This window comes from Ranitomeya imitator, chromosome 6 (assembly GCF_032444005.1).
Source record: "Ranitomeya imitator isolate aRanImi1 chromosome 6, aRanImi1.pri, whole genome shotgun sequence".
In the NCBI taxonomy this organism is placed as follows: domain Eukaryota; kingdom Metazoa; phylum Chordata; class Amphibia; order Anura; family Dendrobatidae; genus Ranitomeya; species Ranitomeya imitator.
Genome location: NC_091287.1, coordinates 175,413,962 through 175,558,140, shown reverse-complemented (window position 1 = coordinate 175,558,140; position 144,179 = coordinate 175,413,962). Strand labels below are relative to the sequence as shown.

Here is a 144,179-nt window from a genome sequence, read left to right as displayed (position 1 = left end):
TCCACCATGCATAACTTATATAGTTACATAGTTATTAAGGTTGAAGGAAGACTTTAAGTCGATCTAGTTCAACCCATAGCCTAACCTAACATGCCCTAACATGTTGATCCAGAGGAAGGCAAAAAAAATCCATGTGGCAAAGAGTAAGCTCCACCTTGGGGAAAAAAATTCCTTCCCGACTCCACATACGGCAATCAGACTAGTTCCCTGGATCAACGCCCTATCAAGGAATCTAGTGTACATACCCTGTAACATTATACTTTTCCAGAAATGTATCCAGTCCCCTCTTAAATTTAAGTAATGAATCACTCATTACAACATCATACGGCAGAGAGTTCCATAGTCTCACTGCTCTTACAGTAAATAATCTGCGTCTGTTATTATGCTTAAACCTTTTTTCCTCCAAACGTAGAGGATGCCCCCTTGTCCCTGTTTCAGGTCTATGATTAAAAAGATCATCAGAAAGGTCTTTGTACTGTCCCCTCATATATTTATACATTAAAATAAGATCACCCCTTAGTCTTCGTTTTTCCAAACTAAATAGCCCCAAGTGTAATAACCTATCTTGATATTGCAGACCCCCCAGTCCTCTAATAACCTTGGTCGCTCTTCTCTGCACCCGCTCCAGTTCAGCTATGTCTTGGATTATACACCGGAGACCAGAACTGTGCACAGTATTCTAAGTGTGGTCGAACTAGTGACTTGTATAGAGGTAAAATTATGTTCTCATGAGCATCTATGCCTCTTTTAATGCATCCCATCATTTTATTTGCCTTTGTAGCAGCTGCCTGACACTGGCCATTGAATATGAGTTTGTCATCCACCCATACACCTAGGTCTTTTTCATTGACGGTTTTGCCCAGAGTTTTAGAATTAAGCACATAATTATACATCTTATTACTTCTACCCAAGTGCATGACCTTACATTTATCCCCATTAAAGCTCATTTGCCATTTATCAGCCCAAGCTTCTAGTTTACATAAACCATCCTGTAATATAAAATTGTCCTCCTCTGTATTAATTACCCTGCAGAGTTTAGTGCTATCTGCAAATATTGAAATTCTACTCTGAATGCCCCCTACAAGGTCATTAATAAATATGTTAAAAAGAAGAGGGCCCAATACTGACCCCTGTGGTACCCCACTGCTAACCGCTACCCAGTCCGAGTGTGCTCCATTAATAACCACCCTTTGTTTCCTATCCCTGAGCCAGCTCTCAACCCACTTACACATATTTTCCCCTATCCCCATTTTATGTATCAACCTTTTGTGTGGCACCATATCAAAAGCTTTTGAAAAGTCCATATACAGTACATCCACTGGGTTCCCTTTCTCCAGTCCGGAAGTTACCTCTTCATAGAAGCTGATCAAATTAGTCTGACATGAACGGTCCCTAGTAAACCCGTGCTAATACTGGGTCATGAGGTTATTCCTCTTCAGATACTCCAGTATACCTTCCCTTAGAATGCCCTCCAAGATTTTACCTACAGTGAAGGTTAAGCTTACTGGCCTATAATTTCCAAGTTCAGCTTTTGTCCCCTTTTTGATTATTGGCACCACATTTGCTATACGCCAGTCCTGTGGTACAGACCCTGTTATTATGGAGTCTTTAAAGATTAAAAATAATGGTCTATCAATGACTACTTAATTCCTGTTGGAAGGGTGTTATTTTCCTCATAAGCTTCATTGCGCCGTCTGTAAACAAGTTTTGCTTCATCTGTCCACAGAACATTTTTCCAGGATTGCGGTTTGTCAAGGTACTCTTTGGCAAAAATCAGTTGGTCCTTTTTAGGTCTTTTCTTCAGCAATGGTTTCTTCCTTGGCCTTTGCCCATAAAGCTCTGCTTGGCTTAGTGTGTGTTGTATGGTACTTGTTGAAACCATGACCTCAGACTGTTCCAGGTTGGTCTTAAGGTCTTTGGATGTTTGACGTGGTGTTTTTTTCCACCATGCGCACCAATATTCAAAGACATCTCTTATCAATGTTCCTCATGTACAGGGAGATTCTTGAAGGTTCCACGCATAGCAAAGTTTTTAACATTGCGCACTGTTGAAACTGGGATATCAAGGTCTTTGGAGATGCCTTACACCCTTTGCAATGTTAGTATTTGTTAATAATAGCAGTTTTGATGTCCTCAGACAGCTCCTTTGTTTTCACTATTGTGACAAAGGAACGGGGCCTACCATGTGGCTTTTTAAAACACTGAAGCCCTCATTCATTGGCTAATTCATGTCACATGGGAACCGACAATTAATAGCAGGTGAGTCAAAGTGGGTTTCCATACTAATTTTATGTAATTTAACCAGAGTCAGAGTGGGCAAACAACTAGCTATGGACCTATAAAGGAGAATCCCTTGTAACAGGCTATTGCTCCATTATTACCTCCCAGATGCCGAGTAGCATTACCATCGCTGCTGAACAACTAGTCCATATTAATTTCACTAGATCCTATAACGATCAAGGAACTACCAAAGTGCGGTGCAGACAAAAGTGCAATAGTGCCAGTACCTGTGGGACCGATGTGTTATGCTGTCCTGGATCCACAACGGTGATGTCCCTTCACCCCGACGCGCGTTTCGCCGCCTGCTTCTTCTGGGGGCGTGTCAGGGTGAGGGACAGCTGACTCTTTATAGGATGCCCTGACCAATAGATTTGGTTGGCTGCGTGACGTCTATAGCGCATGACAGCGTCGCCTCTCTCGTATGTAAGTATAATCTTCCCCCCTCCGCTCCCGACGCGCAGGCGCATACCGCCTGCCCATCCAGATGAGCGTGGTGGGAAGATCACGAGAAGAGGAAGACTGCGCATGCGCATAACCACACAGCCGAGACTAATATGGCTGGATCTGTTCCGTATTATATAACTTATAAAAGAGCTGTCATATCGGCCTGACAGAGAGACTATTTGGTATGGTGTAGTGGAGGAGGGAATATAAATACATGGATATTATATATAGAAAAATAAAATATATGACCAATCTGCTTGTGCATGGGATTACTAGAAGAGAAGAGAACAAAATAAAACGCAATAAGATAAAGTATGAACAAAGGACAAATAATTTACAACAAACGTGAAAGTGAATGGGTGTATCGTTGTTAATTAATGCCGCTACAGGTACATTAGTATCCAGTGACATTATTAGTGCATGTGAAAACTTTATAATGGACGAAATTGTGATGAAATATAATGGAAGTAAGTGTAAAATTATGGGAGTGATGATACATACCCAGACATATATAAAACCGCAAGAGGGGTGTTATTTAATACCGAATTAAAATATCCGGTAAGAGATATTGATGGTGCCCGAAGTGATATAAACTATAATAACACATTACAAAAAGTGCTCAAGATGAAATTTATTGAAAAGTGAAAAAAACATAAAGAAGATGTGTATGCAATACATAGATGAAATACTAAAGAAGAGATAATAAAAGGATGATAAATGGAAACATCGCCGTTGTGGATCCAGGACAGCATAACACATCGGTCCCACAGGTACTGGCACTATGGCACTTTTGTCTGCACCGCACTTTGGTAGATCCTTGATCGTTATAGGATCTAGTGAAATTAATATGGACTAGTTGTTCAGCAGCGATGGTAATGCTACTCGGCATCTGGGAGGTAATAATGGAGCAATAGCCTGTTACAAGGGATTCTCCTTTATAGGTCCATAGCTAGTTGTTTGCCCATGTTTCTATATATACCCCCATTCCGGTAGCAATCCTATATAACAATATGCTGCAATAGTAGGGAATTAGCACCTCAGGATTCCTTCAGCATTATTATATGCTTAATAATTGGCCGTGGACATTTAAGTGCAATAAGGGTTCATACATATCACAGAACCTGAGATTTATGCCTATCCAGTGACTGGGAATATATAGCCAGCAACAATGATACATTTCCCATACCTTTGTTGAGAAGTTGAGCATTATTAGATAATACTGAATTTTTTGAAATAATTATAATGTGGCATTTTTTCTCTGGTATATTAATATATAAGCTATACTATTGTCTAGTGATAACGTTTCCTGGCTATTTATGTTGTAATATATATTTTTTGGATCCCGGTGATGTCCCTTTCTGTGACATACTCTTGCTACATGTGTAATTTTTAACTTGATTTAAATAAACTTTACTTTTTATATAAAGGATCTGTTTGGTATTTCTATCCTAAATGGGATTGGAAATTTTGAAAAAATTGGATTAATGAAGTGCCTTTTTATGGTATATTAGTTGGACTATATTGGTTAAACTAACGGTGTGTTGCTGTTTTTGTAACAGATTTTTTGTCCGGTCACTATGGACCTCAAGGCCAAGGAATGTACTTGGCGTTCCAAAGCTACCAATATTTTTAAGCAGAGTGTCACAGGTGGTTCACATGATATCGCTCCCAATAACAGAGAAACAATGCAAAAATATAAAAATGCTTTACATCGGAAAATTAAAGTTTGGTGGAACAAGACTTCGCTAGAAAATTACTGTACCCAAAAAATTGTCCCAAGAGGACTGCGGGTTCAAATATATCCATCTTTTGAGTTGAATGAAGATGTGCTGATAAAGAGATGGTCTGAAACCGCAACAAGCTGCTCTATGGAATTCATTAAGATAATAATAGACAAAAATACTATGTCTTTAAAAGAACTGGATTCCGAACTAGATACCTTACAAACTACATTGCAGAAAGACTTGTCTACGGGAGATTTTGACAATTGGCTTAAGGAAATTAACAAAGAGAGTGACAAGTGGGAGGAAGATATCAGTCAGAGTAAATCAAAAAAATACTTAAGGGATGTCAAGGACTACGAGAGTCAAAGAATATATAAGTGGCAATATAAAACAATAACAAAGACCTCTGAGAGACAGCCACAAGATAGATCTGAGTTGTCGAGTGTATCAGGAAGTGAGAGCAATATTTCCCTGAGTGACTCAGAACATACAAGGGATACTTACCTCAGGAGCGGTAATAACCGCAAATTCCCAGATATCTTTAGACCACAAAAACCAAGAAAAAACAAAGGTCGATATCAGGTAATCAATCTATCACAGCATCAATTGACTGAAACACACTACACTGTTTTAGAAAAGGGCTTAACTTTCTCCCCATCCTCTCATCTAGATGCCTTCAGCTCGATAAAGGATATACATCTTCTAGCGAGAAAAATTGTTTTGAGAAAATTGCATTTTAAACCTAGGGATCTTAGTCAAGAGAATACGGAAGATTATTTTGATACTCTACAAATTTTGCAGTCTTTGGAAGAAGAAAATGAGACCACAGAGGTAAGTACTATTCCCTCCCATTTGTACAATAAATCTACCAAATTTCCCCCATTGGGATTGTGTCCAGCTGTGGAAGTATTTACTAGGGTTGTAACCAGTGAAATTGAGAGCCTAGCTAAACAGCGGAACGGTACATATAATCTGTCTAAAAAAGAAAAGTTAGCTTTGGAGGAGTTAAGATCTTGGACTGATGTCCTATACAAACCAGCAGACAAAGGTGGCAATATAGTCATCTGGCTCACCTTAATGTATGAAAAACAAGCATATAAACAACTAAATGACAAGACATGTTACCGTAAACTGTGTTACAACCCGTTGACTTCGTTTCAGGAGGACCTCGTCTCGATTTTGGAACAGGCACATCAAACTGGTATTGTCTCGAAAAAACTATTGGAGAAAATCCGAGACTGTCACCCGAGATTACACCTGATACCTAAAGTCCACAAGGACCCATGTAACCCCCCTGGAAGACCAATTGTGTCAGGTAATGGGGGTCTGTGTGAGCTGATCTCGGATATAGTGGACCATTTTCTTAAACCGTTGGTTTTGACACTCCCCTCATTCATTAGGGATACCAACCAAGCATTACAAAGAATGGACCAAATATCTATTGAGGATAATATGATGCTCGTAACAGCAGACGTTGAGGCTTTGTACACCTCTATAAGGCATTGTGATGGTTTGGAGGCAGCTTCCTGGTACTTACGTTCCAGCAACCTAGATGGTGAGTTGGCAGACTATTCTCATGCTCCTAGAATTTGTAATAAACCATAAAGCGTTCATCTTCAATCAGAACATCTATTTACAACTTAGAGGGACCGCGATGGGGGCCTCTTGTGCCCCCTCATACACCAACCTCTTTATGGGATTTTGGGAGAGGGATTTATTTTGGGAGAGGACATACCTGAGGTCAATAAAGTCCATAATTGGATCAGATATATTGATGATGTGCTATTTATATGGGAAATACAAAAATAGGGAAAAAGGAAAAAATGGGAAGAAAATAAGTCAGCTCACCAATCCCTCAACAGTGCAATGATGTCCATGCACGGAGCCGCCTTGGTCAAGGGCGTAGTCCAGAGCCAGCAATGAAAAAGAAAAAATAATCTCCAGCATGGATCTTCTAAAAAGTCAATTTATTGAAAACACTTTAAAATGCAAACATTTGCAAAAAAGAGATGGGGGTCCCAGGTGGTCAACGCCGACGCGTTTCGACCATCAGGTCTTAGTCATGGCATGACTAAGACCTGATGGTCGAAACGCGTCGGCGTTGACCACCTGGGACCCCCATCTCTTTTTTGCAAATGTTTGCATTTTAAAGTGTTTTCAATAAATTGACTTTTTAGAAGATCCATGCTGGAGATTATTTTTTCTTTTTCATTTATATGGGAAGGCACCACAAACGAACTTGAGTCCTTTATGAGCAAACTAAATTCCAACTCCAAAAATATTAAATTTACCTTTAAATCCGGCAGGAAATTGGAATTTTTGGATATCTCGATTAAGGTAGCAAATGATGGCACCTTACAAACAGAAATCTACAGGAAACCCACTTCCACCAATTCCCTATTGATGGCGGATTCGGCCCATCCTAGATCTACAATAAGGGGAATACCCATTGGACAATTCCTGCGACTAAAGAGATTATGTTCAAATGAATGGGCCTTCCATATCCATGCCGCTGAACTGGCAACAAGATTTGAAGAACGGGGCTACAGCAGAAGAATGATCCGGCGAGGGTACCATCGAGCTATAAAAACCTCTAGAAACGACTTACTGTATGGACCCACCAAGCAAAAAATATCTGACGACCAATCACAAATCCGATTTATCTCAACGTTTAACAATAAATGGAAACCATTGACTGATATTATTGGAAGGAATTGGAGTATTCTCTTGACTGACCCTATATTGAAACAAATTCTTCCACAGGCACCCCAGATGGTGGCAAAGAGAGCACCAAATCTTAAAGACATTCTGGTACATAGCCATTATGATTCAAGACGGGATAAGAATAGTAAGAAACATATTTGAACCAATGGATTTTTCCCATGTGGGATATGTAAGGCATGTTCAAACCTTACTAAATCAACAACTTTTGACAACCATGATGGAACAAGGACATACAAAATATTAAGACATCTTAATTGTGCTTCGAAGGGCGTAATATACCATGCAGAATGTCCTTGCAAGAAAGTATATATAGGCCTAACGACACGAGAATTAAAAACCCGAGTCAGAGAACATGTCCGTGACATCGACAAGGCAAAATCTATCGAGGACGAAAATTCATTGAAGACGCTTTCCTGCCATTTCAAGAGGTACCACCAATCCAACTCTAGGGGGTTAAAAATTAAAGCTATTGATCAGGTTTCTTTAGGCCCAAGAGGGGGGAACTTGTCCCGGGCTCTAGCACAGCTATAAAGCCGATGGATTTATCGCCTGGGAACTCTACATCCCCAAGGCCTTAATGAAACTCTAGGTTTTGCATCTTTCTTATAAATTATAATAATACAGGGATGACGATATTAGTATATTTTGATTTTAGGGGATAGGGGTCAGCTGTAGGTTAAACTATGGTTTTTAATGTTATTATTATTATTATTTATTATTATAGCGCCATTTATTCCATGGCGCTTTACATGTGAGGAGGGGTATACATAATAAAACAAGTACAATAATCTTGAAAAATACAAGTCACAACTGGTACAGGAGGAGAGAGGACCCTGCCCGCGAGGGCTCACAATCTACAAGGGATGGGTGAGGATACAGTAGGTGAGAAGAAATGTAATTTCTTAAGTAATTCTGTAATTTCTTCATTTCTAAAGAATGTAATTGTATTCATTTTTTATTGTATTCTAATTTTTGTCTTTGCTCTGATCCAATTTAAGATATCTGTTGGAGGAACTTTCCGGGTTTACGGCAATGATGAGGGAGGCTCCATTGGACTTCGGAGGTGGAAGAGGAAGCGTCTTGAAATACACCTATATTGGACGGACAGCATATTCATGGACAGTGGACTTGTTCCTTATATAACTGCTTAGGAGTCATTTGACATATTGCTCCTAATAAGAATCTACCGTCTGATGCAATGCTGCATAACCATTTGGGAATCATTTGACATACTACTCTTAATTTGAATCCACCCGATTTGGTGATGCTGTATAGTAGGTACTAATATGTAATTTTTTGCTTTGGAGGGAATTTTTACCATGTTACTTCATATTGTGCATGTGGATTATGAGTTCCTATGACATGTCAACACTGGCATGTATTCACTTCATTTATATTTCCATTTATCATCCTTTTATTATCTCTTCCTTAGTATTTCATCTATGTATTGCATACGCATACACATCTTCTTTACGTTTTTTTTCACTTTTCAATAAATTTCATCTTGAGCACTTTTTGTAATGTGTTATTATAGTTTATATCACTTCGGCACCATCAATATCTCTTACCGGATATTTTAATTCGGTATTAAATAACACCCCTCTTGCGGTTTTATATATGTCTGGGTATGTATTATCACTCCCATAATTTTACACTTACTTCCATTATATTTCATCACAATTTCGTCCATTATAAAGTTTTCACATGCACTAATAATGTCACTGGATACTAATGTACCTGTAGCGGCATTAACAACGATACACCCATTCACTTTCACGTTCGTTGTAAATTATTTGTCCTTTGTTCATACTTTATCTTATTGCGTTTTATTTTGTTCTCTTCTCTTCTAGTAATCCCATGCACAAGCAGATTGGTCATATATTTTATTTTTCTATATATAATATCCATGTATTTATATTCCCTCCTCCACTACACCATACCAAATAGTCTCTCTGTCAGGCCGATAAGACAGCTCTTTTATAAGTTATATAATACGGAATAGATCGAGCCATATTAGTCTCGGCTGTGTGGTTATGCGCATGCGCAGTCTTCCTCTTCTCGTGATCTTCCCACCACGCTCATCTGGATGGGCAGGCGGTATGCGCCTGCGCGTCGGGAGCGGAGGGGGGAAGATTATACTTACATGCGAGAGAGGCGACGCTGTCATGCGCTATAGACGTCACGCAGCCGACCAAATCTATTGGTCAGAGCATCCTATAAAGAGTCAGCTGTCCCTCACCCTGACTCGCCCCCGGAAGAAGCAGGCGGCGAAACGCGCGTCGGGGTGAAGGGACATCGCCGTTGTGGATCCAGGACAGCATAACACATCGGTCCCACAGGTACTGGCACTATTGCACTTTTGTCTGCACTGCACTTTGGTAGATCCTTGATCGTTATAGGATCTAGTGAAATTAATATGGACTAGTTGTTCAGCAGCGATGGTAATGTTACTCGGCATCTGGGAGGTAATAATGGAGCAATAGCCTGTTACAAGGGATTCTCCTTTATAGGTCCATAGCTAGTTGTTTGCCCATGTTTCTATATATACCCCCATTCCAGTAACAATCCTATATAACAATATGCTGCAATAGTAGGGAATTAGCACCTCAGGATTCCTTCAGCATTATTATATGCTTAATAATTGGCCGTGGACATTTAAGTGCAATAAGGGTTCATACATATCACAGAACCTGAAATTTATGCCTATCCAGTGACTGGGAATATATAGCCAGCAACAATGATACGTTTCCCATACCTTTGTTGAGAAGTTGAGCATTATTAGATAATACTGAATTTTTTGAAATAATTATAATGTGGCATTTTTTCTCTGGTATATTAATATATAAGCTATACTATTGTCTAGTGATAACGTTTCCTGGCTATTTATGTTGTAATATATATTTTTTGGATCCCGGTGATGTCCCTTTCTGCGGCCAGAACAGGAAGCAGCGCCGGCGAGGGAGAGAGCCGGGTGAGTATTTTCAGAACAGCGGGGTAGGGGGGGGGAGGGTGCGCACAGGTTGGGCACATAGATAGGTTTGGGGACATAGATTATCCATATATAGCTGTGCCATATAGAATGCTCTGCACCGTTCATTATGGCCCCATTGATGCTCCATATAAAGCTGTGCCCCATATACAATGCTCTGCACCGTTCATTATGGCCCTATAGATGCTCTTTATAAAGCTGTGCCATATATGCTCTGCACCGTTCGTTATGGCCCCATAGATGCTCCTTATAAAGCTGTGCCATATATGCTCTGCACCGTTCAGTTTGGCCCCATAGATGCTCATTATAAAGCTGTGCCCTATATGCTCTGCACCGTTCAGTTTGGCCCCATAGATGCGCCACATAAATCTGTGCCATATATAACGCTGCTGCTGCAATAAAAAAAACCAAACACATACCTCTCTTGCTTGCAGCTCTCCAGCGTCCGGTCCCGGCGTCTCTCCGCACTGACTGATCAGGCAGATGGCGCCGCGCACAATATATGCGTCATCGCGCCCTGTGACCTGCACAGTCAGAGCGGAGAGATGCCGGGAAGATGGAGCTGCGCCCGGCGTGTGGATCGTGGACAGGTAAATATGCGATACTTACCTGCTCCCGGCGCGGTCCCTGGCTCCTTCTCCTAGACAGCTGGTCTCCGGGTGCCGCAGCCTCTTCCTCTGTCAGCGGTCACCGCTGATTAGAGAAATGAATATGCGGCTCCACCCCTATGGGAGTGGAGTCCATATTCATAAGTTTAATGAGCGGTCCCACGTGACCGCTGTACAGGGGAAGAGCTGCGGCACCCGAAGACAGTGTGACGGGCAGGGGGAGCGTCAGGATCGCCGGGACTAGGTAAGTATGCCTCAGAAATCTCCCCCCCCCTCACCCGCCGACCCTGCCACAGACCGTGACTCGAGTATAAGCCGAGAGGGGCACTGAAAATCTCGGCTTATACTCGAGTATATACGGTAATTGTTTTGTGTTTTGCAGCTTTCAAACAAACTTTTATAGAAAAAAGTTATTTTGCATTGCTGTATTCTGAGAGCTATAGCTTTTTTATTTTTCCACTGAAGGAGCTGTATGGCGACTTGTTTTATTGCGGGACAAGATGGCGTTTTCAGAGATACCATTTTTATTTACATTTGTCTTTTTGATAACATTTTATTCCAGCAGAGTTTATTTGTTCACTGAAGGGGTTAACTAGTGTAAACAGTTTTATAAAGGAGGTCGTTCCAGCGATACCAAATATGTGTACTTTTTTATTTTTGTCCTTACATAAAAATACGTATTTATGGGTATAATTTTTTCATTTATTATTTTGTGCCTTTTCATTTATTTTTTTTTATACTTCTTTTTCTACTGAGTCCCTCTATCACTTCTGATTGCTGTGCCACACCTAAAAGTAATCGGTCGGGAACCCCTATCATGACGTATAGTTATGTCAAATCTTGTGAAAGGGGTAATTACACGATGCTATAGCAATAATGGAAAAAGAAGAATTAACTGGGTAGAAAGGTAAAATGAGCAATTGTAAGTGCATATTGTTATATAATATGATGATTGCAATATATTAATAGGATCAAAACTGATGGGAGGAGTGCTTCTTTAACGAGCTAAACTAGCTTGTCATTTAGCTCTCCTGGTGAAAGTCTGAAAAATATGCTATGTCTCAAAAATAGTGAATAGGGGGCGTGGCTTCGGTGCCGATGGAGAAGCACCTGTGAAGAGGGAGCTCCAGGGGATTTATCCCATATAAGCTACTTCCAACGCATAAAGGAGACCCTTTTTGCCACATAGACCCCTTTTAACATCTCCTGATTCATCGGAGACCCCCTCCAACCAAGTTCTGGGCCAACTTCTCCACATTCTGGACTCTTAAGCTGTATCAGACCGACTAGGCCTCAGGCCTGCTGCTGCCTAGTGGATCCATCCGCGCTGTGCAGGGAGGATTTCTGCCTCCTGCATCTATGAATTTAACCCAGAACGGGCTCATCTTCGCCTTCCAGAGTTCCCCTGGCCGACCACCCAGCATAGGAAAGTGCAGATCTAAACTACAAGCATCTGCGACCACAGCTCCACCGAAGACCGCAGGTAAAAGAGTCCCTTCCCGCGGACCCGCAGCATCGCCTGAGATCCGCCCTCAGCAGCCGCTACCCACGGGAGGCGGGAGTGAGCCTGCGGCGGCACCATCAATCACCAGCCAGCCAGGGAGCCGAAGTTTCCTGACTACCTTGGAGGAAGACTCGGCGATCCCCCCCAGACGGCCGGCACAGGAGTGTCGGCGGCAGAGCAAGGCGCGCACCGCGCGACTCCTCCCCTTCCAGGAGCAGCGCCACCGGGACCCCATCACCAGCGCCTGCCAGGCGCTGATAACAAACGCGGAGCCACAGCGGCGCTGCCGCTCATCGAGAACTCACCGCAGCTGCAAGCGGAGGATCCCCTTCCGGCCGACAGCCTCGGCTAAGAAGACCCGGACCACAGAAGAGGACGCAGCAAGTACCGGAGCTCCGGTCTCAGTCGGAGACCCGAAGCTCCGCCCCTCCTCGCTCCACCGCGACGCTGTCAGCAAAGCTGTGCCGGACATCGCCGCTCATCAGACCGGGTTAGTGTGTACGGAGCTGCAGCGGTGCCACAACTCTCCTAACCCTCGGCTTCCCCCCGGTCATCACCCCTCTTGATTTCGCCTCACTATACCGGAGGCAAGACTTAACGGTGCTCCCATATTTCCTATATCGTTCCTCCCAAGCCAGACCTCCTTTCCCCAAGTAATTAGAGACCTGTCAGACAGTCCCTGAGACTCACTGCAGACCAGTCTCGGTGGGTCACGGGTTCGTTCCCCCTCCATACCTCTTCACCTACCTCCAGGCTCTTAAAACAAGTGGGCTACAATAAAAAAGCCCCCCCTCCTTCTACACTTCTCAGCTGGAGGCAATAGTGCTAATAATTAGAGGATAAATAAAACCTCCATTTTCCCCTCCACCCGGCCGCATAATATTCTTAAGGCCTCACTATAATTATCTATGGGAAGTAGATCCGGTCATATTAACTAGGAATCAATACGCAGGGGCCATCTTGTTGCTCACTCCCTAGAGCAGACATCAGAGAACAATAGCTGTTAATCCTAATCTTGGTACTAAATCTCTAAATTTAACCCATTAAGAGATTCCTCTATTAATCTTTCTATCGACTTGCAGAAATTAGGAACTTTATTCCCCACAATAACAGACAACAAAGAGAAAAAACTACAGGATAGTGTTTTTCGCACTCAAGTTAAATACATCAGAATAAACTCTGTCAGGGTACTATTGCCTACTCTCTACTTTCTGCCACCATGAGTAGCAATAAAACTAAAGGAAAAATCGCTCCAACCTCATCACTAAGATCTCAACATGGCCAAAATCAGGAGAAAACAGTAGGTCGCAGAGACCAGGAAAAAATAACCAGACATAATTCCCTCTCCTCTCCCAGGCGTAGATCTAGGTCTCCCAGGAGAGACTTACATAACCTATTGGAATACGAGTCTTTTAGCAAGTCTCCAACCAGTAAATCTTCTCCAGTAAAAATGGACTCATCATCCAGCCTAAAGAGATCGAACCCAGGTGCAACGAGGGAAAAATACACCACTTCTGGAAATTATTCAGAAGTTGACGACGAGGCTGACTCTAGCGACACCTCTCCCAATCCAACTCCCATGAAGAGCAAAACCAAATATGATAACTCAGGCCCCATGCTTAACCCTAATCCGCCAGATTACGAAGATTTACTCAACAAACTAGCATCTAAAATGGACGAAAAATTAAATATTGTCGTCAAAACCCTAAAAACTGAAATGGATAATAACTTCCAAAAATACTGTGACAAATTAGACAACATAGACAGACAACTATCCAAACACGAAGATAGGATTAACAGGCTTGAACACAGGTCATCAATCTCATTTGACGAACTTGACCGAGTTAACAGTGAGTTGAAAAACCTGCGCTCCAAGATGGCCGACTTGGAGGACAGAAGTAGAAGGAATAACTTAAAAATCAGGGGAATCCCTGAAGATGTGCCCCAAGTCCAGTTATCTCAACATATAAAAGACATTTTTAAGTCAGCCTTGCCTGACCTATCAGACCTAGACCTAACAATTGACAGGGCCCACCGACTGCCAAAACCTCCTAAGGTCCCCGCTGATTTACCAAGAGACACTAGTCTTGAAGAAATGAACTTTGAGAATAAGGAAGCCATTCTCTCTTACTTGAGGGACAAAAAATCCTTCCCAGACCCTTACAAAAATCTGAAGGTCTTTCCCGATTTTTCCAAAGACACCCTGGAAGGTCGCAGAGAGTTTAGGTCAGTCACATCAGCCCTCCGCGACAGAGGCATTAATTACAGATGGGGCTTTCCGCTCAAACTGTTAGTCTTCTTCCGGGAAAAAACCATCCCGATCTACTCGGTCGAAGAAGGAATGGACTTTGTCAGATCGCTGGGCCGTTGATTATTTATGTTCTCTATGTATGTTTAATTTCTATTGTAAGGGGTCTCCTTTTCCTTTTCTCATCATATTTTGGGATACACCCCTTATTCCCGTCCACGTGTACTAACCCCTTTCTTTTTCTTCCAGGTAGCTCTGTCGACCTACCAGTTTTGTTCTAATTTTCCTTCTCCCTAGGTACCCACCAAGTTTTGGCTGATTTGTTGATTTACTAGGGAAGAGTTCTATTTAGGTCCTTGTATACCTGTTGTGATTTTATGCTTGTTTCCTTCTAGGTTACATCAGCCCTTGTTGCTTTACTTTGTAAATATGTCATTCAAGATACTCTCCTATAATGTTAGAGGGCTAAATAGCCCACAAAAAAGACATGCTTTGTGGAGAGAGTTGATCAGCCTTCAGACAGACATTGCATGCATACAAGAGACAAAATTCCTGGCGGGGAACCACCCCTACTTTAATCATCGTAGCTTTCCTCATATTTTTGAGGCCTGTAACTCCAGCAAAAAGGCGGGGGTGATTACCCTGATCAGGAATAGTATACCTTTCGAGTTCACTGAGGAATATGCTGATCCAAAAGGCAGATACCACATCCTGATATGCAATATTAACGGCCAAGATTGTACTCTAATCAACACGTATGCTCCAAACAAAAACCAGATTAGCTTTTTGTCCAAGCTTCTGAAGAAAATCAACAAGGTTAAGAAGGGTAACCTCATCTTCCTAGGTGACTTTAATGTCACCCCTGACAAAACGCTAGATTCTTCTTCTGGCCTGCGACCAGCCTCAGAGGACCTGAATCGGTGGCTGGATAAAAATGAGCTCTATGACACCTTCAGATGTCTTAATTCCACATCTAGAGAGTATACTCATTTTTCTTCGGTCCACCATTCAGCATCCAGGATTGATCTCATATTATCAGACATTTTCTCTCTTGAAAAATTTAAAAAGGTGGACATCGGAGACAGGACACTGTCGGATCATTACCCTGTCACTGGAGAAGTTATCCTTGGCCCCTCCCTAAAAAACTCCAGAGCATGGAAATGCAGCTCATTCATCATACACGATTCCAACTATGCGACTACGATCCGAAATAATATTTCCCATTTTTTCAACGAAAATCCTCCAGAAATCACCAACCCCGCAACCAACTGGTGTGCCCATAAAGCTGTTATTAGAGGCACTCTAATAAACATATCCTCTAAAATAAAAAAGGACAAAAATCAAAAAACTTCAAAAAGACATTCGTGACTTGGAAAAATCCCTAATCAGCTTCCCTTCCCCCTCATCTAAATTCAAATCAGATTTAAACTCCCTTAGGCAAGACTTAAGATCCCTCCTCTTCTCACCTTACGAAGCAGCCCTTAATTCCTCCAAATTTAAGGTATATTCCTCTCTGAACAAGCCAACCAAGTACATGGCAAATAAAATAAAAAAATTTAGAATCCACAACAAAATTAACAGAATTTCCTCCCTCTCTGACAACACCATTTTGTCCCATCCCCAAGATATAGTTAATGAATTTTCCAAATATTATTCTAAATTATATAACCTAAACCTAGACCCAACATCCCCCCCACCAAAAGATTCGGACATCAAATCCTATCTCGCCAACATCAATCTTCCTTCCCTTTCAAAGGAAGAAATTGAATCTCTATCAGCCCCTTTCTCCCCCTCAGAAGTTGAAGAGGCCATCAACCATCTTAAATCGCAAAAATCCCCAGGGCCAGACGGCTTTTGTAATTCATATTACAAAGCTTTCAGAAAAAATTTAACACCTCATCTGGTAAAATTATTTAACTATGTTTCTGATTCGGGTTCCTTCCCTCCAGAAATGTTGGAGGCAACAATCGTCCTTATCCCAAAGCATGCGGCCAACCCTTTGGCTACTAGTAGCTATAGGCCTATATCTCTTCTGAACTCAGACATCAAGCTGTTCTCAAAAATTTTGGCCAATAGACTTAGCGTCATCCTCCCCAGACTGATAGTCAATGATCAAATGGGGTTTATTAAAAATAGGCAACCAGCTGACGCCACCAGAAGGATATTGAACCAAATCAAACTCACTAATAAATCCAAAACCCCTACAGTTTTTGTTTCTTTAGGCGCAGAAAAGGCCTTTGATCGTTTAGATTGGATTTTCCTCAAACAGACCCTTCAAAAATTTGGTTTTAATAACAAACTTATCTCCTCATTTATGTCATTATACAAAGGTCCTACAGCTAAAGTCACCTGCAATAACCATATCTCCGACCCCTTCCATATTAACAATGGCACTAGACAAGGATGCCCTCTGTCCCCTTTACTTTTCAATTTGGCTCTTGAACCTCTGGCGGAACGTATCAGACAAAACCCTTTCATTTTAGGCATATCCACCAACAAACGCCACCATAAACTTAGTTTATTTGCGGACGACATAATCCTTACCCTTACCAACCCAGTTGCCTCCACCCTAGAAACTATCAAAGAACTTGAAAATTTTGCATCTCTTTCAAAATTCAAAATCAACAGTTCAAAATCTAACATCCTACCCATCCACCTCTGCAAAAAGGAAATCAATTCCTTGAAAAAGGTAATATCATTCAAGTGGTGCAATGAAGAATTCCCATACTTAGGGATCATAATTAACAAAAACCTAGATAAAACTGTCTCCTCAAACTTGAGAAAGATAGATGAATTACTTAAAAAAGATTGCTCCACTTTTAATGATAAAAGTTTGTCCTGGTGGGGGAGAAACCTAACAGTTAAGATGTTTACCCTACCAAAAATGTTGTACATCCTTAGATGTATTCCCCTTCCCATCTCCGCATCTTTCCTGCTGAAGATCCAATCAAGGCTAAATAAATACATTTGGAGCGATAAAAAACCCAGAACAAATACCAGATCCCTCTACAAAACAAAAATTCACGGAGGAATGGATCTCCCAAATATTACGGCCCACTATAATACGCTACTACTAAAACAAAGCTCACCTTGGTGGTCAGACCAGATTGAGCCTGCATGGCTCGACTTGGAGGTAGAGATCAATGGAAGCAAACCCCCTTAAACCCATCATTCTTAAAGCTATATCTAGTTCCCCTAACAAAACCTACAGCCACCCAATTTTTCAGGTGATTTCTCACGCATGGTCCTCAATTTTGAAAAAGGGGGGATAGTGCTCAAAACAGTTCCGTTCAGCTCAAACTATCCCTGTTATTTATATACTCAATTCTGAATCTCGTCCTACCTGTTATGTCTGCTAATGAAAGGTGTAATGAAGGCAATCCAGAGACACAGTGTGCCTAGCGATCAGAGCGCACACAGTGATCTGACAAATACCCAAAAACAAAAGAACGAGCTCTGAGACGTGGAAACTCTGTAGACTGCACACCTGATCCTATCCTAAACACAACTAAAAGTGGCTGTGGATTGCGCCTAACCACTACCTATGCAACTCGGCACAGCCTAAGAAACTAGCTAGCCTGAAGAAAGAAAAATAGGCCTGACTTGCCCCCAGAGAAATACCCCAAAGGAAAAGGCAGCCCCCCACATATAATGACTGAGTAAGATGAAAAGACAAAACGTAGGGATGAAATAGATTCAGCAAAGTGGGGCCCGATATTCTTAGACAGAGCGAGGACAGTAAAGCGAACTCTGCAGTCTACAAAAAACCCTAAAGCAAAACCCACGCAAAGGGGGCAAAAAAGACCCACCGTGCCGGACTAACGGCACGGCGGTACACCCTTTGCGTCTCAGAGCTTACAGCAAAACAAAAGACAAGCTGGACAGAAAAAAGGCAACAAAATAGCAAAAAAGCACTTAGCTATACAGAGCAGCAGGTCACAGGAACAATCAGGAGAAGCTCAGATCCAACACTGGAACATTGACTAGGAGCAAGGATAGCAGCATCAGGTGGAGTTAAGTAACGAAGCAGCTAATGAGCTCACCAGAACACCTGAGGAAGGAAGCTCAGAAGCTGCAGTACCACTTGTGACCACAGGAGTGAATTCAGCCACAGAATTCACAACAGTACCCCCCCCTTGAGGAGGGGTCACCGAACCCTCACCAGAGCCCCCAGGCCTACCAGGATGAGCCGCATGAAAGGCACGAACAAGATCGGGAGCATGAACATCAGAGGCAAAAACCCAGGAATTATCTTCCTGAGCATAACCCTTCCATTTAACCAGATACTGGAGTTTCCGTCTAGAAACACGAGAATCCAAAATCTTCTCCACAATATACTCCAATTCCCCCTCCACCAAAACCGGGGCAGGAGGCTCAACAGATGGAACCATAGGTGCCACGTATCTCCGCAACAATGACCTATGGAATACATTATGTATGGAAAAGGAGTCTGGGAGGGTCAAACGAAAAGACACAGGATTGAGAACCTCAGAAATCCTATACGGACCAATAAAACGAGGTTTAAATTTAGGAGAGGAAACCTTCATAGGAATATGACGAGAAGATAACCAAACCAGATCCCCAACACGAAGTCGGGGACCCACACGGCGTCTGCGATTAGCGAAAAGTTGAGCCTTCTCCTGGGACAAGGTCAAATTGTCCACTACCTGAGTCCAGATCTGCTGCAACCTGTCCACCACAGAATCCACACCAGGACAGTCCGAAGACTCAACCTGTCCTGAAGAGAAACGAGGATGGAACCCAGAATTGCAGAAAAATGGAGAAACCAAGGTAGCCGAGCTGGCCCGATTATTAAGGGCGAACTCAGCCAACGGCAAAAAGGACACCCAATCATCCTGGTCTGCAGAAACAAAACATCTCAGATATGTTTCCAAGGTCTGATTGGTTCGTTCGGTCTGGCCATTAGTCTGAGGATGGAAAGCCGAGGAAAAGGATAGGTCAATGCCCATCCTACCACAAAAGGCTCGCCAGAACCTTGAAACAAACTGGGAACCTCTGTCAGAAACAATATTCTCAGGAATGCCATGCAACCGAACCACATGCTGAAAGAACAAAGGTACCAAATCAGAGGAGGAAGGCAATTTAGCCAAGGGCACCAGATGGACCATTTTAGAAAAGCGATCACAGACCACCCAAATGACTGACATCTTTTGAGAAACGGGAAGGTCAGAAATGAAATCCATCGAAATATGTGTCCAAGGCCTCTTTGGGACCGGCAAGGGCAAAAGCAACCCACTGGCACGAGAACAGGAGGGCTTAGCCCTAGCACAAATCCCACAGGACTGCACAAAAGTACGTACATCCCGTGACAGAGATGGCCACTAGAAGGATCTAGCCACTAACTCTCTGGTACCAAAGATTCCAGGATGACCAGCCAACACCGAACAATGAAGTTCAGAGATAAGTTTATTAGTCCACCTATCAGGGACGAACAGTTTCTCCGCTGGACAACGATCAGGTTTATTCGCCTGAAATTTTTGCAGCACCCGCCGCAAATCAGGGGAGATGGCAGACACAATGACTCCTTCCTTGAGGATACCCGCTGACTCAGATAAACCCGGAGAGTCGGGCACAAAACTCCTAGACAGAGCATCCGCCTTCACATTTTTAGAGCCCGGAAGGTACGAAATCACAAAGTCGAAGCGGGCAAAAACTAACGACCAACGGGCCTGTCTAGGATTCAAGCGCTTGGCAGACTCGAGATAAGTCAAGTTCTTATGATCAGTCAATACCACCACGCGATGCTTAGCTCCTTCAAGCCAATGACACCACTCCTCGAATGCCCACTTCATGGCCAGCAACTCTCGGTTGCCCACATCATAATTACGCTCAGCGGGCGAAAACTTCCTGGAAAAGAAAGCACATGGTTTCATCACTGAGCAATCAGAACCTCTCTGTGACAAAACCGCCCCTGCTCCAATCTCAGAAGCATCAACCTCGACCTGGAACGGAAGAGAAACATCTGGCTGACAACACAGGGGCAGAACAAAAACGACGCTTCAACTCCTGAAAAGCTTCCACAGCAGCAGAAGACCAATTGACCAAATCAGCACCCTTCTTGGTCAAATCGGTCAATGGTTTGGCAATGCTAGAAAAATTACAGATGAAGCGACGATAAAAATTAGCAAAGCCCAGGAACTTTTGCAGACTTTTCAGAGATGTCGGCTGAATCCAATCCTGGATGGCTTGGACCTTAACTGGATCCATCTCGATAGTAGAAGGGGAAAAGATGAATCCCAAAAATGAAACTTTCTGCACACCGAAGAGACACTTTGATCCCTTCACAAACAAAGAGTTAGCACGCAGGACCTGAAAAACCATTCTGACCTGCTTCACATGAGACTCCCAATCATCTGAGAAGATCAAAATGTCATCCAAGTAAACAATCAGGAATTTATCCAGGTACTCACGGAAGATGTCATGCATAAAGGATTGAAACACTGATGGAGCATTGGCAAGTCCGAACGGCATCACTAGATACTCAAAATGACCCTCGGGCGTATTGAATGCAGTTTTCCATTCATCTCCTTGCCTGATTCTCACCAGATTATACGCACCACGAAGATCTATCTTAGTGAACCAACTAGCCCCCTTAATCCGAGCAAACAAGTCAGATAACAATGGCAAGGGATACTGAAATTTAACAGTGATCTTATTAAGAAGGCGGTAATCAATACACTGTCTCAGCGAACCATCCTTCTTAGCTACAAAGAAGAACCCTGCTCCCAGTGGTGATGACGATGGGCGAATATGTCCCTTCTCTAGGGATTCCTTCACATAACTGCGCATAGCGGCGTGTTCGGGCACGGATAAATTAAATAATTGACCTTTAGGGAATTTACTACCAGGAATCAAATTGATAGCACAATCACAATCCCTATGCGGAGGTAGGGCATCGGACTTGGGCTCTTCAAATACATCCTGATAATCAGACAAGAACTCTGGGACCTCAGAAGGGGTGGATGACGAAATCGACAAAAATGGAACATCACCATATACCCCCTGACAACCCCAGCTGGATACCGACATGGAATTCCAATCCAATACTGGATTATGGGTTTGTAGCCATGGCAACCCCAACACGACCACATCATGCAGATTATGCAACACCAGAAAGCGAATAACTTCCTGATGTGCAGGAGCCATGCACATGGTCAGCTGGGCCCAGTACTGAGGTTTATTCTTGGCCAAAGGTGTAGCATCAATTCCTCTCAATGGAATAGGACACCGCAAAGGCTCCAAGAAAAACCCACAACGTTTAGCATAATCCAAATCCATCAGATTTAGGGCAGCGCCTGAATCCACAAACGCCATGACAGAAAACGACGACAAAGAGCATATCAAGGTAATGGACAGAAGGAATTTGGACTGTACAGTACCAATGACGGCAGACCTAGCGGACCGCTTAGTGCGCTTAGGACAATCAGAAATAGCATGAGTGGAATCACCACAGTAGAAACATAGCCCATTCAGACGTCTGTATTCCTGCCGTTCCACTCTGGTCATAGTCCTATCGCACTGCATAGGCTCAGGTTTAACCTCAGGCAATACCGCCAAATGGTGCACAGATTTACGCTCGCGCAAGCGTCTACCGATCTGAATGGCTAAAGACAAAGACTCATTCAAACCAGCAGGCATAGGAAATCCCACCATGACATCCTTAAGAGCCTCAGAGAGACCCTTTCTGAACAAAGCTGCCAGCGCAGATTCATTCCACTGAGTGAGTACTGACCATTTCCTAAATTTCTGACAATATACTTCTATATCATCCTGACCCTGGCACAAAGCCAGCAAATTTTTCTCAGCCTGATCCACTGAATTAGGCTCATCGTACAGTAATCCGAGTGCCAGGAAAAACGCATCGACACTACTCAATGCAGGGTCTCCTGGCGCAAGAGAAAGTGCCCAGTCTTGAGGGTCGCCGCGCAAAAAAGAAATAATAATCAAAACCTGTTGAATAGGATTACCAGAAGAATGAGGTTTCAAGGCCAGAAATAGCTTACAATTATTTTTGAAACTTGGAAACTTAGTTCTATCTCCAAAAAACAAATCAGGAATAGGAATTCTTGGTTCTAACATAGATTTCTGATCAATAGTATCTTGAATCTTTTGTACATTTATAACGAGATTATCCATTGAAGAGCACAGACCCTGAAAATCCATGTCCACACCTGTGTCCAGAAACACCCAAATGTCTAGGGGAAAAAAAAAAAAAAAGTGAACACAGAGCAGAGAAAAAAAAAAAAAAATGATGTCAGAACTTTTTCTTTCCCTCTATTGAGAATCATTAGTTGGCTCCTAGTACTGTTATGTCTGCTAATGAAAGGTGTAATGAAGGCAATCCAGAGACACAGTGTGCCTAGCGATCAGAGCGCACACAGTGATCTGACAAATACCCAAAAACAAAAGAACGAGCTCTGAGACGTGGAAACTCTGTAGACTGCACACCTGATCCTATCCTAAACACAACTAAAAGTGGCTGTGGATTGCGCCTAACCACTACCTATGCAACTCGGCACAGCCCAAGAAACTAGCTAGCCTGAAGATAGAAAAATAGACCTGACTTGCCCCCAGAGAAATACCCCAAAGGAAAAGGCAGCCCCCCACATATAATGACTGTGAGTAAGATGAAAAGACAAAACGTAGGGATGAAATAGATTCAGCAAAGTGGGGCCCGATATTCTTAGACAGAGCGAGGACAGTAAAGCGAACTCTGCAGTCTACAAAAAACCCTAAAGCAAAACCCACGCAAAGGGGGCAAAAAAGACCCACCGTGCCGGACTAACGGCACGGCGGTACACCCTTTGCGTCTCAGAGCTTCCAGCAAAACAAAAGACAAGCTGGACAGAAAAAAGGCAACAAAATAGCAAAAAAGCACTTAGCTATACAGAGCAGCTGGTCACAGGAACAATCAGGAGAAGCTCAGATCCAACACTGGAACATTGACTAGGAGCAAGGATAGCAGCATCAGGTGGAGTTAAGTAACGAAGCAGCTAATGAGCTCACCAGAACACCTGAGGAAGGAAGCTCAGAAGCTGCAGTACCACTTGTGACCACAGGAGTGAATTCAGCCACAGAATTCACAACACCTACCCCCTACATGGGCTGACTTAAAAATTCAAACCCTTGGCGACATTTACACTGGGTCTAAATTCATTGACTTCAGTTCACTAAAGAACAAATTCAATGCCCCCTTGTCTCTTTTCCTTGACTACATGATTCTGAGGGAAAACCTAAGTCTATTTCTCAACCTCAAATTGAGACTCTCGGAGTCTTCTTCAAAAATCTTATCCAATCCAAATCACTCAATTTTCTGGAGTCACAAGTTCATTTACAATAGTTTCAATAAAGATTCATCATTGGTTAAAAACGCAGCTCTCATAACCTGGGAGAAATCCCTGGGTCTCTCTGCCTCTACAGACGATTGGGAGGAGGCCTTTTCGGCATCATACCAATCAACAATTTCAATGTCCCTTCTGGAGTCACACTTTAAGGTTTGTTCCAGGTGGTACTATACTCCAGCAAGACTGTCTCACATAAGCCCATCCAACTCCCCCCTATGTTGGAGGAATTGTGGTCAAAAAGGCGACTTATTGCATATCTTTTGGAGCTGCCCCACTGTGGCCCTCTTTTGGCTGGAAATTTCCTCAATCATCTCTAAATTGTCAGGATCCCCTTTTACCCTTCCCCCACAACTAGCCCTTCTCTCCTTGGACACTAATCCTATCGACAGATCCTTATTGTGCATAATCCTACATCTTTGTTTGGTAGCTAAAAAATCCATTGCCTACCACTGGAAAAAGGCCACACTGCCCAATGCAGCCTTTGTTGTCAAACTTATGATGCAACATAGAGAACTCGAACTCAGGTTTGCCCTGTTCAATAACCAATTTGGCAAATTTTACCAAAAGTAGCATATTTGGGAGCAGCATTATCCTCCTTGAACAACCAACATTATTAATTTGGTTTACGTCCCAATATAAGATGAAAATGTCCACTAGATTTTCTCTCTTTCCCTTTTTTATATTAAATGTCAGTTTCGTAGCCATAGTTGCTTGACATTAACAAGCTTTCCACAAGGGCCGTCTCCTTGTATCATTTAGATAATTTGTTTAGGACTCGTTTCTTGCTTATATGCCTTTCAAGGGTTGCGTCCCTTGCTTCACTCTAAGTTGAATTGTGGTTACGTGTTATATTTACCCTCCCCTACTTCCCTTATTCTTATCCTTCCCTTTCCTTTCCTCCCCTCCTTTCATTCCCCTCCCCCCCCCTCCTCCAAGATAAAATACAAAATCCCAATAAAGTTCCTTGGAAAAAAAAATAGTGAATAAAAAGCAAAAAAGTCTTATGAACCTCAAACTGGTACCAATGTACAGCGCCTGTAAAGCTTTATAAAAGGCGCAGATAATATACACTGCTCAAAAAAATAAAGGAAACACTAAAATCCCACATCCTAGATATCACTGAATGAAATATTCCAGTTGTAAATCTTTATTCATTACATAGTGGAATGTGTTGAGAACAATAAAACCTAAATCACAACTAATATCCCACGGAGGTCTGGAGTTGGAATGAAGCTCAAAATCAAAGTGGAAAATGAAGTTACAGGCTTATCAAACTTCAGTGGAAATGCCTCAAGACAAGGAAATGCTCAGTAGTGTGTGTGGCCTCCACGTGTCTGTATGACCTCCTTACAATGCCTGGGCACTTTCCTGATGAGGCTGCGGATGGTCTCCTGGGAATCTCCTCCCAGACCTGGACTAAAGCATCCGCCAACTCCTCGACAGTCTGTGATGCATGGTGCAAGACATGATGTCCCAGATGGGTTCAATCGGATTCAGGTCTGGGGATCGGGCGGGCCAGTCGATAGCTTCAATGCCTTTATCTGGCAGGAACTGCTGACACTCCAGCCACATGAGGTCTAGCATTGTCCTGCATTAGGAGGAACCCAGGGCCAATCGCACCAGGGGTTTGAGGATCTCATCTTGGTACCTAATGGCAGTCAGGCTACCTCTGGCGAGCACATGGAGGGCTGTGCGGCACTCCAAAGAAATGCCACCCCACAGCATTAAGGATCCACTGCCAAACCAGTCATGTTGAAGAATGTTGCAGGCAGCAGATCGCTCTCCCCGGCGTCTCCACTTTGTCACATGTGCTCAGTGTGAACCTGCTTTCATCTGTGAAGGGCACAGGGTGCCAGTGGCGAATTTGCCAATCCTGGTGTTCTGTGGCAAATGCCAAGCGTCCTGCACGGTGTTGGGCTTTGAGCACAACCCCCACCTGTGGACGTCGGGCACTCAGACCATCCTCATGGAGTCGGTTTCTAACAGTTTGTGCAGACACATGCACATTTGTGGCCCACTGGAGGTCATTTTGCAGGGCTCCTCTTGTTCCTCCTTGCATAAAGGCTGAGGTAGCGGTCCTGCTACTGGGTTGTTGCCCTCCTCCACATCTCCTCGTGTACTGGCCTGTCTCCTGGTAGCGCCTCTAGCCTCTGGACACTACGCTGACACAGCAAACCTTCTTGCCACAGCTCACATTGATGTGCCATCCTGGCTGAGCAGCACTAACTGAGCTACTTGTGTGGGTTGTAGAGTCCGTCTCATGCTACCATAAGCGTGCAAGCACAACCAACATTCAAAAGTGACCAAAACATCAGCCAGAAAGCATTGGTACTGAGATGTGGTCTGTGGTCACCACCTGCGGAACCACTCCTTTATTGAGTGTGTCTTTGATAATTGCCAATAATTTCCATCTGTTGTCTATTCCATTTGCACAACATCATGTGAAATTGATTGTCAAACAGCGTTGCTTCCTAAGTGGACAGTTTGATTTCACAGAAGTTTAATTTACTTGGAGTTATATTCTGTTGTTTAAGTGTTCCCTTTATTTTTTTGAGCAGTGTATATTGTAAAATAATGTTGTATAAATTTCTAACAGCAGTATTTGCAATTCAAGACAGATCCGGAACAATATTTTCAATCGCTACCGCATTAACCCTCCAGCAAGTCTTTAAATTTATTTTAGATAGGATTCAAGGAAAGGAAAACTATGTAATGCTTTTTTAAGGGATGAATGCTCTAAAACTAAGACTTTAACATACTCACATAGCAGCTACTAACCTAAAGAGATTCTCTGACAATAATATAATTTTGGCTTACTCTTACATTAGACCAACAATGATTGATAACTGCGATTTCAGCTTCTGACATTTCTGCTGATCAGCACAGTGAAAGAGCCCATTCATGCATGTAAGCAATGTGGCCCTTTAAGGATAGGCCACCAATGTTTTTGCCCCAAAGAACTTCACAATTTCTAACAATTGAAACCAATGGATATTTTATATGTTTACAAAGCTCTACTTTATTTTTTAGGGAATCCTTTGATGGAACAAAAAATTAATGACTCCATATACCTTCTAATGAGGCAAAAAAGTTAAATTTTATAATAAAATTATAATATGTATAGATATGAGATATACATGTGCATATCTCAACAACAAAGCACGGCTAACATCTTTCAAACACTTTGTACAGATCTGGGAGGTTGGCAAGCTGTAGGATGCTGCCATCTTCTGCAAAATCTTTTCGGGGTAGTAGGTGCATCTTAAAAGCTTTGTACAAAATGTGCTCAGTTGTCCATCGCCAGGAAGGAGCCTCAATGCCTAAATCCTTATCCTACAAAAAAACAAAACAGAGAAGTATTAGATCAAACAGAATGGTATTTTGTAGATTTTAATAGCACTGATGACACCAACTACTTAATGGTGGTTTGCTGGCTCCTACGGTTCTTCACTAATCTGATCACGTCAACAATATATATAAATCTATATGAAAATAATGTAATCTTAAAATCGTTTAATAAAAAACAATGAGTAGTGGATTCAGAAAAAAAAATCATTTGTTATTGTAACGCCATATATTGAGCCACATAACTAATATTTTTCCACCAACTCAGCTATATTTTTTTTTGCGTAACAGGACAGTTTTCCTATTTTCTGGTACATCACTTTTTTCACATTTTAGAAGTTGGAATGTACAAAAATGTTAGTAATTCTGATTTTATTTAAACACCACCAGTATAATTATCGTGCACCAAACTTAGTCTATTGTGGGGTCACCAGTTCTAAAAGCCATAACTATTTTCTTCTACAGAAAGACCTGTTTGAAGGCTTAATTTTTTTTTGTGGTTTTACTGTACATGACCTTTTTATCACTTTGTATTAATTTATGTAGGTTTGAACAAAAACTGCAATTCTGGTATTGGTTGCTTTTTTTGTGACTTTCCGTGCGGGATAGAGATATAGCATTATAATAGGAGTTAATACGATTGCAGTCATTCCTATTTTTTTATTTATTTTTTTAATCGTGCACAATATTTTTTAGTTGAAAAAAAAAATATATATCATTTTGAGAGAGTCTAGTTTTTCATTTATCCATTAGGACGTAAAAAAAGCAGTTCAGTAAAGGGAATGAGTTAGGGAAGCCGGAAAGTTAGATGCACTGAACCGGTTTACAAACAGGAACTTTTTAGATCTTTGTGAATAAATAATTGCTGTATTTAACTTAAAAACATCCCTGTTTGCGGCGATCAGAGATCTCGCCATTTGAGCTTTCTAAGGATTTCTTTCATCTGGTGGGGCTCCAAGAAAGGCTCTCACCTGTCTCTCCTTCATTGGGAAAGTAATCTGGCGTTTGGCTCCCTCCTTTTTGCCTTAGAAGGATTCTACGCCTTTTATTTTAATGAGGAAATTGCTTTCCTTCCTTTAGGTACTTTGCCCCTTATCTCTCTGAGAGGTTCTCACATAATCTGAAGTAGTCAGAGATGTCTTGTGGTTCATCCAATCATACTATGGCAGTGGTAAGGCAAACCTCTAGGGTGACCATTGCGTGCTGGGTTAGATCAGCCATTATACAGACGAAGGGTACCGTCACACAGTGGCATTTTGATCGCTACGACGGCACGATCCGTGACGCTCCAGCATCGTAACAATATCGCTCCAGCGTCGTAGACTGCTGTCACACTTTGCAATGTACGACGCTGGAGCGATAATTTCATGACGTATGTGCGATGTAGAAGCCGTTGGTTACTATGCGCACATCGTATACAATATCGTGCACACCTTTGTTACACCATGCGATCATGCCGCCACAGCGGGACACTAGATGACGAAAGAAAGTTTCAAACGATCTGCTACGACGTACGATTCTCAGCGGGGTCCCTGATCGCAGGAGCGTGTCAGACACTGCGAGATCGTAACTATATCGCTGGAACGTCACGAATCGTGCCGTCGTAGCGATCAAAATGCCACTGTGTGACGGTACCCTTAGTGCTCCCCCATTCAGGGTTAGGGCACATTCTTGACAGGCTGCAGGAGCTTCCAGGGAGTTTGTCACCATGCAACTCTAATTCAATTACTTGGTCATCAGTGCATACCTTTACAGGGTTCACACCATTACTTTGAGGTATAGAGGCATGTTTTGGCAGGAAGACAATGTAGGCAGCAGATTGAGCAGGAGCAGAATACTTTTTATTTGATTTTCTTTCACACCACATGGACAGCTTTAGGACGCCCCACGGTTTGTGTGTTCCAAAATGAAGCGACTAATATTTCCAATACTCACCATAAAATCACTTTCTGGTAGTCTTCTTTGGGGGGGACACAGCACAACTGCCTGATCGGGCGTGCATTTACATTATTTTTCTCTCTGTTTGTATTCATTTCCTTTCTTGCTTTAATTCTTTCTGCTTCTCCTACTGTTTTCTCCCTAAGCTGTGGAGGCCTGATGCTATCAGGCGAGGTATTCTCTTGCTGGGGAAGATATTTTTTTGTTTGTTAAGATATATTATTAGTGTCAGCCTCTAGGTGACAGCAGACTAGTCTATGGTTTCTGTGTCCCCCCCCAATGAAGAATACGAAAAATAGATTTTACAATATCAAAAATCTTTATTTTCTTCCAAATGTTTTACCATTTTAATTGAGTTGACACTGGTGCAGTCATGTCCTGACCCAAGTATATAATTTCATGCCTGTATTAATAGGTGGTCTGAATATGCTCCAGACTCAGGTCTGCAGTAAAGAGGAAATCGGACTCGAGACCAGAATAAAGACCTCCAAACACATCAAATGAACATCAGCCAAACCCCCTAGGAAAAATTGCAGCATTCTGCAGCAGCCACTAAATGTTTGCAGCTGCACTGTTCTGCTCAGTATATTGCTTACAGCTGTGACAGAGCAGGCATCAGCTGTTCGGTGGGAGTACCGGGTGTCAGGCCCTCACTGATGTCTTACTGATATGGATAGTTCATGAACATGGAAGTCCTGGACAACCCCTTTTAAACTAGCAGAACCTCAGCCGAGCAGCTGGATGGTGTAGTGTCCTGTTCACATCATCATAATGTGTAACACAAAGGACTACTCAGCCCTTCCCCCACAGCTGCTGCTGGATAAAGTCTTAAGGCCCCTTCACATTAAGCGACGCTGCAGCGATACCGACAACGATCCGGATCGCTGCAGCGTCGCTGGAGAGCTGTCACACAGACCGCTCTCCAGCGACCAACGATGCCGGTAACCAGGGTAAACATCGGGTTTACCCTGGTTACCATCCTAAAAGTAAAAAAAACAAACACTACATACTTACCTACCGCTGTCTGTCCCCGGCGCTCAGCTTCTCTGCACTCCTCCTGCACTGGCTGTGAGCACAGCGGCCGGAAAGCAGAGCGGTGACGTCACCGCTCTGCTTTCTGGCTGACCGACGCTCACAGCCAGTACAGGAGGAGTGCAGAGAAGCTGAGCGCCGGGGACAGACAGCGGTAGGTAAGTATGTAGTGTTTGGTTTTTTTACTTTTAGGATGGTAACCAGGGTAAACATCGGGTTACTAAGCGCGGCCCTGCGCTTAGTTACCCGATGTTTACCCTGGTTACCAGTGAAGACATCGCTGGATCAGTGTCACACACGCCGATCCAGCGATGTCCACGGGAGATCCAGCGACGAAATAAAGTTCTGGACTTTCTTCAGCGACCAACGATCTCCCAGCAGGGGCCTGATCATTGGTCGCTGTCACACAGAACGATTTTATTAACGATATCGTTGCTACGTCACAAAAAGCAACGATATCGTTAACAATATCGTTATGTGTGAAGGTACCTTTAGGGTATGTGTCCACGTTCAGGATTTGGTCAGGATTTTATGTCAGTATTTGTAGCCAAAACCAGGAGTGGGTGATAAATACAGAAGTAGTGCATATGTTTCTATTATACTTTTCCTCTAATTGTTCCACTCCTGGTTTTGGCTTACAAATACTGACATAAAATCCTGACCAAATCCTGATGCAATCCTGAACGTGGACACATACCCTAACACTGCATCCAATATTTAAAGAAATCCAACTTTCTGATTATTTACATTAGATTCGTCCCCTTTCTCTTCGATTCCTGCTCCACTAATGTAGCCAGATTGAACAAGGAGCCATGGAGGATACAAACGGGTCTGGTGGGTTATGGATACAACACATTAGCTGTCAATCAATAAATAATAGCACAAATACCTCAGAAGTGTCAGACTCTTCAACTATATACTTCTTTCTAATAGAGTAAAACATAGAACATTCTTTGCTAAAACTTTCAAAACATCCTTTCTCGTCATCCCAGTTGACCTACACAGAAATTAAATAGAAATTTGTTATAATTACTATAAATTAAATACAATATGAAGAATGCAGTGACTTTGCTTTTTACCAACTTAAACGAACTACAAAGAAATTGTATCTCTGACAAAAAAACAAAAGTGAGAACAGTACATATTAATCGTTACTATAACAGCAAACGTTGAAAAGAAAATATATAAAATCATCTTTCTGACTCGGGGGACTTATTACTATACATGAGAGACTCATCGGGCATTATTACTTTTTATGGGTATTCAGAGGGGGAATGATTAGACGGTGAGAATCAGCTGACGCTCCCTCTCTCTCATCATTGCTTTCAACTGTATTGGCATCTAGGATGCCGATACAGTTATACTTGTAATGACGGGCATGGGGCCCGGTGATGCCGCCCCCTCACGCCCCCCATGTCCAGGGAGCTTGTGTCTTCCTGCTCTGTCAGAGTTAAACTCTCCAGCTAAGCACGGTGATACACAAGGGTCTTCAGTAGACCCTGGGCTGTCATGGCAATCTATCAGCACCCCAAGACAGCGTCATGGGGTGCATTAAGGCTATGTGCACACGTTGCAGTATTGTCGCGAAAATTTTTGCAGCAATTCTGCAACTCCCTGCCGCAGCTATAACGCATGCGGAATTGGCGTGCGTATTTCCGCTAAACACTAGCGTTTTACAAGCGTAATTAGCTTGCAGAATGCTAGCGTTTTCCAAGTGATCTGTAGCATCGCTTGGAAAACTGATTGCCAGGTTGGTCACACTTGTCAAACAGTGTTAGACAAGTGTGACCAACTTTTTACTATTGATGCTGCCTATGCACAAAAAATGCGGAATGCATTAAAAATGATGGGATGCTTATGCAAGCGTTTTTTTCGGCAGAAAACGGCAAAAAAAAAGCTACAAAAAACGCTAAAAATCCTGAACGTGTGCACATAGCCTAAATGACATGCGTCCCTGCTGGTGTGCTGTTAATGCAAAAGCCTGAGATTGACAGCAGCATTTAATAAATTAACAGCCGAGTGCAGAGCTCTGCACCACGTGGGACTGTTAGAGGCAGATGATGGATATCACAGTCATTAACTACTGGCAAAGACCTGGGCTCAATTCTAGAGCCCACATTAAAGCCAGGGAGCCAGAATATGACATATTCAAGTTCTGTTGATAAGGGGGTTAAAGAATGTACTGTGTTTTATTTTTTTTCAAATAACCACTAAAAAAATAAAAACTGCATTACCTCAGTAGCCAGTCGTAAGATGAACATTGGCAGTCCTTCCAATGGTGGAATGTAGTTGTCTAACAGGAGTGGTAGCCCTGTAAGGTTGCCTCCCTATGAACAAACAAACTTACACTTAGGTGGCACTAGAATATACAGTATATATAATACACACTGTAAATCTGTACGTGCACATACAAATATCACGAACACACATTTACACAAAACGGATATAAAAAAGTCTCTACACCCCTGTTAAGAAGGCCATATCTTTGTCATGTAAAAAAATCACACAGAAAATAATTTCAGAACTTTTCCACCTTTAATGTCACCCATAATCTGTACAAATCCATTCAATAAATCATTTTGAGGGGCAAAATAAAAATAAAATAATGAGGGTGCATAAATGTGAACATACATTTATAATTGGGGATGTGGTTGTGTCCAGATTTATCCAATCACATTTAACCTCATGTTATAAAGTAAAGAGTACACGGCTGCCTTCATTTATAGTGATTCTGATTAAAGTTTAGCTATGCTACAAAGATATTTATGACATTTTCTTAGTTACATTTTTACAGCAAAAAACAAAGCAAAGTGTTGAAAGTCATCAGCCATGAAAAGGATACAATTTTTTTTCCAAGCATTAGATATACCATGAAGCATTGTAAAGACAGTCATCAAGAAAAGGATTAAATTTGGCACAACAGTGACATTACCTAGAACTGGATAACCCCCTCAAAAATTGATGAAATATTAAGATCATCGTCACATGTCTGGCCTTGGAGTAGGGTGGGAAGATGTAAGCCTTTTCTAACAAAAAAAAAATCCAACCCTATCACCAAAAGAACATTGTACCCAGAGTCAAGCATGATGAAGGCAACATTATGCTTTGGGGCTGTTTTTTGACAACTGGAACTGTGGCGTTACTCATGGTGAAGGGAATAATGAATTGTTCCAAATATGAATTTGCAAGAAAGCCTCCAGGTATCTGCTAAAAAGCTGAAGATGGAATGTCGCCTTTCAGCACAATAATGACCGTAAGCAAACCACCAAATCAACAAAAGAATGGCTTCACCAAAAGAAGATCAAAGTATTAGAATTGTCCAGCCAAAACCCAGACTTGAATCCAATTATAAATCTGTGGAGAGGGCGCTGTAAATAAGACATGCCTTCACAATATAACAGATATGGAGCATCACACAGAAAGGATGGGCTAAGATTGCCAATTCTAAATGTGCCATGCTGATAGACTCATACACAAGACGACTAAATTCTGTGATAAATTCAAAAGGTCCTGAGGAAAAGGTTACCAAACAATCTTAACTTGTGAGTAACGGTTTAATCCTCTGGGAATTGTGAAATGGCTGTGATTGTACAGCCAGAGACTGATCCATGCTGCCCAAACCGTGTGCAGTGTGGATCAGCTGACAGGTTCCCTTTATGTTATATTGTTATCGCCTCCTATTTATTTTTAGTCATTTTGTGTTTTAAAGATACTACTCAACAATTAGTGAATTTTTATTTTTTACTGATCTTAACAACAAATAAGAAATAATTTTCAATTTTTAGAATAACGCCTAATACAAATTGCACAACAGAAAGCAGAACATTGCAGCTATGAGCTTGTATTATCTTACAAATAAATTAACCCAGAAGCATCAAATTACATTAATCCAAAAGAGGCCAACTAGTTTTCCTGAGGAGCCACATGAGAGACCATGACTGTTGTGGAGGGTGAAAACAATAGGCTGTAATTCATTACGCTTATTAACCTATTTTGTATTAACTTTAACTGTATCACTTAATATTGAGCAGAACGAAATATGCTGATATTCCCCTGCATACAGTAGGAGCCCCACATATACAGTATGAGCCCCCACACAACCACTCCCTAAACAGTATGAGCCCCCAGTCTGCCATATACTATATGACCCACCACACAACCCCCTATATACAGTATGAGTCCCACATAGTCACTTATATACTGTGAGCTCCCACATTGCTATATATATATATATATATTTTTTTTTTTTATTATGAGCCCTCACATCACTCCAATATACAGTATGATCCCCACACATCCCCCTATACAGCATAAGCCCCCCACATAGACCACTATATACAGTATGAGCCCCCACAGTCCCCTACTGTATGAGCCACCACACAACCCCATATACAGTATGAGCCCCACATAGCCCCTATATATACACATGTAACCCCTTTACCCCCAAGGGTGGTTTGCACGTTAATGACCGGGCCAATTTTTACAATTCTGACCACTGTCCCTTTATGAGGTTATAACTCTGGAACGCTTCAATGGATCCTGGCGATTCTGACATTGTTTTCTCGTGACATATTGTACTTCATGACAATGGTAAAAATTCTTTGATAATACCTGCGTTTATTTGTGAAAAAAAACGGAAATTTGGTGAAAATTATGAAAATTTCGCAATTTTCCAACTTTGAATTTTTATACAATTAAATCACAGTGATATGTCACACAAAATACTTAATAAGTAACATTTCTCACATGTCTACTTTACATCAGCACAATTTTGGAACCAAAATTTTTTTTTGTTAGGGAGTTACAAGGGTTAAAAGTTGACCAGCAATTTCTCATTTCTACAACACCATTTTATTTTAGGGACCACATCTCATTTGAAGTCATTTTGAGGGGTCTATATGATAGAAAATACCCAAGTGTGACACCATTCTAAAAACTACACCCCTCAAGGTGCTCAAAACCATATTCAAGAAGTTTATTAACCCTTCTGGTGCTTCACAGGAATTTTTTGAATGTTTAAATAAAAATGAACATTTAACTTTTTTTCACAAAAAAATTAATTCAGCTCCAATTTATTTTATTTTACCAAGGATAACAGGAGAAAATGGACCCCAAACATTGTTGTACAATTTGTCCTGAGTATGCCAATACCCCACATGTGGGGGTAAACCACTGTTTGGGCGCATGGCAGAGCTCGGAAGCGAAGGAGTGCCATTTGACTTTTCAATGCAGAATTGACTGGAATTGAGATGGGACGCCATGTTTCGTTTGGAGAGCCCCTGATGTGGCTAAACATTGAAACCCCCCACAAGTGACACCATTTTGGAAAGTAGACCCCCTAAGGAACTTATCTAGAGGTGTGGTGAGCACTTTGACCCACCAAGTGCTTCACAGAAGTTTATAATGCAGAGCCGTAAAAATAAAACAAAATTTTTTTCCCACAAAAATTATTTTTTTAGCCCCCAGTTTTGTATTTTCCCGAGGGTAACAGGAGAAATTGGACCCCAAAATTTGTTGCCCAATTTGTCCTGAGTGCGATGATACACCATATGTGGGGGGAACCACTGTTTGGGCACATGGGAGGGCTCAGAAGGGAAGGAGTGCCATTTGAATGCAGACTTAGATGGAATGGTCTGCAGGTGTCACATTGCGTTTGCAGAGCCCCTAATGTACCTAAACAGTAGAAACCCCCCACAAGTGACACCATTTTGGAAAGTAGACCCCCTTAGGAACTTATCTAGATGTGTGCTGAGCGCTTTGACCCACCAAGGGCTTCACAGAAGTTTATAATGAAGAGCCGAAAAAATAAAACAAAAATTTTTTCCCACAAAAATTATTTTTTAGCCCCCAGTTTTGTATTTTCCCGAGGGTAACAGGAGAAATTCGACCCCACAATTTGTTGTCCAATTTGTCCTGAGTGCGCCGATACCCCATATGTGGGGGGGGAACCACTGTTTGGGCGCATGGGAGGGCTCGGAAGGGAAGGAGCTCCATTTGGAATGAGGACTTAGATGGAATGGTCTGCAGGTGTCACATTGCATTTGCAGAGCCCCTAATGTACCTAAACAGTAGAAACCTCCCACAAGTGACACCATTTTGGAAACTAGACCCCCTAAGGAACTCATCTAGATGTGTTGTGATAGCTTTGAACCCCCAAGTGTTTCACTACAGTTTGTAACGCAGAGCCGTGAAAATTAAAAAAAAAAATCTTTCCCCCCAAAATTATTTTTTATCCCCCAGTTTTGTATTTTCCCAAGGGTAACAGGAGAAATTGGACCCCAAAAGTTGTTGTCCTATTTGTCCTGAGTACGCTGATACCCCATATGTTGGGGTAAACCACTGTTTGGGCACACGGGAGAGCTCGGAAGGGAAGAAGCACTGTTTTACTTTTTCAACGCAGAATTGGCTGGAATTGAGATCGGACGCCATGTCGCGTTTGGAGAGCCCCTGATGTGCCTAAACAGTGGAAACCCCACAATTATAACAAACCCTAATCCAAACACACCCCTAACCCTAATCCCAACAGTAACCCTAACCACACCTCTAACCCTGACACACACCTAACCCTAATCCCAACCGTAAATGTAATCTAAACCCTAACTGTAACTTTAGCCCCAACCCAAACTGTAGCCCTAGCCCTAACCCTAATGGGAAAATGGAAATAAATACATTTTTTTAATTTTTCCCTAACTAAGGGGGTGATGAAGGGGGTTTGATTTACTTTTATAGCGGGTTTTTTAGCGGATTGTTATGATTGGCAGCCGTCACACACTGAAAGACGCTTTTTATTGCAAAAAATATTTTTTGCGTTACCACATTTTGAGAGCTATAATTTTTCTATATTTTGGTCCACAGAGTCATGTGAGGTCTTGTTTTTTGCGGGACGAGTTGACGTTTTTATTGGTAACATTATCGGGCACGTGACATTTTTTGATCGCTTTTTATTCCGATTTTTGTGAGGTAGAATGACCAAAAACCAGCTATTCATGAATTTCTTTTGGGGGAGGCGTTTATACCGTTCCGCGTTTGGTAAAATTGATAAAGCAGTTTTATTCTTCGGGTCAGTACGATTACAGCGACACCTCATTTATATCATTTTTTTATGTTTTGGCGCTTTTATACGATAAAAACTATTTTATAGAAAAAATAATTATTTTGGCATCGCTTTATTCTCAGGACTATAACTTTTTTATTTTTTTGCTGATGATGCTGTATGGCGGCTCGTTTTTTGCGGGACAAGATGACGTTTTCAGCGGTACCATGGTTATTTATATCTGTCTTTTTGATCGCGTGTTATTCCACTTTTTGTTCGGCGGTATGATAATAAAGGGTTGTTTTTTGCCTCGTTTTTTTTTTTCTTACGGTGTTTACTGAAGGGGTTAACTAGTGGGCCAGTTTTATAGGTCGGGCCGTTACGGACGCGGCGATACTAAATATGTGTACTTTTATTATTTAGATAAAGAAATGTATTTATGGGAATAATATATATATATTTTTTTCATTATTTTGGAATATTTTTTTTTTTTTTTTTTTTTTTACACATTTGAAAATTTTTTTTTTTACTTTTTTACTTTGTCACATGGGGGGACATCACAGATCGGTGATCTGACAGTTTGCACAGCACTCTGTCAGATCACCGATCTGAGAGCAGTGCAGGCTGCTTCACAGTGCCTGCTCTGAGCAGGCTCTGTGAAGCCACCTCCCTCCCCTGCAGGACCCGGATCCGCGGCCATCTTGGATCCGGGCCTGGAGCAGGGAGGGAGGGAGGTAAGACCCTCGCAGCAATGCGATCACATCGCGTTGCTGCGGGGGGCTCAGGGAAGCCCGCAGGGAGCCCCCTCCCTGCGCGGTGCTTCCCTGTACCGCCGGCACATCGTGATCATCTTTGATCGCGGTGTGCCAGGGGTTAATGTGCCGGGGGCGGTCCGTGACCGCTCCTGGCACATAGTGCCGGATGTCCGCTGCGATAGGCAGCTGACACCCGGCCGCGATCGGCGACGCTCCCCCCGTGAGCGCCGCCGATCGCGCTGGACGTACTATCCCGTCCATGGTCATAGGGGCCCACCCCACATGGACGGGATAGTACGTCCGATGTCAGAAAAGGGGTAAACATGCCTAACACATGAAAATAAAAATACATACTCGCCTCGCTCCTGTGGAGCTCTGCTCCAATGCACTGACTCTCCGTACAGCAGACATGATGAAGTGACGTCATTGTGTACGATTTCTCTTTCTGCACACGCCGATGCTGGAAATAGGAGCCGGTGGCTGCCTCCCTTACTAATGTATTCATTACTCTCTGCGACCTCAGGATGCAGATAGCGGTGACAGCGCTCCAGCCCTTCAGCTGTCTCGGACTGTGAGCCGGATTGGAACAGCCAGAGAGCTGGATGTGGTCCGCGGGCAGCATTTTGCCCAGCTATGGTCTAATCCATACTCAAGTGTTCACGATGCTCTCTAACTCTTTCTCTATTCACATTTTGGAGACGGCTGCATTGAATAGAGTGAGGATTCTTTCCCATCCTGGCTCAGTCTTGGGGATCAGCGATGTCAAGAACCAGACTTCGGAGTACAGCCCGAGAGTAGATATTAGTCACAGCACCTCACAACGTTGCACAAGCTACAACTTACCTCATCTATTTCCAGGGAGAAATAATCTTTTAACATTTCAGATTTCTTCTGAAGGAACTGGACAATGTATTCAGTAAGTCCTTCTTTAGGGCCATCTTCTTCTGTCCATCCACTTTCAGGACTATCTAGAGCTAGCATAGCCAATTCATATATAGGGGCAGACTCCTAAACAGATTTAAAAGGTATTATAGTAAACGGATTTCCAACATGTCTTATAGAAACTGAATGGAAATTAATACAAAGAAAATAAATTATTAATATAAGGAAAATAAATATTACTACAAAATCAGAAGAATAAGTACTTACAGATAATCTCATTATGCCAAAATTCCCAAAGTCATTAATAAGTATTTGATAGAAGAGTTCTTGACTACGGGAGAGAAGAGTCATATTTTGACACAGTGGACCATTCCCTGCTGCTGCAAACCCTCTCATCCCTTGGCATCACAGAATTGGCCCTATCCTGGATCTCATCATACCTAACTGACCGTACATTCAGCGTCTCCCACTCACACACCACCTCCTCACCTCGCCCCCTATCTGTCGGAGTCCCGCAAGGTTCAGTTCTAGGACCCCTGCTCTTCTCCATCTACACCTTTGGCCTGGGACAGCTCATAGAATCTCACGGCTTTCAGTATCATCTCTATGCTGACGACACACAGATCTACATCTCTGGACCAGATATCACCTCCCTACTAACCAGAATCCCTCAATGTCTGTCTGCTATTTCATCCTTCTTCTCCACTAGATTTCTAAAACTTAACATGGACAAAACAGAATTCATCATCTTTCCCCCATCTCACGCGATCTCCCCAACGAACCTATCCATTACAGTAAACGGCTGCCCACTCTCCCCAGTCCCACAAGCCCGCTGTCTTGGGGTAATCCTTGACACTGATCTCTCCTTTAAACCACATATCCAAACCCTTTCCACTTCCTGCCGCCTCCAACTCAAAAATATTTCACGGATCCGCACATTCCTAAACCAAGAATCTGCAAAAACCCTAGTCCATGCCCTCATCATCTCCCGCCTTGACTACTGTAACCTCCTGCTCTGTGGCCTCCCCTCTAACACTCTTGCACCCCTCCAATCTATTCTAAACTCTGCTGCCCGACTAATCCACCTGTCCCCCCGCTATTCCCCGGCCTCTCCCCTCTGTCAATCCCTGCACTGGCTCCCCATCACCCAGAGACTCCAGTACAAAAGCCTAACCATGACATATAAAGCCATCCACAACCTGTCTCCTCCATACATCTGTGACCTCGTCTCCCGGTACTTTCCTGCACGCAACCTCCGATCCTCACAAGATCTCCTTCTCTACTCCCCTATTATCTCCTCTTCCCACAATCGCATACAAGATTTCTCTCGTGCATCCCCCCTACTCTGGAATGCTCTACCACAACATATCAGACTCTCGCCTACCATCGAAACCTTCAAAAAGAACCTGAAGACCCACCTCTTCCGACAAGCCTACAACCTGCAGTAACCACCGATTGACCAAACCGCTGCACGGCCAGCTCTACCCTCACCTACTGTATCCTCACCCATCCCTTGTAGATTGTGAGCCCTCGCGGGCAGGGTCCTCTCTCCTCCTGTACCAGTTGTGACTTGTATTTTTCAAGATTATTGTACTTGTTTTATTATGTATACCCCTCCTCACATGTAAAGCGCCATGGAATAAATGGCGCTATAATAATAAATAATAATAATAATAATAATAATATCAATAAGAGAAAAAATATTATTACCTATATGTTTAATGTAGACCGCTAATGCTGTCAAAAGGTAAAACGGACATTGTGCTACCATCATACAGACAGAAAAAACTGCACAGAAGTATGTTCAGTTCAGATAAAGAATTGTTTTGTGTCTTTGTTGGCTGCATATTGCATTTACACAACTATTTGTAGTCATGTAGTGTTTATTAGGTTTCTGAAAAGCTCAAAGTCCGCATATATATTAGAAAAAAATAGAACATTCTACGTGGATTAGGGCCTCCAACTCTCCACCCATCTATGTTTGGTGGGGGAAATTAGGCATTTTTGAATTTTAATACCCGATTCTAGTGTTTTTAAGCAAGCTGTGGGTGTGTGTGGAGAACAGGGCTGTGGAGTTTGAGTTGGTTTCCATTTTGGTGGAGTCAGATCGACTGCGAAAATATATAATAAATTGGGTTCAGTAGTTCAGTGCAGGATGTGCTGTAAATGTTATGATAAGAATTTGGGAAAGTTATGAATGTCCTATAAATGTCTGTTCTGTTCCTGATCTAAGGATCTCTGCTTCTAGTTGAGATGAATCTGTGCTGCACTTAATGTACATGATCAGTAGTGAGGCAGTGCTGTGGAGTCAGAGTAGGAGTCGGGAGTCAGGGAAATTGAGGAGACGGAGTTGGTGGTTTGGCTTACTGACTACACAGGCCTGGTGGAGAGTCGGTAACAGCCGTGGGCCAAATGAGCGTTTGGCTAACATCCCTTGAAAGTTAAATTGAACGATAAGAAGATTTCTAGAAAACACCGGCACAATTCATAATGGTCAAATATACCTTAACTTTGTGGTATTTAGAAGGTAAAGCTTTGTTTGATACTGAGCGAGCGCCCACTGTGGATTTACACAGCCCACAAAGGAATGATTCTTCATCATGTTCTGGAGACCTAGAGAAGACAACAAAGTTTAGTGAAAGATAAATAGGAAAAACTATTAGGTTATTGAGTATGTAAAAGAAAAAAAAAAATGCGCCAATAGAAAATATTTTTTGTTATAGAAAAAGCTAAAACTAAAAAATGAACAAATCCTCATATGCAGCGTACCCTGTGAAGTCTCTCACTTCAAAACTCAGCTGTATGCTCGGCAGATTCCTTGTTATATTGCAGATACAGCAGAGGTGAAACCCCGGCACCACCTGATTCATGAATTACACTTTTCTAATACTCTCCCCGACAGCCAGCCTGAACCAATGCAGATTATCTTATCCTCAGAGAACTTTATGCATCACCTCCTTATACAGCAACACACATCTTGAAAATTCCGTCTTTAATTAGTACTGAATCCAATCTGTCCTTTAAAGAGAATCTGTCACCAGGTTTAGCTGCCTCCTCTGATAGTACATAATGTAGAGAAAAAGACCCTGACTCCATTGATGTGTCACTGCATCAGTTGTGCCACAGTTCTCAGGTGCAGCATGTAGCAGAGCTCAGAAAGCCATCCCAGCCCACATCAGGCTCCATATGCACATTATCTATTGACCATGAGCTTCTTATCAGAGTAGGGACAGAGTCTGACAACTAGGCAGGAGGCAGCTAGTCTGGGCAATGAGAATGTTCTAGTGATTTCACTGTAAGTAAACAGCATGCAGCCTGATAAGTGACGCATTGCTGAACTCATCCCTACCTCATACTGTCCTCAGATTACATAACAAAACTCTGCTTACAGATTCCCTTTAAATGGTCTTTACCAGAGGGTCAGTACTCGCAGAGTAAACATGCACAGTAGATCAAATACGCCAGAGGCGTAGGAGCACAAACAAGGATATCACAGCAAAGGAGACTCTGCCATACTTTACCCCACCAGGGACCACCATCACCTTATGGACAAGCTCAGCACAATAAGCTTGACTTTGTGAGCAAGACCCAGGTCAAAATTTTTAGTCGCATTCATAACTTGCACTTTATGCTTATTTTCTATCTGCACTTTAGTTTGAAATAAAAACTTGCATTCACCAGAGTGCAGTGAATTTACCTTGATCAGCTCAAAACTTGAAGCAACCAGTGGCATGCAGCAACACTCACCTACTGTCAGGAGGAGTCTGGCCAGAAGTTATGGCCAAGAAAGAATTACAGCCAAAAAACACACCTCCGACAAGGAAACAAGGCTGAACGACAACCATGCACAAAAACATAGGAACTTGGTTGCAGAAAAATGGCAGCAGGTGATCTGGACATGTTAGTCAAAATACGAAATATTTGGTTGTAAAAGGAGAAAGTTTATTCACCGAAGAGAAGTACAGTAAGGAGTGCCTTTAGGTAATAGTGAAGCGTGGCTGAGTTTTCTTCCAAGTCTGGGGCTACATTTCAGCACACAGAGCTGGGGAATTTGGTCTGGATTAATAGTTATCCATCATGCAATACCATCAGGAAGGTGTCTGATTCGCTCAAAATTTATCATGCAAGGACAACATCCCCAAACATACAACCAAAGTGATTAACAACCAACTTCAGATTAAAGACGTCTTCAAAATAATGATATAGCCCCCACAGAGGCCGGATTTTCCATCCTTTTGGTGCAGCTTTTCTATCCTAGACATAGTGTTCAGGGATTTCACTGTACAAACACTGACGGGTGGAAGCATCAACTCTGTTTAGCTCAAAATAAGCCTGCAGAGTAGAGGCTTCTGAGTTCGATATAACCATATCCACATTACCATTTTCGAAAAACACTTGCTGCATGTTTTCAAGGTGAACAGCAAGCCTTTTAATGGTATGTGAAGCATCATGCATTTTATCTTTCCTGATTCTCCACATGTCCTCAGGGGCGCTTATATACCGAGAATCTAGGTACATGGTTGGTTCATTCCAGTTTAACCCCTTCATGACCCAGCCTATTTGGACCTTAATGACCTGGCCATTTTTTGCTATTCTGACCAGTGTCCCTTTATGAGGTAATACCTCAAGAACGCTTCAACGGATCCTAGCGATTCTGAGATTGTTTTTTCGTGACATATTGAGCTTCATGTTAGTGCTAAATTTAGGTCGATAATTTTTGCGTTTATTTGTAAAAAAAAACCGGAAATTTGATGAAAATTTTCAAAATTTTGCAATATTCAATTTTTTATTCTCTTAAACCAGAGAGTTATGTGACACAAAATAGTTAATAAATAACATTTCCCACATGTCTACTTTACATCAGCATAATTTTGGAAACATTTTTTTTTGCTAGGAAGTTAAGGGTTAAAATTTGACCAGTGATTTCTCATTTTTACAACAAAATTTACAAAACCATTTTTTTTTTAGGGACCACCTCAAATTTGAAGTCACTTTGAGGGGTCTATATGGCTGAAAATACCCACCAGTGACACCATTCTAAAAACTGCACCCCTCAAGGTGCTCAAAACCACATTCAAGAAGTTTATTAACCCTTCAGGTGCTTCACAGCAGCAGAAGCAACATGGAAGGAAAAAATTAACATTTAACTTTTTTTTTTAACCTTGTGCCAGTCATTACACTGGCTACCCATCCACTCCAGAATCCAGTACAAAACTATTACCCTCATCCACAAAGCACTCCATGGCTCAGCACCACCCTACATCTCCTCTCTGGTCTCAGTCTACCACCCTACCCGTGCCCTCCGCTCCACTAATGACCACAGGTTAGCATCCTCAATAATCAGAACCTCCCACTCCCGTCTCCAAGACTTTACACGTGCTGCGCCAATTCTTTGGAATGCACTACCTAGGTTAATGCGATTAATCCCCAATCCCCACAGTTTTAAGCGTGCCCTAAAAACTCATTTGTTCAGACTGGCCTACCGCCTCAATGCATTAACGTAACGATCCCTGTGTGGCCTATTTAAAAAAAAAAAAAAAAAAAAAAAAAAAAGCATGTTCTCATTCACTTTATGCAGTTAATAGCCCTCTGTGTCTGTACCGTTACATACTTAGGCAGTTAACTGGTTCATGCAGCTTTACATGAACACCCGAGCCTTACACTATGGCTGGTCCGAATAACTAAAGCATTTGTTACCATCCACCTCTCGTGTCTCCCCTTTTCCTCATAGTTTGTAAGCTTGCGAGCAGGGCCCTCATTCCTCCTGGTATCTGTTTTGAACTGTATTTCTGTTATGCTGTAATGTCTATTGTCTGTGCAAGTCTCCTCTATAATTTGTAAAGCGCTGCGGATTATGTTGGCGCTATATAAATAAAAATTATTATTATTATTATTATTAGTCACAAAAATGAACTTCTAGCAACAATTTTTATATTTTCCCAAGGGTAAAAGGATAAACTGGACCCCGAAAGTTGTACAATTTGTCCTGAGTACGTTGATACCCCATATGTGGGGGTGAATCACTGTTTGGGCGCACGACAGGGCTCGGAAGGCAAGGATCGCCATTTGACTTTTAGAATGAAAAATTGGCTCCTATCTTTAGCGGACACCATGTCGTGTTTGGAGAGCTCCTGTGTGCCTAAACATTGGCGCTTCCCCACAAGTGACCCCATTTTGGAAACTAGACCCCCCCAAGGAGCTTATCTAGATGCATAGTGAGCACTTTCAACCCCCAGGTGCTTCACAAATTGAACCGTAAAAAAGAAAAAGTACTTTTTTTTTTTCACAAAAAAATTCTTTTAGCATTGATTTTTTCATTTTCTCATGGGCTACAGTATAACATGGATCTTAAAATGTGTTGGGCAATTTCTCCTTAGTACACCGATACCTCACATGTGGGGGTAAACCACTGTTTGGGCACACGGGATGGCTCGGAAGGGAAGGAGCGCCATTTGACTTTTTGAATGAAAAATTAGCTCCAATCGTTAGCGGTCACCATGTCGCGTTTGGAGAGCCCCTGTGTGCCTAAACATTGGAGCTCCCCCACAAGTAACACCATTTTGAAAACTAGACCCCCCAAGGAACTCCTCTAGATGTGTGATGAGCACTTTGAACCCGCAAGTGCTTCACAGAAGTTTACAACGCAGAGCCATGAAAATAAAAAATCTTTTTTCTTTCCTCAAAAATTATTTTTTAGCCCACAATTTTTTATTTTCTCGAGGGTAGCAGGAGAAATTGGACCCCAAAAGTTGTTGTCCAGGTTGTCCCGAGTACGCTCATACCCCATATGTGGGGGTAAACCACTATTTGGGCGCATGGCAGAGCTTGGAAGGGAAGTAGTGATGTTTTGGAATGCAGACTTTGATGGAATGGTCTGCGGGCGTCATGTTACATTTGCAGAGCCCTTGATGTGCCTAAACAGTAGAAACCCCCACAATTGACCCCATTTTGGAAATTGGACCCCAAAAGTTGTTGTCCAGTTTGTCCTGAGTACACTGATACCCCATATGTGGGGGTAAACCACTATTTGGGCGCATGGCAGAGCTCGGAAGGGAAGTAGTGACGTTTTGGAATGCAGACTTTGATGGAATGGTCTGTGGGTGTCAAGTTACGTTTGCAGAGCCTCTGATGTGCCTAAACAGTAGAAACCCCCCACAAGTGACACCATTTTGGAAACTAGACCCCCCAAGGAACTTATCTAGATGTGTAGTGAGCACTTTGAACCCCCAAGTGCTTCACAAAAGTTGATAACGCAGAGCCGTAAAAATAAATTATTTTTTCTCCTCAAAAATGATTTTTTAGCCCGCAATTTTTTATTTTCACAAGGGTAACACGAGAAACTGAACCCCAATAGTTGTTGTCCAGTTTGTCCTGAGTACGCTGATGCCCAATATGTGGGGGTAAACCACTGTTTGGACACACGTCGGGGCTCGGAAAGGAAGTAGTGACGTTTTGAAATGCAGACTTTGATGGAATGGTCTGCGGGCATCACGTTGCGTTTGCAGAGCCCCTGATGTACCTAAACAGTAGAAAGCCACCACAAGTGACCCCATTTTGGAAATTAGACCCCCCCCAAGAAACTTACCTAGATTTGTGGTGAGCACTTTGAACCCCCAAGTGCTTCACAGAATTTTATAACGCAGAGCCATGAAAATAAAAAATCATTTTTTTCCCCACAAAAATAATTTTTTAGCCTCCATTTTTTAATTTTTCCAAGGGTAACAGGAGAAATTAGACTACCAAAATTGTTGAACAATTTTTCCCGAGTACGCTTATGCCCCATATGTTTGGGTAAACCACTGTTTGGGCACACGTCGGGGCTCGGAAGGGAGGGAACACCATTTAACTTTTTGAATGCAAGATTGGCTGGAATCAATGGTGGCGCAATGTCGTGATTGGAGACCCCCTGATGTGCCTAAACAGTGGAAACCCCACAATTCTAACTCCAACACTAGCCCCAACACACCCCAACCCTAACACACCCCTAACCACAACCCTAACCCCAACACACCCCTAACCCTAATCCCAACCGTAACCCCAACACACCACACAACCAACCCTAATCCCAACCCTAACCATAACCCCAACCACAAGCCTAATCCTAACCTCAACACACCCCTAAGCCTAATCTTAACCCTAATTCCAACCCTAACCCTAATTACAACCCTAACTCTAGTTCCAGCCCTAACCTTAAGGCTATGTGCCCATGTTGCGGATTCATGTGCGGATTTTTCCACACCATTTTTGAAAAATGGGATTTACCGCGGGTTTCCAGTGTTTTTTGTGCGGATTTCACCTGCGGATTCCTATTGAGGAACAGATGTAAAACGCTGAGGAATCCGCACAAAGAATTGACATGCTGCGCAAAATACAATGCAGCGTTTCCACATGGTATTTTCCGCACCATGGGCACAGCGGATTTGGTTTTCCATAGGTTTACATGGTACTGTAAACGTGATGGAAAACTGCCACGAATCCGCTGCGGATCCACAGCCAAATCCGCACCGTGTGCATATAGCCCAATTCTAACCCTAATTGCAACCCTAACCCTTACTGCAACCCTAACCCTAGTTCTAACCCTAGTGGAAAAATAAAAATATATTTTATTTGTTTCATTATTTTCCCTACCTAGGGGGGTGATAAGGGGGAGGGGGGGGGCTTTATTTACTATTTTTTTTTATTTTGATCACTGTGATATAACCTTTCACAGTGATCAAAATGTACCTGTAATGAATCTGCCGGCCGGCGCCCATCGAAGATGCTGGACGACACCGGGACTCCAGAGGTACAGGGGGGTGGAATCTGACAACACAGACAGGACGCAGGGGAGAGAAAGGCAGCAGAGCACAGAACGGAGGGGAGGAAAGACTGACAGCGGCGGCATATCGCCGCTGTCAGTCGGTGGAGGGGGCAGGTCGCGGTTTCCAGCCATGGCCGATAGTATTACAGCATCGGCCATGGCTGGATTGTAATATTTCACCAAGTTTCATAGGTTAAATATTACAAATTGCTATGATTGGCTGTTTCACTTTCAACAGCCAATCAGAGCGATCGTAGCCACGTGAGGGCAAAGCCACCCCCCCTGGGCTGAAGAACCACTCCCCCATCCCTGCAGATCGGGTGAAATTGGAGTTAACCCTTTCACCCGATCTTCAGGGACGCAATCCCTCCATGATGCCACATAGTCACAGGTCGGATTGGCACCGACTTTCATGACGCCTACGTGGCGTCACAGGTCGGGAAGGGGTTAAACATGGCAATTTCTATGTAGGATTGCACAGAATTTTTTTTTTAAATAATGGCAAAAAAAAAAATGCTGCCACTTCTGAATACAGCTGTTATGGCACCCTCCTGGTATTTTTGAGAGTCGGGATTAATTTGTCCACCTCGTTTAAAGTTTGAATTTATCAATGGATCTGGAAAAGGGTATACATGTTTTGGGATCAGAAATGATGTAGTTTCAATTTAACCCCATAGTGACAGAGCCAATTTGGTACTTAATGACCAAGCTAGTTTTTACAATTCTGACACTGTCACTTTATGAGGTTATAACTCTGGAACGCTTTAACGGATCCCACCGATTCCAAGATTGTTTTTTCGTGACATATAAAACATCATGTTAGTGGTAACATTTCTTCTATATTACTTGCGTTTATTTATGAAAAAAAACGGAAATATGGGGAAAATTTTTTAAATTTTACAATTTTCAAATTTTGAATTTTTATGCCCTTAAATCACAGAGATATGTCACACAAAATAGTTAATAAATAACATTTCCCACATGTCTTCTTTACATCAGCACAATTTCGGAAACAACATTTTTTTTGTTAGGAAGTTATAAGGGTTAAAAGTTGACCAGGGATTTTTCATTTTTACAACAAAATTTACAAAACCATTTTTTTAGGAACCATCTCACATTTAAAGTCACTTTGAGGGGTCTATATGGCAGAAAATACCAAAAAGTGACGCCATTCTAAAAACTACACCCCTGAAGGTGCTCAAAAGCACATTCAACAAGTTTATTAACCCTTTACATGCTTCACAGGAATTGAAAGAATGTGGAAGGAAAAAATTAACATTTTATTTTTTTTTTATAAACATTTTACTTCAGAACCAATTTTTTTTTTATTTTCACAAGTGTAAAATGAAAAAAACAGTAACAGGAGAAATTAGACCACAAAATTTGTTGTGAAATTTCTCCTGAATACGCTGATACCCCATATGTGGGGTAAACCACAGTTTGGGCGCACGGCAAAGCTTGGAAGGGAGGCAGTGCAGTTTGACTTTTTCAATGCAGAATTGGCCGGAATTGAGATAGGACGCCATGTCGCGTTTGGAGAGCCCCTGATGTGCCTAAACAGTGGAAACTCCCCACAAGTGACACCATTTTGGAAACCAGACCCCTTAAGGAACTTATCTAGATGTGTGGTGAGAACTTTGAACCCCCAAGTGCTTCACAGAAGTTTAATAACGTAGAGCTGTGAAAATAAAAAATCTTTCTCCCTCAAAAATGATTTTTTAGCCTGCAATTTTTTATTTTCACAAGGGTAACAGGAGAAATTGGACCCCAAAATTTGTTGTCCAGTTTGTTCTGAGGACGCCGATACCACATATGTGTGTGTATGTGTGTGTGTGTGTGTGGGGGGGGAAGCACCACTGTTTGGGCGCACATCAGGGCTCGGAAGGGAAGTAGTGGCGTTTTAAAATGCAGACTTTGATGGAATGGTCTGCGGGTGTCATGTTGCATTTGCAGAGCTCCTGATGTACCTTAACAGTAGAAACCCCCCACAAGTAACCCCATTTTGTAAACTAGAATCCCCCCAAGGAGCTTATCTAGATGTGTGATGAGCATTTTGATCGCCCAAGTGCTTCACAGAAGTGTGACGCAGAGCCGTGAAAATAAATAATTTTTTTCCCACAATAATGATTTTTTTAGCCCCCAATTTTTTTTATTTTCCCAAGGGTAACAGGAGAAACTGGACCCCAAAAGTTGTTGTCCAATTTGTCCTGAGTATGCTGATACCCCATATGTGCCTTATACGTGGGGGTAAGCCACTGTTTGGATGCACGGCAGAGCTCAGAAGGGAGAGAACATTAGACTTTTAGAACGCAAAATTGGCTGGAATCAATGGTGGACCATGTTGCGCTGGGAGACCCCCTGGTGTACCTAAACAGTGGAAATCCCCCAATTCTAACTCCAACCGTAACCCCAACACACCACTAACCCTAATCCCAACCCTAATCAAAACCCTAAGCCCAACACACCCCTAACCCTAATCTCAACCTTAACCTCAAACCTAACCCTAATTCCAACCCTAACCGTAACCCTAATGTCAAACCTAACCCTAATGCCAACCCTAACCCAAATCCCAACCCTAATCCAAACTCTTACCCTAACTTTAGCTCCAACCCTTGACCTAACTTTAGCCCCAACCCCAACCTTAGCCCCAACCCTAACCCTAACTTTAGCCCCAACCCTAACTTTAGCCCCAACCCTAACTTTAGCCCAACTCAGTTTAGCCCAACTGTAACCCTAATTGGAAAATGGAAATACATTTTTTTAATTTTATTATTTTTTCCTAACTAAGGGGGTGATAAAGGGGGGTTTATTTACTATTATTTTTATCACTGTAATGGGGTCTATCACAGTGACCAAAATGAACCAATAGGAAAAATCTTCCTATGGTTGCCGGGTGCCAGCTGGCCATCTTGTTACCGGAGGAAGACAGCGGACACTGGGAGACATTGGTAAGTATCGGTGACCCTATGGAGTGATGCTGTAGGTCGCAGGCTGGGATGAGGGGGTGTTCTGATGTCTTGTGCTGCTGCTGCGCTGTGCCCGGCGGTGCTGTGGGGGGCTCTGCTGACATTTTGTGAAAGGCCAGAGCCCCCGCAGTTCCATGGTTTCCTATGCGGTGGACTCCGGGAAAATGGTGGCGCATGCGCAGATGGAGATCTCAGGAGATGAGATCTCAGCGCAGCAGCACCGGACATCCACAGCGGCATACTGATAAGGTATATCCGCATTATAAGATGCACCCCCATTTCCCCCCCAAATTTGGGGGAAAAAAGTGCATTTTATAATCCGAAAAATACGGCATTTAGGAATAGGACACCTACTTTTGTGAGCTCTGTCTTCAATGTCTTTCTGCAAGCTCAATATACTGGTTAAATTGATAACCCTTCTCCTTGGTGCAGAGGCTGCAGTCATTGTCTTGTCTATCTCCATTTCATCCAGCTCCACATCAGACTCTGTACGGGGCCTCTTCTTCCTACATGAAAATAATAACTAGGATAAGTTAAAGAAAACCGGTTTGGATTTCATATGGCTCATGAAAATTTGAGCTCCAAAAGAGAGACATTCGCTGTCAAACCACACGGTGCAACACAATCACTCTGGAATATGAACTATCTAAATTGTACAGGAATCTAAAACTAAAAACATTTTGCAATTAATGAAATTTCGACTCCAAATCACTCCTGAGGGACATTTTGTGCTGGAATTCTCGATTTTAAAATTCATACTCCATAACCAGTGATTTCAGCCCTTCCCATATCCATCATGCCACAAACAGTAACCTAAAAGAGAAACCTCTTAAAAAAAGTCCTGCATCATCTGCATCTGTGTAACTACACACCAGAATCTCTCCCCACTGAAAAATAATTTATTTCTATCCTACAGTGAAACAGGGAATTAACAGAAAACACGCCGATATAGGATGCACATTGTTGCCATGACACGAAAGACTATCTTGATGGGATCATGTGACACCATCTCGCCATTAGGTGTAAATATCCAACAGATTCTACAGTTCCTTTATTTTACTCAATTATATAGCGCCATTAATTCCACAGCCCTTTACAGACATGATCACTATCTACATTCCCTCTCCGTATGTCTTTGGAGTGTGGAAGGAACCAGAGAACCTGGCGGAAACTCACGTAAATATGAGGAAAGCATACAAACTGCTTGAAGATGTTGTCCGTGGAGAGCATTATTATTATATTATTTAATTTATATAGCACCATTAATTCCATGGTGCTGTACATGAGAAGGGGTTAGATCAAAATACAAATATCACTGACAGTAAACAAAACTAACAATGAGACATACAGAGGGAAGAGGACCCTGCCCTTGCGGGCTTACATTCTACAGGATTATGGGGAAGGAGACAGTAGGTCGAGGGTTGCAGCAGCTCCGATGGTGTTGAGGTGGCAGTGTGGTCATTACAGGTTGTAAGCTTCTTTGAAGAGGTATGTTTTCAGGTTTCTTTTGAAGGATCCAAATGTGGTGGATAACCGGACGTATTGGGGCACAGAATTCCAGAAGATGGGGCATATTCGGGAGACTTCTTGGAGGCGATTGGGTGAGGAGCGAATAAGCGTGGAGGAGAGAAGGAGGTCTTGGGATGACCGGAGATTACTTGAGGGAATATATTGAGAGATTAGTTTGGAAATATACGGAGGAGAAAGGTTATGGATGGCTTTGTAGGTCAGTGTTAGTAGCTTCAACTGGATACGCTGGGAAATTGGGAGCCAGTGAAGGGATTTGCAAAGAGGGGAAGCAGGAGTGTAGCGAGGAGAGAGATTAGTCGGGCAGCAGAGTTAAGAATGGACTGGAGGGGTTTGAGAGTGTTAGAAGGTAGGCCACAGAGGAGGATGTTGCAGTAGTCGAGCGGGAGATGATTAGGGCATGCACAGGCATTTTGGTAGAGTGAAGGTTGAGGAAAGGACGGATTCTAGAAATATTTTTGAGCTGGAGGTGACAGGAGGTGGCGAGAGCTTGGATGTGCGGTTTGAAGGACAGGGCAGAATCCAGAGTTACTCCGAGGCAGCGGATTTTGGAGACAGGGCAAAGTGTGATTTCATTTATTTTGATAGATAGATCAGGTAGGGAAGATATGAGAGATGGAGGAATTAATTAATTCAGATTTGTCCACATTGAGCTTGAGGAAGCGAGAGGAGGAGGAGGAGGATATGGCTGTAGACACTCTGGGATTCCGGAGAGCAGAGAGGTGACATCTGGGCCAGAGAGGTAGGTCTGAGTGTCATCAAAATATAGATTTTACTGGAAGCCATAGGACCTTATGAGTTGTCCCAGGCCAAGTGTATAGATTGAGAAGAGTAAGGGCCCAAAGACAGAGCCTTGACGGACACCAACAGAGAGGGGGCGAGATGAAAAGGTAGTATTGGAGTAGGAAACGCTAAATGTGCGGTTGGTAAGGTATGAGGAGATCAAAGATAGGGCGGGGTCTTTGACCCCAAAGGAAGAGAGGATCTGTAGTAGGAGGCAGTGGTCAACTGTGTCGAAAGGCAGAGGACAGGTCTAGAAGGAGGATTATAGAGAGTTTTCTGTTAGATTAGGCTGTAAGTAAGTCGTTAGTAATTTTGGTCAGGGCAGTCTCAGTGGAATGGTGGGGACGGAAGCCAGATTGTAGGTTGTCGAAGAGAGAGTTAGATGCAAAGTGAGAGTAAAGTTCAGCATGGACGTGCTGCTCAAGGAGTTTGGATGCAAATGGGAGCAAAGATATGCGGCGATAGCTGGACATAGCACTTGGGTCAAGGGATGGCTTTTTGAGAATTGGTGTGATTGTGGCATGTTTGAAAGCAGTGGGGAATGTACCAGAAGTTAAGTGATAGGTTGAAGAGATGGGTTAGAGATGGGATTAGTGTGGTGGTGAGGTTAGGCAGGAGGTGGGATGGGGTCAAGTGCACAAGTGGTGAGGTGTGATTTGGAGAGATGAGCAAGCTCCCCTTCAGTGATTCTGGAGAGGGAAGTTATGGGGTTTGGGCATTGGTCTGGTATACAAAGGGGTTGTGGTGGTTTGACTACAAAGATTTGCCTTGTTTGGTCGATCTTATTTTTGAAGGGCGTGGCAAAGTCCTCAGCAACGATTAGGGAAGTGGAGGTGGCAGTGGTGGGCAGAGGAGGAAGTTAAAAGTGTTGAACAACTGTTTGGGGTTGTGGGATAAGGAAGATACGAGGGTTGTGAAGTAGGCCTGTTTAGCAGAGGTGAGAGCGGCTCTGAATGCGAGTGTTGCTTGTTTGAGTGCAGTGAAATAATCTTGTGAATGCATTTTCTTCCAACGCCGTTCTGCAATTCTGGATACTTGCCGAAGCTTTTTAGTGATGTTGTTGTGCCAGGGTTGTCTATTGGTTCGTCGCACTCTGTCGTGTCTGTGTCGTGGAGTGAGGATATGGATGCTAGTGGTAGGCTAGAGTTAGAGAGTGTGTGGGTGTCTAGGTGTGCGAGGTTCCTGCGGGGGTGCGCATGTTGCTGGACATGGGTGACAGGTGAGGAGGACAGGGATGAGAAAGTGAGTAGATGGTGGTCAGATTGAGTGAGAGGGGAGGTTGTGAAGTTAGATAGGGAGCAGAAACGAGTGAAGACAAAATCTAATGTGTGTGTGTCCGTCTGTGTGGGTGGCTGAGGAGGAGCACTGAGTAAGTCCAAAAGGATGAAGGGACAGGAGTTTGGAGGCTGCTGACTGGTGGGTGTCAATGGGGATGTTGAAATCACCCATGATGATGGTGGGAATGTCAGCAGAGAGAAAGTGAAGAAGCCAGGTGGAGAATTGGTCAATAAAGTCAGTGGTCAAGCCCAGAGGTCGGTATATGACGGCCATTTGGAGGTTGTAGCATACAAACTGCTAGCAGATGTTGTCCGTGGAGAGCATACAAACTGCTTGCAGATGTTGTTCGTGGAGAGCATACAAACTGCTTGCAGATGTTGTCCGTGGAGAGCATACAAACTGCTTGCAGATGTTGTCTGTGGAGAGCATACAAACTCGTTGCAGATGTTATCCGTGGAGAGCATACAAACTCGTTGCAGATGTTGTCCGTGGAGAGCATACAAACTGCTTGCAGATGTTGTCCATGGAGAGAATACAAACTTGTTACAGATGTTGTCCTTGGTAGCATTTGAATGCAGGACCCCAGTGCTGCAAGGCTGCAGTGCTAACCACTGGGCCACCGTGCCAACAAAAGACATCATTAACAACAAAAAAAACAAACCATAACATTCTTGTCCAACACATATAACATTGGACCAGTTTTCTATATTCATAAATAACTACTTCCCACCAGACAACTAACAATGACCTCCAGGGATGCAATTCTGTCACCACTTGTTGGAGAATATCCTTAAACCGTTAGCTAAAACCACAAAATCCTTTATCGTTACCCCTTTATGAGAATTGAGGCAAGAGTACGTCATGGTTGGGAAGGTATTCCCATAAATTGACATAAGCGGTATCTGTTAGCATGGCACCGGGACTCATTGCCATAGGGGAAGGGGAGGAATGGGGGGTTCACCAAACTCCCCCCTTCCCCTGCAACTAACCTTGGCTGTTCAGAATTAAAACAGAAATCACAGCGATTTTAATGTTTTGGCAAATTAAATTGCTTCAATCATTGATCGTAGGCTGGAGCTAGGCAATGGCAGTGTCAACAGTACCAGCACTGATTGGTGCGATCAGATGATGACATCAATTGCGCCAATTACTGGGCACAGGAACGGAGTCTGACCTAACAGTGACCGCTCTGCACACACTTCCAAGCTGGAATGAGACTATGCAGAGCGGTCACTGCATCATTCTGCTGCCGGATCTGGAAGTTTATCTAGGGGTATAGTGAACATTTTCAACTCTTAGGAGATTCACAGAATAGTATAACATTGGGCTGAGGAAATGGAAAATTACCATTTTTTCCACTAAAAAATGTTGCTTTGATCCCAAGTGTTTAATTTTCAAAAGGGATAATAGGAGAAAATGAACAGTACAATTTCTCCCAAGTATGCCAATATACCCCATATGTGGTCGAAAACTACTTTTGAAGCACAGTGCAAAGCTCAGAAGGGAAGCAGCACCATATTAGAGTTCAGGTTTTGCAGGAGTGGCTTGAGGGTGCCATGTCACATTAACAGTACCCCTGAGGTGTTAGAAAAGTGGACCCCACTAACCCCCAGAAGTGACTCCATTTTACAAATGGCACCCCTCAATGAATTCATCTAAAAGTGCAGTGATCATATTGCCATCACAGGTGTAGAACAAAATGTTATACTACTCGGCAGTGAAAAAAAAAAAAGAATTACATTTTTACTACTACAATTTAGTTTTAGCCAAAATTTTACATATTCACATGGGGAAATGAGGAAAAAATTGTCACACAATTTCTGCTGAACGTGGAAATACCCTATATGTGGCTGTACTATACTACTTATTAGATCACATCTATCCAGTTCTCTACGCTGAGCACTTACATCAGGATTTCCAGCTACATCTCTGAATGACACGATTCAGCCGAAACCCCAGAGGGACTTGTTCACTATAATAAGGCAGCAGAGTTTACTCAGTCTGACCTCTGCTAGACAACTATATATCCGAGACAGGATGTCGAGCCACAAGTCCACCATTCAATATGGTAAAATATGGCTCCCCTTTTCCTTTCATTTTTCTCAAGCTAAACATTCTGCATCATAACTAAGATTTCAGGTGTTTACTCCTTTCCATCTCCTGTTTCCCCACATACTTGCTTCCCGTTTCTGGTTTAACTCCATCCTAGACTGTTACAAACATCCTTAAATGCCATCCATTTCATTTACTTGTTCGCAGTTTCCTCTATTACACTCCATTCTTTCTAATCATGACCATAGAGCGAAGACAAGTTACAATTAAAAAAGTTTCTACTACACTACTCTCTAAACTAGTAGAGTCCCTTGTGGTCAACCATCCAGATTATTACTCTCACTATACTATAGTGACTGCTCTGAGAAGCATCCAGCTGTAAATATGCATTTATCTGTATTGAATAATAATCTTTATTTTTTATATAGCGCTAACATATTCCGCAGCGCTTTAGTTTGCACACATCTTCATCATTGCTGTCCCCGATGGGGCTCACAATCTAAATTCCCTATCAGTATGGCTTTTGGAATGTGAGAGGAAACCAGAGAACCCGGAGGAAACCCACGTAAACACGGGGAGAACATACACACTCTTGCAGATGTTGTGCTTGGTGGGATTTGAACCCAGGACTCCAGCGCTGAAAGGCTGCAGTGCAAACCACTGACCCACCGTGCCGCCCTGAATCGAATGAATTGAATCCTCATTGCATTAATACAATGCCTGTTTTGCTTTTAGCAATAGGTTTAAAGACTTGAGTCAAAATATGTAATAATGATCGCCCATAAGCACCATTACAATGATCCAGGACAGTACATGTAATATATAGCCACTGTACCAAGCTCCCGTATTCATGGAGTATCAAGGGAAAATATTCTAATATGTGATGGCGACAGGCTCCCTCATTACAATGAGCTGATTTTTATTTTGAAAAGCTGAGCTGTTCTAGAAAGAACATAGCTTTACAAACTATCAGACGCAAAGAGAAAGCCCATCTGGCCATCTCCCTCTGGCTTCTCCTCGCCCTTCATGGCTTGAGTTACAGGTTTCTCTAAATTTATACTGAATGATTTTGTTTACCTGTCAGCAGGTTCCTTTTTAATTAAAAAAGCCAACATAAAATACAATGATCTAATGCAGTTGGAGGATAAAAGGCAAAGATGTTTTAAGTAGACTCAATCACTGGCAGAATATATATATATATATATATATATATATATATATATATATATTATAAAGTTAACAAATTGATCTATTGTCTAAGTAGCCAAAGAAAACAGTAGGTCTGAGGTTACCTGGGTGGCACGCTATCTGTAGATGTGCTTGCTTCACTTTCTTCATTGTTGTCGGTTTGTATCTCACTTTCCATAGAGGTCACTAAATCAGACGCATCAAGCATTTCGAGATCACATATCGTTTCTTTGGAACTGCATCCTGGATTGGCTTTCTCTTTTTGCTCTTCTACAACTTCTTGGGTTTCTGCAACAGTGCATGTCTGATGTTTTGGCAGTGGCTGAAGAAAGGCATCCAACTTCTGCTCTCTGGCATCGGTACGCACCATTTGATGGGCATACACTTTGTCACCGGACTTGAGTGCAGTCGATGTGCTGGATGCAGGCTTCACCACTTCACTAGCAGATACCGATGCTCCAAGTAATAATGTCTATTCCAAAAGCAAACAGAACATCTGCTATTATAGCCAGAGGGCAAGAACAATACTGTAACTACTATTAGCTAAAAAGAACACTGCGAATACAAGGCAAGAAGCATTAACCTTTTTTTCCCACCAAAGTAAGTTTTCTCCTTCCTGATCAGACCAAATTTACCAGATCTGTCACTTTCTGTGGTAATGACTCTGCAATGCTTCTAGGTATCCTAGAGATTACGAGATCATTTTTTTCATGACACATTGTACTTTATGTTCACGGTAAATTTAGATATGCTTGAAGTTTATGAAAATATTACAAATTTGACAAATTTAGAAAGTCACAATTTTTGAACTTTGAATTTTTATGCCCTTTTAACCCCTTAATGACAGCTAATACGTCTTTTAACTGACCTGAGATATAAGAGAATAGCATCCCCATACTGGTGACAATCCAGTAGCTGTCGGTTGTACACTATAGCTGACAACTTTCTGCATCAGCAAAGATCAGTGTTTGCACCGTCCAACTCTGTTTAACCCCTTAGATGCTGCTGTCAATAGTGACTACATCATTGTAAATGGTTAACAGAGTGTGGGGGCTTCCTCTTTAACCAAATTGGTGCCCTCAGATCTTGATTTTGTGGTTCTGATGTTTACCATGGCAATTCATGACCAAATAGCGGCCTTAGAGTCTGTCGGCTGTAGTAATCTGTTCAGAAGTTAGAGACATTTAGGTGGTAAAAATGCACATTTTCATTCCTATCATGCCACTTTGCATTAATTCCTGAAAAGCACCTGAAGAGTTAATAAACTACCTGACAGCAGTTTTTATTGTGTTAGGAGGTGCTGTTTTTAAAATGGTATTACTTTTGGGAGTTTCCCAATATATGAGACCCCTAAAGGCACTTCAAACATGGATAAGTCCCTAAAAAAATAAATGTTGCAAATTTCCATGAAAAAATTAAAAATTGCTGCTACATTTTTCCTCCTAAAATGCTAACAAAATAAAATAACGTTTTACAAATGGTGCTGATGTAAAGCCGACATGTGGGGAATGTTATTTATTAATGGTTTGCTGTGGTATGGCCATCTGGATTAAAGGGATAATCATTCAAAGTTTGAAAATTGCTAGTTTTTTAACATTTTTCTCAAATTTTTTATAAACAAACACAAAACATATTGACCTAAATTTACCATTATCAAAGTATAATGTGTCATGAAAAAACAGTCTCAAAATCACTGGAACTTGTTGAAGCGTTCCAGAGTCATTACCACAAAGTGACACTGGTCAGATTTCAAAAATTTGGCTCCGTCACTAAGGGGTTAACAAATCCTATCTCACAAAATAGTTAACGACATTCCCTACAGGTCTCTTTATATTAGCATTATATTTGAAGTGTCTTTTTTTTATATGGTATTATAAGAGAATGGGTGATACAAAAATGTATTTTCCACTTTTTCATCTTTATTACCAGAGAGAGAGTACATGTGCTAAATCATTTCATGCTAAAAAAAAAGTTAGAATATGAGCAGATGCACCTAATCCAGATATTTGTCGGCTCCATGATGTGAATGGTTACTGGCATCTGAGTAACAGAACCTTTGGTGACGTTGTGAAAAATCCAGCATGTGGACATATAGGCATAACTGATATGTTATATCCTTGGCTGTGATGATTACTATTACCGTATATACTCGAGTATAGGCCGAGATTTTCAGCCCACATTTTTGGGCTGAAAGTGCCCCTCTCGGCTTATACTCGAGTCATGGTCTGTGGCAGGGTCGGCGGGTGAGGGGGAGAGGGCGCTGAGGCATACTTACCTAGTCCCGGCGCTCCTGACACTGCCCCTGCCTGTCACACTGTCTCCGGGTGCCGCAGCTCTTCCTGTCAGCGGTCACGTGGGACCGCTCATTAGAGAAATGAATATGGACACCACTCCCATAGGGGTGGAGCCACATATTCATTCCTCTGAGTGGTGCCAGTGACCGCTGACAGGAAAAGCTGTGGCACCCGGAGACAGTGTGACAGGCAGGTGCAGCGTCAGGAGCGGCAGGACTAGGTGAGCATTTTATTGTCCGTGTTCCACACGCCGGGCGTCGCTCCGTCTTCCCGGCGTCTCTGCGCTCTGACTATGCAGGTCAGAGGACGCGATGACGCATATAGTGTGCGCGGCGCCCTCTGCCTGAACAGTCAGTGCAGAGAGACGCCGGGACGAGACGCCGGAACGAGACGCCGGGAGCTGCAATCAAGAGAGGTGAGTATGGCTTTTTTTTTTTTATTATTGCAGCAGCAGCAATGGCAGAGCTTTATAAGGAGCATATATGGGGCAAGAATGAACGGTGCAGAGCACTATATGGCACAGCTATGGGGCAATAATGAACGGTGCAGAGCACTATATGGCACACCTATGGGACAAAAATGAACGGTGCAGAGCACTATATGGCAGAGCTATGGGGCAAGAATGAACGGTGCAGAGTACTATATGGCACAGATATGGGGCAATAATGAACGGTGCAGAGCACTATATGGCACAGCTATGGGACAAGAATGAACGGTGCAGAGCACTATATGGCAGAGCTATGGGGCAAGAATGAACGGTGCAGAATACTATATGGCACAGCTATGGGGCAATAATGAATGGTGCAGAGCACTATATGGCACAGCTATGGGGCCATAATGAACGGTATGGAGCATCTATTTTTATTTTTGAAATTCACCGGTAGCTGCTGCATTTTCCACCCTGGGCTTATACTCGAGTAAATAAGTTTTCCCAGTTTTTTGTGGCAAAATTAGGGGGGTCGGCTTATACTCGGGTCGGCTTATACTCGAGAATATACGGTAATTGCTTAACTGGTACCCTGCAGTGTAATGTACTTGGAAGCATTTTCACTTAATGCAAGGTGTCTACTTTTGGAAAATGCAGCATGTGCGTACTAAGATATGTTTTTATTTTAATGCTCAGTTTATCTGCACAAGTTAAAAGCCTGAAAACAATTAACAATATGGTTATTTTTATATCCATTTTCCATGTGAATTTATAAAACATCTAAGATTGTTTCCAAAGACCCAACAAATCTTACAGCCAAGTGTAACGTTACTGTTATAGTTGTAGGAAAGTAGCCCCATGAGCCACTAGATGGGACAGTAATTTGTATAAAACCTCGTTAAAGGCCATGCCACAGACACACTTTGTTTTTGACTGGGTGGAGAAAATATTTTTATCTGGTCTCTTAAGTCATTCACATGTAGATTTCCATTAGTTTTATGAATCTTGGAATTGTTGCATTAACCAGTTGCACACCTTAACGGTTATTTATATCTGCGGCAAAGACAAGGCTGCCTCATATTTAGCAGCATTAGAGAAAGCACAGTTTGGAACAGCAGTGAGAATACATTGCCATCAATCAAGCAGAAGCACCTGCCCTACGGCAAGCAGGAAGCCGTAACTTGGGGAGCAGTAAACGCCTGAAAAGAAGTCTTAGGGCTAATCTTGTTAACTACTATACCTGTGTAAAGTATATCCTGGAAGAATTGGATCCCAGTAGTTTGCTCTCTATATGTTGCTGAACTCGCTCAATTATACTTTCTTCATGTAGAAAGTGAACTTCATGCTTCGTTGGGTGAACATTTACATCAACATTCTGTGGAGCTATCTCTAAGCTGTAACAGGTAGTAAAAGAAACCCCATCAGTATCTACATTAGGTTAAAGGGAATTTGTCAGCAGGGTTTTGACATGTAATCTGACTGTAGCATAATAGTGGCAGAGGTACCAATTCCAGTGATGTATAACTTGCTCAGCAGCTTGCTGTAGTTTATTACCGCTGGACTAGGTCACGTGCAAGTCAGACCAGTAAATCTGTGTAACCCAGTTTGCTGACAATATACAGTGTACACAGGAAGCTGACAATCAGTGGTGTGGGCAGGTTACAGAGGGTTCTACAGTTACAACCGCCTTCATCTGTATTTTCAGTGACTTCGCTAATCCGGCGGAACTCTTTTGATCAAAAGTTTGCGCAGACTAGGCCGGCGCTCTGCCAGCGCTGTTCACTCACAAGTTCAGCTCGGGCCAGATTCAGGATTCTAGCATTTTTGCCCAGCACGAATTGTTAGGATTATTCACTGCTCAAAAAAAATAAAGGGAACACTAAAATTCCACATCCTAGATATCACTGATTGAAATATTCCAGTTGTAAATCTTCATTATTACATAGTGGAATGTGTTGAGAACAATAAAATCTAAAAATTATCAACGTAAATCACACCTAATATCCCACGAAGGTCTGGAGTTGGAATGATGCTCAAAAGTGGAAAATGAAGTTACAGGCTGACCCAACTTCAGTGGAAATGCCTCAAGACAAGGAAATGATGCTGAGTAGTGCGTGTGGCCTCCATGTGACTGTATGACCTCCCTGGGCATGATCATGATGAGGCGGCGGAGGATCTCCTGAGGAATCTCCTCCCAGATCTGAACTAAAGCATCCGCCAACTCCTGGACAGTCTGTGGTGCAACGTGACGTTGGTGGATGGGCGAGACATGATGTCCCAGATGTGTTCAATCGGATTCAGGTCTGGGGAACGGGCGGGCCAGCCCATAGCTTCAATGACTACACCTTGCAGGAACTGCTGACACACTCCAGCCACATGAGGTCTGGCATTGTCCTGCATTAGGAGGAACCCAGGGCCAACCGCACCAGCATATGGTCTCACAAGGGGTCTGAGGATCTCATCTCGCTACCTAATGGCAGTCAGGCTACCTCTGGCAAGCACATGGAGAGCTGTGAGGCCCTCCAAAGAAATGCCACCCCACACCATTACTGACCCACTGCCAAACAGGTCATGCTTAAGGATGTTGCAGGCAGATCTCTCTCCACGGCGTCTCCAGACTCTGCCACGTCTGTCACATGTGCTCAGTGCTTTCATCTGTGAAGATCACAGGGCGCCATTGGCAAATTTGCCAATCCTGGGGTTCTGTGACAAATGCAAAGTGTCCTGCACGATGTTGGGCTGTGAGCGCAACCTCCATCTGTGGACAGCGGGCACTCAAACCATCCTCATGGAGTCGGTTTCTAACCGTTTGAGCAGACATGCACATTTGTGGCCTGCCGAAGGTCATTTTGCAGGGCTCTGGCAGTGCTCCTCCTGTTCCTCCTTGCACAAAGGGTGAGGTAGCGGTCCTGCTGCTGGCTTGTTGCCCTCCCACGGCCCCCTCCATGTCTCTTGGTGTACTGGTCTGTCTCCTGGTAGCGCCTTCAGCCTCCGGACACTACGCTGACAGAAACAGCAAACCTTCTTGCCACAGCTCGCATTGATGTGCCATCCTGGATGAGCTGTACTACCTGAGCCACTTGTGTGGGTTGTACAGTCCGTCTCATGCTAACACGAGTGTGAAAGCACAACCAACATTCAAAAGTGACCAAAACATCAGCCAGAAAGCATTGGTATTGAGATTTGGTCTGTGGTCCTCACCTGCAGAACCACATCTTTATTGAGTGTGTCTTGATAATTGCCAATAATTTCCATCTGTTGCCTATCCCATTTGCACAACAGCAAGTGAAATTGATTGTCAAACAGTGTTGCTTCCTAAGTGGACAGTTTGATTTCACAGAAGCTTGATTAACTTGGAGCTATACTCTGTTGTTTAAGTGTTCCCTTTATTTTTTGAGCAGTGTGTATGTGTGTATATAATTATATATACAGTACAGACCAAAAATTTGGACACACCTTCTCATTTAGATTTTTCGGTACTTTCATGCCTATGAAAATTGTAAATTCACGCTGAAGGCATTAAAACTATGAATTAACACACGTGGAATTATATACTTAAAAAAGTGTGAAACAACTGAAAATATGTCTTATATTCTAGGTTCTTCAAAGTAGCCACCTTTTGCTTTGATGACTGCTTTGCACACTCATGGCATTCTCTTGATGAGCTTCAAGAGGTAGTCACCGGAAATGGTCTTCCAACAATCTTGAAGGAGTTCCCAGAGATGCTTAGCACTTGTTGGTCCTTTTGCATGTTGGCCCTTTTGCATAGGCAGAATCAATAGTAAAAACTTGGTCACAGAGGGTTAATAGCGGTGGTAACGGAGTGAGTTACCTGCGGCATAACGCGGTCCATTACCGCTGGCATTAACCCTGTGTGAGCGGTGACTGGAGGGGAGTATGGAGCGGGCACTGACTGTGGGGAGTATGGAGTGGGCGCTGACTGCTCGGAGTATGGAGCGGACACTGACTGCGGGGAGTATGGAGCGGGCACTAACTGCAGGGAGTATGGAGCGGGCGCCGGGCACTGACTGCGGGGAGTATGGAGCGGGCACTGACTGCAGGGAGTATGGAGCGGGCACTGACTGCAGGGGAGTAGGGAGGGACTAATCGGACTGTGGCCGTCGCTAATTGGTCGCGGCAGCCATGACAGGCAGCTGGCGAGACCAATCAGCGACTTGGATTCCAGGACAGAGGCCGCGACCAATGAATATCTGTGACAGAAGGACAGACAGACGGAAGTGACCCTTAAACAATTATATAGTGTATATATATATATATATATATATATATATATATATATATATATATATATATATATATATATATATATAATGTAAAATATCAACATTGATAGTGCTTTTCAAGATGTGTAAGCTGCCCATGCCATAAGCACAAATTGCCATAACGTGAGAAATGCAGGCTTTTGGACTATGCACTGCCACCAGTGTTTGTGCTTTCCATAGAGAACTTCATATTTTAATTAATATGATCACAGAACGGTTTTCCATTTTGTTTCAATCTATTTTAAATGAGCTGTGCCCAGAGAAGACAGCAACATTTCTGGTATTGTTCTGATCTATGCTACTTTGCATGTTAAACGGTATCCCAACACTTTTGGAATTGAGGATGTGCGTGCGGATATATATATTTTATATAAAAATATACGCACACATACACAGGTGCTTCTTACTAAATTGGAATATCATCAAAAAGTAATTTTTTTTTTTCAGTTCTTGAATACAAAAAGTGAAACTCATTATATAGAAACAGAGCGAGCTATTTCAAGTGTTTATTTCTGTTAATGTTGATGATTATGGCTTAAAGCCAACGAAAACCCAAACGTCATTATCTCAGTAAATTAGAATACTTTATAACAACACAAGCTTGAAACATTATTTTAAAATCCGAGATGTTGGCCTACTGAAATGTGTATTCACTAAATGCACTCAATACTTGGTCGGGGCTCCTTTGCATCAACGCAATGTGGCATGGAGGCGATCAGCCTGTGGCATTGCTGAGGTGTTATGGAAGCCTAGGTTTCTTTGATAGCAGCCTTCAGCTCGTCTTCATTTTTGGGTCTGGTGTCTCATCTTCCTCTTGACAATACCCCAAAGATCTATGGGGTTAAGATCAGGTGAGGTTGCTGGCCAATCAAGCACAGTCATACTGCTGTTTTTAAACCAGGTATTGGTACTTTTGGCAGTGTGCACAGGTGCCAAGTCCTGCTGAAGAATGAAATGTCCATCTCCAAAAAGCTTGTCTGCAGAGAAAAGCATGAAGTGCCCTACAATTTCCTGGCATACGGCTGTGCTGACTTTGATCTTGATAAAATACAGTGGACCTACACCAGATGATATGGCTCCCCAAACCATCACTGATTGTGGAAACTTCACACTAGACCTCAAAGCAGCTTGTATTGTGTGCCTCTCCACTCTTCCTCCAAACTCTGGGACCTTGATTTCCAAATGAAATCCAAAATATACTTTCATCTGAAAATACCTTGGACCACTGAGCAACAGTCCAGTTCTTTTTCTCGTTGGCCCAGGTAAGACGCTTCTGGCGTTGTCTATTGAACTTGAGTGGCTTGACACAAGGAATATGACACTTGTAACCTATGTCCTGGATATGTCCGTGCGTGGTGGCTTTTGAAGAAATGACTCCAGCAGCAGTCCACTCCTTGTGAATCTCCCCCAAATTTTTGAATGTCCTTTTCTTAACAATCCTTTCAAGGCTGCACTTATCCAGCTTGCTTGTGCTCTTTTTTTCTACCACACTTTTTCCTTCCACTCAACTTTCCATTAATATGCTTGGACACAGAACTCTGTGTCCAAGCATACTTTTTCCCTGTCATTGTAGGCATTGCTCCCCCATCCCTGTCAAAAAACATTATTTTTACCTTGACTGCGTGCCTTCGGTGTCACTGCATCTCGTTCTTTCCAGCGTCAGCAGCTCTTCCGGTTGAGCGATCACGTGGCCCCGCTCATTAAGGTAATGAATATGCACTCAACGCCTACTGTAGTGGAGAGACGTGCATATTTATAACTTTAATGAGCGGGGCCACGTGATCGCTTGGACGGAAAAGCTGCTGGTGCCGGAACGCACAAGATGTACTGTCACCGAGCGGGCGCCTGAAGGTGAGTAGGATGTGTGCTGGAAGCCGGCGGCTGTGGCTAGCACTGTGCGCTATTATAGCAGCGGCACAGGCTTTAGCCACAGCCGCCGGCTCCTGCCTGTGTGACTTGCTGCTCCCCCCCTCCCCCGCTTGCCCTTTGGGACTATTGCCTCGTGTATAAGCCGAGGGGGGCGTTTTCAGCACAAAAAAAATGTGCTGAAAAACTCAGCTTATACATGAGTATATACGGTATTCTAATTTACTGAGATAATGAGTTTTGGGTTTTCATTGGCTGCAAGCAATAATCATCAACATTAACAGAAATAAACACTTGAAATAGACCACTCTGTTTGTAATGACAATATAATATAGGAGTTTCACGTTTTGTATTGAAGAACTGAAATAAATTAACGTTTTGATGATATTCTAATTTTGTGAGAAGTACCTGTACATATATACACAAATACATCAACACCTACAGTACAGACCAAAAGTTTGGACACACCATCTCATTTAAAGATTTTTCTTTATTTTTATGACTATAAAAATTGTAAAATTCACACTGAAGGCATTAAAACTATGAATTAACACATGTGGAAATATATACCGTATATACTCGAGTATAAGCCGACCCGAGTATAAGCCGACCCCCCTAATTTTGCCACAAAAAACTGGGAAAACTTATTAACTCGAGTATAAGCCTAGGGTGGAAATGCAGGATTTACCGGTGAATTTCAAAAATAAAAATAGATCATTATTTCCCCATAGCTGTGCCATATAGTGCTCTGCACCGTTCATTATTTCCCCATAGCTGTGCCCCATATAGTGCTCTGCACCGTTCATTGTGCCCCATAGCTGTGCCATATACGGTGCTCTGCACCGTTCATATTTCCCCATAGCTGTGCCATATACGGTGCTCTGCACCGTTCATTGTGCCCCATTGCTGTGCCATATACAGTGCTCTGCACCGTTCATTGTGCCCCATTGCTGTGCCATATACGGTGCTCTGCACCGTTCATTGTGCCCCATTGCTGTGCCATATACGGTGCTCTGCACCGTTCATTGTGCCCCATTACTGTGCCATATACAGTGCTCTGCACCGTTCATTGTGCCCCATTGCTGTGCCATATACGGTGCTCTGCACCGTTCATTGTGCCCCATTGCTGTGCCATATACAGTGCTCTGCACCGTTCATTGTGCCCCATTGCTGTGCCATATACGGTGCTCTGCACCGTTCATTGTGCCCCATAGAAATCTCTGCCGCCGCTGCTGCAATAAAAAAAAAAAACACATACTCACCTCCCTTGATTGCAGCTCCCGGCGTCTCGTTCCGGCGCCTCCATCTTCCCGGCGTCTCTGCTCTGACTGATCAGGCAGAGGGCGCCGCGCACACTGTATGCGTCATCGCGCCCTCTGCCTGAACAGTCAGAGCGCAGACGCCGGGAAGATGGAGGCGCCGGCCGGGAAGATGGAGCGGCGCCCGGCGGCTGGAACGAGGACAGGTGAATATGCTATACTTACCTAGTCCTGGCGATCCTCGCGCTGTCCCTCTGCCTGGTCTTCGGTGCTGCAGCTCTTCCTGTCAGCGGTCACCGGCACCGCTGATTAGAGGGATGAATAGGCGGCTCCGCCCCTATGGGAGGTGGAGCCGCTTATTCATATCTCTAATGAGCGGTCCCACGTGACCGCTGAAGAGGGGAAGAAGCTGCAGCACAGAAGCCCGTGGGACGGCAGGGACAGCGCGAGGATCGCTGGGACTAGGTAAGTATACCTCAGCGCCCTCACCCCCTCACCCGCCGACCCTGCCACCCACATTGACTCGAGTATAAGCCGAGAGGGGCACTTTCAGCCCAAAAATTTGGGCTGAAAATCTCGGCTTATACTCGAGTATATACGGTACTTAAAAAGTGTGAAACAAATGAAAATATGTCTTATATTCTAGGTTCTTCAAAGTAGCCACCTTTTGCTTTGATGACTGCTTTGCACACTCTTGGCATTCTCTTGATGAGCTTCAAGAGATAGTCACCGGGAATGGTCTTCCAACAATCTTGAAGGAGTTCCCAGAGATGCTTAGCACTTGTTGGCCTTTTGCTTTCACTCTGCGGTCCAGCTCACCCCAAGCCATCTCGATTGGGTTCAGGTCTGGCGTAGCACCCCATCACTCTCCTTCTTGGTCAAATAGCCCTTACACAGCCTGGAGGTGTGTTTGGGGTCATTGCCCTGTTGAAAAATCAATGATGGTCCAACTAAACGCAAACCGGATGGAATAGCATGCCGCTGCAAGATGCTGTGGTAGCCATGCTGGTTCAGTATGCCTTCAATTTTGAATAAATCCCCAACAGTGTCACCAGCAAAGCACCCCCACACTATCACACCTCCTCCTCCATGCTTCACGGTGGGAACTAGGCATGTAGAGTCCATCCATTCACCTTTTCTGCGTTGCACAAAGACATAGTGGTTGGAACAAAAGATCTCAAATTTGGACTCATCAGACCAAAGCACAGATTTCCACTGGTCTAATGTCCATTCCTTGTGTTCTTTAGCCCAAACAAGTCTCTCCTGCTTGTTGCCTGTCTTTAGCAGTGGTTTCCTACCAGCTATTTTACCATGAAGGCCTGCTGCACAAAGTCTCCTCTTAACAGTTGTTGTAGAGATGTGTCTGCTGCTAGAACTCTGTGTGGCATTGACCTGGTCTCTAATCTGAGCTGCTGTTAACCTGTAATTTCTGAGGCTGGTGACTCGGATAAACTTATCCTCAGAAGCAGAGGTGACTCTTGGTCTTCCTTTCCTGGGGCGGTCCTCATATAAGCCAGTTTCTTTGTAGAGCTTGATGATTTTTGCAACTGCACTTGGGAACACTTTCAAAGTTTTCCCAATTTTTCGGACTGACTGACCTTCATTTCTTAAAGTAATGATGGCCACTCGTTTTTCTTTACTTAGCTGCTTTTTTCTTGCCATAATACAAATTCTAACAGTCTATTCAGTAGGACTATCAGCTGTGTATCCACCAGATTTCTGCACAACACAACTGATGGTCCCAACACCATTTATAAGGCAAGAAATCCCACTTAATAAACCTGACAGGGCACACCTGTGAAGTGAAATCCATTTCCGGTGACTACCTCTTGAAGCTCATCAAGAGAATGCCAAGAGTGTGCAAAGCACTCATCAAAGCAAAAGTTGGCTACTTTGAAGAGCCTACAATATAAGACATATTTTCCGTTGTTTCACACTTTTTTTTGTTAAGGATATAATTCCACATGTGTTAATTCATAGTTTTGATGCCTTCAGTGTGAATTTACTATTTTCATAGTCATGAAAATACAGAAAAATCTTTAAATGAGAAGGTGTGTCCAAACTTTTGGTCTGTACTGTATATCTCTTGCTTTTAATCACAGTACTTTACATCAGAGCAAAGCTAATTGAGATGCAATGCTTACCTCAGGTACAGAAAAGGATGAGTGTTTTTTGGCAAATAAGATGCATAAACGGTTTCTATAGCTTTCTTCAATGCAGTAGATTCTACAAGCCTTGCTGTGGATTAACAGAGAACTCTTAAAAATAAACAACTACATAAAAATACAAGATGGCGTTTTGACAAAACACTATTTTAATTAAAACAAATTAAATTATAATTCTTTATTCTACCATATAATGCAAAATCCAAATAGGACATAAGTGAAAAACATTTTTTGTTATACTTTTCATATTTTAGGGTCTCGGTACATTGTAGTAAAGTACTCCAATTTTTTTCTTTTTCACCTGAGTGGATCTACCGAGTGGAACGCTACTATCCCTTGATACTACATAATAATACTAAAGCCAGCATATTAAGAATAGTAAAATCCAATAGCACAATGGAATCTACAAAGTACTATATGCTATATATGGATAAATAGTCGGGGCCAGCTGCCAATCAATATATGAAAACCAAAAAAACAGAGACACAAGCAGCCATATGGTCCCATAAAATACATTTTTATTAAATATAAAATTCACCAAACACGAAACAGGTGTACAAAGGGGAAATAACAGTACGCACTCATGGTAATGGCAAGAAATAGGCCTGGAAAGCGATCCATAGACCACACTGCTGAACTAGCAAAATGCTAGAGAAAAGTCTTCCATATCACATGTGAATAGGATATTGGTATTATATTACATACAAGGCCAGTGCCCACATGCAAGGAATACTAAGATCTACGCATAGTGCAGCGATGTACTTTCAGCAGGCAATGGTGGTCCAGGGAACGCACAGGCAGGCCTAACCCCAACGCGCGTTTCGGAGCGCACCGCTCCTTCATCATGAAATCATGCGGTGCGCTCCGAAACGCGCGTTGGGGTTAGGCCTGCCTGTGCGTTCCCTGGACCACCATTGCCTGCTGTAAGTACATCGCTGCACTATGCGTAGATCTTAGTATTCCTTGCATGTGGGCACTGGCCTTGTATGTAATATAATACCAATATCCTATTCACATGTGATATGGAAGACTTTTCTCTAGCATTTTGCTAGTTCAGCAGTGTGGTCTATGGATCGCTTTCCAGGCCTATTTCTTGCCATTACCATGAGTGCGTACTGTTATTTCCCCTTTGTACACCTGTTTCGTGTTTGGTGAATTTTATCTTTTATATTTAATAAAAATGTATTTTATGGGACCATATGGCTGCTTGTGTCTCTGTTTTTTTGGTATCCCTTGATACTGTAATGGATATTAAAGCTTTTCGTAAACATCTTGTAGTCTTTGTATTGTGCACTTACCATTTATAAATAAGAGGAAAATACATTTCTTCATTGAATAGTTGGCATTGGTTATATAACCTTTCATTTTAAATGCCAGCTTAGCATCTTCACATCCCACTTCAATTAACTCTCTTGGAGAAAAGGAATAAAAAAACAACAAAAAACAAAAACCAATGCTTCAATAACCTAGAGCTTATTAAAGTCTTTACTTAAGCAAACCAAATTTTTCAATTCTTGCAAGTGTCAATATGTGTGGCAAAAACTCTGGAAAATGTCAACGTATCCCTGTGACTCAGATAGTTTTTTGTGACATTATATTTTCTGATACTGGTAAAAATTAGGTAAATGTTTTGTATTTTTATGAAAATATAAGAAATTTGACAAATATTTAACAAAAATAGCAAATTTCTAAAGATTATAACTTTATTCCAGAAAGTCACATCACATAAAATAGTTAATATATAACATTCACCTTATGTCTGACTTTCATCAACACCATGTAATATTATTATTATTAATATGAAATGTTCTTTATTTTGTTAGGATGTTAGAAGGCTTAAAAACGTAACAGCAAATTTTCCTATTTTCAAGGAAATTTACATTTTTAGGGACCTATTCAGTTTTTATGTGAATTTTCGAAACATATATATTGGAAAACTCCCAAAAGTGATATTTTGAAACATATTACAAACTGCTATCCGAACTGCTATCCGGTACTTTGTTAACCTTTCAGGTGTTTTCCAGGAATTAAATGCAAAGTGGGATGAGAAGAATGAAAAAAAAAAAAGAATGATTTTTTTTTAACTCATTTTAACCCCTTCATGACCCAGCCTATTTTGACCTTAAAGACCTTGCCGTTTTTTGCAATTCTGACCAGTGTCCCTTTATGAGGTAATAACTCAGGAACGCTTCAACGGATCCTAGCGGTTCTGAGATTGTTTTTTCGTGACATATTGGGCTTCATGTTAGTGGTAAATTTAGGTCAATAAATTCTGCGTTTATTTGTGATAAAAACGGAAATTTGGCGAAAATTTTGAAAATTTCGCAATTTTCACATTTTGAATTTTTATTCTGTTAAACCAGAGAGATATGTGACACAAAATAGTTAATAAATAACATTTCCCACATGTTTACTTTACATCAGCACAATTTTGGAAACAAAATTTTTTTTTGCTAGGAAGTTATAAGGGTTAAAATTTGACCAGCGATTTGTCATTTTTACAACGAAATTTACAAAACCATTTTTTTTAGGGACCACCTCACATTTGAAGTCAGTTTGAGGGGTCTATATGGCTGAAAATACCCAAAAGTGACACCATTCCAAAAACTGCACCCCTCAAGGTACTCAAAACCACATTCAAGAAGTTTATTAACCCTTCAGGTGCTTCACAGCAGCAGAAGCAACATGGAAGGAAAAAATGAACATTTAACTTTTTAGTCACAAAAATTATCTTTTAGCAACAATTTTTTTATTTTCCCAATGGTAAAAGGAGAAACTGAACCACGAAAGTTGTTGTGCAATTTGTCCTGAGTACGCTGATACCTCATATGTGGGGGTAAACCACTGTTTGGGCGCATGGCAGGGCTTGGAAGGGAAGGAGCGCCATTTGACTTTTTGAATCAAAAATTGGCTCCACTCTTTAGCGGACACCATGTCACGTTTGGAGAGCCCCCGTGTGCCTAAAAATTGGAGCTCCCCCACAAGTGACCCCATTTTGGAAACTAGACGCCCCAAGGAACTTATCTAGATGCATAGTGAGCACTTTGAACTCCCAGGTGCTTCACAAATTGATCCGTAAAAATGAAAAAGTACTTTTTTTTTCACAAAAAAATTCTTTTAGCCTCAATTTTTTCATTTTCACATGGGCAACAGGATAAAATGGATTCTAAAATGTGTTGGGCAATTTCTCCTGAGTACGCCGATACCTCATATGTGGGGGTAAACCACTGTTTGGGCACATGGTAAGGCTCGGAAGGGAAGGAGCGCCATTTGACTTTTTGAATGAAAAATTATTTCCATCGTTAGCGGACACCATGTCGCGTTTGGAGAGCTCCTGTGTGCCTAAACATTGGCGCTCCCCCACAAGTGACCCCATTTTGGAAACTAGACCCCCCAAGGAACTTATTTAGATGCCTAGTGAGCACTTTAAACCCCCAGGTGCTTTACAGAAGTTTATAACGCAGAGCCATGAAAATAAAAAATAATTTTTCTTTCCTCAAAAATGATTTTTTAGCCTGGAATTTCCTATTTTGCCAAGGATAATAGGAGAAATTGGACCACAAATATTGTTGTCCAGTTTGTCCTGAGTACGCTGATACCCCATATGTGGGCGTAAACCACTGTTTGGGCGCACGGCAGGGCTCGGAAGGGATGGCACGCCATTTGGCTTTTTAAATGGAAAATTAGCTCCAATCATTAGCGGACACCATGTCACGTTTGGAGAGCCCCTGTGTGCCTAAACATTGGAGATACCCCAGAAATGACCCCATTTTGGAAACTAGACCCCCAAAGGAACTAATCTAGATGTGTGGTGAGGACTTTGAACCCCCAAGTGCTTCACAGAAGTTTATAACGCAGAGCCATGAAAATAAAAAAAAAAATTATTTTCTCAAAAATGATCTTTTAGCCTGCAATTTTTTATTTTACAAAGGGTAACAGGAGAAATTTGACCCCAAAAGTTGTTGTCCAGTTTCTCCTGAGTACAATGATACCCCATATGTGGGGTTAAACCACTGTTTGGGCACATGCCGGGGCTCGGAAGTGAAGTAGTGACATTTTGAAATGCAGACTTTGATGGAATGCTCTGTGGGCGTCACGTTGCGTTTGCAGAGCCCCTGATGTGGCTTAACAGTAGAAACCCCCCACAAGTGACCCCATTTTGGAAACTAGACCCCGAAAGGAACTTATCTAGATGTGTGGTGAGCACTTTGAACCCCCAAGTGCTTCATAGAAGTTTATAATGCAGAGCCGTGAAAATAATAAATACGTTTTCTTTCCTCAAAAATAATTATTTAGCCCAGAATTTTTTATTTTCCCAAGGGTAACAGGAGAAATTGGATCCCAAAAGTTGTTGTCCAGTTTCTCCTGAGTACGCTGATACCCCATATGTGGGGGGTAAACCACTGTTTGGGCACATGCCGAGGCTCGGAAGTGAAGTAGTGACGCTTTGAAATGCAGACTTTGATGGAATGCTCTGTGGGCGTCACGTTGCGTTTGCAGAGCCCCTGATGTGGCTTAACAGTAGAAACCCCCCACAAGTGACCCCATTTTAGAAACTAGACCCCCCAAGGAACTTATCTAGATATGTGGTGAGCACTTTGAACCCCAAAGTGCTTCACAGACGTTTACAACGCAGAGCCGTGAAAATAAAAAATCATTTTTCTTTCCTCAAAAATGATGTTTTAGCAAGCATTTTTTTTAGATTCACAAGGGTAACAGGAGAAATTGGACCCCAGTAATTGTTGCGCAGTTTATCCTGAGTACACTGATACCCCATATGTGGGGGTAAACCACTGTTTGGGCACACTTCAGGGCTCGGAAGTGAGGGAGCACCATTTGACTTTTTGAATACGAGATTGGCTGGAATCAATGGTGGCGCCATGTTGCGTTTGGAGACCCCTGATGTGCCTAAACAGTGGTAACCCCTCAATTCTACCTCCAACACTAACCCCCCCACACCCCTAACCCTAATCCCAACTGTAGCCATAACCCTAATCACAACCCTAACCACAACCCTAATTCCAACCCTAACCCTAAGGCTATGTGCCCACGTTGCGGATTCGTGAGAGATATTTCCGCACCATTTTTGAAAAATCCGCGGGTAAAAGGCACTGCGTTTTACCTGCGGATTTTCCGCGGATTTCCAGTGTTTTTTGTGCGGATTTCACCTGCGGATTCCTATTGAGGAACAGGTGTAAAAAGCCGCGGAATCCGCACAAAGAATTGACATGCTGCGGAAAATACAACGCAGCGTTTCCGCGCGGTATTTTCTGCACCATGGGCACAGCGGATTTGGTTTTTCATATGTTTACATGGTACTGTAAACCTGATGGAATACTGCTGCGAATCCGCAGCGGCCAATCCGTAGCCAAATCCGCACCGTGTGAACATAGCCTAATTCTAAAGGTATGTGCACACGCTGCGGAAAACGCTGCAGATCCGCAGCAGTTTCCCATGAGTTTACAGTTCAATGTAAACCTACGGGAAACAAAAATCGCTGTACACATGCTGCGGAAAAACTGCACGGAAACGCAGCGGTTTACATTACGCAGCATGTCACTTCTTTGTGCGGATTCCGCAGCGGTTTTACAACTGCTCAAATAGAAAATCGCAGTTGTAAAACCGCAGTGAAATGCGCAGAAAAAAACGCGGTAAATCCGCCATAAATCCGCAGCGGTTTAGCACTGCGGATTTATCAAATCCGCAGCGGAAAAATCCGCAGAGGACCAGAATACGTGTGCACATACCGAAACCCTAACCCTAACCCTAGCCCTAACCCTAGCCCTACCCCTAACCCTACCCCTAACCCTACCCCTAGCCCTAACCCTACCCCTAGCCCTAACCCTAACCCTATTCTAACATTAGTGGAAAAAAAAAAATTCTTTATTTTTTTATTGTCCCTACCTATGGGGGTGACAAAGGGGGGGGGTCATGTATTATTTTTTTTATTTTGATCACTGAGATATAATCTATCTCAGTGATCAAAATGCACTTTGGAACGAATCTGCCGGCCGGCAGATTCGGCGGGCGCACTGCGTATGCGCCCGCCATTTTGGAAGATGGCGGCGCCCAGGGAGAAGACGGACGGGACCCCGGCTGGATCGGTAAGTATGATGGGGTGGGGGGGGGAATCGGAGCACGGGGGCGTCGGGGGGTGGAACGGAGCACGGGGGGGTGGATCTGAATGCAGGGGGGGGTGATTGGAGCACGGGGGGAGCGGACAAGAGCACGGGGGGAGCGGAGCACTGGACGGAGGGGAGCCGGAGCAGTGTACCGGCCAGATCGGGGGGCTGGGGGGCGATCGGTGGGGTGGGGTGGGGGCACACTAGTATTTCCAGCCATGGCCGATGATATTGCAGCATCGGCCATGGCTGGATTGTAATATTTCACCTGTTATAATGGGTGAAATATTACAAATCGCTCTGATTGGCAGTTTCACTTTCAACAGCCAATCAGAGCGATCGTAGCCACGAGGGGGTGAAGCCACCCCCCCTGGGCTAAACTACCACTCCCCCTGTCCCTGCAGATCGGGTGAAATGGGAGTTAACCCTTTCACCCGATCTGCAGGGACGCGATCTTTCTGTGACACAGCATATGCGTCACAGGTCGGATTGGCACCGACTTTCATGACGCATACGCTGTGTCACAGGTCGGGAAGGGGTTAAAAAACACTTTCTCGTATTCTTCATTGGGGGACACCGTTAGGCCGGGGTCACACTAGTCTGTAATACGAACGAGTGCTATGCGATAAAAAAATCGCATAGCACTCGGACCAATGTTAATCTTTGGGGCAGCTCCCATCATCCGTTTTTTTTCTCGTCCGTATTACACTTGTGAGTGAAATCGCAGCATGCTGTGATTGTCCGCGTATCTCAGCTGAGAAACGTCAAAGCAAGTCTATGGGGGCGAGAAAAATACGGATTACACACGGACCATCAGTGTGACTTGCGAGATATTCTCAGGCATTTGGCAGGTGACAGGAAAGGTTCAGCCATTATTTGCTCATTTTGCAAGTGTGTGAGAAAATTTCACCATACGGATGAGATCCTGACGACACATGGGTACTTTTTTGAGAAAAAAACGCATTCTGGCATTGCACACGGATGACATACGGAGAACATTTGTGCGATTCTCGGCAGACAAAAATCGGACAGATTTTTTATACATTGTGTCACTCCAGTCTTACAGTAGGATAGTCTCCTGCCACTATTAATGCAACTAATTGAAAATTGGCTTCTCCCCAGCAGATTATAATTTGCCTACTAGCACCACACTTCTCTTTTTAGTAAAAATGCAGTAAGAGAAAGCAAAAGGAATTAAAGCACAAAAAGGAAAATAATGCACACCCGACCGGGTAACCAAGGATGGGAGCTGTGTCCTCCAATGAAGACTACAAGAAAGATTTTACGGTAAGTAAAAATTCCTTTTCTCGTTCGTTATTGGGGGACAGAGTAACTGAGATGTCCCAAAGAAGTCTAAGGGGTGGCAATAACAAACATTATATACAGTTACCACAGAATATTTTCAAACCGTTTAGAATTTGCTGCTTGCAGTATCTTCCTCCCCAGATTTGTATCTGCCATAGCAAGCGTGTGTTCCCCGTAAAGCTTGGAAAGGTAATCTCAATGAGCAAGTAGCTGCCTTACAGAGCTGCAGGGTCGAAACCAGGTGAAGAACTGTCGGAAGGCTCTTTCAGTCCAAGCAGGGTGCACTTTAACCCTGAAATGGAGGGGGGGGGGGGGGGTTAAATCACTGGCACCTGCCCTATAAGCCTCGCAAATGTCTGATCTAATTCAGTGAGCAAGCTAGAGGTGATCAGACCTCTGCCAGAGCATACCAGGATGCCTAAGGCATCCAAACGGATCTTTGAGAAACAGGAAGAGCTGCACAGCCTTCTGCTATATCCACCAATGTGAGAACCTCTCAGGGAAACTGGAGGTAAAGTACCTAAAGAAGGGAAAATAATCTCCTTATTAAAGTGAAAAAGCAGAGAGTTTCATTAAGGAGGGGGGAGCCAAACATCTGAACGCTCAGTCCAGGAGGAGGAGAAAAAAAAACTTGACTTTCTCACAAGATCTCCTTCTCTACGCTCACCTACCGTGGAAACCTTCAAAAGGAACCTGAAGACCTACCTCTTCCAACAAGCCTACAACCTGCAATAGCGCCCCCCCCATACCACTGCAAGACCAGCTCTACCCTCACCTCCTGTATCCTCACCCATCTCTTTTAGATTGTCAGCCCTCATGGGTAAGATCCTCTCTCCTTCTGTACCAGTAGGTGACTACTTTTGTTCAAGATGATTTTGTTTTTGTATATATATATATATATATATATATATATATATATATATATATATATATATATATATATATATATATATATATATATATATATATTTTCCTTTTCACAGTAAAGCATGTGGAATATATGGCGCTATAATAAATAATAATAATCTCTCTGATGAGCGCAAAAGGGGAGAACCAAAGGACAGCTGGACCCCTAGAGGTCTCCAGTCTCACAAGGAATAACAGGATTTTTGGTTGCTTACCGTAAAATTTGTTTCTCGGAGCCTCCATTGGGGGACACAGGAACCATAGGGTGTTGTCCCCTCCAATGAGAGGCGATAGAGAAAATATGGTCGCCGCAAATTTTTCCTGGCCAGGCAGGCAGTTCTGACCTCTGGTCTATAAGATACATTCTACTGGACCAGGATAGCCAAGGCAGGAACTTAGCTTTTGGGTGACTGCCCTAGTTCAATCCAGACATGCTAGTAAAAAGAAGGCTATTGCACTACAAGTGATGCCCATAGGTTCTTCTCACCTATGAAATAGATGCTAAATTAAATGGCAAAAAAGTGACCTTTTAGGGCCCTTGTTCATTAAACCTAGTCAGACAACCATAATCCGAAAGGAAAGGAGCCTTCTGAATTGCATACTCGACAGTCCTGCTAGTAAACTAAATGACCAAAAAGAAATTGGGTAGAAGAGGACAACTCTCAGAAAATGTCTGTCTGGATAGTAGGGGAGATGTCTGGGGGAATTCACCACGATGAACAGGAGTTTCAGACCTAAACCAGAGACTCCTAAGAAAACAGGCATTCAAAATATTCAATCCAAGTGTTAAAGGAAAGTCTTGCCCTAATAGGGAAAGACCAGGATTGCTATAGAATGTGGAAGAGCCGGGAAGTCTGTCCTCACCTGTCTATTGTAGGAGGTAGGTACTCAAAGGGAGGCCTCAATAGCCACTCCAGGCATCTAAAAAGTACCGCCCTACTCAGGAAGCATCACACAAGTCTTCCTTATCTTTAAAAACCTTTGTCCTTTATTACAAACATCGTGATGTGGACATGGTTACAAAGGGCAGGACGGCTGGACGACGGCCGTTTCGCGTATTGCACGCTTCAACGGGTCCAAGCGTGCAATACGCAAAACAGCCGTCGTCCATTGATTGCACCAGCTTGATCTGCAGCCGTCCTGCCCTTTGTAACCATGTCGACATCACGATGTTTGCAATAAAGGACAAAGGTTATTAAAGATAAGGAAGACTTGTGTGGTGCGGCTATTTTTTTCTACTTCTGGATTGACTTTACACGTTCTTTCTAACGAGCACACTAAATTCCTGTGGAATCACCGCATGGGGTGTTGTCGACTCAGCTAACCTGCTTCATCAGTGAGTATCCACCTTGTTCCTAGTGCCATTCAGTTTTCTCTGGTTTTTTATTGACTACTCAGAAGCACCTATCCTGGTGTATATTGATCAAAGGTCTCCTATTGGCTGAAGAAGCCTAGATTAGTGTGGCCACCTACACCCTACACTGCCCAAGAAAAAAAAATTGCTGGCTAAGTCAGAAACCCCTGCCTCTAGAATTAGAGGCAAGGTTCCTACTAAATGATAAAAGTATGGGTGCTCAACTGTAAAAGTATAAGGTGCTCCAAAGTAAAATAGAACAATAATGGTTAAAAAAAAACTTTGGCACTCAAAAAGGATAAGTTGAAAGTGTTTTCAATCAAAAAAGAAAAAAATTCATCCAAGGAGGAACAAATACGTAATTAATTCGACGTTTTGGCATGTCACAGCCTTTTTCAAGAAATATCTGTTAAAGGTGTCTCTATAGGTCATCTATGAGAATGCGTGGGTCCGGGAACAAAGTGTCAAGCTGTTCCTACTAAAGGCTGGAGTCACCAATTAAAAAAGGAGCCCTCATCCTTCAGTGGAAAGGCAGGAGCAGAGCTACTTAGACTGTTTAAAAGGATTGTCCCATGAACAAAAGTTCATTTTAATTAATAGATCTTGGAATAATAACTTCTTTCACAATTGGATGTGTTTAAATAAAATGTTCCTGTGACGAGATAATCTTATAAATGTGCCCCGGCTGTGTTCTTTGTAATGGCGGTCTCTGATCATACCACATCTCCTTAGGGGGGGGGAGGGGGGGGAAAGCAAAAGAGTATACAGACATGACAGCATAAGATCGCAGGCGAACCCTCAGTGACCTGTGCTCTAGTCTACATAATGAATACCTGTACGTACTGAAGAAAAAAAACCTTCTGCAGGCAGGTGCCAGCCGTGGCACCTGCGCTGCAACATAATTGCATGTTTAGTGTCCTAGTAATCACTGTTCTTCATGTTATTGATCAAGTACAGAAAAAAATAATCAATCATCAATTTGAAAATGGTGCCCGCTGCACCTGCGCAGTTGCAGCTATTGGTGTGTATAGAGATCCGATAGCTGCTATTGCGCAGGTGACGCCATCTTCCTGAAGAAGAAAAAAAAAATCCTCCTCCAACATGGCGCCTATGGCTAGAAGTTGGGAATTTCAAACTTAATCTTCACGAGGCTCAAAGACCACTGTCCCGGTACCTGATCAACGACTAAGTCAAAGTACATGGTCTAGCAGTATAGGCGCTAGAGGATACCGACTGAACAATACAGCCTGTACTCTCCACCGCTATGTGTGCGATACAGAGTGCACAATTAAACCCTGTTACCCTAAAAACAATACATCTGAAAAAGAAAAAGCGAGAAAAGGTTAACAGCTAACTTGGCCTCTATAGGCCTAAAATGGATCTGAGACCTCAGTTGCCTCCAACTGATATTATGAAAAAAAACTGAGAAGCCTGATGCCAGCAGGAAAGGTATAGTCTGCCGGGTGCGGGTGTAAGACAATTTTCAATTAGCTGCATTAATAGTGTCAGCCCACAGGTGTCTATCCCACATTATTGTGTCCCCAAATAAAACTAACAAGAAATTATGTTTTTACTGCTAAAAGATTGCTAGCTTTTCAATATCATGCAGACTCTAAGCCCATTACTGAGGTTTGGATTGCAGTGGTAAGCATCAGGACCACATACCGTATATACTCGAGTATAAGCCGACCCGAGTATAAGCCGACCCCCCTAATTTTTTTTTTTTTTTAAATTCGTTTATTAATTTCAGAATAGACAAACATTGCACATATTACATTTATCATTATTAAACATACCATCAGATACAAATGATTACAAACATCATCGCATCCAAAGTTCAGAGGCAATAGACTGTGCATGTTGAATCACTAGTACCTACAAAATACCTACTATACAACTTAAACAACTTTAACCTTTAGTAATAAGTCGCCAAAAGAAAACAGATTCAAGTTTGCTCTGCAACGATGTCCCCAAACCCCATGCCCTCCTCCCCGTGCATATATCTAATCCACGCAGACTACAGAGTATGATGAGATGAGTTCCATCTACCCCAAATTTTTTCGAATTTACCTGGGCATCCTCTATTATGGTACAGTGTTCTTTCATATGGGATAACCGAGTTCACCAGGTCAATCCAAGCTCTGAGAGACGGGGAGGAGCTACCCATCCACCTTAATGCCAGTACCTTTCGTGCTAAGAAGAGCGTTTCTCGAAGGAAGATCCCAGTATGGTGATCCCAGGTCTCTGTATCCCACACCCCAAATAGGCAAGTCAATGGTTCAAGTGGGACAGGGATTAACAATAAAGACGTTAACAATGTCGTGACTTCTTTCCAATAATGAAGGATTACCGGGCACCGCCATATCATGTGGGTAAAATCCGCATCATGTGCGTGACACCGTAAGCAGTCTGACGTCTGAAGGCGGCCCATTTTAAAAAGTCGTGTCGGAGTCAGATAAGTCTGATATGTAATATATAGCTGGGTCATCCTATTGTTAACTGAGGGAGAAACTTTAGTTGGAGATTCCAAAATATCTTCCCACTCCTCTCCCAGTGTATCGGGAAGGAGTCCCTCCCATTTCTTTTTTAAGGTGTTAATAGTGAGCCCATCTCCCACGGATAATAGGTATGTGTATAAAGAGGAAATGAGCCCCTGAGGACCCTGTGATTTGAGAATGCCTATAAGGGGTAAAGATGAAATTGCTCGACCTGCACCTGCATTTCGCATATGTGACTGGAAAGCTGACCTCAGCTGTAAATAACGGAAAAATTGAGATCTTGGGATATTGCAGGTATCCCGCAATTGTTCAAAGGACACAAAAACATCTTGGTTATACAAATTACCTACCGAGAGAACACCACATGAGATCCAGAACTCAGTAGACGGGTGATTTAGTAATTCTGGAAAATAACTATTATACCACAGTGGCATTTCGGCTATTATATCTGTATATTTAATAACTTTTTTAATTTGTCTCCATATTAATCTCGCTTGTCGAAGCAATGGCAGCAAACGGGGAGCACTGACTTTCTCCATTTCCAAAAAACCCAGTGGACAGTCAATACGGGCAGAATGGATTATATGGCTTTCTGAATTAGGTAGGGAGTTGCTAGGCATCCATTTGCTTATCGCCCTAGCCTGCCCAGCAAGATAATATAGATAAAAGTCTGGTAAGGCTGCCCCTCCCCCCCTTGTCGGTCTCTGTAGAGTAGATAGCTTGAGTTTGGGTCTAGTCTTCCCCCATATAAAGGACGTGGTCAGGGAGTTTAAGTTTGCAAAAAAAGATTTGGGTATTGGCACAGCACTATGTTGGAGACAATAATTAAATTTGGGGAGCAATATCATCTTAACTAAATTAATGCGACCTGCAACGGAGAGAGGGAGTTTGCTCCAAGCTATGAATTTAGATTTGGCCAGGTCCAATAGTGGATAAATATTAAGTCGTAGGTCCAGCTGACTATATTGAGACATATGTATTCCTAGATATTTGAAATTGGAGACTACAGGTAGTGACGAGAGATTTTCGAGACGGGGCATCGGCGCATGAGACAGAGGCATCAGAGCAGACTTATCCCAATTGATATAGAGACCAGAGAATTTGCTAAAATTATCTATAGTCGTTATTACTCGCGGTAGTGTTTCTTCTGTTTTATCCATAAATATGATCATATCATCAGCATATAGACCGATGGTGTCTACACGATCCGCAATACTTATTCCCTTGATATCCGTGGAAGACCTTATGCGTATTGCCAATGCTTCTATCGCGAGGGCAAAGAGGGCCGGGGACAGAGGACATCCCTGACGGGTTCCCCTATGTAAAGTAAAAGAATCAGAGATAGAATTATTCACAATTACCCGTGCCCTAGGATTCCTATATAGTGTATCTATCCCTCTAATAAATTTATCTCCAAAACCGTATTTCTGCAGACATGCAGAAAGAAAAGGCCATTCAAGGGAGTCAAACGCTTTAGCTGTGTCTAGGGATGCCAGAGCCCAGTTATTATCCAATTCTAGGGAGCTATATTGAATCACTGATTGGACCCGCCGAATATTAATAGAGGTACTTTTCCCAGGCATAAAGCCTGTTTGATCTGGGTGTATAAGATCTAATATGATTGTATTTAGTCTAGTGGCCAATATTTTAGTGAAGATTTTATAATCTACGTTCACCAATGATATGGGGCGATATGATCCACATTCCAAGGGGTCCTTTCCCTCCTTCTTAAGTACAATGATATTTGCATCATAAAATGTTTCAGGCATAATTTCTCCCTCCCATATATTCTGAAGCACCTTCAATAAGAGTGGTGCCAGGTGGTCCCGATATTTTTTATAGAACTCAACGGGAAACCCGTCAGGTCCAGGGGCCTTCCCGGTGGCCATATCCATTATAGCCTGTTCCACCTCCTCCAGAGTAAACTCGGCTTCCATAAAAGCTTGCTGGGTTGGGCTCAGTAAGGGGAATGCCATGTCTGATAGATAGTCTATACATTCAGGGACCCCAAGACCACTACCCGATTTGTACAGTGACTTATAGTAATTACAAAAACTTTGAAGAATTTCCTCGGTGGAGGATACCAACGAACCATCGAGTGTCCGAATCTGTAGTACCGTGTTGGAGGTGTTATGCTGACGTACCAAAAAAGCTAGGAGTTTACTGGCCTGATTCCCCATTTCAAAATAAGACTGACGGGTAAAAAATAATTTACGTTTTGATTTAGTGTCTATATTTTGGGTGTATAATCTTTGGGAAGTGAGCCACTCCACCCTGTTGCCGTTAGTTTGATTGGCCACATAGGCGGCTTCCGAGTCCTTCAGCCGTCGCTCAATCTCGTCATCTTCCCCCGCCGTCACCCTCTTTATATAGGAGATTGTAGAGGACAGACATCCCCTCAAATATGCCTTTAGAGTGTCCCAGAACAGATTGAGATTCGAGGGGTCTGGGTGAGTAGAGACAAAGCAGTTTAACTGATCAACCGTTCTATCACTAGCATCTATTAGTTTCAGCCAGAAGGGATTCAATTTCCAAGGTATATTATTATTTGACTGACCGTATTTAAGTTTGAGAACAATTGGGCTGTGATCTGATATCCCCCTGTTACCATGTTCGACACTATTCACCCACAGCGCTAGGTCGCTAGATCCAAATATGTAATCTATACGGGATAGAGACTGTCTAGTTGAAGAATGACAAGTATATTCCTTTATCTCAGGGTGACGTATTCTCCATAGGTCTAACCATCCGCTACCGTTCATAAATGATGCCAATTGAGAGGGAGATTGAGAAAGGGACCCCCTTGACATCTCGCCGTCTAGTCTCAGTCTGTCTTTAAGATTATCCATGACTAAATTAAAGTCTCCCATACAGATAACACTAGCATTAGGATAATTTAGGGAGAAACCCAGTGCCATGCGGAGAACCGATATGCCGGCCGGGGGTGGGTTATAAACACATAATATCACATATTCCTTCATATTAATAAAGGCATGAACAAAAACAAAGCGACCCTCGGGATCGCGTCGTGACTCTCTAGCCTCCCACCTGACATTCCTATGTACCAACAGGGAGACCCCTCTGGAGTAACTGGTGTGAAATGCGTGAAGGGACCACTGCACCCACGGCTTTTGCGTACACTTAGCTGTGTCTCTGGTCAAATGCGTCTCCACAAGTGCTACAATATGTGGATGATACCTTTTAATTTGTGAAAATACCTTAATTTTCTTTCGAGGAGTCTTAATACCCCGTATGTTCCACGTCATACATACAATCTCAGATCCCATATCTACGTTCGGGAAAAGGCATAACATACACCACAGCCTGGGCGGGAATCAGGAACATCATACAGAGCATAAGGTTATCACTGGCGACTAATAAACATAACAAACAATTGAAATTGAAACTGGTGTAAAATACCAAACCAAACAACATTTGAACAGTGGAGGAGTGTAATCCTACACTCCTATAGTTGAGTAGAATAGGGGATACCCTCACTGGAATCAGCGTCCGGTATAGTTGACAAACTCAGCACCCACATAGAGAGCTCTAGATTGTGTTGCCATCAGATAGAAAGAGCTACTCAAGAGTCCGGGGTACTAGGCCCCTTGTATGACCGTAACCATTCGACCGCCTCCGCCGGGTCAGTGAAGAACAGGGAGGAGCCTTCATGAACAATACGGAGTCGAGCTGGATAAAGCATGGAGTAAATGATGTTTTTATCCCTGAGCTGCTTTTTGACTTCCATAAATCGAACTCGCTGCTTTTGAAGTTCCATAGAGAAGTCCGGGAAGATTGATATAGTGGCGTTATTGAATTTAATAGGGGCCTTCTGCCTTGCCAAGCGAAGAATTGCATCCCTGTCTCTGCAGTTAAGGAGACGTGCCAGAAAGGGTCGGGGCGGAGTTCCAGGAGGAAGAGGTCTCGTTGGGACCCTATGGGCCCTTTCCACAGAAAATGTTGAGGAGAATCCGTCTCCCAGGGAGGTTTTAAGCCAGTCCTCTAGAAATTGCTCAGGTTGCTGACCCTCCGAGCGTTCTGGTAGGCCAATAATTCGGATATTATTACGGCGCAGCCTGTTTTCCAGGTCATCTGCCTTTTGCTTCCAGGCATTCACAGAGCCAGCGGCCTTTGATAACTTAGCCTCCATTGGGGCAATGGTGTCCTCTATCTGAGACACCCTTGTTTCAACCTCTGAAATACGCCCTCTCATAGTTTGTATATCTTGTCGCAGACGGCCCACTTCAGTATGCACGTCTTCTATTTTCTCAGTGAGAGAGGACCTGGTGAGAGATATAGCCTGCATCAACTGCTCAGATGCTTGTTTAAGAGTCAGTTCGTCTTGTTCTCCCTCCTCATTGCTGTCAGAAAGACGATTTTTGCGTTGACTCTGCGTGGGATTATTTCTGAGAGAGCGTGTATTATCTGGGGCATCTTCTCTGGCATATTTCCTCAACTTGTCAGCAGCCCCCGCTCCTTTAGGATGATGCATGGTGATTGGCAGAAGATCCCCACCAAATGACCAAATTTATTATTATGGCAGTCTATTCTCCACTAGCAGACCGGACAGGGCCAAACACCGGGATGCACCCCCGAGAGGCAGCAAACCAAGCAAAGAGTCTCAGATATCTGCAAATGTATCAATTTAGGAGTTTGCCCAGGCACTGTGTCCCAGAGCAGCCACAGTTCCCCAGGAAGAACAGCAGGGAGGGGGGAACGATCCCTCCAAAGTAATGGTGCAAGCAGGGGTTTTGATAAGGGGAGTGCAGGGCCCAATTTTCCAGGGCGCACACCGCTCTGCCCCTTTTAGTGTTTCAGGCCGGTAGCTCACCTCCTGAATGCACCGCAGTCTTGCTATATAGCGCCTCTCTCCTTGCTGCTGGAGAGTGCGCTGTGGTAATGGCCGCCGTCTCCCAGGGCCCGCCCGCCGCTCCAGACCCGGCACCTGTCTCCTGCTCCTCGATGTTCCACAGCGTCCCCGCTGTATGTAAGTGCCTGCCGTGCTCCCCGGGGGATCCACCCGGCTTCAGCCGCCGCCGGCACTGCGTCCCGCCCGTCGGAGCCGCGCTTAAAGATGGCCGCCGCAGCCCAGGGACCTCGCCGCTCCTCCAGGCCGCCACAGATATCGGCTCTCCAGCGTTCCACCGCCGCCACCCGGGGGGGTCGCCGGTCTCCCGAGCTTTCAGAGCACCGCCTCAGCCGGTGCAGCTGCAGTTCAGGGGGATAAATGGCCGGATTCAGATCAGGATAATGGGAGCCTCCAAAAGGTGCGTCTTCTCTCTTGGCTTACATAGCCACGCCCCCCCGACCCCCCTAATTTTGCCACAAAAAACTGGGAAAACTTATTGACTCGAGTATAAGCCTAGGGTGGAAATGCAGCATTTACCGGTGAATTTCAAAAATAAAAATAGATCATTATTTCCCCATAGCTGTGCCATATAGTGCTCTACACCATTCATATTTCCCCATAGCTGTGCCCCATATAGTGCTCTGCACCGTTCACTGTGCCCCCTAGCTGTGCCATATACAGTGCTCTGCACCGTTCACTGTGCCCCATAGCTGTGCCATATACGGTGCTCTGCACCGTTCACTGTGCCCCCTAGCTGTGCCTTATACGGTGCTCTGCACCGTTCATTGTGCCCCCTAGCTGTGCCTTATACGGTGCTCTGCACCGTTCATTGTGCCCCCTAGCTGTGCCTTATACGGTGCTCTGCACCGTTCACTGTGCCCCATAGATGTGCCATATACGGTGCTCTGCACCGTTCACTGTGCCCCATAGATGTGCTCCATATACGGTGCTCTGCACCGTTCACTGTGCCCCATAGATGTGCCATATACGGTGCTCTGCACCGTTCACTGTGCCCCATAGATGTGCCATATACGGTGCTCTGCACCGTTCACTGTGCCCCATAGATGTGCTCCATATACGGTGCCCTGCACCGTTCACTGTGCCCCATAGATGTGCCATATACGGTGCTCTGCACCGTTCACTGTGCCCCATAGATGTGCTCCATATACGGTGCTCTGCACCGTTCACTGTGCCCCATAGATGTGCTCCATATACGGTGCCCTGCACCGTTCACTGTGCCCCCTAGATGCTCCACATTAATCTGTGCTGCCGCTGCTACTGCTGCAATAAAAAAAAAAAAACACATACTCACCTCCCTTGATTGCAGCTCCCGGCGTCTCGTTCCGGCGCCTCCATCTTCCCGGCGTCTCTGCTCTGACTGATCAAGCAGAGGGCGCCGCGCACACTATATGCGTCATCGCGCCCTCTGCCTGATCAGTCAGAGAGCGCAGACGCCGGGAAGATGGAGGCGCCGGCCGGGAAGATGGATCGGTGCCCGGCGGCTGGAACGAGGACAGGTGAATATAACATACTCACCTAGTCCTGGCGATCCTCGCGCTGTCCCCTCCTGTCTTCGGCGCTGCAGCTTCTTTCTCTATCAGCGGTCACCGGCACCGCTGATTAGAGAAATGAATAAGCGGCTCCGCCCCTATGGGAGGTGGAGCCGCTTATTCATTTCTGTAATGAGCGGTCCCACGTGACCGCTGAAGAGAGGAAGAAGCTGCAGCGCCGAAGCCCGTGGGACGGCAGGGACAGCGCGAGGATCGCTGGGACTAGGTAAGTATACCTCAGCGCCCTCACCCCCTCACCTGCCGACCCCACCGCTACCGTGACTCGAGTATAAGCCGAGGGGGGCACTTTCAGCCCTAAAATTTGGGCTGAAAATCTCGGCTTATACTCGAGTATATACGGTAAATGTGATCTGAGAGTGCAGGTCGTGATAAAGAGAGAGCACCAGCACTCAACCATCAAGATGTCACTGTCACTTTTAACCACAGCATCTAACTAAGGGGTTAAACGGCCACGGTCAGTGCAAACACTGATTGTGGCTGAAATAACAGGGTGTCAGCTATAAAGTACAGTGGCTGCATTTTCACCCATTGGGGGATGCTATTCTCTTATATCTCAGGATAGTAAAAAAAATGTATTGGTGGTCATTAAAGGGTTAAAATTTCTGTCAAACAAGAAAACATATACCACATTTTTCAGACTATAAGAACCACCCACTTTTAAAGAACAAAAAAGAAAAAAAATAGAAACCCCAAACCCCCCCAATGAAGAATATGAAAAATAGATTTTACAATATCAAAAATCTTTATTTTCTTCCAAATGTTTTACCATTGTAATTGAGTTGACACTGGTGCAGTCATGTCCTGACCCAAGTATATACCGTATATACTCAAGTATAAGCCGACCCGAGTATAAGCTGACCCCCCTAATTTTGCCACAAAAAACTGGGAAAACTTATTGACTCGAGTGTAAGCCTAGGGTAGAAAATGCAGCAGCTACCGGTGAATTTCAAAAATAAAAATAGATGCTCCATACCGTTCATTATTGCCCCATAAGATGCTCCATATAAAGCTGTGCCACATATAATGCTCCATACTGTTCATTATTGCCCCATAGATGCTCCATATAAAGCTATGCCACATATAATGCTCTGCACCGTTCAATATGGCCCCATAGATGCTCCATATAAAGCTGTGCCCCAAATATAATGCTCTGCACTGTTTATTATGGCCCCATAGATGCTCCATATAAAGCTGTGCCCCATATATAATGCTCTGCACCGTTCATTATGGCCCCATAGATGCTACATATAAAGCTATGCCCCATATATAATGCTCTGCACCGTTCATTATGGCCCCATAGATGCTCCATATAAAGCTATGCCCCATATATAATGCTCTGCAACGTTCATTATGGCCCCATAGATGCTCCATATATAATGCTCTGCACCGTTCATTATGGCCCCATAGATGCTCCATATAAAGCTGTGCCCCACATATAATGCTCTGCACCGTTCTTTATGGCCCCATAGATGCTCCATATAAAGTTGTGCCCCGTATATAATGCTCTGCACCGTTCATTATGGCCCCATAGATGCTCCATATAAAGCTGTGCCATATATAATGCTGCTGCAATAAAAAAAAAAAAATCACATACTCACCTCTCTTCGCTCAGGACGCCGGCGCTTTCAATATTTACCTGCTCCTCGTGCGGCTCCATCTCCAGCACTGACGCTCAGCATGCTGAGGGCGTGCACTGACTACGTCACCACACTAAACTGAGCGTCACAGCCAGAGGACGCTGGAGACGGAGCCACACCGGAACGAGGAGCAGGTAAATATCGCGCAGCGCTCCCCTCCCCGTATACTTACCTGCTCTTGGCGCGGTCCCTGCTTCTTCCACAGCTGCATCTTCTTCCTGTATTGAGCGGTCAGTTACCGATCATTACAGTCATGAATATGCGGCTCCACCTCTATGGGAGGTGGAGTCGCATATTCATGACTGTAATGAGAGGTGCCATGTGACCGCTCAGCACAGGAAGAATTTGCTGCGCTGCATGAAGCAGGGACTGCAGGGACCGCATCGGGAGTAGGTAAGTATAACTAGACAGCCCCCGCCGATCCCCGGGTATGACTCTAGTATAAGCCGAGAGGGGGGCTTTCAGCCCCCCAAAAATGGGCTGAAAATCTCGGCTTATACTCGAGTATATACGGTAATTAAATAAGAATGTTTTTTCTGCAAAAGGCCTTGTTGTAAATTTTCCAGCCTTGGTGCTTAGTGGTACTCCCACAATAACTAAAAGGAGGTTTCAAGAATCCTATCCCTACATTTAAGTGGAACACCATACTCCCCCTTACTTGGGGCTTGAATACTGAATGGAACAAAGAAATTGAGAACTTTTTAGGTGACCCTAAGCATTTCCCCCACCAGTTGCAGCTAATGCCACAATGAAGTGCATGAGATTCTCACAGCATAATGGAATGTATATCTGCACTTTAAATAATATAAAAAAGAAAAAAAAAAACTCAGTACCTGCTTACAGCATTTCCAAATACAGTCCTGATATTGTCAATCGTTGTCGCATTTGATAATGTTCTCACATCAGCCGTGGTCTCACCTTGCTGAAGGGATATAGTTTATTTCTACATTATCTGTAGTTTTTCAAATAATTATTCAAATATTTTCAGCATTTTTTAATAGCAGATATTTAATAATACTATTTCATTACATACAAATTTGGTCAACAGTAATGGCACCCCTAACTATTGAGTGCACAATGTACAATATCTCCTGAAAAAGTGTTTTATCTACAGTGGGAAAAATAACATTTTCTGGACTATAAGACACAATGGACCATAAGACACCCCCCAAATTTTCAGAAGGAAAATAGGAAAAAAAAAATTAATGTGTCAAATGGGGGTCGTCCGTCTTACAGTCTGAATTCAGCTTACCAGGGGAAAATCGGCAGCATGGAGACTGAATAGCTTCAATTCCAGAGTTTTCATTATTATTTTTTTTTTTACTGTACAGGTTAATGTTATAGTTTCATACATTGTACTTTTTGGGATGCAGCAATATTTTTTTCTGTATTTTTTTTTTAAAAAAAGGGGAAAAAGGTGGCAGACTCAAATTTTATAAAAACAAGGATTTTTGTGAACTCACCGTAAAATCTTTTTCTCCGAACCACTCATTGGGGGACACAGGACCATGGGTGTATACTGCTGCCACTAGGAGGCTGACACTAAGTGACTATAAAAAAAAATTAACTCCTGCTCCTCTGTAGTTTACACCTACTGTCACGCTCACGCCCTGACTGGTGGGCGTGAGCTCGGGGGGTTTGTGGCCCCACTGTGCCACAAACCAGACTACCCTGGAAGGGGTGTGACTGACAGCTGCTTGGGTTTTCGCTGGAGCCTCTGATGGTGAGGTCAGGCTTGTGCGGCAGGCAGCTGCCAGGTGCTACTCCAGGGTGGTGTCTGGCTGTGGCTGCTGATCCCACTTGGGAAACAGTAACACCAGGACTGGTGTGGGCATCAGGCAGGACGAGCAGATGAGCACGGATGAAACTCAGACAAGTAGGCTGGCTGGCAGGCACGGCAGAGACACAGGGCTGGCAGGCACGGCAGAGACACAGGGCTGGCAGGCACGGCAGAGACACAGGGCTGGCAGGCACGGCAGAGACACAGGGCTGGCAGGCACGGCAGAGACACAGGGCTAGTTGGTGTGGTGTATGAAGGAACAGATAGGGACCTGTTCACACAGGAGGTGCAGGTACGGATATGTAGTATGAAGGAACAGGTAGAGACCTGTTCACACAGGAGGTGCAGGTAAGAAAACAAGCCAGAAGGAGAATGAAGGAACAGGTTGGGACCTGTTCACACAGAAAGAGAACCGCAAGGCTGCGGATAGGAGCGGTAGAGCAGCAAGAGATAGCGCAGCAACAAAAGCTAAGCAGAGCTGAACCGCAAGGAATGCGGAGAGGAGCTGCAGCAAGATTACTGCAGCAGCAGAAGCTAAGCAGAGCGGAACCACAAGGAATGTGCGGAGAGGAGCTGCAGCAAGAGATATCTGCAGGAGCAGAGTAGAACGGAGCAGAACCGCAGACGTGCGGAGCAGAGGCAAAGCTGCAAGAGAGCGGAGCACGGGCAAAGCCACAAGAGCCGCAAGAGTGCGGAGCACAAGCAAACAGGGAGGACACAAGGAAAGACACAGCAGGGAGAGAAGCCACAGACAAGGAGACAGAGGTAGGACAAAGTTCAGACAAGGCAATAGAACAAGACAAGGCACAAGAACAAAGACACAGGGACCAGGATATTCTGCCTCCTGGAGGGCGGACAACAAGATCAAGGCAAGAACACTGAGAAAAGCCTCTAGAGGGACAGAGCAAGGCCTGGCAAACTCATAAGCTAAACACAAACTGAGCTAACAAATTGCATAGGCCCAGTCCACTGGGTGGAGCTGCACTAAATACTGGAGGCCTCTTGGTAATTGGTCAGGAACAGACCAGACAGGTGCACCTGATTCCTATAAGAACCAGAAAGTTCAGGCGCCGCCCCCCTATGCACACAGCCAGGAAGCATGCAGAGGGCAGAGGCACAGAATATGGAGCTGGCAAGAAACAGAAACCACATCATGACCTGGAGCAGTGGGTAAGATAGCGTGAGAAATGAGAGGCCATGCCATGATGCCAGCAGAGTTGTTACACCTACCACTGGCTCCAGCCAAACCAGTTCAGTGACAAAGCAGTAGGAAATCAAAACCATTGAATACAGGTACAACATGTTGTTAAACACAGGGCCCCTGAGTTCTTGTGGCAAATAGGGCCCTGGGACATTAAGTCCAGATGATACGGTAGTCGCCAGGGGACGTTGATGGCGAGTTGCACCAACTCTGCGTACCACGCCTGGCGTGGCCAGTCCGGAGCAACCAGGATCATTGGGACCCCCCCACCTTGATCTTCCTGATGACCCTCGGGAGAAACAGGAGTGCGGTTAAAACGTACGTACGGAAGACGAAACTGACGCCACAAAAGAACCAGTGCATCTACCCCGATGGCTTCTGGATCCTGGGACCGAGCTAGGAACTCTGGCACCATGGCGTTTAATCTTCAGGCCATGAGATCCACATCCGGAATCCCCCAGTGATGACAAATCTGTTGGAAGACCTCCGGATGAAGTGACCACTCTCCTGAGTTGAGATCTTGATGGCTGAGGAAGTCTGACGCCCAGTTTTCCCCACACACGGGTTATGAACTGCCGAGATGACCGAGTGGTTTCTCTCGGCCCAGCGGAGTATGTGTTCCACCTAGCGCATTGCCGCGGGTGCCCCCTTGATGAATGATATATGCCACAGCCGTGGCATTGTCCGATTGAACTTGGAAGGGGCGACCCACCATGAGATAATGGAACTGCCGCAGGGACAACCAAATGTCTGAATCCTGAATCTCCAGGACGTTGATCGGAAGGAGCGATTCCCAAGGTCACAAACACCTCTGGGCAGTGTGGTGACGGAAGTCAGCTCCCCAGCCAAGGAGGCTGGCGTCGGTAGTGACCACCAGCCAATGAACTGGGAGAAAGGATTTTCTCTGGATGAGAGAGGACAGCAACGTCCACCATCTGAGCACATGCTGGACACGCAGGGACAAACGGCACAGTCTGTCGTCGAGGGAGAATGGGTTCTTGTCTAAGGCTGCAGAGGAAGGAGGTGTAGCTGGGCGAAGTGAACAGCTTCCATCGCTGCCACCATCTTGCCCAGGTCCCCCATGACAAATAGGATGGAGTGAGGATAAGGATGACAAAGTGCCCGGGCTCCCTGTTGAAGGGCTAAGACCTTGTCTCGAGGGAGAATCACCAACCCTCGGGAAGTGTCCAGGGTCATGCCTAAAAAGGTTATCTGCTGAGCTGGAACAGGGAAGATTTGCTTAAGTTTATCATCCAGCCCAGTCGAGAAAGAATATCCATAGTGATTCGCACGCACTCTGCACAGGCTTGGAAAGACGGTCCCTTGATTAGAAGGTTGTCTAGGTAAGGCAACACAACCATGCCCTGAGAGTGTAAAATGGACATTACGGCCGCCATGACCTTCGTGACCACTCAGGGGGCGGTGCGGAGGACAAAGCTGTGAACTGGAAATGTCCCTCGCAGACAACGAAGCGCAGGAACTTCTGGTGAGGGGGAAAAGATCGGGATATGAAGGTAAGCATCCCGGATGTCAATGGATGCTAGGAACTCCCCCTTCTGCACTGAGGAAATGACAGAATGGAGTGACTCCATCCTGAAGTGCCGGACCATGACAAATTTGTTTGAGAGTTTTAGGTCCAGGATGGGCCTCACTGTTGCATCCTTCTTCGGGACCACAAAGAGGTTCGAGTAGAACCTCTCGAACCTTTCTTTTTCTGGGACCGGACTAATGACCCCGTCTTGACGAAGAGAATCGATGGCCCAGAAAAAGAATATAATATAACCTCTTTTTCTCATCTTTTAGGATACATCGGGGGCTTATCTACAGAATTCCAGAATGCTATAGATAAGCCCCTGATGCTGGTGGGCTTACCTCACCCTCGGATTTTGGGGGTGACAGGTTCCCTTTAATGGGAACGTGTCACCCCCAAAATCGCGGGTGAGGTAAGCCCACCGGCATCAGGGGCTTATCTACAGCATTCTGGAATGCTGTAGATAAGCCCCCGATGTATCCTAAAAGATGAGAAAAAGACGTTCGATTATACTCACTCAGTGGCGGTCCCGCTGTTGGTCCGGCGCCTCCCATCTTCATCAGATGATGACCTCTTCTTGTCTTCACGCTGCGGCTCCAGCACAGGCGTACTTTGTCTGCCCTGTTGAGGGCAGAGCAAAGTACTGCAGTGCGCAGGCGCCGGGAAAGGTCAGAGAGGCCCGGCACCTGCGCACTGCAGTACTTTGCTCTGCCCTCAACAGGGCAGACAAAGTACGCTTGCGCCGGAGCTGCAGCGTGAAGACCAGAAGAGGACGTCATCTGATGAAGATAGGAGGAGCCGGACCCAGACCAACAGCAGGACCGCCCTTGGGTGAGTATAATCTAACGTCTTTTTCTCATCTTTTAGGATACATCGGGGGCTTATCTACAGCATTCCAGAATGCTGAAGATAAGCCCCTGATGCCGGTGGGTTTACCTCACCCGTGATTTTGGGGGTGACAGGTTCTCTTTAAACTGGAGATGATGGGAAATTGGGAGCCAGTGAAGGGATCTGCAAGGAGGAGAAGCAGGAGTGTAACGAGGAGAGAGATTAATTAGTGGGGCAGCAGAGTTAAAGACGGACTGGAGGGATGCGAGAGTGTTAGAAGGTAGGCCACAGAGGAGGATTTTGCAGTAGTCGAGGCGGGAGATGATTAGGGCACGCACAAGCATTTTGGTAGAGTGAGGGTTGAGGAAAGGACGGATTCTGGAAATATTTTTGAGCTGGAGGCGACAGGAGGTGGTGAGAGCTTGGATGTGCGGTTTGAAGGACAGGGCAGAATGAAGGGTTACTCCGAGGGAGCGGATTTCTGGGACAGGGGAAAGTGTGATTTCATTTATTGTGATTGATAGATCAGGTAGGGAAGATATGCGAGATGGAGTAAAGATAATTAGTTCAGTTTTGTCCACATTGAGCTTGAGGAAAAGAGAACAAGGAGGATATAGCTGATAGACACTCTGGGATTCTGGACAGCAGAGATGTAACATTTGGGCCAGATAGGTAGATCAGAGTGTCATCAGCATATAGATGGTATTGGAAGCCATAGGACTTTATGAGTTGTCCCAGGCCAAGGGTATATATGGAGAAGAGAAGGGGTCCTGTTGTGGATTCTGTTTTTGGGCTCCCTCTGGTGGTTACAGATGGTACTGGGTGACTTGTGTTCTCTGCGGTCTCTGGTGTCCACCTGTTCTATCAGGATATGGGAGTTTCCTATTTAACCTGGCTTTCTTGTCATTTCCTCGCCGGCGATCAATGTAATCAGTGTGTCTTGTTACCTCTGCTTTCCGCTTCTGTAATCATCAGGACAAGCTAAGTTTTTTATTTTCCTGTTCCACGTTTTGCTTTATTTTTGTTTTAGTCCAGCTTGCAGTTATGTGATTCCTTGTTGCTGGTTGCTCTAGTGGGCTGATATTACTCCTCATGTTCCATGAGTTGGCACATGAGTTCAGGTAATTTCAGGATGGTTTTTTGTAGGGTTTTTTCGCTGACCGCGCAGTTCACTTTTGTATCCTCTGCTATCTAGTTTTAGCGGGCCTCATTTTGCTGAATCTGTTTTCATTACTACGTATGTGCTTTCCTCTCATTTCACCGTCATTACATGTGGGGGGCTGCTATTTCTGTGGGGTGTTTCTCTGGAGGCAAGAGAGGTCTTTGTTTCTTCTAATAGGGGAAGCTAGTCCTTCGGCTGGCGCGAGACGTCTAGAATCATCGTAGGCACGTTCGCCGGCTACTGCTAGTGTTGTGAATTAGGTTCAGGATCGCGGTCAGCTCAGTTTCCATCACCCTAGAGCTTGTTCTGTTTTTTGTGTGCTTGTCCTTTTGTGATCCCCTGCCATTGGGATCATGACAGTATCGCCGGCCCGAAAAGTGGTAATCGTATTGGCTGAAGTAGGAGGAAAAGTAGTCTGAGGAAGTTTTTTTTTTCCCCCCTTCCCTCAGAGTTTGCTGCCTAGCCTTAATTGCAGCCTGGCTGCGTCTTACCTCCTCTTAATCCTTGAATGGCTCTGACCTCAGCTGTTTATCATGGACGTCCAGAGTTTGGCTTCCAGCCTGAATAATCTTGCTGCTAAGGTTCAAAATATACAAGATTTTGTTGTACATGCTCCTATGTCTGAACCTAGAATTCCTATCCCAGAGTTTTTTTCTGGAGATAGATCTAGTTTTCTGAATTTTAGGAACAATTGCAAGTTGTTTCTTTCTTTGAAATCTCGCTCCTCTGGAGACCCTGCTCAGCAAGTCAAAATTGTAATATCTTTCCTGCGGGGTGACCCTCAGAATTGGGCATTTGCATTGGCACCAGGGGATCCTGCGTTGCTCAATGTGGATGCGTTTTTTCTGGCATTGGGTTTGCTCTATGAGGAACCTAACCTAGAGATTCAGGCTGAAAAAGCTTTATTTGCTCTCTCTCAGGGGCAAGATGAAGCAGAAATATATTGTCAGAAATTTCGGAAATGGTCGGTGCTTACTCAGTGGAATGAGTGCGCTCTGGCTGCAAAATTCAGAGATGGCCTTTCTGAGGCCATTAAAGATGTTATGGTGGGGTTCCCAGCGCCTACAGGTCTGAATGAGTCTATGACTATGGCTATTCAGATTGATCGGCGTTTACGGGAGCGCAAACCTGTGCACCATTTGGCGGTGTCTTCTGAACAGGCACCTGAGACAATGCAATGTGATAGAATTCAGTCCAGAAGTGAACGGCAAAACTATAGGCGGAAAAATGGGTTGTGTTTTTATTGTGGTGATTCAGCTCATGTTATATCAGCATGCTCTAAACGCACAAAAAAGGTTGATAAGTCTGTTGCCATTAGTACTTTACAGTCTAAGTTCATTCTGTCTGTGACTCTGATTTGTTCATTATCAGCCATTTCCGTCGATGCCTATGTGGATTCAGGCGCTGCCCTGAGTCTTATGGATTGGTCATTTGCCAACCGCTGTGGGTTTAGTCTGGAGCCTCTGGAAGTCCCTATTCCTTTGAAAGGAATTGACTCTACACCTTTGGCTATGAATAAACCTCAGTACTGGACACACGTGACCATGCGTATGACTCCCGTTCATCAGGAGGTGATTCGCTTCCTGGTACTGTATAATTTACATGATGTCTTAGTGCTTGGTCTGCCATGGTTACAAACTCATAACCCAGTCTTGGACTGGAAAACGATGTCTGTGTTAAGCTGGGGATGTCAGGGGGTTCATTATGATGCACCTCCGATTTCTATCGCTTCATCTACTCCTTCTGAGGTTCCTGTATTTTTGTCTGATTATCAGGATGTTTTTGAGGAGCCTAAGCTCAATTCGCTTCCTCCTCACAGGGATTGCGATTGTGCTATAGATTTGATTCCTGGCAGTAAATTTCCTAAAGGTCGTTTGTTCAATCTGTCAGTGCCAGAGCATACTGCTATGCGGGATTATGTTAAGGAGTCCTTGGAAAAGGGACATATCCGTCCATCTTCATCTCCTTTGGGAGCAGGTTTTTTTTTCGTGGCCAAAAAAGATGGTTCCTTGAGGCCTTGTATAGATTACCGTCTTTTGAATAAGATTACGGTCAAATATCAGTATCCTTTGCCATTGTTGACTGATTTGTTCGCTCGCATTAAGGGGGCTAAATGGTTCACTAAGATTGATCTTCGGGGTGCGTATAGTCTTGTGCGGATTAAGCAGGGTGATGAGTGGAAAACCGCATTTAATACGCCTGAGGGCCATTTTGAGTATTTGGTGATGCCTTTTGGACTTTCTAATGCTCCTTCTGTCTTCCAGTCCTTTATGCACGATATTTTCCGTGAATATCTGGATAAATTTATGATTGTGTATTTGGATGATGTTTTGGTTTTTTCTGATGACTGGGAGTCCCATGTTCAGCAGGTCAGGAAGATGTTTCAGGTCCTGCGGGCCAATTCTTTGTTTGTAAAAGGTTCAAAGTGTCTCTTTGGAGTCCAGAAGATTTCTTTTTTGGGGTATATTTTTTCCCCTTCTACTATTGAGATGGATCCCATCAAGGTTCAAGCTATTTGTGACTGGACGCAGCCTACATCTCTTAAGAGTCTACAGAAGTTCTTGGGCTTTGCTAATTTTTATCGTCGTTTCATAACTAATTTTTCTAGTGTTGTTAAGCCTTTGACGGATCTGACTAAGAAGGGTGCTGATGTTGCTGATTGGTCTCCTGCGGCTGTGGAGGCCTTTCAGGAACTTAAGCGTCGGTTTTCTTCTGCTCCTGTGTTGCGTCAGCCAGATGTTTCGCTTCCTTTTCAGGTTGAGGTTGATGCTTCTGAGATTGGAGCGGGGGCGGTTTTGTCACAGAGAAGCTCCGATTGCTCGGTGATGAAGCCATGTGCGTTCTTTTCTAGAAAGTTTTCGCCCACTGAGCGGAGTTATGATGTTGGTAATCGGGAGCTTTTGGCCATGAAGTGGGCATTTGAGGAGTGGCGTCATTGGCTTGAGGGTGCTAGACATCGTGTGGTGGTCTTGACTGATCACAAAAATCTGATTTACCTTGAGTCTGCCAAGCGTCTGAATCCTAGACAGGCTCGTTGGTCACTGTTTTTCTCCCGTTTCGATTTTGTGGTTTCATATCTGCCAGGTTCAAAGAATGTGAAGGCGGATGCTCTTTCTAGGAGTTTTGTGCCTGATTCCCCTGGAAATTCTGAGCCCACTGGTATCCTTAGGGATGGGGTGATTTTGTCGGCTGTCTTCCCAGACTTGCGACGTGCTTTGAGGGAGTTTCAGGCGGATAAACCTGATCGTTGTCCGCCTGAAAGACTGTTTGTTCCGGATAATTGGACCAGTAGAGTCATCTCCGAGGTCCATTCTTCTGCGTTGGCAGGTCATCCTGGAATATTTGGTACTAGAGACTTGGTGGCCAGGTCTTTTTGGTGGCCTTCCTTGTCGAGGGATGTGCGTTCTTTTGTGCAGTCTTGTGAAGTTTGCGCTCGGGCTAAGCCTTGCTGTTCTCGGGCCAGTGGATTGTTGTCACCTTTGCCTATCCCGAAGAGGCCTTGGACGCACATTTCCATGGACTTTATTTCGGATCTCCCTGTCTCTCAAAAAATGTCCGTCATCTGGGTTGTGTGTGACCGCTTTTCTAAGATGGTTCATCTGGTTCCCTTGCCTAAGTTACCTTCCTCCTCTGAGTTGGTCCCTCTGTTTTTTCAGAACGTGGTTCGTTTGCATGGGATTCCGGAGAACATTGTTTCTGACAGGGGATCCCAGTTTGTGTCTAGATTTTGGCGGACGTTCTGTGCTAAGATGGGCATTGATTTGTCCTTTTCGTCTGCATTCCATCCTCAGACGAATGGCCAGACGGAACGAACTAATCAGACCTTGGAAACTTATTTAAGGTGTTTTGTTTCTGCTGATCAAGATGACTGGGTTACCTTTTTGCCGCTTGCCGAATTTGCCCTTAATAATCGGGCTAGTTCTGCTACCTTGGTTTCTCCTTTCTTTTGTAATTCGGGGTTTCATCCTCGTTTTTCCTCTGGTCAGGTGGAGCCTTCTGATTGTCCTGGAGTGGACATGGTGGTGGATAGGTTGCATCAGATTTGGAGTCATGTGGTGGACAATTTGAAGTTGTCCCAGGAGAGGGCTCAGCAGTTTGCTAATCGCCGTCGCCGCGTGGGTCCTCGACTTCGTGTTGGGGACTTGGTGTGGTTGTCTTCTCGTTTTGTTCCTATGAAGGTCTCTTCTCCTAAGTTCAAGCATCGGTTTATCGGTCCCTATAGGATCTTGGAAATTCTTAACCCTGTGTCGTTTCGTTTGGATCTCCCGGCATCGTTTGCTATTCATAATGTGTTCCATCGGTCGTTGTTGCGGAAGTATGAGGTACCTGTTGTTCCTTCGCTTGAGCCTCCTGCTCCGGTGCTGGTGGAGGGAGAATTGGAGTATGTTGTGGAGAAGATCTTGGATTCTCGTGTTTCCAGACGGAAACTTCAGTATTTGGTCAAGTGGAAGGATTATGGTCAGGAGGATAATTCTTGGGTGGTTGCCTCTGATGTTCATGCTGCTGATTTGGTCCGTGCATTTCATAGGGCTCATCCTGGTCGCCCTGGTGGTTCTCGTGAGGGTTCGGTGACCCCTCCTCAAGGGGGGGGTACTGTTGTGGATTCTGTTTTTGGGCTCCCTCTGGTGGTTACAGATGGTACTGGGTGACTTGTGTTCTCTGCGGTCTCTGGTGTCCACCTGTTCTATCAGGATATGGGAGTTTCCTATTTAACCTGGCTTTCTTGTCATTTCCTCGCCGGCGATCAATGTAATCAGTGTGTCTTGCTACCTCTGCTTTCCGCTTCTGTAATCATCAGGACAAGCTAAGTTTTTGATTTTCCTGTTCCACGTTTTGCTTTATTTTTGTTTTAGTCCAGCTTGCAGTTATGTGATTCCTTGTTGCTGGTTGCTCTAGTGGGCTGATATTACTCCTCATGTTCCATGAGTTGGCACATGAGTTCAGGTAATTTTAGGATGGTTTTTTGTAGGGTTTTTTCGCTGACCGCACAGTTCACTTTTGTATCCTCTGCTATCTAGTTTTAGCGGGCCTCATTTTGCTGAATCTGTTTTCATTACTACGTATGTGCTTTCCTCTCATTTCACCGTCATTACATGTGGGGGGCTGCTATTTCTGTGGGGTGTTTTTCTGGAGGCAAGAGAGGTCTTTGTTTCTTCTAATAGGGGAAGCTAGTCCTTCGGCTGGCGCGAGACGTCTAGAATCATCGTAGGCACGTTCCCCGGCTACTGCTAGTGTTGTGAATTAGGTTCAGGATCGCGGTCAGCTCAGTTTCCATCACCCTAGAGCTTGTTCTGTTTTTTGTGTGCTTGTCCTTTTGTGATCCCCTGCCATTGGGATCATGACAGGGTCCTAGGACAGAGCCTTGAGGGACACCAACAGAGAGAGGGTGAGATAAGTAGGTAGTGTGGGAGTAGGAAATGCTAAATGTACGGTTGGTAAGGTATGAGGAGATCCAGGATAGGGCAAGGTCTTTGACACCAAAGGAAGAGAGGATCTGTAATAGGAGGCAGTGGTCAAATGTGTCAAAGGCAAAGGACAGGTCAAGAAGGAGGAGTATAGAGAATTGTCTGTTAGCTTCGGCTGTAAGTAAGTCGTTCATAAGTTTGGTCAGGGCAGTCTTAGTGAAATGGTGGGGACGAAAGACAGATTGTAGAAGAGAGAGTTAGATGCAAGGTGAGCGGAAAGTTCAGCGTGGACGTGCTGCTCAAGGAGTTTGGAAGCAAATGGGAGCAAAGAACACGGGCGATAGCTGCACATAGCGTTCAGGTCAAGGGAAGGCTTTTTGAGGATAGGTGTGATTGTGGAATGTTTGAAAGCAGAGGGGAAGGTACCAGAAGTTTGTGATAGATTCAAGAGATGGGTTAGGGATGGGATAAATGTAGTGGGGAGGTTGGGGAGGAGGTGGGATGGGGTCAAGTGCACTAGTGGTGAGGTGTGATTTGGAGAGAAAATTAGCAAGCTCTCCTTCAGAGATTTCGTCAAGTATACAAAGGTGTCGTGGTGGTCGGACAACAAAGACTTTCCTTGTTTTGTCTATCTTATTTTTGAAGTTCGTAGCAAAGTCCTCGGAGATTAGGGATATCGGAGGGGGCAGTGGTGGGCGGAGGAGGGAGTTAAAGGTGTTGAATAACTGTTTGGAGTTGTGGGATAAGGAAGATATGAAGGATGTAAAGTCAGCCTGTTTAGCAGAGGTGAGTGCTGATTTGAATGCGAGTGTTGCTTGTTTGAATGTGGTGAAGTCATCTTGCGAATGCGTTTAATTCCAATGCCGCTCTGCAATTCTGGATACTTGCCGAAGCTTTTTAGTAATGTTATTGTGCCAGGGTTGTCTATTGATTCGTCGCACTCTACTATGTGTAATCGGGGCCAGGGTGGTAGCCGTACCGAGGGACTGCTGCTGCTTCCTCATCACACCCTGACGCTCCGCTACAGAAATATCATGTCCATTTTGTGGTGTGCTGTGTGTGTCAAGTAGTTCACCCACCCATGAGTCAAAATCCTTCACAGCATACAGGCTCCAATTTGTCGCAGACATATACAAATGTTATCAAAGTCCCGATTCATTTTCAATAAAACTTTACTTAACTCGTGCATCTTCATAACAGTTACAGTCCATCCATTTTCCCAATACATGAGTAATCCATCTCCTGCGTTTTCCCTGGTCTGCTCCCTCAGCTTTTCTTCCTGCACCATGGCTCCCAGGCCCGCAGCTTCCTGAACCATCCAGCTAGCTGATACTGAGTGCTCCCCATCCACTTTCCCCATCTTGGGTGAAAATTCAGGTTGCCTCCGCAATTCCTGTTCGGACCGTAAGTCCCGGACGCCACGGGAGGTAACCCACAGACTAGCCACTAATTCTTCCAGGCTGCCTCGCTCTCAATTCGACACTGTTGCTCTCTTCAGCTTTCTCTCACAACTCCTTCTAGAACAATTCTCCTCACACAGCTTTAGCTCCTCCCACTAACTCAAAATTACCTCAGAAAGGCACTCTCCCTGGCTCCGCCCCTTTCTCAACTGTCACTACTCTGACTGAAACCAGTTTTCAACACAATCTAATCTCTGAGGCTATATTCACACTTTGCGGTTTTTACCGCGGAACCGCCGCGATTTTGATGCTGCGGGTCCGCAGCAGTTTCCATAGCGTTTACAGTAACATGTAAACCCTACGGAAACCGCAAACCGCTGTGCACATGCTGCGGGAAAAACCGCGCGGGAACGCAGCGGTTTAAAACCCGCAGCATGTCACTTCTTTGTGCAGAATCGCTGCGATTCTGCACCCATAGGAATACATTGAACCGCTTACTTCCCGCATGGGGCTGTACCCACGTTGCGGGAAGTAAGCGGATAATGTGCGGTTCCTACCCGGGGTGGAGGAGAGGAGACTCTCCTCCAGGCCCTGGGAACCATATTTGGGGTTAAAAAATAAAAAATCATGTTATACTCACCCTCTGAAGTCTCAGCGCTGCACGCGGCCGTCCGGTCAGAGTTGCTGTGCGACCAGGACCTGCGGTGACGTCACGGTCACATGACCGTGACGTCACGAAGGGTCCTTCTCGCATAGCATCTTTGGAAGCGGACCGCCGGGTGCAGCGCCCAAGAGATCCGGACATCAGAGGGTGAGTATAACCAATTTTTATTATTTTTAACATTACTATTGATGCTGCATATTGCTGCATATGCAGCATCAATAGTATAGGCGGAAACCCGCAGCGGAAACCGCGGAATAAACCGCGATAAATCTGCAGGGAGAACCGCAGTTGTTTTGCCCTGCAGATTTATCAAATCCGCTGCGGGAGAACCCGCAGAAGGACAACGCAAAGTGTGAACATAGCCTTACTCTACAGTGCCCCCTTAACACTAACCCACAACTACACTGCCATAACCCTTACCAATGCTGACCTACCACTGCCACTGACTGTCCCTATTCCTGTCCCTAACACTCAGATATCAGAACAGTGTCAGCCATTATCATATTAAACAGTGTCAAATATCATAAACTACACAGGGCACACAGCAAACAAAAACCCAGCTTCATTAGGTAGGCATGAACAGGAATGCAGGGCTCAAACCAGCTGCCTGCACACCCCCTTACATATGCATGAAGGTGGTGACCGGGTCGATGCCTGATGCAAGAGTGGCATTGTAGAAACTAGTGGCAGTGTCTGTCGTGGAGTGAAAATATGGGAGGACAGTGGTAGAATGGAGTCAAAGAGTGTGCAAGTGTCTACATGTGCATGGTTTCTGTGGGGGTGCTCAAGTTGGTGGGCATGGGTGACAGGTGAGGAAGACAGGGAAGAGAAAGTGAGTAGATGGTGGTCAGATAGAGGGAGAGGGGAGGTAGTGACGTTAGATAGAGGCCTAATGTATGTCCGTCTGCATGGGTGGCAGAGGAGATTATTTAGGTTACTAGAAAGCAAAACTATTCCAGAAATAATAATGACTGCGCATGGATTCCCACAAACACTCTAATAGTTCCACAATACCTCTGTCACAAATTAGTCTGTACATGTAAAGATGAGATCTACTGTATTTTATCAGTGGTACAATCGTCATTGCCATCTCAGAAACATGATCCAACAAGTGGAACAATTTTCTGCTGTTGGCAATTTTTGGATTATATCATAACAGTGGTAAAAGAAATTACAAAGAATTTCCACTTGGATACAAAAAACAAACAAACAAATAAAAACCAACCTTCTTAACAGAGAAGCTGATCCCAGAGTTATGGATGGCATACCTGCACAGAAAGAAAAAAAAAAAAAAAAAAGCAAAGAACATTTCCATAGTTTATTTCTTTCACAAGTCGGATGACTCATTTATACTATTGTTTGTTATTTTCTACGTACTATTATGGCAAAACATTACCTGCTGACTACGTCCACTATTCTTGCATGTTCTTCACTTGCACTTTTCAGTGCTTTTCGCCTTGTAGATACATTATAAAATAGGTCTTCAACCTGAAAGATATTTTAGAGCATGAAAATGGATGATCATAGTGTTAAAAAGTTAGTTTGATTCACATTTGCAAGTCACCCCTCGTCCATAGGTTAGGGAATATCGTCTCGATCACTGGTGGTCTGGCCGTTCAAACCTCCACTGACCTCGAGAACAAGGCTCCGAAGAAACCCTGTTGAAATAGAGTGTAAAATGAGAATGCACACCTACATTCCATTTATTCTTAATGGTAGTGCTGAACAACAGCAGAGCGCTGAGCTAGGATATCTCAGTCTGCCCTTTCAGAATGAATGGAGTGATGTGCACAAGATCAACCTCTACTTTGCTCAGGCAGAGCTCCGTTCTCTGGATCAGTAGGGGGCACAGAAGTTTACCTTATAACAGAGGTGGACAACCTGCGGTCCACACTGCACTGCAGTATATACTAGAGTATAAGCCGAGATTTTCAGCCCATTTTTTAAGGCTGAAAGTGCCCCTCTTGGCTTATACTTGAGTCATGGTCGGAGGATGAGGGGGAGCAACGACGGTCACACACTTACCTGCTCCTGGCGCGGTCCCTGCATGTCCCATAGTTTACGGGCGCCCGCAGCTCTTCCTCTGTTCAGTGGTCACGTGGTACCGCTCATTAAAGTAACGAATATTGACTCCACTCCCATAGGGGTGGAGCCGCATATTCATTACTGTAATGAGCGGTACCAGTGACCGCTGAACAGAGGAAGAAGCTGCCGACTCCTGGAGACCATCTGTCCGGGAGACGCTGCCAGGGACAGCGCCGGGAGCAGGCGAGTATTTCATATTCACCTTTCCCCGTTCCACCGCCGCCCCGCCTTCCTCTTCAGTGCCTTCCTTTCTCTGCAGTGACTGTTCAGGTCAGACGGCGTAATGACGTATTAGTGTTTGTGCACCGTCCTCTGCCTGAACAGACGAGGCACTGAGGAGCAGCGGGCAGCAACGAGAGGGGAGTATGTGATTTTTTTATTTTTTATTGCAGCAACATTACATGTGGCACATTGTTATATGGAGCATCTTACGGGGCCATAATGAACTGTATGGAGCATTATATGGGGCGCATTTTAACACTTAATCTACTGATGTCTCTATCAATTTTACTTTTATTGGTATCTTTTTATTCTTTAAATTTACCAATAGCTGCTGCATTTCCCACCCTAGGTTTATACTTGAGTCAATAAGTTTTCCCAGTTTTTTGTGGCAAAATTAGGGGTCTCGGCTTATAGTCAGGTTGGCTTATACTCGTGTATATATGGTAAACACACATATATATATACACACACACGCGTTTACCATATATGCACGAGTATAAGCCAACCTGACTATAAGCCGAGACCCCTAATTTTCCCACAAAAAAACTGGGAAAACTTATATGTATATGTAAATATATATAAGAGAGAGAGAGAGAGAGAGATTGAGAGATTTTGGGGAAAAGGTTTTCTTTAAGTATGACTGCAGTGTTACATCACACCCTTCTAGATATAAGGCTTCAAACAAATTATTTTGCTTTTACATACCGATATCTGAGTCCCTTGATTGCCAGCACAAGGTTTGGGAGGAGCTTTGAGTTTTCCATCTGCATAACTTGCTCTGCATACAAAAACATGTAATTCTTACAACCTACCAAAGGATATTGTCCAATAGGCTAATTCAAGGAACACCTAGGAAAGTGCCTGTTAGGAATACCTAAAAGTAGCGAGGTTTTTGTTATCAATCCCCCCTTTTTTTCCCTTACCTGTAGGCACATTTTCCATCTGCTGTCTTTGTTGTAATAGTAACATGAGCCACGTGACTGATACTGGCTAATGCCTGTTGAGATAAAATAACTGAAGAATTAGATTTTTTTCACAAAATTAATGAAGGGTTGAGTAAATGCGCCTGAAACTAATCCGAATCCAACTCTTAAAATAAACTCGGAAAATAAAAAGATGCAACCTCGTTGGTAATCATACGCATTTTCTTCAGTTTTTCTAGCTTTCATACATCACTCCCACTACATTTAAAGAGGACTGGTGTTAAGACCTAGTTTTCAATAGTAACAGTGGGGAAAAAAAATCACAACAAATGTTTTCCCTGTTTAGAAAATCTACAGGGTATTTAACTCGTTTTCTGCTTCAAAAACTACGGTAAGCATGAAGACTCTGTATGCACAAAGCTCTTACAGCGTTACTCAACTTTTTCATTCTTGCACCCACGCCCAAACTTTAGTACAAAAGTCAGGAAAAGCTACAGAAGTCCATTGTAACATCTGAAGACTGCCTTGTTCCTGCCTTCCTTCAGTTTCGTGCCATCTAATTTAGCCTTTTAGGCTGTGTGCACATGTTGCAGATTTTACACGTTTTTTTCACTATAAAAACGCATACATTATGCATCCCATCATTTAGAATGCATGCCGCAATTTTTGTGCACATGATGCGTTTTTTTCCACGAAAAAAAAAAAAAAACGCATTGCGGTAAAACACGAAGCATGTGCATTAATTTTGCGGATTTTTCGCGTTTTCCCCGCTATTTAATGCATTGGGAAGCTCCGGAAAAAAAACGCAAAAATGCGCAAAAAATGCATGCGGATTTCTTGCAGAAAATTTCTGCAAGAAATCCTGAACGTGTGTGCATAGCCTAAAGGTCTGGGCAATTAATATTTACACTTTTGTTTCTCCCTCCCCTTCTTCCAACAGCAATAACTTTTTTCCCCTTTAACATAGCAGTAAGGGGCTTGGTTTTTTTTTGGAACAAGTTTGTTTTAAATGACACCATTTAGTTACCATATAATATACTAAAAAGTGGGAAAAAATTACAATAATTGTGCAATAGTGACAAAAACAAGATTCCACAATTGTTTTTTTGTTTTGTTTGTACAATGTTTATTGTTTAGTAAAAAGGACTTTAGAACATGATTCTCCAGTTTAGTACAATTGCTGTGAACTCAAACTAGCAAAAAATTTTTAAGGATTGCCATTTTCTGAGACTCAAAGGGAATCTGTCACCCCATTTTTGGCCTATAAGCTAAGGCCACAGGCATCAGGGGCTTATCTACAGCATTCAGCATCAACAAGGCAGACAAAGTACGCCTGCGCAGGAGCCGCGGCAAGAAGAGGACGTCATCGTATGAAAATGGGAGGCGCTGGACCTGGACCGCAATGCCCATCGGACTGGACGGCACCACGACCCCCCCTGGGTGAGTATAATATAACCTGTTTTTCTTATCTTTCAGAATATATCGGGGGCTTATCTACAGCATTACAGAATCTGGTAGATAAGCCCCTGATGCCGGTGGCCTTAGCTTATAGGCCAAAAATGGGGTGACAGATTCCCTTTAATGGTTTTATTTTTCCATTATTTGACTTGTTTTGAACAGCTGACATATGCCTCTAACAGCCGCAGTTGGAATCGCGATCCACAGGTAACTGTTAACCTGTATTTTCTGGCAGCGGCATTAAACTTGTGCTAACCGGAAGCGTGCCGGAAATCCCACCCATCGGTGACTCCGTCACGTGCTCGCAGGTTACTGATGGGTTGGCATGACAACCAGAGGTCTCCAGCAGACCTCTATGGTTGTCATAGCCAGATTGCGAAGAGCGCCGCATGATGCTCATAGCAAGTGAGCGTTTCTGCTACACACAGGTGATCTGATCATCGCCTGTGTGTAGCGGAGGCGATCAGACAACTGCAGCTTCTAGTCTCCTGTAGAATTTAAAAGGATTGGCCTTCTCAACGTAATTTTTCATCATGTAAAAATTCTATAGCATCTATGACTGTTCTTTTGACATAACCCCAAAATGCCTTTTTACTACTTTGTTCTCCCAAGCAGGCCTTACTTCATTACTGGCTTTAGTTCTTTTAACGTTTGCCCTGCAATCCCCGCAAATAGCATTTTATTCCTTTTTAGATATGCCCCCTCTTTCCATTTGATATACATTTATTTTTACCCTTTAACAAGTGATTAAGTCCAGCATTCATCCATCTTGGGCTCTAAAAGCTTCCAATTCTTCCTTATTTTCGGGATTGTTACCGACTGTGCAGTGAGAATTTCATTTAGCAAAACCTTCCATTCTTCTTGGGCATTTCTGTCCTTTAGAACATACAGTCATTGGACCTTAACTACCCGTTGAGTCCATTAAAATCCAAAATTCAAAGATCGAATGATCGCTGCCTCCTAAATTTCAGCAACCTTTACTTCCCCAACCATTTCCTTCCTGTTGGTAAGAATTAGGTTCAACATTGCAGATCTTCTTGTTCTCTCTTCTATCTTTTGAAAATAGAATTAGTCTTACCGGTAATTCGGTTTCTAGGAACCTTCCACGACAGTCACCTTGGAGGTTGTCTCCCCGCCCTAATGAGGGACAGGAAACACAAAGAGGTCAAAATAACACTCCATGTCCTGCTATCTCCAGTGTTTTTCTGGCAATACTAGCATGAATAGTTCACAAAGAGCAGGAATCATCCAATAGGAATATCAGATAGGGAGGGAAATTAGTGCTGTTGTGGAAGGTTCCTAGAAACCTAATTACCGGTAAGACTAATTCTATTTTCTCTAGTTACGTTCCACGACAGTCACCTTGGAGTTATAACAACGTTAATTTCATTAGGGAGGAACTACGGTCTGCAGAACACGTCTGCCGAATGTAAGATCCCTGTCAAAATGTAGTCTGTAGTGTCTGATGCAAGTATGTACAGAAGACCAGGTGGCAGCTCTGCATATCTGCTCAGACGAAGCATCCCCTCGATGTGGAGACTGATCGAGTGGAATGAGCCTTCAGCAAAATCGGAGGGAGGTCTTTTGCCAAGTATGCAAGGCAGATGGCCTGCTTAATCCAGTTTGCAATTGTGCTCTTAGCAGCTTTCCTTCCTTTATTCTGGCCTGAAAACTGGATAAAGAGATTCTGGTCAATCCTCCAGGCCCTGGACTGTTCCTGGTAGTGGAGGACCACCCTGCGGACATCCAGGGTGTGGAATTTTTCCTCCTTCGTGTTGGAAGGATTTGGGCAAAATGAGGGCAATACGACATCCTGACCCCTATGAAAATCCGAAACTACTTTGGGCATAAAGGCGGGATCTAGGCGCAAGACTATACTATCCGAGTTCAGAGATAGGAAGGGCTCTTGAACAGACAGGGCCTGCAATTCTCCTATGTGTCTCGCCGTGGTAATTGCCACCAGGAACACAGTCTTAAGTGTCAGGATTTTGAGGGATAATGAAGACAAGGGCTAAATGGGTGGCTGAGTAAGACTATTGAGCACTAAATTTAGATCCCAGGGGGGAACACGACTAGGGAGTCTAGGGCGTAATCTGCTTGCAGAAGTCATGAACCTTCTGATCCAGAGGTGACCGGCCAGGTCCCGGTCAAAAAATGAACTAAGGGCCGAAACTTGAACTTTTAGTGTACTTGGGGTGAACCCTAGATCTAGACCCTTCTGGAGGAAGTCTAGGATTTGAGCGATGTTGGGGTGGAAGGAATCAGGTACACTGGGAAGACACCAGGAAGAGAACTTCTTCCATACTTTGCCATAGATGGCATTGGTCACGGGTTTCCAACTCTTTTGGAAAGTTTAGATTACCCTGTCCGAGAGGTCACTTGCTCTTAGGATGTCGGTCTCAGTAGCCAGGCTGCAAGGTTCAACTTTTTGAGCCCTGGGTAAAGTAGAGGACCTTGACAAAGGAGGTCGGTTCTTTGAGGAAGAAGTAGGGGACCTTCCTTGGCCATATCCATCAAGGCGCTGTACCAGCTCCGTCCCAGTCACATTGGGGCAATTAGAATTGTATTGACTTGGTCTGACCGGATCTTCTGCAGGGTCTTTGCCAGCATCGGGATTGGTGGAAAGGCGTAAGCCAGGTTGAAGATCCATGGATGGGCGAAGGCATCTATCCCCTGAGCCCCATATACGGGACCAAGGGAGAAATATGTTTTTGAGTGTATTTTGGGCATTTGCAAATAAGTCAACCTCCAGGTTCCCCCATCTCGAGGTTAGGGATAGGAAGACTTCTTGGTTCAGGCACCATTCCCCGAGATGGACGTCCTTCCTGCTGAGGAAGTCCACCTGGGTGTTGTTCTGAGCCTTTCAGATGTACTGCTGAGATTTAAAGCAGGTGTTTCTCTGCCCAGAGAAATATCCGTGCCGCAACTAGCTTCAGGCTAGCGTATTTCGTAACCCCTTGATGTCGGAGATAGGCCACCGCCGTTACGTTGTCGGAGTAGACAGACATGATGGCAATGGACGAGAGATGAAGTGGCTATCAGCACTTCTTCCACTGACTTTAAAGGGACACTGTCACCTGAATTTGGAGGGAACAATCTTCAGCCATGGAGGCGGGGTTTTTGGGTGTTTGATTCACCCTTTCCTTACCCGCTGGCTGCAATATTGGATTGAAGTTCATTCTCCGTCCTCTGTAGTACATGCCTGCACAAGGTGCAATCTTGCCTTGTGCAGGCGTGTACTATGGAGGACAGAGAATGAACTTCAATCCAATATTGCAGCCAGCATGCAGCCAGCGGGTAAGGAAAGGGTGAATCAAACACCCAATAACCCCGCCTCCATAGCTGAAGATTGTTCTCTCCAAATTCAGGTGACAGTGTCCCTTTAATTCTCTCAGGTTGGAAGATCTGGAACTTACGTCCGGGGACCATAGTCCCTGAAAATATGTTTTTTCCACCACAGCGCCCCAGCCTCTTCGGCTGGCGTCTGTATGAAGTACTTTCAGGGGAAGCTGGTCCCAGATTACCCCCTGCCAAAGGTTTTGGCCTTTCAACCACCACGAGAAGTATGGATAGAGCAATCCGATACCTCCGTGAGTACAGGACGACGTGGAGTACAGGAGACGTGAATTTGGAGGGTTCGTGTATGTTCCTGAGCCCAGGATACTGCCTGAATACACGAAGTTAGGAACCCCAGAATGGACATGGACACTTTTAAGGTTGGTGACCCTTGTTGTCTGAATCTGGAGATTCTCTGACAAAAGGTCGTGCTGACGATCTTCGGGAAGGACGCCCTTTTCTCCAAGTCTAAGAGAATCCCCAGGAATTTTTTGCTTGTGGAAGGGTGCAGGTCCGACTTCTGGAGATTCAGGATCCAGCCTAGGGACTCGAGCATACCTAGTGTTTTTGAAACATGTTGGTTCAGCTGAGATATTGATGGAGCGATTATAGGAAGGTCATCTAGGTATGGGACGAGGCAAATTCCCTGAAGACGGATGAAGTTGACTGCTTCTCTCATGACCTTTGAGAACACCCTCGGGGCTGAGGATACACCGAAGGGGAGAACATTGAACTGAAAATGGGTGATCCTGTGGTTGTGGGAGACCGCGAACCTGAGGAACCTCCTGTGATCCGGATGGATCGGAACATGGTAACAGGCGTCCCTCAGGTCTATCGTAGCCATCACCCAGTTTTGTCCGATAAGTGGGATTGTCATCCTGATCGACTCCATCTTGAACCTTCAGTATCTGATAAACTGATTCAGAGGTTTTAGATTTATGATCACTCTGCATTTTCCGGAGGGCTTCCTTATGAGGAATAGACGAGAGTAAAGGCCTCTGCCTAAATCCTGCTGAGGTACTTGAGAAGTCACCTTTTCTCACAAGAGATCCAGAATCTGTAGAAGGGAGTCCTGGAGACACTGTTCCAGGGTAATTCCCAGGCATTGGGGGGGGGGGGGGGGGGGGGGAGAAACGACTCTCGAATTCCAACTTTAGACCGAATTGTATAGTGTGGAGGATCCACTGGTTCATGGATATAGACTGCCATTGGGCGAGAGTCGGCCCCCCACTGGAGAGTCACTGTTTATCAGGGGTCTGTTGCTGTTGAGGAACGAGGATATTCCTGCCTCTATCCCCCTTCGGGTAGCTCCAACGACCCGATTTACCTTTTCCCCTGAACTCCTTCTGGGAAGACTGGTCACGGGGGGGCAAACTTTTGTTCGTGGAGCGATTTTTTCCTATCAGATGCCTTCTCAAGGATATCATCCAAGACTGGCCCAAACACATGGTGTCCCTGAAAGGCGATGGTGCAAAAAGGTTTGGTTTTAGAGGTGATGTCGCCGCCCCATGATTTTAACCAAAGGGCTCTCCTGGCTGAGTTAGAGAGGACTAAGGATGGAGCAGCCACTCAAACTGATTCTCCTGAGGCATCGGCTAAGAACCCTGTCACCTTTTGAAGGAGAGGTAGGGAGTCCAGGATTTCTTCTCTGAAGGTCCCCTGAGAGAGGTGTTCCTCTAATTTGCGAAGCCAGAGAACTAGGGCCCTGGTGACGCATGTGGACGCAATATTTGCTTTAAGCAACTTCGTAGAGGATTCCCAAGACTTTTTTAGGTGGCTTTCTATTTTACGATCCATGGGATCTTTTGGGAGAAATCCTCAAATGGGAGAGACGTCTTTTTTGTCACTTTAGAGACCTGGACGTCCACTCTAGGGACTTCCCAAATAGAACTGTCACCTTCTAGGGGGAAGCGGTTCTTTAATTCTGAAGGAACGCTAAGGCCCTTTTCTGGGGAAGCCCACTCCTGAAAAATAAGATTTTTAACATTTTCACGGATAGGAAACCCTTTTTTATTTTTTTGGGCTTCAGACCCCCAAACATGTCATCATGAACTGAATGCTTTTCCTCTACTTCCTCGACCCCAATGGTGTTTCTTACTATGGAAACAAGCTCATCCATATCCTCAGAAGAAAAAAAAAGTATATTTTCCCATCAGGTTTAGGGGTGGATGTGGAGCCCTCATTTTCCCAATTGTCATCTGACTCTGAAGTATGAACTTCGCCTCAGTCAGAATCAGTTTCAACCGGAGCCATTTTCCTTTTTTAAGGGGGGGGGGGGGGGGGGAAGAAATGGGACACGTGAGCTGGGAAAGGGCTGCCATGGAGGTCTGTACCTCCTGTTTAATCAGCGTTTTAATGCTGTCCAGGAGGGAGGGCAGTTCAGCACGCAATATGTAAGCCGTGCAGGGTTGACACAGGGTCTTCTTATAAGCGTAAGATAGCCGGGAGCCACACACCCCACACTTGCGGCTGGGTTTGTTCTTTGGGCCAGAGACCTTTTCTCCCTAAAAGAGAGGTATACTAAATGACCCGTACTAACACGTCTGAACAGTGAAGGGACCAGCCCAGCTACTCACGGTAGGAGGGTGAACGCTGGGTTCTGCAGATGTAGCAGATGTCGCCGTCCATGGTCAAACTGTCAGCAGTCACACAGAGACAGAGACAAGCGTCTTACCTGGAGGCCCCTGACCAGGATATGAAGGCATCGAGGACCAGAGTCACTTGTGTGCTCCTCCTCCCCTTGGTCCGTAGGGAGGATCCCGTGAACGACCCTAGCGATTGACCCAAACCAGCTGGAACGCAGGAGGCGGTGTGCGTTCCAGCGTGGAGCTCCAGGACACAAACCGGAAGTGCCCTGCTGACGTCACATCCGCTATGCGCGGCCCAGAACCCCAGCCACACGCTGGGAGTACTCCGGGAAGCTCCGAGAGGACCCCAACAGCACATCACTGCCCGCTTTACCTCCGGAGGAAATGCGGGAGGGGCGGGAAAGGGGTCCCGAGTCCATTACAGATGGAGACGGGAGCAACCGCATGGAGGAGAGGAAAACCGCCCGACCTCAGCTGCCCAGCATGGTGAGAAATTTCCAAGTGCTCTAATCGCTGGCCACGGCAGCACCTGAAGGAACCTCTTCATGCCCCACTGGGGGACAGGAAAAACACTGGAGATAGCAGAAAGGGGAGGGTTCTTTAACCTCTGTGTTTCCTGTCCCCCATTAGGGCGGGGAAACAACCTCCAAGGTGACTGTCGTGGAAAGTGACTAGAGAAAGATAAAGTTGTCAGCAAGAGAATATAAGAATTTTATGGACCCAGTACTTTTGCCTGAGAGAGATTTCCAAAAAATATCTGGATAGTTAAAATCTCCCATGATCATCATGTCATACTTTTTTGAGAACAGAGACATCTGATGTAAAAAGAGTTCATCCATATCATCAGTCTGTCCAGATGGCCTATTGTAAACACCTAAAATAGGAACCTTTCTCCTCATCTCTACTAACATTCAATGCAACACCTTCTTCCCTCTTGTTAATCCTATTTCTAATAAATTAGTTGCAGCCTTCAAAGTTTGTATTCCAATCATGTTTATCATCCCAAGTTTTAATGATGCCTATGACATCATCTCTCTTTTCCTGTGTTATCAGCTCCAATTCTCCTTGTTTGTTTCCCCATGCTCTGTGAATGTGTATAGATACATTTCGGTTTGTAGTCGGGTTCTCTTGCTCCTCTATTTTCATTCAAAATTGTTTTTTGTTTGCTAGAATTAGGAGGGTAGAATCCTGAACCTTCTTTCTACTTGGAGCCAATATTTTTTTTAATCGGATTTGGAATCTCTTTTTCTAATTCCGATTGCTCCCCCAAGGCATCTTGATTTAAGAACAAATTTATGAGGGAACAGAAAGGAATTCTAGCATTCGGTCTGTTTCTGTAGTGTTGACAATCCAAGCGTTTGAGGATATTTAAGCTTAAAGGGATTGTCCACTACTAGGACAACCCCTTCTTGGTCAAAATGTTCGGGGATAGCAGATACAGTTCGGTTAGTCGCTAGGACCTCATCCTTGTTGAATACGGTCTTGTGAGCCCTATGATTGAAATGCTGGTCAACAGATATCCAGTTTATGTCAAGACTATGCTCCATACCTTGCCAAGGAGAGTTCTTTTTTTGGCCCTGTTCTTAATGACATCCTGGAGAAAGCAGGAGACAGGCAGAAAGGTTTTCCTAGTCTAGTCTTGCCTTCCTTTAAAAAGGAGATTTTTGTGTACTCACCGTAAAATCTTTTTCTCCGAGCCAATCATTGGCGGACACAGGACCATGGGTGTTATGCTGCTTGCCACTAGGAGGACACTTGAGTAAACACAAAGAGTTAACTCCTCCTCTGCAGTATACACCCCTTGACTGGCCACTAACGACTCAGTTCAGTAGTAAAGCAGTAGGAGTAAAACCAAGACAAGTCAACTATGTCCAAAACTGAGGAACAAACTACAACAAACAGCCAATAGGCTAACAGGGTGGGTGCTGTGTCCCCCAATGATTGGCTCGAAGAAAAAGATTTTACAGTGAGTACACAAAAATCTCCTTTTCTCCTACGCCTCATTGGGTACACAGGACCATGGGATGTCCTAAAGCAGTTCTTGGGTGGGGAGCAATTGAAATGCTAAAACCCCATGTACCACTGGCTTACTGAGGTACCACTGTCTGCAAAATGCACCTGCCAAGGGCAGCGTCTGCCGAAGCCTGGGTATGGATGTTATAGTGCTTCGTGAAGGTATGCAGACTGGACCAAGTCGCAGCCTTACAAAGCTGTTGTGCAGAAGGCTGGTGCCGAATGGCCCAAGAAGCACCGACGGACCGAGTCGAATGCGCCTTAATCCCTGCTGGGACAGGGGTGTTCCTGACGCGGTAAGATTCCTGAATAGTGGAGCAAATCCATTTGGCTAGAGTGGCCTTTGAGGCAGGTAGACCTTTCCTATGTCCCTCTGGAAGCACGAACAGGTCATCCGACTTACGGAAGGGAGCCGTGCGAGATATGTACCGCTGAAGAGCTCTAACCACATCCAGAGTATGGAGAGCTTTGTCGATACGATGGGTTGGTGTCGGACAGAATGACGGCAAGACAATGTCCTCATTTAGATGAAAGGAGGAGACAACTTTAGGTAGGAAAGAGGGAGAGGTTCTCAAAACTACCTTGTCTGGATAAAAAAATCAGGAAGGGGGGTCGGCAAGAGAGCCGCCAACTCAGAAACTCTCCTGATTGACGTAATCGCCACGAGAAAGACCACCTTCCATGAAAGGAGGGTGAGAGAGATGTCCTACTCCGAGAACCAAGTTAAGATACCATGACGCCAAAGGCATTCTATAGGGAGGGGCCACCCGGGAGACTCCTTGGATGAACGTCTTAACCGGCAGTCTGGAAGCGATCTTTCGTTGGAATAGAACAGACAATGCGGACACTTGTCCCTTGAGCGAGCTTAGGTCAAGGCCTACTTTAAACCTGATTGGAGAAACTCCAGAATGGACGGAAGGGAAAAAACCAAATGAGAACGTCCATGGGTATTGCACCATGAAAAGAAGATGCGCCAGGTGCGATGATAAATGCGCATGGATACGGGTTTCCTAGCGCGAATCATGGTACAAGAAACCCCTGGAGAGAATCCAGCTTGGGCTAAAATCCAGGATTCAAACGGCCACGCCGTCAAAGACAGGGCCCCGGAGTTCTGGTGGCAAATCGGGCCCTGTGAGAGAAGATCCGTGCGATTTGGAAGGCGCCAGGGGACGTCGGCGACCATTTGGACGAGTTACGCGTACCATGCCTAGCGCGGCCAGTTTGGCGCGACGAGAATCACCGGTCTCCCCTCTGCTCTGATCTTCTTGATGACTCTCGGGAGCAGAGGAAGAAAGATGTACGGCAGCTGAAACCGCTGCAATGACAGAACCAGTGCATCTGCTCCGATGGCGCGAGGATCGCGGGATCGAGCAATGAACTGGGGAACTTGGTTGTTGAGCCTCGAGACCATAAGATCCACATCCGGCATCCCCCAGCGAAGATAAATCTGCTGGAAGACTTCCGGATGGAGGGACCACTCGCCCGAGGGAAGACCTTGGCGACTGAGGAAGTCCGCTTCCCAATTCTCCACACCCGGAATGTGGATCGCCGAGATGAGGGAATGATTGGTCTCGGCCCAGCGAAAAATATGGGCGACTTCGCACATGGCTGCCCTGCTGCGGGTTCCCCCTTGCCGGTTGATGTACGCTACAGCCGTGGCATTGTCGGATTGCATCCTGATGGGATGTCCTGCAAGAAGGTGATGAAAACTGCGTAGGGCGAGCTTGATCGCTCGAATCTCCAAGACGTTGTTTGGGAGATGAGACTCTCGTGCGGACCAACGACCCTGTGCTCTGTGGTGATTGAAAACCGCGCCCCAGCCCAAGAGACTGGCATCGGTGGTCACCACCAACCAGCGCACCGGAAGAAAAGACCTCCCTTGGTGCAGGGAGGACTGTAGCGTCCACCACCTGAGGGATTTCTTGACCTGTGGAGATAGGCGAAAGCGACGGTCGAGGGAAAACGGACTCCTGTCCCAGACTAACAGCAGAGCCTATTGCAAGGGACAGAGATGAAACTGCGCAAACGGAACTGCTTCCATTGCGGCTACCATCTTCCTGAGGATGCGCATCACGAAGCGGATGAAGTGCGGGACTGGGCGGGAGAGCTTGCGCGCCCCCTGTTGTACGGACGAGACCTTCTCTGGAGGGAGAATGACTAACCTGCGGGAAGAATCCAAAATCATGCCCAGAAATCACATTTGCTGGGCTGGCATCGGAGATGATTTCTCGAAGTTGATTTTCCAACCCAGGCGAGAAAGAGAATCCACAGTTATCCTGACAGACTCTGCGCATGCAGAGTGGGAAGGCCCTTTGATCAATAGGTCGTCCAGGTATGGGAGAACTACCACTCCCCGAGCATGAAGAATGGCCATGACAGCTGCCATGACTTTTGTGAACACTCTGGGGGCAGTGGCGAGTCCAAAGGGTAAGGCCACAAACTGGAAATGTTCGTCCTGGACTGCGAAGCGCAGGAACTGCTGATGAGAGGAACAGATCGGGATGTGGAGATAGGCGTCCTTGATGTCTATGGATGCAAGGAACTCTCATCTTTCCAGAGATGCGACAACGGAACGGAGTGAGTCCATTCTTAAGTGTCGAACCCGTATGAACTTGTTTAGCAGCTTGAGATCCTGGATGGGCCGTAGAGTCCCGTCCTTTTTTGGGACCACGAATAGGTTTGAGTTGAATCCCCTGAATCTCTGGTCTTGAGGAACCGGAACGATGACACCGTCCCTTCGAAGCGCCTGTATGGCCTGAAAGAGATGTGACGCCCTTGCTTTGGGGGGAGAAAACTAGAAGAAGCGCGGAGGGGGGATGGAAGAAAACTTGATCTTGTATCCGGAGGACGCGAGCTCTCTGACCCACTCGTCATGGACGACCGAGAGCCAATTTTGGCGAAACAAGAGAAGACGTCCGCCTACTCTGTCGGTGTCCGCCGGACACGACGACGAGTCATTGAGTAGAAGGGTTTAGTGGGTGCGGATGCCTTGGAATCAGAGGGTCTCGGTCTGGGCTTCCAGGAACGGTTAAGTCTGTATGAGACCTGGGGATTTCTGTCTCCCCGCCGTCCCGAACCATGGGAAGAGGAGGACCAACCGGAGTTGTTACGAAAGGATCGGAATCAAAACTGCTGTTGATTCCGAAAGGGCCGTGTAGGTTTCTGCGTGTAGTGAATTTGACGGTCAGAAGGTTTTTTGACCGATGAACCGTCGGACAAGGATAGGATTGTTTTGGATGCGAGGCGTGATATGGCAGGATCTACAGAAGGGGAGAGAAGCCACTCCATCAGGTCCTTGGAGAAGGGATATTTGGCTTCTGTGGCCTTTTGGGCCGTAAAATGCTTATCCGGATGTTCCCTGTGTTTTTGGATGATGTCCTGGAACTCAGGGTGATTAGCAAATATTTTTTGGACACGTTTAGTCTTTTTAAGTGACTCTATAGCGACAGGGTCTGTTCCGCAGGACTGGCGCATAGCAAATGTGGTGCCAATATTCAAAAAGGGCTCTAAAAGTGAACCTGGAAATTATAGGCCAGTAAGTCTAACCTCTATTGTTGGTAAAATATTTGAAGGGTTTCTGAGGGATGTTATTCTGGATTATCTCAATGAGAATAACTGTTTAACTCAATATCAGCATGGGTTTATGAGAAATCGCTCCTGTCAAACCAATCTAATCAGTTTTTATGAAGAGGTAAGCTATAGACTGGACCACGGTGAGTCATTGGACGTGGTATATCTCGATTTTTCCAAAGCGTTTGATACCGTGCCGCACAAGAGGTTGGTACACAAAATGAGAATGCTTGGTCTGGGGGAAAATGTGTGTAAATGGGTTAGTAACTGGCTTAGTGATAGAAAGCAGAGGGTGGTTATAAATGGTATAGTCTCTAACTGGGTCGCTGTGACCAGTGGGGTACCGCAGGGGTCAGTATTGGGACCTGTTCTCTTCAACATATTCATTAATGATCTGGTAGAAGGTTTACACAGTAAAATATCGATATTTGCAGATGATACAAAACTATGTAAAGCAGTTAATACAAGAGAAGATAGTATTCTGCTACAAATGGATCTGGATAAGTTGGAAACTTGGGCTAAAAGGTGGCAGATGAGGTTTAACAATGATAAATGTAAGGTTATACACATGGGAAGAGGGAATCAATATCACCATTACACACTGAACGGGAAACCACTGGGTAAATCTGACAGGGAGAAGGACTTGGGGATCCTAGTTAATGATAAACTTACCTGGAGCAGCCAGTGCCAGGCAGCAGCTGCCAAGGCAAACAGGATCATGGGGTGCATTAAAAGAGGTCTGGATACACATGATGAGAGCATTATACTGCCTCTGTACAAATCCCTAGTTAGACCGCACATGGAGTACTGTGTCCAGTTTTGGGCACCGGTGCTCAGGAAGGATATAATGGAACTAGAGAGAGTACAAAGGAGGGCAACAAAATTAATAAAGGGGATGGGAGAACTACAATACCCAGATAGATTAGCGAAATTAGGATTATTTAGTCTAGAAAAAAGACGACTGAGGGGCGATCTAATAACCATGTATAAGTATATAAGGGGACAATACAAATATCTCGCTGAGGATCTGTTTATACCAAGGAAGGTGACGGGCACAAGGGGGCATTCTTTGCGTCTGGAGGAGAGAAGGTTTTTCCACCAACATAGAAGAGGATTCTTTACTGTTAGGGCAGTGAGAATCTGGAATTGCTTGCCTGAGGAGGTGGTGATGGCGAACTCAGTCGAGGGGTTCAAGAGAGGCCTGGATGTCTTCCTGGAGCAGAACAATATTGTATCATACAATTATTAGGTTCTGTAGAAGGACGTAGATCTGGGTATTTATTATGATGGAATATAGGCTGAACTGGATGGACAAATGTCTTTTTTCGGCCTTACTAACTATGTTACTATGTTACGTGTTCCTGAGTGGAGACAGATTCCTCGTCTACCATCAGCGATTTATTGACTGCCTCTATAAGGGAGTCAAGTGTATCCTGACCTATCGAGGAGTCCTGAGTTAAAGACTCCTCTGACTCGTATACCGAATCATGTACGCTGCGACGATCGAGAGAAGGGGAGCGAGAGGTGGAGCTCCCCGATGCTGAAGCTCGAGCGTGTACGGGGGGGCGAGACATGGGCCCTTTTCCTAGAACCCCGAGATTCTCAAAGCAAGTACGGCCCCTGTGGTCGGACGGCCCTGCACCAGCGGCGGATTCCGTTGCGGTCGACGGATGGGAGTTCTGGTTCATAGAGGATCCCCGGAAGGATTCCAGTGCCTTGGCCAATAAATCCATGGAACACGACAAGGAAGCAGCCCACTCAGGAGGGTTAGGCCCAACGGGGTTGGTGGAGACATTGGAGGGGGAGGCAGAAGGCGGCTGCGCACCGGCCGGGTCACAGTTCTGGCACAAAGTAGTGTGAGCACGTGGTGGAGAAGAATTGCAAGTGGCACATGCGGTAAAAAATACAATTTGCTTTTTGTTGCCCCTTTTTGCCTCCTTAGATTGAGACATAGTATATGTCTGTGCCTCCAAAATACTGCAATAGCAGGGATGCAGAGAAGGGGTTAAGCGTTTCCCTATAGGGAAGAGCAGCTTACCCACAGTCCTGTGTCGGTGTCCCCAGGGAGGAAGCGTTTGTGCTGAATTCCACGCAGGAGTCGTCCCAAGATGGCGCCCGAGACTTGCAGGGCTGTTCTCGTTCAGAACGAGAAGCGCCTAAGCAGTGGGTGGGGCTCCAGTGGTGGGCGGGAATTATAAACGCGGCCTAGTCCGGCTGAAAAGCCGGGGACTAAATTTGTGCAGGCTGCTGATCACCAATCAGCGGCGCCTCTCCCCAGGGACCCGGACCGCATCCTCCCACACTGCAGCGTGATGGAGGGGACTACTCATCGAGCCTCGGTGCGGCCTCCAGCTAAATCGGTCCTCCCTGCGCCGGAGGATGGAGAGTGTCATATGTGTGCCTGCTGCAGGGGACTTATGGCTGTGCCACCGTGCTGATGTGCCTGCAGCAGGGGACTTACGACTACCGTGGGGACTACAAGACGCCGAGGTAAGGGCTTGAGTGCGGTGGAGCCCGGGAGATGCACATGAGAGGTATACTCTATGTGCTCGCCCACCTATATTGGGGAGATCGGGACCGTATAGGAACCGTCACCCTGGTGTAGCTTAGGCGTGCCCCATTCGTCGCAGGAGAGGTACGGGGAGGTATACTCACCGTGCTCGCCTGTTGATGGTTCGGGGGAGAGCAAGCCCTAAAAAGGAGTCCGTCGCCCCCTTCACTACGTTGGATAAAAAAATAAAAATTTACAGAAAAAAAAAATTAAATAATAAATAGTGGGGTCTGAACAGACCTAAGTGCCTCCTACAGACACTAAGCAAGAACTGAGTCGTTACTGGCCAGTCAAGGGGTGTATACTGCAGAGGAGGAGTTAACTCTTTGTGCTTACTTAGTGTCCTCGTAGTGGCAAGCAGCATAACACCCATGGTCCTGTGTCCCCCCATGAGGTGTAGGAGAAAGATTCTTTTGTGCCAATTTTTATAGAAAAATACCAACAGACCAAGATTCGGGGATCATGTTTGAAGGTCCTTCTTCAAAAAACCTAATACACAGTGATGCCACACCTCAGGTAGGAAGGATTCTAAAACATTTTCTTATTGCTTAAAGAAGTTGTCCACTACTTGGACAACTTCTTGTCATACCCTTTGTTTGGCCCCTATAAAGTAATAAAGCCTATACTCACCTCGGTGCCATTCCCATGGTGTCTGCAGTCGCTCTCTGAGGTTCTCGTGCAGTGTTGTGATACCGGAAGTCCGAGCTGCATCTGATTCCCGACATCCTCTTCCTGCTCAATTCAACAGGAGGTGCGGGACAGTGACACCAGCGCTGATTGGTGTCACATCAACAGCATGGGAGCCCCATGAGACGGAGTGCCGACACTGCGAAAACAGTGCCAGCACAGGAGGCCTTTTTTTCTTTTCCTATAGGTGCTATGTTGTAGAGGTTAGAGTCTGACTGATTAACTGAGTCTGTGGACAAGATCTTTTATAAAAGGTGACTATGTAAGACAGCTATATTTAATGCAGGTAATAAGTTGATTAGAGCATCTAACTGGTCTGTAGGAGCCAGAACTCTTAATGGTTGTTAGGGGATCAAATACTTATTTCTCACTGCAAAATGCAAATACATTTATATAATTTATACAATGTGATTTTATTTTTGATATTCTATCTCTCAATGTTAAAATTAACCTACCCTGAAAATCATAGACTGTTCATGTTTCATGTCTGCCAGTGGGCAAACTTACAAAATCAGCAAGGGATCAATTACTTATTTCCCCCACTGTATGGACTATGGATTCCTAGGTTCTCTTCAAAAGGCTATATGCTTTATTGTCTAATGGGTCAATGACTCAGGGTCGTAAATTGGCAGCAATTTTTTTTTTTTAGACTTTGGAAATTGCTACATCAATTTTAGGTGGTCTGTCCAAGGTAGTATTTTCCTCAAAATGGATATTTCAGTTAAACCACAGATAGGAGAAAGCAGTTTTGCTTCAGTTCTGTCTTATGAGCGATAGAATATTCTTGTGAACTAGGAAAGTTCTACGTTTGCAATGTTCTAGGCTTGAACAGACCTAGAAGATTTTTGTTCCTCAATAATCATTAGTGGTCCAAATTGGTTTGATTAGTTTGTCCGTATCTTCAAATGGAAGTAAGGACCCTCTGCTCTGTGCATTTAATGAAGTTACTTACGTATCTTCAGGGTATTTGGAGAAGAGTCCGACTCTTCCAAGTCTCCTTTTGGGCTGCAGCATAGTAATGTAAATAGGAGGCAATACTAATGCCAGGACAAAGCAACCATACACCAGGTCCCTCAACATCACCAGGCTCAGCACCGCATTCTTATGTGGTGATCCAGCGCCCTTTGTATCATCACTCCTCTTCACTGCCTCAGCAGCAGTTTCCTCAGAAGTTGCTTGTGGGATGTCTGTGTTTGCCCTTGACATCAACACGTGACTGCGTGGTGATGCTGCTTCCAGTGCCACCTGGTGCAGGGTGGTTGTCTTTACTGAACTACTTATACTGGCGTGTGCCCACTACCACCATGTAGCGGGGACTCTCTAACTAGGCAGGGTCGCCCAAGGCTCATAGGCTGCAAACCGCACACTACACATTACACAGGTCAGTATGGCTACATTGCATATGGTTTCACTTACTTCTCCTCTGAAGCCATATGTAGAAATACTTGATAAGTCTTCAAATGTCTGCAATTTACTAGTGGTGAAGCGCTCACATACTATCTCCATGTCTTCTTTCTGCAAACAAACATAAATTTCACAGCTAATAAACACAGAATAAGGCCCCTTTCACGCATCAGGTTTTTGCCGTCAGGCACAATCCGGCGAATTTTGAAAAAAAACAGATCCAGCAAAAGTTGCCGCCGGATCTGTTTTTTTCTCATAGACTTGTATTAGCACCGGATTGTGACGGGTGGCCTCATGTTTCATCCGTTTTCTGCCTGATCCATCAAAAATTAGTTTTTTTCTCTCTCTCCTTCCCCGGAACAGGAAATCCAAACTCTATCCCCGGGTTAAAAAAAAACAAAACTGATCCGTCACATCAGTTTTTCACAATTTGCAACAGATCCGGTTTTTAAAAAATTCGCCGGATTCTGCAAGGTGGCTAAAAACTGATGTGAGAAACAGGCCTAATGCAAACCATTAAAAGACGGTTGCCCGGAGGAAAAAGTTTCACCCATTGACGGTATAGTTGATATCCCCATTAGAATGGAGAGGCAGTGCGTGCTCGGCCGCTGCTCCATTCATTCCCTATAGGGCAGCAGAGCGCTGAACAAAGCTTTTTCTGGAAGCCTCAGAGAACATATGGAGCAGTGGTTGAGCATGCTAACGGGGATAAAAATTCTGCTGATCGGTGCAGGTCACTGGGGTTGTACCCACTGATCAGGAGGTTAGCCTCTATCCTGCATATAGGTCATAACTTGATTTGACTAGACAACCCCTTTAATATGAAAGCAAAACTGTTCTTAAAAGGTTATTTCCATCTCAACGTTTTCTGGCTGAGATGGGAATCACTGTCCAGGTGTGGACCACAAGAAGTGGGAACTGCAGATAGCAGCTGAGCTATGCTGTGCTCGTATCTTCTACTTGTTTCTAAGGGAGTCATGTATGAATTGCACCAGTCGCTTCTATGGAGGGCGGCATCAGTACCAGTGCTTGTACTAGAAAATGGGTGAAAAAAGAACCCAACTGTTAAGAATTCCTAGCAGATGATTTCTCCGTTATTATGTGGTGACAAGTGAAAGCAGCGCTAGATCCTTACCCGAATGCCACAGCCATTGTCCTGGATCTGAATTAATTTCATGCCACCTTCCTTAACAGTCACTTGGATATTTGTTGACTTTGCGTCTAGACTATAAAAATGAGAATATGGATATTACATACTAGATGGTGGCCAGATTCTAATGCATCAGGTATTCTAGAATACGTATGTAGTTTATTTATGAAGATTTAAGAATAATGCAATGAATACACAGGATTTTCCGGGTAAATACATTATCATTACATTTTATTGCTCACTAGATGGTAGCCCGATTCTATCGCATCGGGTATTCTAGAATATGTATGCGTAGTGTACAGCACAGCCCACGCAGTACATTGCGCAGCCCACGTTGTATATTGCGCAGCCCACGATGTATATTGCGCAGCCCACGATGTATATTGCGCAGCCCACGTTGTATATTGCGCAGCCCACGTTGTATATTGCGCAGCCCACGTAGTCTATAGCAATGTGGGCACCATATCCCAGTTAAAAAAAAAAGAATTAAAATAAAAAATAGTGATATACTACCCCCCGTTGGATCCCCGGATCGAAGCGGTTACCGACGCTCCCCGCGCGCTCCGAAAAGTGCATTGCTGTCTCGCGAGATGATGACGTCATCATCTCGCGAGACCGCAATGCATGGAGCGGTCACCGGGGCGTCGCGAGGAGCGGGAAAGGCCGGTTCCTGATCCGGGCGGCCACCGGAGGGTGAGTATATAACTATTTTTTTAAATTATTTTTAACATTAGATCTTTTTACTATTCATGCTGCATAGACAGCATGAACAGTAAAAAGTTGGTCACACAGGGTTAATAGCAGCGTTAACCCTGGGTGAGCGCTGACCAGAGGGGAGTATGTGGGTGCTGGGCACTGACTGCGGGGAGGAAGGAGCGGCCATTTTCTTCCGGACTGTGCCCGTCGCTGATTGGTCCTGGCTGTTTTGCCACGACCAATCAGCGACTTGGATTTCCATGACAGACAGAGGCCGCGACCAATGAATATCCGTGACAGACAGACAGAAGGACAGAAAGACGGAAGTGACCCGTAGACATTTATATAGTAGATAGAACTTAATTACATGAATATCTAACTGTATTTAAATAAATCATGGGACAAAAGAAGTACATCGACACTATAATATATTTGTTAACAATATCAACCCAAAATATTTTTGTACACCACATTGACTGAATGGGTTCAGTAAACGCGAAAGCCGGAGCAGAGGGTCGCGCAGCCCCCCTCTACGAGAGCCGGAGCAGAGGGTCGCGCAGCCCCCCCTCTACGAGAGCCGGAGCAGAGGGTCGCGCAGCCCCCCCTCTACGAGAGCCGGAGCAGAGGGTCGCGCAGCCCCCCTCTACGAGAGCCGGAGCAGAGGGTCGCGCAGCCCCCCTCTACGAGAGCCGGAGCAGAGGGTCGCGCAGCCCCCCTCTACGAGAGCCGGAGCAGAGGGTCGCGCAGCCCCCCTCTACGAGAGCCGGAGCAGAGGGTCGCGCAGCCCCCCTCTACGAGAGCCGGAGCAGAGGGTCGCGCAGCCCCCCTCTACGAGAGCCGGAGCAGAGGGTCGCGCAGCCCCCCCTCTACGAGAGCCGGAGCAGAGGGTCGCGCAGCCCCCCCTCTACGAGAGCCGGAGCAGAGGGTCGCGCAGCCCCCCTCTACGAGAGCCGGAGCAGAGGGTCGCGCAGCCCCCCTCTACGAGAGCCGGAGCAGAGGGTCGCGCAGCCCCCCCTCTACGAGAGCCGGAGCAGAGGGTCGCGCAGCCCCCCCTCTACGAGAGCCGGAGCAGAGGGTCGCGCAGCCCCCCCTCTACGAGAGCCGGAGCAGAGGGTCGCGCAGCCCCCCTCTACGAGAGCCGGAGCAGAGGGTCGCGCAGCCCCCCCTCTACGAGAGCCGGAGCAGAGGGTCGCGCAGCCCCCCTCTACGAGAGCCGGAGCAGAGGGTCGCGCAGCCCCCCTCTACGAGAGCCGGAGCAGAGGGTCGCGCAGCCCCCCCTCTACGAGAGCCGGAGCAGAGGGTCGCGCAGCCCCCCCTCTACGAGAGCCGGAGCAGAGGGTCGCGCAGCCCCCCTCTACGAGAGCCGGAGCAGAGGGTCGCGCAGCCCCCCTCTACGAGAGCCGGAGCAGAGGGTCGCGCAGCCCCCTAAGGTAATGGCCGGTCAGCGCAGACATTACCAGTTCTCTATCATCTCCTTGATGGCATTAGCGGCTCTCTGGATCACCTCCCCTGCAGCGATTCTATTCACCACAGCTTCGTCCAGGCGGCGGATAACCCCGGCCGGGGGAGCCATGATGCCGGCGCTGCTGTCACCGCTGCTACCTGTCACCGCCGCAGCCTGTCCCCACACAGTGGGACTCAGAACAGCTTGGCGCGCTCCTCTCTACATCGGAAAGTACTAGTAGCGCGCACCAATCACAGCCGCGGATGTCTCTCGCCACCAGAGCCCGTCCTCACAGTGTATGAATCCTGCACTGATGTCCGCAGCGGACGCCATGTTATCGGAGACCACAATCGCTAATCACATCTCGGTAATACTTGGGCACAAGAGCGTCTACTTTTATCAGACTTGTCCTGGAGGCTCTAGGGTTTGCGCTCGTCACCTGCTCGCAGGTTCCCGCGTTTTGGTCCCGCAGCAGCGGTGTCAGGGTGTGGGACCTATGTAATTCCTTGTTAATGTCGGATGTGCACGGTCCCCAGAGCAGGGCGGAGACTACAGGTGGGTATCGTGCCGGCACCTCTGACCCTGGACATATTGGTACATGTAGGAATGGGCATGAAGGTGGCAGTCCTGCAGCATCTTCCATGGCTCCCATGAGGCAGGCCGTCACTGGCCGCTTATCGGCGCCTACTGCAGTGTGTGAGGCAGTGACAGCCATCAGGCTCCATGTGGCCTGAAGGTGTAGGGCGAGTCCCCATGGGGCTGACTTGCTGCATTAACCCTATGGACCCCAGGGCCAATGTCCATGCCCCTAGGGAATATGAATGCCCATGTTACTGTAAGGGGCTGCCCACTGCTGAGCGAGCTCTGCTTATTCCATAGTCCCCAACAGCGGGTCTTGTGCAATGTTGGCACCACTCTGCAGGGCATGTGAAATTGTGTCGTGATGACTGCAGCGAAAAAAACCCCTATAAAATTGAACTTTTAATTATATTTAAAAATTTGCAATTTTAATCCAAAAACTATTAAAAAAGATAGCACCTCCCAGTGCTATTAAATGGGGCTGATAATTGCTCAACAGGGAGTTTATAGAAGTAGATGTAATATTCCTATACTGACTCATAGAGCCCTATTAGGCTGATGACCGGCCTGTCCGCGAAGGATGGCACCCTAAAATTCGATATGGCGCCCCTGCTCATCGTCGGCTGTCCCTTCCCTGTCATCCCCTATTCTACAGTAAAACATAGAACAGTGTCCAACATGCATATGAAATACAAATTGTCTATGACACTAATAAACTAAATGTTAAGGTACCGTCACACTAAACGATATCGCTAGCGATCCGTGACGTTGCAGCGTCCTGGCTAGCGATATCGTTCAGTTTGACACACAGCAGCGATCAGGATCCTGCTGTGATATCGTTGGTCGGGGCTAGAGGGCCAGAACTTTATTTGGTCGCTGACATCGCTGAATCGGCGTGTGTGACGCCAATTTAGCGATGTCTTCGCTGGTAACCAGGGTAAACATCGGGATACTAAGCGCAGGGCCGCGCTTAGTAACCCGATGTTTACCCTGGTTACCATCCTAAAAGTAAAAAACCCAAACACTTCATACTTACCTTCCGCTGTCTGTCCTCCGGCGCTGTGCTTTCCTGTACTCACTGTGAGCACAGCGGCCGGAAAGCAGAGCGGTGACGTCACCGCTCTGCTTTCTGGCCGCTGTGCTCACAGCCAGTGCAGGAGGAGTGCAGAGAAGCAGAGCGCCGGGGACAGACAGCGGAAGGTAAGTATGAAGTGTTTGTTTTTTTTACTTTTAGGATGGTAACCAGGGTAAACATCGGGTTACTAAGCGCGGCCCTGCGCTCAGTAACCCGATGTTTACCCTGGTTACCGGCATCGTTGGTTGCTGGAGAGCGGTCTGTGTGACAGCTCTCCAGCGACCAAACAGCGACGCTGCAGCGATCCGGATCGTTGTCTGGATCGCTGCAGCGTCGTTTAGTGTGAAGGTACCTTAATGGCTAAAAGGCTTTATTGTATTAGCTCATTGACACGATTCAGTACACAACAACATCTCTGCTTGTCCCCTCAATAGGATATGCCTCATAGGTTATAGAAAAAACTAATATGGCAGATATGAGTGCCTATGTATTACCAGTACCACCCTCAAAAAATCACCACAATGAAACAGGGAGACAGACGGAATTGTTTGTTATGTGGTTATAGACACAGTTATAAGCAGGCAAAAATATTTTACAAGCAGGCAGAAAAATGTTAAAAGGTCATAGACAATTGCAGACCCATAGGAGATCGCTTAGCTTCATTGTTAAAGGGAACCTGTCACCCCGTTTTTTGAGATTGAGCTATAAATACTGTTAAATAGGGCCTGCGCTGTGTGTTCCTATAGTGTATGTAGTGTACCCCGATTCCCCATGTATGCTGAGAAATAACTTACCAAAGTCGCCGTTTTCGCCTGTCAATCAGGCTGGTCAGGTCGGGAGGGCGTGGTGACATCGCTGGTTCTTCCTCAGCTTTACGTTGGTGGCGTAGTGGCGAAGACACAGCGCGCGATCTGCGCTGTCATCCCTTTCGTCGGTGGGGGCGGCCATCTTCCTGGGGCCGCGCGTGCGCAGATCGAGTGCTCTGCTGCACGGGGCTTCAGGAAAATGGCCGCGGGATGCCGCGCGTGCGCATTAGAGATCGCGGCGGCCATTTTCCCAAAGCCGAGTTTGCATCTCGGCTTTGGGAAAATGGCCGCCGCGATCTCTAATGCGCACGTGCGGCATCCCGCGGCCATTTTCCTGAAGCCCCGTGCAGCAGAGCACTCGATCTGCGCACGCGCGGCCCCAGGAAGATGGCCGCCCCCACCGACGAAAGGGATGACAGCGCAGATCGCGCGCTGTGTCTTCACCACTACGCCACCAACGTAAAGCTGAGGAAGAACCAGCGATGTCACCACGCCCTCCCGACCTGACCAGCCTGATTGACAGGCGAAAACGGCGACTTTGGTAAGTTATTTCTCAGCATACATGGGGAATCGGGGTACACTACATACACTATAGGAACACACAGCGCAGGCCCTATTTAACAGTATTTATAGCTCAATCTCAAAAAACGGGGTGACAGGTTCCCTTTAATTCTGGGAAGTGTACACGTACAGGAGGCAGGCACTCAGACAAAGTACTTCTGAGACCCTGGCTGGCGGGCAGCGGATTTGGACAATGGAGTCCACTACTAATCCAGAGGTGGGTGAACTGGATACCGTTAGGACTACTCAGACAAAGTAGACTGCTTCTGAGTTTGCCTTCCCTTCCCTGTTTTGCGAAGGGGTTTGGACTATTGATGAGCAAATATACTCGTTACTCGAGATTTCCCGAGCACGCTCGGGGGTCCTCTGAGTATTTTTTAGTGCTCGGAGATTTAGTTTTTCTTGCCGCAGTTGAATGATTTACATCTGTTAGCCACCGTAAGTACATGTGGGGGTTGCCTGGTTGCTAAGGAATCCCCACATGTACTTATGTTGGCTAACAGATGTAAATCATTCAGCTGCGGCAAGAAAAACTAAATCTCCGAGCACTAAAAAATCCTTGGAGGACCCCCGAGCGTGCTCGAGAAATCTCAAGTAATGAGTATATTCGCTCATCACTAGTTTGGACGTATGCCCCTCCAGGATCCACAAATGCAATGTGAAAGCAACCTATGGCCACGTGCACAAGTTCAGTATTTGGTCATGGCAAAGCAATAGAGAGCACATGGATTTAACCCATTGGTCCCTGTTTTGCCCCTGGGATGGTTCTTATCCCCCTTCCATGGTGGTTTGTAGCTAAAACTCCCAAAACCTAGGAAAGGTCATAGCTTCCCAGCGGAAGGTGATAGGGATGCTGTTTTTGCGCTGTCGGATCTGGCCGGGCCCCCATTACACTTGGAAACCAAACATGGCTTTGCTACCTGGCTTTTACTAGCCATTCTGCGTAACTCCCTACACTGGGGTGCTTGAACTGAGACCGAGACCCTGGAAGGCATTCTGCCCATTTCTAGAGCTCTTGAAAATGTAACTGGTGTGTGGTTAGAATGTATGATGACTCCATATTCTCCCTAAGGCCGGAGTCACACTACAGCGAGATACGGCCGAGTCTCGCAGGTTAAAAACAAGCTCTGGCACCGGCACTCCGGAGCGGAGCGTGCGGCCGCATAGCAATACATGGAGCTGCATGCTCCGCTCTGGAGTGACGGTGCTAGAGCTTGTTTTTAACCTGCGAGACTCGGCCATATCGGGCTGTAGTGTGACTCCGGCCTTAATCTCCTTATGAAATCCTTTCTGACTGGAGGTAGTTTGAATGAAGCAGTCACACAGCGTGGGCTGCATAGGTAGTCATCCTGTATGAGCCTGGATACTAGCTGGTGGGGCTGGACCACCTGCTGAGTCAGGTGTCCTGTTACAGCTACACGTGCTGAATGAGGATTGTAAGCTGCTACTAAATAAATCCCTCCATATTCTTCACATGCATGCTCCCTAATTCTAGATATGTTTACTGCATCATGGTGCGAGCACTTAAAGGGGTGGTCCACTATATGGATAACACCTTCGCAATACGTATTATTCACCCTTAAAAAAAAAAAACAACACTTATACTCTCCGCCAGTGCAGGCTCTGTTCTAGCGGTGCCGGTGTTGCCTCTTCTGGGGATTGCATAACATTGTGTCATGCGATTTCTTCTGCCAATCAGCGGTCGATTCACTCTCCCCGTCTTTTGACAAATCACGTACAGAGGAAGTTAGAGCTGCTGACATGTACATTGTGCTTTCACATTATATCATTAAATCTACTGATTGGCTGCAGGTCACAATGCGACCTCACTGACAACTGCAGACAAGGTTACTGTGAAAAGAAAAAAAATTTTGTTAATGGTTTTTCATTGCAGGTCACAAGTTGCGTATAACTTTGCCTCCATAGACATCAATAAAGATCTCATACAATCGCTCTGCAAAATCTATTTTTTTTCCAAAAGATAAATTTGCACCAGTCAAATACAGTGCAGGTGCAATCCAGGGTCTGCACCACTGGGCTACCATAGTACAAAAAGGTAAAACCTGGTATTTATTCCAAGCCAATAACAGCCAAGTGACTTGTGTCGGAATTTCTGTTGTGCAACACACATTGCCGAATAGCCGGTTCTTCACTTGTCAAGTTAACTTTTGCTACATCTATTTATATTTTACAGCAGGGGTAATAAATTCAAATCACAGAGGTACAAAATTAGAAAACTTAGGCAAAGTTGCACACCAACCTTGATATTTGTTAGAGAAATGTCTACAATTGAGGAAGTTTATGGAAACAAACTAAGGGAGGTTGTCCCAGGAACAAAGTACATTTGAATTACGGTAAGAGATCTTCGAATAAAACAAACACATAGTCACAACATGGGACATACTGGCATAAGGCTACTTTCACACTAGCGTTTTTTGCAATACGTCGCAATGCGTCGTTTATGGGAAAAAACGCATCCTGCAAAGTTGTTTGCAGGATGCGTTTTTGCCCCATAGATTAACATTACCGACGCATTAACACACGTCGCAACCGTCGTGCGACAGTTGCGCCGTCTTGTGGCGGACCGCTGGGAGCAAAAAACGTTACATGTAACATTTTTTGCTGCCGACGGACCACTTTTTCGGACTGCGCATGTTCGGCCAGGACTCCGCCCCCACCTCCCCGCACCTTACAGTGGGGCAGCGGATGCGCAGGAAAAATGCATCCGCTGCCTCCGTTGTGCGGCGCATTCACTGCTAGCGTCGGAACCTCGGCCCGACGCACTGCGACGGGCCGAGTCCGACGCTAGTGTGAAAGTAGCCTAACATAATTTGTAAGAGCAGTAAAAAGAATATGGCCCAATGGGCTAATTTAAACATGCACTAACAAAGGATTAAAAAAAACAAACTTGAATTAATAAATAAAACAGATAGTAAAATATGATGGCAACAAAAGTGCCCCCCAAACAAAGTACGATACCCCAACAGTAAATTCCTCCACAGTACCCTCCACACACACAGTATGATGACTCTACTGAACCCTTCCTAGCAAAGTATGGGACCTCCACACGGTATTATTCCCCTACTGTGATCTCCACACTGTAAAATTGGCTCAACATAGTCCTCCTCACGGTATAGTTGGCCCCACCTAGTCCTCCGCACGGTATAGTGGGCCACACCTAGTCCTCCGCATGATATAGTGGGCCCCACCTATTCCTCCGCACGGTATAGTGAGCCTCACCTAGTTCTCCGCGCGGTATAGTGGGCCCCACCTAGTCCTCACGGTATAGTGGTCCCCACCTAGTCTTCCTCACGTGGGCCTCACCCACGAGGGCCCTCATAGTGGGCCTCACCTAGTCCTCCGCACGATATAGTGGGCCTCACCTAGTCCTCCGCACGATATAGTGGGCCCCACCTAGTCCCCCGCACGATATAATTGGCCCACCTAGTCCTCCGCACGGTATAGTGGGCCCCAACTAGTCCTCTGCACGGTATGGTGGGCCCCACCTAGTCCTCTGTACTGTATGGTGGGCTTCAACCTAGTCCTCCGCACGGTATGGTGGGCCTCACCTAGTCCTCCGCACGGTATGGTGGGCCTCACCTAGTTCTCTGCACTGTATGTTGGGCCCCACCTAGTCCTCCGCACGGTATGGTGGGCCCCACCTAGTCTTCCACACTGTATGGTGGGCCCCACTTAGTCCTCCGCACGGTATGGTGGGCCCCACCTAGGCATGGTATGGTGGGCCCCACCTAGTCCTGAGCACGGTATGGTGGGCCCCACCTAGTCTTCCGCACTGTATGGTGGGACCCACTTAGTCCTCCGCACGGTATGGTGGGCCCCACCTAGTCCTGAGCACGGTATGGTATTTGCTCTGGTCTCGGTTGCGATCATTCTGAACTCTTCACTGCTTGGAACAGCAGGCACAAAATAGTGATGTCATCACGCCTGCTGCTCTGACGTTCCCTCCTCTATCATTTCTTTCAACTGCATCAGCCTCCAGGATGCCAGTACAGTTGAAAGTGTGATGCTGGTCAGGCTGCCACCATCGTGGGCTAAATTTTATCAACCTGCGGACCAGCATTTGAGTCACTGGGATACTCTGAAACATTCCAGAGTCATTGCCACATGAGGTGACACTGGTTTGTTTTGTTTTTTTGGGGGGTATTTTTTCATTTTCTTTGGTTCTTTTTTGCTGATCTATAGCTCATCTGCACTACTATAAATCTGCTTCTATTGAATATTTGGTTCCAGTGCAGGGCTTTCTATGGTTACTGTGAGGCCATGTGCCCACGTTCAGGAATGTATGCAGAATTTTCCTGAACAAATCCGGTCTCCTTTCGCATGAAATCCGCTCGCGTTTTTCTTGTATGTTTTGTGCGGATTTTCAGCGTTTTTTTCCGGAGCTTCCCAATGCAATAATATAGCGGCAAATCCGCAGATTTTCCGCAAAATTAATGAACATGCTGCGTTTTTTTCCCGCGCTGCGTTTTTTCCCCGCGATGCGTTTTTTTAGAGGAAAAAAATGCAGCATGGGCACAAAAATTGCAGGATGCATTAAAAATGATGAGATGCTTAATGTAAGCGTTTCTGCAGCGGAAAACCGCCGAAAATACGCAAAAAATCTGGAACGTGTAAACATAGCCTGAGGTGTATTATTGGATGGTTAACTGTATTGGGATGACCCACAATGTGCAGCACGGCACTACTATTTAACCACCCCCAACATTGGACGTATCCATTTGTCCTGGTCGCTAGATACTTACCAACCTTGGATGTATGGATGCGTCCAGTCGATTTTGTGCACGCAGAGGCTGTGCGCGCTCGATCGCCATCAGGTGTCAGATGGTTGCAGCATTTAGCAGGCATGCAAAGAGCGAGAGGTGGCAGGTTGGTGGCTTTCACTATTGCACATTTCCAGTAAGTAATTGCTTATCGTTTGCATCATCCCTGTACCCTGTGCATTTGAGCCCACTGCGGTCTTGCACTGTTGGCACTTTTTTCATTCTCTTACATGTATATACTAATGATCATATGCTGCTCTTATTTCCTCATATGAGAATAGTACGGTCTTGCATTAGTGGGACTTTATTTTCACCCATGTATATACTAATGACCATATGCTGCTATTACCACCTCATATGAGAATAATGTCCACTACTATTTCCTTACACAGGCACATTGTTTAACATTTTGTGCACTTGAATGGTTTCTTGCATTGGAATAGCTCATTAGGCCAAAACTAGCCTTTGATTTTTGTGTCTGATGGTACTGTATATTTTATTAATCTAGCTTTATGGAGTCTCTACTTGTTATACATATACAAGGTGGCTATTGTAACCCCGTATTATTTTACTGCTGGCTAATAGTTTACTTTGGATTCCCCTATTCCTGCTTTGGCTGTGCTATTATGTAAAGTAATGTTATTTATGAATAAGTTTATTTCCCTAGCATAAGATACTCACTTCTCTTCTTTTTCTTGCTTTAAATATCTTGCAAGGGTTGCTGTTAGTAATATGGTAGTACAAAGACTCTGGAGAAGAGCTGTGGCTTACAAAAATGCATACAAATCTGCATGAAAATCCACATCAAAAACGCGTGGATTTTCAACTGCGTTTTCTGGCAAGAGAGGAAGATTCTGCGTAAAAAATTCAATAGGCAAATCCGCAACGTGTGCACATACCCTTAGTATTCAAAGAATAAACTATTCACAGCACCACATCTATATATATATATAATTGTCTAAGGGTTTTTCCGTCTGTCTGTCTGTCCTGGAAATCCCGCGTCTCTGATTGGTCGAGGCCAGGCCTGGAGGCCTGGTGACCAATCAGCAACGGGCACAGCGATGATGATGTCATAAAGGACGTAGACATCTCACGTTTCTGATTCAGCGACGGGCACAGTATCGACGTAGATGTCATAATGGTTGCCATGGCGACGATGATGTCATAAAGGTTGCCTCGACCAATCAGCGACGGGCACAGTCTGCCGCGAATTCTGGAATCATCATTTTCCATATACTACGGGGACATGCATATTCTAGAATACCTGATGCATTAGAATCGGGCCACAGGTTGTGGACTTATCCGTTCTGTGCTTTCTATGTTTGTCCAGCTTGTCCGTATGAATTAATTCAGTGATGCTGGAAGCTCTGGGAAGCAGATTTACCCTCCACACCTTTAGTCAGGTGTGGAGATTTTTGTAAACTCTGTGTGGATTTTTTGTAGTGTTTTATACTGACCACACAGTATTCCATTCTGTCCTATCTATCTAGCTAGACTGGCCTCCTGTGCTCATCCTGGTTTCATTCTGTGTATGTCTTTTCCTTCTCCACTCACAGTCATTACTTGTGGGGGGCTATCTATCCTTTGGGGATTTTCTCTGAGGCAAGATAGTTTTCCTGTTTCTATCTTTAGGGGTAGTTAGTTCTCAGGCTGTGACGAGGTGCCTAGGGAGTGTTAGGAGCATCCCACGGCTACTTCTAGTGTTGTGTTGAGCTTAGGGACTGCGGTCAGTACAGGTACCACTTCCTTCAGAGCTCGTTCCATGTTGCTCCTAAACCACCAGATCATAACAGATGACATACAGGTATATAGTATATACAGAAGAGATGACATACAGGTATATACTATATACAGGAGGACATGACACATAGGTATATACAATATACAGGAGGAGATGATATACAGGAGGTATGTACTATTTACAGGGGAGATGACATACAGGTATAGGATTCCCCTATTCCTGCTTTGGCTGTGCTATTATGTAAAGTAATGTTATTTATGAATAAGTTTATTTCCCTAGCATAAGATACTCACTTCTCTTCTTTTTCTTGCTTTAACCCTGCTGTTCTGTTCGGTCTGGGGAGACCTATTTTGAACTTTGGTATTTTTGGGGGTGTTCAAGATGCGGTTCTGAAACTTGTGGTTGATTGACTTAAATGAGGATGGGTCGGTCGGCCACGGGTTTCAGAGCCGCATCTTGAATATTTTAAAGAATATTGAAGTTCAAAGTCGGTCATTTTTGACCAACATAACAGCAGGGTTAAATATCTTGCAAGGGTTGCTGTTAGTAATATGGTAGTACAAAGACTCTGGAAAAGAGCTGTGGCTTACAAAAATGCATACAAATCTGCATGAAAATCCACATCAAAAACGCGTGGATTTTCAACTGCGTTTTCTGCCAAGAGAGGAAGATTTTGCGTAAAAAATTCCATAGGCAAATCTGCAACGTGTGCACATACCCTTAGTATTCAAAGAATAAACTATTCACAGCACCACATCTATATATATAATTGCCTAAGGATTTTTCCGTCTGTCTGTCTTTCTGTCTGTCTGTCTGTCCTGGAAATCCCGCGTCTCTCAATCAGCGACGGGCACAGCATGGCGACGATGATGTCATAAAGGTTGCCTCGACCAATCAGCGACGGGCACAGTCTGCCGCGAATTCGCCTCGACCAATCAGCGACGGGCACAGTATCGACGTAGATGTCATAATGGTTGCCATGGTGACGACGATGTCATAAAGGTTGCCTCGACCAATCAGCGACGGGCACAGTCTGCCGTGAATTCTGGAATCATCATTGTCCATGTACTACGGGGACATGCATATTCTAGAATACCCGATGCATTAGAATCGGGCCACAATCTAGTAGCAAATAAAGGGTTAACTTTTACCCACAAAAGAGGCGCACGGCAATTCCAGAGAAGAGTCCTTCCCGGAAAGCATCCAAACATTTAAGTAGAAAATGAAGACAGCGCCTCAAACGTTGGCGAATAATCGCAGTTCCTTTATTCTGCCCTCTGTGGGGACGTTTCGATCTACATGATCCTTTTCAAAATTTAGCGTTTCCATGCAGGCACCGCACACCTCAAAAACCCGCATGTGTCCGCAGACAACGCATGTCCCAGCGTACCCAATGTTAAAGCTAGGTACACAGGGAAATGCAGGACGCAGGCGGCAGTAGGCGGAGCCTGGGCAGAGCTACACGGAGGAAGCAAGGAGGAAGTATGCTGCCATCCGCAGCACACAGGAATGCAAGTCTGAAACCAGCCTTACCTTGAGAAAATAAAAAATTTGGTGGATGAAAAACATTTCTGTGGGTAAAATTGGATTTTTTTATTTTCAGGGCTCAATGTTATAAATTTCTGTGAAGCATCGGGGGGTTCATGCTGCTCACAACACAACTAAATTAATTCCCTGAGGGGCTTAGTTTCCAAAATGATGTCACTGGGGGGGGGGGGTAGGGAGAGTTTCCACTGTTTAGGCACATCAGGGGCTCTCCAAACGCGACATGGTGTCCGCTAATGATTCCAGCAAATTTTGCATTTAAAAAATCAAAAGGCGCTCCTGCCCTTCCGATCCCTGCCGTGCACCCAACCCAAACAAGTTTTCCCCCACATATGGGTTATTGGCATACTGAGGAAAAATTGCACAACAAATTTTGTGGTCTAGTTTTTCCTGTTACCCTTGTGAAAATATAAAAAATAAGTCTAAATTAAAACTTTTGTGAAAAATAGTTAAATGTTCATTTTTCCAACCACATTACAAAAATACCTGTGAAGCACCTAAACTTCTTGAATGTGGAATGGGTGTAGTTTTTTTTACAATGGTGTCACTATTGGGTATTTTCTGTCACATAGACCCATTAAAGCAATTTCAAATGTAATGGGATTCCTAAAAAAAATGGTTTTATAAATTTTGTTGAAAACTGAGAAATCGCTGGTCAACTTTTAAGCCTTCTAAGGCTACGTTCACACTACCGTTCGGCTAGTGTGCGTCGCGCTAGCGTCGGGCGACGCAGCGGCGACGCACGCGTCATGCGCCCCTATGTTTAACATGGGGGACGCATGCGTTTTTGCTTGTTGCGTTTTCCGACACGTGCGTCTTTTTTTTTTTTGCAAAATCAAAGTTTAATGTGGGAAGGGAAGGAGAGAGAAGATCTTGTGAACATTTACGTATACATAAACCAATTTAAGAGTGTTGGTTGTTCAAGGAGGATAATGCCGCTCCCATATATGCCACTTTTGGTAGAATCTGCCAAACTCGTTATTGAGTAAGGCGAATTTGAGCTCAAGCTCTCTGTGTTGCATCATAAGCTTGATGACGAAGGCTGCATTGGGCAGAGTGGCCTTTTTCCAATGACAGGCAATGGATTTTTTTAGCTACCAAGCAGATATGCAAGATTATGCGCACTAAGGATCTGTCGATAAGGTTGGTGTCCAAGGAGAGAAGGGCTAGTTGTGAGGAGAGTGTAAAAAGGGATCCTGACAATTTAGAGATGATTGAAGAGATTTCCAGCCAAAAGAGGGCCGCAGTGGGGCAGCTCCAAAAAATATGTAATAGGTCGCCTTTATGACCACAGTTTCTCCAACATAGAGGAGAGTTGGATGGGCTGATGTGAGACAGTCTTGCTGGGGTGTAATACCACCTGGAGCACACCTTGAAGTGCGACTCCAGAAGGGACATTGAAATTGTTGATTGGTATGATGCTGAAAAGGCCTCCTCCCAATCGTCTGTAGAGGCGGAAAGACCTAGGGATTTCTCCCAGGTTATGAGAGCTGCGCTTTTAACCAATGATTCATCTTTATTGAAACTGTTGTAAATGAACTTGTGACTCCAGAAAATTGAGTGGTTTGGATTGGATAGAATTTTTGAAGAAGACTCCGAGAGTTTCAGTTTGAGGTTAAGAAACATGCTTAGGTTTTCCCTCAGGATCATGTATTCAAGGAAAAGAGATGAGGGGGCATTAAATTTATTTTTTAGTGAACTGAAGTCCATGGGTTTAGACCCAGTGTAGATATCGCCAAGTGTTTGAATTTTTAAGTCAGCCCATATAGGGGGTAGGACAAGATTCAGAATTAAGTAGATGAATGACAAGGATAATTTGAGATGAACGGGGCTGTTTTGAGCCCTATCCCCCTTTATTAAAGTTGAAGACCATGCGAGAGAAATCGCCTGAAAAATTGGGTGGTTATGGGTTTTGTTGGGGGAACTGGAAATAGCTTTGAGAATGATGGATTTAAGGGGTTTTCTTCCGTTGATCTCTTCTTCCAGGTCGAGCCATGCAGGCTCATTCTGGTCTGACCACCAGGGTGAGCTTTGTTTTAGTAGGAGTGTATTATAGTGGGCCGTAATATTTGGGAGATCCATTCCTCCGTGGATTTTTGTTTTGTAAAGGGATCTGGTATTTGTTCTGGGCTTTTTATCATTCCAAATATATTTATTTAGTTTTGATTGGATCTTCAGCAGGGAAGATGTGGGGATGGGAAGGGGAATACATCTAAGGATATACAAAATTTTTGGTAGGGTAAACATCTTAACCGTTAGGTTTCTCCCCCACCAGGACAAACTATTATCATTAAAAGTGGTGCAATCCTTTTTAAGTATTTCATCTATCTTTCTCAGGTTTGAGGAGGCAGTCTTATCAAGGTTTTTGTTAATTATGATCCCTAAGTATGGGAATTCTTCATTGCACCACTTGAATGAAATTACCTTTTTCAAGGAATTGATTTCCTTTTTGCAGAGGTGGATGGGTAGGATGTTAGATTTTGAGCCGTTGATTTTGAATTTGGAAAGAGATGCAAAGTTTTCAAGTTCTTTGATAGTTTCTAAAGTGGAGATAACTGGGTTGGTTAGGGTTAGGATTATGTCGTCTGCAAATAAACTGAGTTTATGATGGCGTTTGTTGGTGGATATGCCTGTGATGGAAGAATTTTGTCTGATGCGTTCCGCCAGGGGTTCAAGAGCCAAATAAAAAAGTAAAGGGGATAGGGGGCAACCTTGTCTAGTGCCGTTGTTAATATGGAAGGGGTCAGAGATATGGTTATTGCAGGTGACTTTAGCTGAAGGGCCTTGATATAATGTCATAAATGAGGAGATAAGTTTGTCATTAAAACCAAATTTTTGAAGGGTGTGTTTGAGGAAGCTCCAATCTATACGATCGAAGGCCTTTTCAGCGTCTAGGGAAACAAAAACTGTAGGGGTTTTGAATTTATTAGTGAGTTTAATTTGGTTCAGAATCTTTCTGGTGGCGTCAGCTGGTTGCCTATTTTTAATAAACCCCATTTGGTCATTGACTATTAGTCTGGGGAGGATGACGCTAAGTCTATTGGCCAAAATTTTTGAGAACAATTTGATGTCTGTGTTCAGAAGAGATATAGGCCTATAGCTACTAGTAGCCATAGGGTTGGCCGCTTGCTTTGGGATAAGGACGATTGAAGCCTCCAACATTTCTGGAGGGAAGGAACCCGAATTAGATGCATAGTTAAATAGTTTTACCAGATGAGGTATTAAGTTTGTTCCGAAGGCTTTGTAATAAGAATTACAGAAGCCATCTGGCCCTGGGGATTTTTGCGATTTAAGGTGATTGATGGCCTCTTCAACTTCTGAGGAGGAGAAAGGAGCTGATAGGGATTCAATTTCTTCCTTTGTAAGGGAAGGGAGGTTGATATTGGCGAGATAGGCTTTGATGTCCGAATCTTTTGGTGGGGGGGATGATGGGTCTAGATTTAGGTTATATAATTTAGAATAATATTTGGAAAATTCATTAACTATGTCTTGGGGATGAGACAAGGTGGTATTGTCAGAGAGGGAAGAAATTCTGTTAATTTTGTTGTGTAATCTAATTTTTTTTATTCTATTTGCCATATATTTGGTTGGTTTGTTCAGGGAGGAATATACCTTAAATTTGGAGAAATTGAGGGCTGCTTCGTAAGGAGAGAAGAGGAGGGATCTTAGGTCTTGTCTAAGGGAGTTTAAGTCTGTTTGGAGTTTAGATGAGGGGGATGGGAGGCTAATTAAGGATTTTTCCAAGTCACGAATGTCTTTTTGAAGTTTTTTGATTTTTGCCCTTTTTTCCCTTTTTATTTTAGAGGATATGCTTATTAGGGTGCCTCTAATAACAGCTTTGTGGGCGCACCAATTGGTTGCGGGGTTGGTGATTTCTGGAGGGTTTTCATTGAAGTAGTGGGAGATATTGTTACGAATCGTTGTCGCATGGATGGAATCATGGATGATAAATGAGCTGCATTTCCATGCTTCGGAATTTTTTAGGGAGGGGCCAAGGGTAACTTCTCCAGTGACAGGGGAATGATCCGACAGTGTCCTGTCCCCTATATCCACCTTTTTGAATTTTTCAAGAGAAAAAATGTCTGATAATATCAGATCGATCCTGGATGCTGAATGGTGGACCGGAGAAAAGTGAGTGTATTCTCTTGATGTGGAGTTAAGACATCTAAAGGTGTCATAGAGCTCACTTTTATCCAGCCACCAATTCAGGTCCTCTGAGGCTGGTCTCAAGCCAGAGGAAGAGTCAAGCGTTTTGTCAGGGGTGGCATTAAAGTCGCCTAGGAAGATGAGGTTACCCTTCTTGACCTTGTTGATTTTTTTCAGAAGCTTGGACAGAAAGCTAATTTGGTTTTTATTTGGGGCGTATGTGTTGATTATAGTACATTCTTGGCCATTAATATTGCATATCAGGATGTGGTATCTACCTTTTGGATCCGCATATTCCTCAGTGAACTCGAAAGGTACACTATTCCTGATCAGGGTAATCACCCCCGCTTTTTTGCTGGAGTTACAGGCCTCAAAAATATGAGGAAAGCTACGATAATTAAAGTAGGGGTGATTCCCCGCCAGGAATTTTGTCTTGTAAGCATGCAATGTCTGTCTGAAGGCTGATCAACTCTCTCCACAAAGCATGTCTTTTTTGTGGGCTGTTTAGCCCTCTAACATTGTAGGAGATTATCTTAAATGACATATTTACAAGTAGAACAACAAGAACTGATGTAACCTAGGAGGAAACAAGCATAAATCGTAACAATAATACAGAGACCTGAATAGAACTCTTCTCTGGTATATCTACAAATCAGCCAAAACTTGGTGGGTACCTAGGGAGAAGAAAAATTAGAACAGAACTGGTAGGTCCACAGAACTACCTAAAAGAAGAAGAAAGGGGGTTAGTACATGTGGGCGGGATTAAGGGGTTTGTCCCAAAATATGATGAAGGGAAAAGGAGACCCCTTACAATAGAGCTTAACCACATATGTATAACATAAACGA

General features: G+C 44.6%; 1 protein-coding gene across 1 annotated transcript; it reads right to left on the bottom strand.

The window, feature by feature from the left end:
• Positions 1-26,866: 26,866 nt before the first annotated feature.
• Positions 26,867-128,328, bottom strand: MLH1 (mutL homolog 1). The gene is made up of 19 exons (XM_069730316.1): positions 128,113-128,328; positions 125,945-126,035; positions 124,822-124,920; positions 107,203-107,276; positions 106,985-107,057; positions 105,369-105,460; positions 105,198-105,240; positions 90,835-90,923; positions 71,058-71,170; positions 69,739-69,832; positions 61,427-61,580; positions 57,570-57,937; positions 50,992-51,143; positions 41,376-41,484; positions 39,139-39,202; positions 38,833-38,997; positions 32,436-32,528; positions 31,091-31,198; positions 26,867-27,219 (listed from the first exon to the last, which is right to left on the bottom strand). The coding sequence occupies exons 1-19, from the start codon at positions 128,226-128,228 to the stop codon at positions 27,052-27,054; spliced, it is 2,265 nt and encodes a 754-aa protein (XP_069586417.1). The 5' UTR covers positions 128,229-128,328; the 3' UTR covers positions 26,867-27,051.
• Between the last annotated feature and the right edge of the window lie 15,851 nt (positions 128,329-144,179).

Coding starts and splice junctions, on each gene's coding strand:
- MLH1 (XM_069730316.1), bottom strand. CDS start 128,228: ATGGCTCCCCCGGCCGGGGTTATCCGCCGCCTGGACGAAGCTGTGGTG. Junction 39,203..41,375: donor CTAAATACCACAAAGTTAAG/GTATATTTGACC, acceptor TCTCTCCCGTAG/TCAAGAACTCTTCTATCAAA. Junction 27,220..31,090: donor AAGAGTCTGACACTTCTGAG/GTATTTGTGCTA, acceptor GTTTTTTTGTAG/GATAAGGATTTAGGCATTGA.